The sequence below is a fragment of the Tamandua tetradactyla genome, chromosome 8 (genome assembly GCF_023851605.1).
Source record: "Tamandua tetradactyla isolate mTamTet1 chromosome 8, mTamTet1.pri, whole genome shotgun sequence".
Lineage (NCBI taxonomy): Eukaryota > Metazoa > Chordata > Mammalia > Pilosa > Myrmecophagidae > Tamandua > Tamandua tetradactyla.
In genome coordinates, this window is record NC_135334.1 from 22,636,987 (window position 1) to 22,756,219 (window position 119,233).

The following is a 119,233-nucleotide window of genomic DNA, read 5'->3' on the forward strand; positions in this document are numbered from 1 at the left end:
CGGGATGGGGTGTGGAATCTGTGCAGTCTCCAAGGCTAGGCAGGGACAGACGTATGGCCACTGAGGGGGTTCTACTGGAGGTGGGGGACACGCTTTAGGATAGAAATATTTGATTTTGTCCTTATCTGGGTCATTTCTGAGTTGGGATACCTGGGCACCCTGGGTTGGGAGTGGGGTGTGTGAAACCAGTGGAAGGCTGGCGGCTATCTTATTTGCTTGTTTTAGCGTTTTTCTTTGGAAGGGAGATACAGATAGGCAAAAAGATTAAGTCATAAAGAGGCTAAAAAAAGATTTAGAAATAAAGAGAAAAATGGAGATGAGAGACAGAAAATGGAAACGAGAGCTTTAGGTCATGGATGATGGAAAAACACAGAAGGAAGAGTGGAACTGAGAAAGGAAAGCCTGGGAGAAAGTGAGGGACATGGCAGAAAGGGAGGGAGGTAGACGAAGAGGCAGACACTCAGAGACCCCAAGAAGACAGAAGACCATGGTGACTGGGGCTGGCGGAGGGAGGAGGGGAGGCCTGTCTGCCAGCCCTTGCCCTCCATCTTCCCCCTTCCCCCACCATCTGCCTGGCTCCCAATTGCAAAATCGTTGGAGCTGCAGCCCAAGCTCCATCCCTGTCTCCATCCTGACACCCAGCTGGGCTGAGGGAGGAGGTCAGCGGGCAGCTGGCACCTTTGCTTCAGCTGGGAAGGGAAGGGGCAGCCACACAGGTTTGGGATTGAGCCAGGCTGACCTGTGGCCCTGGTCCTGTGAGCTGCAGGTGTGTGTGTGTGTGTGTGCGTGCGCAGGTGTGCCTGGCTTGACGTCTTGGCTCTGGGTGTTCCGCTTGATCTGCTTTTCTTTCTGATGGGACAAAATTGTCAGCCTAGTTGGCAGGTGGCCGAGACCCTTCCCATTCAGGGGGGAGACTGAGTCCCAGTACCCTGAGGTTGGGGAGTAAGTGAGAGGCTCTGTGACTTGTACATCAACAGCCAGGCTGCAGGCTGCAAAGGTGGAAACCCCTTGTGCAATGAGGGCCGGATCTGTGAAATCAACTCACAATGGGACATTTGCCGTCTCAGGGTTCAAGGGACGGAGGCTTGACTCTGGCTTAGCTGGTGGCTCTCACACATCTAAAGGAAGAAAGTGTCATCAAAGGGGGATCCCAAGGTGCAGAGGAATCGGTTTTCTTAGATCCAAGCTAGTTGTTGTTCAGCAGCCCAGGTCAGAGGACAGGACTTTGGACTTGGGGGACACTAAGCAGGCTTCTCTTACCAGAGGTGTCCCCTGGGGAGGCCCATGGTATTTTGTGGGGTTTTCCCAGAGCTCAGGTGAAATACTCCCCATGCCTTCCCACTGTGCTTGATCTGATTCTGTGGTCATCTGATAACCTAATTACTGATTCGGCTTGTCTGGAGATTGATGGACAGAAGAAGATTACCATGCTAGTCCCTGCAATCATTTACTCTTAAAAATATCAATACACTGGCATAATAGTAACAAAAAGTACCACTTATTGAGTGAGCACTTCTCGTGTGCCAGGCTCTGCTAAATGCTGGAAGTGAATCTATTCTTCCCAGCCATCCTCCTGACCATGTTGTTAGGTAGGCATTACTTTCTCCATTGTACAGCTAAAGCAGGCTCTGATCTAGAGTTTGGAACTGGGTCTTTCTGAGGTCAAAGCCTTGTCTGCTACCTACCTCCTTTCTTGGAGGAGATGGGGTTGAGGGTTGAAGGTGATGCTGGGCTGTGGGCCTTTGCATCATCCATCTTCTCCGAATGTGGGAGGCATGTGTATGCCATGGGGTGGTGGTGCAAGGAGTCTAGACTCCAGACTAGCAGGGCTGGGACCCGATGCTGGGACAGATGGCTCAGCAGAAGTGGGACCTCAGGGAGTCTGCTGGCCCAGGGCCTCCCATCGGAGTCCCCCAAACCTGCGAAAAGGCACTCTGATTGGAGGGCATGGTGCTGGAGGAGTTCCATAGAGTGGGAGAGGAGAGCATTGCTTTCTCTGTCCCCTCCTCTTGGATCAATAAGGAAAAATCCAATGGGGCTTGGTTGGTTGCATGTCTAGGGCTCCAAAAGGTGAGGGCAGCTGAGCAGGAGGAGGGGCGACACGAGAATGCGTGTCTGTTCTCAGAGCTGCTTGAAGACAGATTTGGAAACCAGATTGGAACCAGCATTCCAGGGGACCAGGAGTTGGCAGAAAACCTGGAGGAAGGGAGGGTGGAGGGAGATTGCTGGATGTGTAAAGAAGGGGTACCCTCCAGACCCCAGATCTGGGGTGGAGGCTCCAGATGGTCAGAGGGAGCTGCTTTCACCCCATCTGGGACCCAGAGGCACACAGGATCCTAAGTTTGGAAGGGAAAGGAGGCCAAGGACAATCTCCCAGCGGAGCAAGGGAAACCCCTGTGTTCCCACCACACATGCTTCCCAGGGCTGCCTGCCCCTGCCCCTGGGAAAGCAACTTGGCTGAAGCAAAACAGAAATTCAGCAAAACCTTGACTCCTGCCTTCCAAAGCCGGTAGTTCTTATTTGGTTATTTTCCAGCTTTTCAATCAGCACCAATACTTCATTGCTAGGGAAACTTCGAGTATTTATGTGACACCTGAGACTCAGAGTTAGAGCTCTGAAGCTATGAATATCAGCAGTACCCCATATAGGGACTGATAAAAAGTTGAAAAAGTGATCAGACTTTGAGAGAGATATGAATGAAGCTGATCTGGATAGGGCTAAGCTAGATCAGAATACAGGGTAAAGGGTGATATGGTCCATATTTTAAAATTTCAACTTCTGTGTGAGACCAAAGGGAGAGATGTTTATTGGGTGCAAAATTTGTATTTGGGTAGTGCATTTCCTAATTTAACTTGCATGGTCAGTTTAGTTGAACACCATAAGTACATGGAATCTTAAATACGGCGTGAGATTTTGTTGGTTTGTCCAGGTTAGTGTGATGCCCCGATAAACCCTAGAGTAATTTGGACAGTGAATAAGGAAGTATTTGCAAAGCCCCCTTGGGAGACTGGGGAAAAAGGAATAAATATTCAACTTCCCCATTTGGAGAATTTCTGATATTCTCACAAGCAATGGGGACAACCAAATCAATAGGCTGAGCGCTTGATCTTGGGGTTTGCCTCTATGACTTATTCCTGCAAAAGATAGGCTAAGCCTACTTAAAATTAGGCCTAAGAGTCATCCCCAGAGAACCTCTTTGGTTGCTCAGATGTGGCCTCTTTCACTAAGCCACTTCAGCAGGTGAACTCTCTACCCTCCCCGCTGCATAGGACATGACTCCCAGGGGTGTAAATATCCCTGGCAACATGGAACAGAAATTCCGAGATGAGCCAAGACCTGGCATCAAAGGATTGTGAAATCCTTCTTGACCAAAAGGGGGAAGAGAGAAAGGAGACGAAATAAAGTGTCAGTGGCTGAGAGATTTCACACAGAGTCGAGAGGTAATCCTGGAGGTTATTCTTAGACATTATATAGATATCCCTTTGTAGTTTATGCTGTATTGGAGTGGCTGGAGGGAAGTGCCTGAAACACTTGCGCTGTGTTCCAGTAGCCTTGATTCTTGAGCATGATTGTATAAAGATAAAACTTTCACAATGTGACTGTGAAAACCTTGTGTCTGATGCTCCTTTTATCCAGCGTATGGACAGATGAGTATAAACATATGTATAAAAAAATAATAGTGAGGACAAAGGGTAAAATAAATTGGGTAGATGGAAATACTAGTGGTAACTGAGAGGGATGGGTAACGTGTATGGTATGTATGAGTTTTTACTTTTTATTTCTTTTTCTGGAGTGATGTAAATGTTCTAAAAAATGATCACGGTGATGAATACACAACTATGTGATGATATTGTGAGCCACTGATTGTACACCATGTATAGAACGTATGTGCGTGAAGATTTCTAATGGAAATATTTTAAAAAAGGAAGAGTCATTGCTAGCGGCTGTGAATTTACGGAGAGGGCTGTGGGGGGGGATGGGGGGTAGGAGTGGGAGGCGCTCACACTCAGAGCACGGAAAGGGGGGCTGGAACGCCTGTTGGTGGAGAAAACCCTCAGTATCCCCTCCCATCCTTGACCTCCCTGGGAAGGTGTCCCGGGCTCTGGGAGAGGCACCCGTCAAGCCGGCCGGGAGAGGCCAGCACATGGACGTGGTTTGAGAGAGACCCCCTGTGCATGGGAATCGGGTAGGTGGATAGGGCCTGAGGCAGGATGCAGCCCACCAGGCTCCTCCTCCTTGTCCCCTGCAAGGTGGGCTTGCACGTCTGACTGCCAGGTCGGGGCAGCAGCACTCCGAAGCGCAGGATGAGGAAATGAAACGTCAATCAAATTCCTCTAGGCCTTCTCCGCCCACAAGTTCTTAGCTCCCCCGTTTTCCACCTGCCAAGGAGGGTGTGGGAGGTTGCTTCCTCCTAGCAGGCCCTGCTGGCCTGCGGTGGGACGTGAGGTTCGGTACAGGTTTATCCAGTAGGAGTTGAGAGCCTCATCCGGCACACCCAGACCTGGGCGCTCCCAGCAGCCCTTCAAAGACTGAGCCTGGGGTCAGACTGAGGTGGAGCGTGGGGGACCCCAGGCTGCTCCTCCAGTGAAGCAGCAAAGGACTGGAGGCAGAGCTACATCTAGGGACCCAGCTGAGACTGAAAGTTCCTGATGAGCCTCCGTGCACCCTAAGATCTATTATCTTGCTGCCTCGGTAACGGAGCTCCGTGCCATTTTTGTACTTTTAATGATGGTAACAAATGCTTGTGCAGCAATTTACCATTGACAAAGTTGCTTCACACGTTTTCTCATTTAAGCCTCAAGGCAATCTGGGAGGTGGGTCTCACAGGGCTGCCCATTGTTCCATAGGAGAGAGGTGACCCCTCCATCGGCAGCAGAGCTGGGACCAAAGAGCTCTTTGGACTCCCTGTTTGGTGCTTTCCTCACGACTCTGGTGCATTTGTTAGAAATTACCCACCTCTCCCCTTCCCAAGACACGACCCACCCTCCCCAGGCCCATGCCTGGGAAGTGGTGTGCCCTTTCACCTCCATCATCGCATTGAATCACTTCTCACATTCTGTTTCCAGTGATCTTCACTTGGAAATAAGCCCCACATCCATCTTTATAGTCTGCCTGGGGTCCCATGGGGCTTTTTCATCCTCTTCCCTGGCTTCTGTGGATCCTAACCCTGGGTGGGGTGCGTGGACTGAGGCTGTATCCAGAAGCACCAGCCTGGCCAAAACACAAGGTGGAGGAGCTGGGAGCTGGGAGGGACCCTCCTCTCCGGAAGAGAACCAGCCTGGTGCAGGGAGTCAGAGCTCTGAGGTGGGACAGAGGAATCACCCGGGCCATGCCAGGACGCTCTGCTAACATTTCCGTTAAATCTGTGCTTACCCACTTGTGCTATGTTGACATCTCTGCTGCTTCTCTGTGGTGACCAGCAAAGTCTCAAAAGCACAGGGGATAGGAAGGGGGCGGGGGAGGCCCTTGGGAACTGCCGTCTCTCCTGAGAAGGTTGCCTCGCACCCAGTTTCTTCTCTCAGCATCTGAAGCTTCCAGGCAGGTCAGTCCCAGAGCAGTGTAGGAGGTGGGATGGACTCAATGCCCTAGGTCTGGGCTCTCGGTTCCCCCACCTGTGCCGCTCCTGTTTGAATAGAGAGTCACCCACTCCTAAGTTTCCTTAAGTGCTGAGTTTTCTCAGGTTCTTACAAGGGGGCTTCTGTTCAGTCCTATTCCAAGTCCTTGTTGCAGGAATCGGCCCACTGTGTCTCTGGCCCTTGCCTCTCACTCACTATTTGGGTGCCCCGTCCTGAGGTCTGTTACTTTCCCTTGCACCCATGCCACGCTGCCTGCCAGCCCCAGTCCACAGCTGTCCCAGTCGCACCAGGTAACAGCCTGCACCTTCCCAGCTTGGGTCCATTTCTAGCGGTAGTTCCTGTGCCCCAGCCTGGCCCTGGGGGAACATTGAACCTCATCTTGGCCTAGGAGGAAAGAAGCCTAACTGGAAGGAGGGATGGGGCCAGGAAAAGGGACCATCCTGGGGTCTGCAGAGGAAGCCCAGAGGTGAGCATCCTGGAGTATGCCCAGGCAGGTGGCTGCAGCCGCAGGGAAACTGTTGTCCTGGCTTCCAATGTAACGGCCCCAGGGAAGTCCCCAGACTGGGGCTGCCCCGACTTTCTAGACTATGACAAAACTTGTTCTAATTAGGTAGGACTAATTCACAGATAGGTCATAGCTCTGATAAGATTTAATCTCCTGCCTATGGCTACCTTACCCCTGGGGCCAGGTATCACATTATAGGCTTGGATCAACTGAAGATGAATGTGATTATTTGTAAGCTCTTCAGGTTTAATTGCACAAAAGTTGTGCCGTGAAGGAGACATTATGGAGAATTACTGGGAAAAGGGACGTAGGAGTGACTTTGGGCCTCAGTGGACCGTAGGTTTCAATGCACATGGCTTCCGCACAAATGGATCTCTGTGCTTGGAGGTCATGGCTTTAAAATGTAGCTGCTTCAGGTCTCGGTGCTGGGAGCACTGACTGGTCAGCCTTGGGCACCTGGCCGAGTGAATGCTCATTGTATCTTCGCTTTCACTAGTGTTAGCCTCCGTAGGGGTAGCCTCTCCCCATCCAGACTGCTGGGAGCAGAGGGTGCGGAGAGGGGGTGCCGAGGACGTTAGCGTGTATGAGACTGTGTTGTACTGGGTGGGGGAGGGTCGAGAGAATCAGCATTCTGGGCAATTGAGGATTTGGTGAATGGCCAGGAATCAGTTCCCTTGAGTGGATAATCCAGGGGGCCACGGCTGGTCTTTGCAGAAAGACTGGGGGGCCCCGGGCACCTGGGTCTCAAGTCTTTGTACTTGAAGTGTGGGGTCCAGGAAGCTGACAGGTCCCGTGGGCTAGGCTGGGGTTTCTTGGGGGAGGGGGTGTGACAATCACATCCCACCCACATTCCGATTAGAACCCCATGGAACCTGAAACTGTGGAGTTGTGTTCTAGGAGCCTTGATTCTTGAAGGTGAGTGTATAGAGATAGGACTTTTACAATGTGACCGTGTGATTGTGAAAACCTTGTGTCTGATGCTTCTTTTATCCAGGGTACAGACAGATGAGTAAAAAAATATGGATAAAAGATAAATAAAAAGGGGGCTAAGGAGCAAAATAAATTGGGTAGATTGAAACACTAGTGGTCAATGGGAGGGAGGGGTAAGGGGTATGGGATATATGAGTTTTTTCTTTTTATTTCTTTTTCTAGAGTGATGGAAACACTAGAAATGATCATGGTGATGAATACACAACTATGTAAAGATTTTGTGAGCCATTGATTGTATACCGTGTATGGACTGTATGTCAATAAAAATTATATACATGTATAAAATAAACTGTGGAAAGAGGGCACCCTTTGATCACCGTTCCCAGCCTTCTGTCCCCAGGGCCCTTATTTGGTGCTGAAATGGACTAAGGTCAGTGAGAGTCCTGACTAGCTCCCCCCAGGCCTCCCGTCACTGTCATCCAAGGCTGACCGCTGACCACAGGCAGTCCCCTGCCGCCTCTCTCATCTCCAGGCTCTCCTCTCCATACTTCTTAGAAGAGCTTCTTACCCTCTCCTCAGGCCCCTCTGGAGCTTCCATTCCAGGGAAACAAGCTTCCCTACGTGCCCTGCACCTCTCTGCAAGCCCCACGCCATCTCCCTTCCTAAACCTCAACCCAGTGTTCCTTTTCCTTGGCACCGAGAAGCTGTTCGGTCTTCCGTGCCCCACGCCGGACAGTATGTTGGTAGGTCGGTGTTCTTCTCATTTCACTGCCTGAACACAGCCATCCAATTCACACAAAATAAGACCCTCCACCTTTAGGTCTTGAGCCTTCCAGATTGCTGACCTGGTCACTCTCCTCTTTCAGTGAAGATTCTAGCATCTGGCCCCTGGTCTTTCTCCCCTCCCCGAATCCTGGGTGGCTTTAATGGGTGATTCAATGACTAACCCCCTAATCACACCTTCATGGAGGCATGCCTCCAGCCACCCCTCTGGTCTCTCCCCAGTTTTGTGTCCTCTGGGCATCACAGAACTCCACCTCCCCTTCTCTGTTCTCCTGTCCTTCTCTCCCACCTGTCCAGCCTCTCCAGCCCCTCACTTCATTACACCTGCTCTTCAGCCTCAGAAGGATTTCAGGGTCCTGCCCGCTCCAGTTCCTCTCACTCCCTCAATACCTTCCTGGCCTTATGCTCCCCTCTGTCCAGCCCAGCCCTGTGGCCTGCCTTTTCAATGTACCTCTCTCTTATGGATGCCTCCATCTGCCACGCCTGGCCAGTGGAATCCAGCCTGGGAGCAAGCCAGCCACCTGTCCCCACTCCTCCCCTGGCATGCTGAGAAGTCCTGCAGCCAAGCGGGCGAGTCCACAGCCACCCGTCACTGGCCACCCTCAGCTGAGTTCCTCCCATCCCCTGGCAATCATTTAGGGGTCCTGGGAAACTCTCTGTCACTCACCACCATGGCTATGTCAATTTTGGGGTCTCTTCTCAAGTTATCTCTCCCCTCCACCGATACTCTCCACAAATACCGAAACCCACAACACAGAGAAGTAGAGAGCCTCCGGCTGGGACACCTTCAATTTTTTGCCTCTCCTTGTCCTACAGACCAACCTAGATCCAAAGCGCCCCTCATTTCCTTGCTTCAGTGGGAATTTGTTGTTCACCCCTGCCAGCCTTCTGAATTTCATTCTTTCCTTCTCCTTAAGAAAGGGAGCGCTGGTTTGCAGCTCCTTCTCTATCTTCAGTGTCCCCCTTTCCTCAGATGCAGACGAGTCCAAGTCTCCCTTCTTTCCAGTACATTTCCTCCCCTACACCCTGCGCTCGCTCTAACGAGATCTCGTCTCTCCCTTCAGGGCTCAGCTGGGGGACAGCGTTCAGCCCCAGCCACCTCCACCTCTCTTGGAACGGTGTGGTCTTTCCATTTTGCTCTGTTTTCCACCACCTCCTTCAATCTTCATCACTCTAGAACCCATGGAGGTCTGATCCCCTCATTCCATCAAAACAACTGCTTTGACCAAGGCCACCAGCGAGCTCTGTGTCGCCACCCACGGCAAACGGTTTGCAGTGACGCCGCGTGACTTCTCTGCGGTTTTGCTGCGTTCACCGCACCCTCCTCCTTGAACGGCTCTCCTACCACGCCTGCCCTTTCTTCTGGCCAGATCTTCCCCATTTCCTCTCCCCTGTCTGCCAGCGTTCCATGGGGCTCTCCTGAAGACCTCTCTGCTTCTTGCTTATATTCTCTCTCTGGTAATTTCACCCACTCCAAGGGCATACCAACACCTGTCAGCTGGTATCTCCCAAGTTAAGTTTTCCAGTTCAGAGAACCCTGAAATCTACCACTCTACTGCGCTTTTGGGTGTCCGGTGGGTACCTCAGACCCCCAGGGTGAAACAGAACTGCCTCCTCCCATGTCCCCATGGGCACAGCCACCTGCCCTGCTGTCTCCAGACACCCCTGGATGTCCCCGGACATTTCTTCTCTCCCGAGGGCCCTGCCCGTACTCAGGGTCTCGTCCTCTCTCCAGGATGACCTGAAGGCTGCCTAAACGTCCTCCTTACCCCACCCCTGCTCCTCACCATTACCCTTCCATGGAGGCTAGCGTGACCCCAGGACCTGCCCTCACCCCCACTCCATACTCAGAGCCTCTGCCAGTCCGCCGGACCTTCCCTGCCCATCTCTCTTGTCCTCCACCTTCAGCCGCTGGCACCTGCCTCCATCACTTCCCTCCTCTGCTTAGCCACAGAGTCCTTACTCCTCCTTTACCACTCTCAGATGCCACCTGACCCAGGGGCTCCTCCTTGACACCTCCTTGCCTCTCCCCCACCCCCCAAAAATCTGGTCCATGTGCTGGTGCCCAGTGTGCCCGAAGCCCCAGGCTGACTTCTCAGAACTTTTTGCTCATCCCTGTGACAACACCTAAATGCCTCTGCCTTCCCTACCAGAAGTCTGGGACTGTATCTTTTATTTCCATATGCCCAGATTGTTTGGTAAATCAACGGTCCATGATCACTGAATGACTAAATGATCAAGGAGAACTTCCTAGAAGAGGCAACTATTAGGTGGTGTTTGTAGGCAGGCAGTGAAAAGGTGAGAAAAGGAGGATGTGAATGACTGGATAGAGCTGGGTCTCTGACTCCCCCAGGATGCAGGGGGAAGTGAGCGAAAGAGCTGGATACATTGACAGGGCTGGGGCGGGGGTGGGAGGCACCAGAGAGGGCAGGCCCCACTGGAAGGCATCATGGTCAAACACAATTACAACACTGCTCCAGCCACCCAAAGCCCATAGTTAGACTCGAGGCCTGGGAAGAGGGGTGGTGAGGCGGGGGCAGTGAAGGCAGTGTGTGTGTGGCACGGCGGGAGTGAGGCTGCGGGGATAGAGCAGAGGCTGGGCAGCCCTGGGCACCGAGGGAGCCTCTAGTTCTTACAGAAGATGCAGGTGAAGGCTTTGAACACTAGGCGGCACTCATGCACCAGAAATGGGGTTCTTCTTTACCGAGGCGTTGAATAACGTATCCTGAAGGCCATGGATGCAGGGTGAGAGCAAAGACTGCAGGACTGAATCCAGGTTTTGTATTATTCCGGTGCTAAGATCATTTGCTCATTTGTTCATTTGTTCATTCATTCAAGAAACATTTGCCCGCAGGGTGCGTGGGTAGAGTGCTAGCCTTCCACGCGGGAGACCCAGATTCCACTCTCAGATCATGTGCGCAACCCCCCCCACCCCGAAAAAAAAAAAGAAACATTTGCTCGGCACCTGCGAGGGGCAGCCCAGACCTAGTAGGCTCTGCAGATTCAGAATCAGATAAGCCTCAAAGCTGCAGTTCCTGTGCAGGGCTATCTGAGCTGTGACAAGATGTGCTGAGTGCAGTGGGTGGCACCTAGGAGGGTGTGTTTATTCTGCCTGAGAGTTGGGGGAAAGGTCCTCCTATTGTTGGTAGTATTTGATGTGGGTATTGAAGGATGGGTAGGAGTATGACAGGCAGAAAAGTTAGAGGAAAGGCTGTCCAGGTAAGGGGAACGTTGTGAGCCAAGGTGTGGAGACTGCTAGATAGGAGCATACCCAGACAAGAGGCGTGGGAGACGGTGCTGGGTGCTGGGATGGAGAGGACATGGGAGCCTGGGACGACCCAGGGCCTGAAGCTCATACAGGGCTGGAGGTTTTCTTAGAATAAGAATATATAATTATAAACACAGAATTAGGTACAGGCCCTCGGAAGGGCTCATGCAAGTGAGGGGCCCGAGCATAAGCCCTTTACTTCATGGTAAATCCACCTCTGCATAGAAGACAGACTTTTCCCATCTCTCCTGCTTCGTTTTAGGTCTCCTGCCTGCCCCCAGCAGCTCCCTGCAGGGGACCCTCTGGGCACGTTCTGAGAAGCAAACTACTTCTCTCCTAGGCCTCCGTTCCCTAACCCACTTGGGTCCCCTGGACTCCTAGCAGCTGTCAGGGACTGGACTCAGAAAACCAGAGTCTGGTGTTTTTCCTGGAGGGAGGCAGGGGGTGTGGGATCCCTGCTTATGTTGAGTCTAGGCAAATAGTGTCTCCCCATTGTTCAAGGGGGTGCCTTTGGGGCCCACCAACAACTCAGGTGACTGCCTTAAAGAACCCACAGGTGTGGCGTATTTCCCCGTTTGCCAAGTGTTTTCACACCTCTCTTTCATTCTCACCACATCTCAGGGAAGCAGGTAATAAGGGAAGGTGTGTGGTGGGTCTGAGGACACCTGGCAGTCAGGACCCAGCCCACGTGGTGGGACTTCACCCCCACCCCCCCACCCCCCCACCCGGGTGCTCTCGCTGCCTCCCCTTGCGGCCTCTTATTAATGGCCCGACACCAGCTCTGGACCGGCAGATCTAGAGCAGGCGACCATTTAAAGCTGAGATCACGCTCCGGGGCACCTGCGCAGGCAAACGATTCGCCCTAGAGGTGCAGCCGCAGGTGGCACGGCTGGTTTGGGTCGTCTTCCTTTCTGCAGGGGGGTTGGAACCGACAGCCTTTGTGATCCTGCCCGCCTGTGCTGCAGAAAGAGTTCTCACCTTTACGCCCTATCCTGGGCTGGCGGGAGAGAGCTCTCGTCCGGGTAGATCTGTGAGTTTGGGCTGCCACTGGTGCACGGATCTCTCAGACTCAGCACAGATCTGCCAGATCTGCTGGGCGAGCCTATGCCTGTGTTCAGTCTGGGGAGGGCAAGGGTAGGAGAGGGGTGGCTGCCAATTCCAGCAGCCTTTGATCAGAGAAGTAGTTACGGAGCACTCGGCTGGGGTAGTCACTGCGTCCACACCAGGAGGACAGAGGCGAATTGGCATGGCCTTGTCCTCACGGCGTCTGAAGGTGTCAGGCACTGAGCTGGCCTGTGGGAACCCAGGGATGAGTGGCTCTGTCCGTGAAAAGCTCCCATGTGGTTTTCAGGATGCCAATCTTCCCTATGAGTCCACAGAAAGCAGTGAAAGGCATAACATTACCTGGACCCTTGTGGGAAGGATAGTTTCTCTGTTGCTTGTGCCATCAGCAGAAATGACCTTCACTGGTTCTCTCTCGGCACTAGACTCAGGCAGAGATGGCCCAGCCTCTACCTCCCTCACCCATCCCACGATGGTCCAGACCACAGTCCTTCTTTTTCTTTCTTCTGCTTCACAAAGTGACCAGAATCAGAAACAGAACAGGTATGAGTCAGAAGTTCTTTTGCAGTGACCAGAGGAAGTGGGTGGAGTAGGAATGGATTGGGGGAGGCCATGGGGCCATTTCCTCCAAAGGCTGCACAGAAGTTTGGGAGCCTCTGGTCTGGGGTGCCTGGGGCTACAGGAGGGGAAGAGAGAAAGAGAGAAAGAGAGAAAACACCCAAGTATTAAGATGTTTCTAGATGGCTTCTAGGCCTGATCCAGGAAAACCCCAAACCTTGGTTTATCCTGTTTTCTGCAACATGCATCAATCAGTCAGTGCTTGTGGCAAGGAAGCAAGGGGTGGGGTCCAAGGATGCTTGGGTGAAAGAGAGGGTTTGAGGCAGGAGGATCCCGGGGTGCTCAGAATGAGTGCCTGCCACGGTGTGCACGTCAGCTATTTCCGTGCCCCACCCTCCTGCCCATGGTCTGGCAGAGATCAACAAGAAAAGTCAAAGGTTGAAAGCTGCCTTTGAACTTCCCCAGCAGGTGCAGAAGTCCTGAGACACCTGGGCTGTGCATGGTGTTGGCCCCAGCTTCTGGCCCCCTTGAACAGAGGCCTCGGCCTTGGTTCCCCAGCTGGACTCTGCAGCACCCCTCCTTGCAGGCCTTGGGGCAACCCCGTGCCTGGGTGAAGGATAAACAATCACTAACATTTGAGATGCTTTATAATCCTCTGAAGCCCTTTTGCTTTTCCATGATCTCGCGTGAGCCTCACAACCACACCATGAGATAGATACGCTCACTAGCCTTTTCATTTTACAGAAGATGAGCTGAAGCTCAGAGTGGCCCACCCAAGATTGTATAACTGATGCATGCTAGAGCTGATGCTCCAACGAATGCTCCTCTGACTTCAAGCCCTGTGCTCCATCTACTACTCTCAAGAAACTTTCCAAAGCCTCCTTACACCCATTCCTCCCCAGTCACCTGAGCCCTTCGGGTCCCACCGAGCCCCCACTATAACCTGGCATGGTTTGATTTCAGTGGCACAGGTCCTTCCAACAACTCCCCAATATGCCGCTTCTCATCCAGCATCTAGAAGCAAGGTAGGGTTTATGTCAAGGAAGTGTTGACAGTGATCTGAGACAGGTTCAGTTCATGTGTAGCGTCGAATTACAATCACCAAGCTTATTTTTTAAGGCAATTTTATTGAAATATATTTACATACTATATAATCATCTGAAGTATACAATCAGTAGTTCACAGTATCATCATATAGTTGTGCATTCATCAGCACAATACATTTTTGAACATTTCCATTCCACCAAAAACAATAATAACAAGAAAATAAAAATGAAAGTAAAAAAAGAACACCTAAAATATCCCATACCCCCATTCGATCCTATTATTTATTTTTTTCTTTATTTTTTTGCTCATCTGTCCATACACTGGATAAAGAGAGTGTCAGTCACAAGGTTTTCACGATTACACGGTCACACTGTAAAAGTTACATAGTCATATTCATCTTTAGGAATCAAGTGTACTAGATTACAGCTCAGCAGAGTTTCAGCCATTTCCCTCTACCTACTCCAGTACACCAAAACTGAAAGGGATATCTATATTATGCAAAAGAATAATCTCCAGAATGACCTCTCGATTCTATTTGAAATCTCTCAGCCACTGACACTTTATGTTGTCTCATTTTCTCTCTTCCCCCTTTTGGTCATGGAGTCTCCAGGCTCATCCCTGGGAGTCATGTCCCACATAGCAGGGAGGGCAGTGAGTTCACCTGCCAAGTTGGCTTAGAGAGAGAGGCCACATCTGAGCAACAAAAGAAGTTCTCTGGGGGTGTCATAATTATAAGTAGGCTTAGATTCTCTTGTACAGGAGTAGGTTTCATAGGGACAAACTCCAAGACCCAAGGCTTGGCCTATTAAACTGATAGCCCCCACTGCTTGTGAGAATATCAGGTCTTCCCTGGGTGGAGAAGTTTAATATTTCCACATTTTTCCCTAGTCTCTCAAGGGGCCCTTGCAAATTCTTTTTTATCTTCTGCCCAAATGACTCTGGGATGTATCTCGCTGAGCTTTTTTGAGGATGTCGCTTCTCGGTCAACAATTCTGAGCATGCACTCTGATATTTATACATTTATATATTATGCTCATTCTCCACTCACATATTGATGTCCATTATAAAACACTTCCAAAAATATAAATTAAAAATATTAAGATGGCGCCAACAGGAGTTAGAGCTTCCCTACATGTTACTCCCATATGGTTCTGGAGCTGTCTGAACCAGCCTCCTAGCCACCCCTTGGCAGAGACTGTTCCTCTTCTCTGCCTCAACGCAGCCTTGTCTCCTAGTGCTGTGTGTGCCATGGTGTTTTACCTGCTGAGGGCAGGCGAAGCCCCTTACCCCAGCTGCAGACAGTTGATACCCAGGGTCTGCTGCCAGCATCTGCTGAAGCTCACGCTTGCAATGTCCCACAAGAAGTTTCGTGAAATAGCACTTTCAGGTCTAAAAAAAGATTAATGTTTGGTTACAAAAGTAATACCTGATGATTATTGACAAGACTGCTTAAATTTTTTTTACACCTTAATTTATTTCTTTACAAACTAAAAAGATTCATTGAAAAGTAAACCAATGAAGAGAAAGGAGAGGTCCAGAGCTGGGAAAGCTGTTTGCATTTTTACTTGTTCTTTTTTTTTTTTGCATCTCTTCAGCCAGGGCCTCAGGATAAGGTTGTGGCTAGAAGGAAATGGGAGGGGCAGGTCCCCCCTCCCCCATCCTGCATCCCTTTCCTCCTTGTGGCCGAGTGCTTTCCTAGGAGGCATCTCCCTCTCTTCCAGGCTGGCCTGGTGCTTGGCTGATACTCCAACATTGAATCTAGAGCTGTGTTTTTCCAACTACTTATTGATTTTTTGCCTCCTCCCCAAACCACCAGCATCATTATTGACTTAATATTTTTCTTAAACCTGAGTCATTTTAGCAATTAAATACCTGCTTTAACTTCATCCTTAGCAATATAATTCATGAAATCTGGATTAGGGGTGCCAATTATTTCTTCTTAGGCACGTTAAAAATGGTTAAAAAACCGCCCCTCCCCCCACTCTCCGTAATCACCTCCTGTGTTGCCGTTGGGTGCACCCCTGCTCTGTGGAGCACTGATGGCGAGGATGGGGATGGGAGAGAGTCCTTGGCTTGGCTTCATCTGAGCCTACAAAGTCACCTCCTCAAAAACCCAAAGCCAAGACCCTTGAAACACAGGGATGCTTCTGAGACAGACCCCATCCAGCAAACCTCAGGCGCTAAACCTGGTGCCCTGGGGTGGGGCAGCACAGTGATCCCAGCCCACAGCAGTCAACTGCTTAGGGTGACGGAAAGCGACCTTTGCCTCAACTCCCCAGCATGAGTGACCTCAGCTTACAGACCAGCCTGGGACTGGGCTCACAGTCCCATTTTGGCGGCTGAAATACTTTAGTTGTGGCTTTGGTCCATAGGAGCCGGACTCTTCCAGCAGAGGTGCTGCTTCTCGATCTCTCCAGACCTTGGCTCTGGGTAAGACAGTCTAAGGTCCAGGGGTTTCCTGGCTGGCTGAGGACGCTCTCCTTATGTCTCCTCCTGGATACCGTCCTGGCTGTGCTGAAGCTCCTTTCTGGAAGGATCGGGCAGTGCATCATCTCTCAAGAAGGCCCTAGAATGCCAACCTCAGCAGCTCTGACCAGAGGCCAGAGCAAATTCTTTGTTTATTCTCTCTCTTCCTCTCTGGTCTCTCTCTATTTTCCGATACCCATTGGGTCATTTCTCCCAAGATTGCCACTTTAGGGGTGGAGGCTAATTCTCAGCAGTCAGGTTGCTCTTAAGCCTCACTTATTAGAAGGGAGGCTCATTTCTAATTTTCTCAATGACTCCTTTGTACAAGGAAGTGTTAACACTAAGTATTCTTGTGACTGGCATCTACCAAGAAATCCAAAATGTTTATTTATCTTGAGGCTTTTACTCAAAACAGTACGTTCCCAAACCTGAATATCTTTATGTCTAAACTGAAGTATATTCAGTTTGACTCTCGCTTTCCTCATCCCCTAGGTGAGATAAACAAAATTATTTTCTTTAGAAAACTCCCTGTACGACTTTCACATAAATAGATTTAGGGGACCCATCCCTCTGTCTTTTGGACCCAAATGGTGTCAGTCTGGCTGCAAAAGAATCACTTGTGGGAGATCATTTAAAATGACAGATTCCTGGGTCCCTCCTCAAGAGAGTTTGATTGAAGAGGTTTGGAGAGAGCCTTAGGTAGCTTCATTATTTGAAAAATCTTCTGAACCACACAAGCATTTGGGAACACTTGCTCCATCGCTGCCCCAACCTGCCTACATTGTAGGGAGAATTTGGCTCAGACTCAAGCTGGAGCCCAGATCCATGGGGACCCATTGAGGCCCAGGGCTGGATAGGAAGGGAGCTAACCGGATGCTAACGCTGTATTTCTGCCATCATCTGATACCGAGACCTCTAGTTTTTCAAGGCTTCCCCCTGGTTTTTCTTAATAAAGCCCTATCATCATCAGTGTAACGGGCAGCATCGATCTTCCTGTGTGCTTGGAAAGAGACTATACATTCATCTAATCTAAAAGTGCTATCAGATCATCGTGACATCATTTAGAGAGAAAGGGGCCCTACGCTCGGCCTTGAAAGATCGTGATGTGGCAGGAGACCGTTCCTGCCCATTCTTGCATTAAAGTTCAAAGGCCAACTTGTGACCAGTGTCCGTAGGTGGATTTGGATCTGTGTGGGCTCCCGTGGCTTGGTGCCGAACTGATCTCTGTTTTGCCAAGAGAGCAATGAAAGCTGCCAACACTCTTAGGCTGGTCTAGAAAATTTTACCATAACGCAGGAAAATAGGTTATTGAATTTTTCCTTTGTGCCAGGCATGGGGCTACTGCACACACACACACACACACACCCACACACACCCACACACACACACACCCACACCCATGTCACTTAATCTTCCTGAATAACCACGTGGAGTTAATATTTTATCTCTATTTTGACATAGGAGAAGACTGAAACTCAGTCTTGCTCAAAGCGGCAACATTTTATCTTTCAGAGGATCTGACTCCAAATCTCCTTTCATGATCTCACACAACTACAGCAAGTATTCTGGGGCCCAAGATTTAGGAAGATGTGCCCAAAATCTGCTCTCTGCCCCTTCAAGTCCCTGGACAGAAGGGGTGAGAGCCTCAAGTTATCAAGGAGAAAGGGAGGTTAAAGTTTGGGGGCAGTAAACAGGCTCATGTGCCTAATTTTGGAAAAGGAGGTATCTGTTCTTTTGTTGTGATCACATGATTCACTAGTTTTCTTTAGTAATATCTTTCTCATTACACAAGATTAAAATGATCTGAAATAGCTGATATCTATTTTTGACTTACAGTTGGCAGTTTTATAGGGTTCAACCTAACGCTAAAGCAAAACTTGAGAGCCTCCCTTCACTCCTGCCCCTCTACCTCTCACACAATTTGGTGTGTTCTATTTCAGTGCCTGTTCTGTGTGTGCGTGTGTGTTGTGTGTGTGTGTACCACAAATAGATTTGTACTCTAGTCTTCTACTCTATTCTTCCTCATACTTAGCTTGGATTGGCCTTTTAACGTGAAATTGACTTCATTTTAAATTTAGCTTCTACTTGAGGAGTTCATTGAATTAAAAAAAAAAAATTTCAGGCTCCACAACTTAAGAGCGTGCTTTTATTGGTAGATAAAATAACCTCCTGAAGTTTACAGCAGTTGATCCAATGACCAATAAAAGAAGAGTTGCTGGGTTCTAGCTCAGGAGAAGTATAGGCTCCCTAAAACTTGAGGCATTGTCGGGGAGAGGGACCAGCTGTATCAGAATCAACTGGAGATGGGCATGTCCGGTTCATTTTGCTTTGGCAAAAGAAAGCTGGACCTCGGCAATGCCAACTCAACATGAGAGAGACGAAGTACCTCGTTCAAGGACACATTGTGAGTAACTGGTAAAGCTGAGACTCAGACTTACGTGTCTGAACAGCCTACCTTTTACCCTCTGTGCTATACTGCCAAGGGATTCTAGAATTCTGTAAGCAATTTCTTGCTGATGGTCTTTTGAAACTTCATCTAAATTTTCATCTGAAATGTGTTTTGAGGCTTTCAGCTTAAATTGTCTGCGAGAGGGAGTCTTCTTCTATAACATTTATCGAGAGATCACTGAAGAAACAAACTCTGGTATAACCACTCCGTGTTTGAGTAAATATGATTCTAAGCTCTAGATGTTCTTGATTTTACAGGGACATTATCAGGAAGCTGACACAACAACAGAAATGGAAAAGCCCCTTGAATAAACTAATGAATATACTTTTAGGCAACATGGATCAACCTAATACTAAAGCAAAACTTGAAAGCCTCTCTTTACTCCTGCCCCTCCACCTCCCACACAAGTTGGTATGTTCTATTTCAGTGCCTGTTCGTCAAATCAGAATCCTATTTAAACTTATTATCTCCAAAAGCTTTAAGTTTGGCAAATGCTTGTCAAAGGACAAGCATTTCCTACTTATTTCCTACAAAGACATTTCCATACATAACCATGATACAATCATCGATTTCAGAAACTATTGATACATTACTGCCATTTAATTCTCAGATTATTTGTTTTGCTTATTGCCCCAATAATTCTTTTGTAGCAAAAGGATCCAGTTCAGAATTGAGGGTTGCGTTTAGCTGTTGTGTCTCTTTTGACTTCTTTAGTTTGGAGCAGTTCCTCAGTCTTTCCTTGACTTTCATGGCATGGGAAGATGACCGGCCAACTATTTTGTAAAACGCTCCTCCATCTGGGTTTGCATGATGTCTCCTCGTGATTAGACTCCTGGTATGCAGCTTCTGCAGGAGGGTCACAGAAGTGGTGCTGAGCTCTCCTGGGCACATCCCGTCATGGGGCACACCACTGCAGTTTGGCTCATCACTGATGATGTTCACTTTGGTCAGTTGATTAAGTCAGGTTCTCCAGGCTTCTCTTCTGTAAAGTTTCTCATTTACTCTTTGTAATTAATAAGTGTGTTGTGGGGAGGTACTTTGATACTGTGTAAATATCCCATTAAACTTTTGATTAATTAATTAATAGTATCTGTATGGACTCATGGTTTCTACTTTATTCAAGGGGTTGTCACTATCATTATTTATTATGATGCTCAAATCATTACTGATTTAGCTAGTAGAAGCCCAATCAAGCTGGATTCTGTATCCTTTTGACATGTTTCCATTATTCATTAGGCCCTTCCTTGATTTTTTTTTTTTTTTGTGTGTGTGTGGCACATTTCTCCAAGGAACCCTGGTTCCTTTCAGTGGAAAATGGTATTTAGAAGCCACCAATCTTATGGTAGATGTGCTAATTAATATCGGAGTATTGCTACTCCCAAGCCCTCTCCGTGGACAGAGGTACATGCACCTCTGTAATTAGTTATATACCTACGTATGTATATAAAAACCTGAGTTCACACTAGTAATTCCAATTCCAATAAGCACCAGAGGACTTAGTCTAGGTTTTTCCCTTTTGATATCTGTAGCTCCTTTTTCCAACAATGAGAAAGCGAACTTCCTTTATTCTTAATACATTTACCCATTTGACTGATTCCTTGTACATAGCCAGTATCCCCTTTCTGCTGCCATGCCCTTCTCACCCGTATGGGGCTGCTCCGTCGTGGTCATATGTCAAGTCCCTCCTCACTCTCAGCTCTGCCTCCCCCCGCAGGCCACCCCTCCTCCACAGACAGCCCCCACAGCCACGTGGGGGTGCTGGCAGCCGGTGCTGGCAGCCTTCCTCATGGACCCCAAATGGGGCCATCACTACTGATTGCATGGATTTTAAAGGGCTATAAAGGAATATTATGGACAACTCTATGCCCTCAATTTTGATAACTGAGATGAAATGGACCAATTCCTCAAAAGACACAGTCTACTAAAACTTACACAGGGGCGACTGGTAATCTGAATAGGCCTGTATCTATTAAAGAAATTGAATCCATAATTAACCTTTCTAAACAGAAAACACTGGTCCAGATGATTTCACTTGTGAGTTTTATCATATTTTTAAGGAAGAAATGACACCAATTCTCCACAATCTCTTCCAGAAAATAGAAGCAGAGGGAACACTTCCTAACTCATTCTCTGAGGCCAGCATTACCTTACAAGACATTACAAAAAAAGGAAATTACAGACAAATATCTGTAATGAACAAAGATCCAAAAATCTTCAACTAAATATTAAAAGCTGAATCTAACAATGTATAAAAAGAGTAATAAACCACAGACAAGTGAGATTTAGTCTGAGTATGCAAGGTTGGTTCAGCATTAGAAATTCAATTAATGTAGTCCATAACAACAGGTTAAAGAAGAAAAATCATACGATCACATCAATAAGTGCAGAAAAAGCATTTGACAAACTCCATGCCTTTTCTTTTGATTTTTGAACATTTTTACTACTCTAAAAACAAGAAAGATAAGAATAAAAATCAAAATAAATGTAAAAAAGAACACACCCCAAACATCCCATACTGCCTGTGTTAGTCAGTGTTCTCTAGAGAAACAGAAACAACCGGAGAGGTATGTAAATAAGAGATTTATAAAGACGTCTTTGGCAACCATGGAAATGAAGAATCCAAAATCTGTAGGGCAGGCTGCGAAGCTGTGCCTGGCACTCTGGTGAAGGGTCTGGATGAACTCCACAAGAGAGGCTTGCTGACCAAAGAAGCAGTGAAAGAGTCTCTCTTCTTCCTTAAACGCTTCCAACTGATTGAATCATACTGATTGAATTATATCGTTGTGAGAGACATACTTCGGTTGATCTCAGATGTAATCAGCCACAGTTGCAATCAACTGACTGATGATTTAATCAGCCAGCCACAAAATATCCTTGCAGTAATGGTCAGGCCAGTGCTTGCCTGAACAGACAACTGGGCATAAATATTTGGCTAAGCTGACCTCTGAATCTAACCATCTACCCATTTTCCACTTCACCTTGAAACTGCTGTGGGGCGCACCAAAAGAGAGGCCACATAATTTAAAACTGCAAGCCAATTTGGAGTCTTTATTAGCCGGCCGGTGACTGTGTCAGAAACTTCCAAGAAGGAAGATTCAGAGAGCAGCCCCTAGAGGTTTTCAAGGTGTGCTTATAAAGGCTAAAATTATGTTGTGGCTTTGCAGTTGCTAGCAAGCAAGCATATCATAGAAGCAGAAAAATGTCGTTAGCTGTTGCCAAAACATCCCGTTCTCTCAGTTTCCTAACATTGGTTATTGTTTAACTCTTGGGGACGTTCCGCCCCAATGTTGTGAGGTCTTTCGCTGCTTGGGCCTGATTAATTGCTCTTGCTTGGGCCTGATTGATTGCTCCTGGCCCGCCACAAAACATGTTTAATTTCCAAATAAAACACAATAACAGGCGTTCTGCCTAGCAATCCTCAACTGTCCTACATACAACCGGAAATGCACTACATCTCTCCCGAACAGGGTGCAAGTCCTCAGGTAGCATTCACTCTTACACTTCATATCCTATAACTTGAATATTACAACATGAACAATACAACTTACGTCATATGATAAAAGGAAAACAAGATATTTGCTTATGCACAAATGTAAACATATTCATAGCAAACACGGAGGAAATATTCATACAATCACAACTCTTGCTTTCGTAACTGGCCATGAGGTCATAGTTCATATTTCTCACGACCTTCTTCCACTACCCATTTCCTGCTCCCTTTGCCCTCAGCAAGCACTTGAGCTGCTCATCATTTTTCGCTGGGTGGGGTGACTCAGACCTTCATTCCTGAAGTTTCTGGGCCATTGATAGTCCTGCCTGGATTGGGTTGTTGCAGCTTTCCAGTGACTTTAATCACAGGGTGTGGTAGCACTAAGAGATGTCCTAGAGGGTCTCCTGTATTCCAGGAAAACTCTTCTTTACCTCCATTGTGTAATTTCCCCTTGAGAGTCAGGATTAATCACCCCAGATAGAACAGTAATCCCCTTGTATGCCTGTTGATTCAGTGGCATGAGAGGCCCAAAGTGGCCAGGTGGCAGTCTTTCCAGTTCAATGGAACCATTGTTGTGTCTCCTGGAAGGAGAAATCCTCCTTTTGGAACTAAGATCTGTAGACCAACAGAGCTTAAGATTTTAGGGACAGGAAGCAAAAATTTTCCTAGTGGATCACTAGGGGTTATAGTGAGCGGTGCCACTTCCATGTGTACCCTTTGATTCCAGGGCCCATGAATCCTGGCTATGGGAGAAACAGTACCACAGAGTGGATGCCAATTCAGATCACACACAGCCTTTTGGAGAACATTGCAAGATATTGCCACCTAGTTGGCAATGTAATTGGGTCTTCAAAGGCCATTCTACCATTCTATCAACCCAGCTGCCTCTGGATGGTGGGGAACATGTTAAGACCAGATAATTCCATGAGCATGTGCCCATTTTTGCATTTCATTTGCTGCGAAGTGGGTTCCTTGATCAGGAGCAATGCTGTGTGGTATACCATGAGGGTGGATAAGGCATTCTGTAAGTCTGTGGGTGGTGGTTTCTGCAGAAGCATTGCATGCAGGGAATGCAAACCTATATCTGGAGTATGTGTCTATTCCAGTTAGACCAAATCTCTGCCCCTTCCATTATGAAAGTGGTCCAATGTAATCAACCTGTCACCAGGTAACAGGCTGATCACCTTGGGGAATGGTGCCATACTGGGGACTGAGTGACAGTCTCTGCTACTGGCAGATTGGCATTCAGCAGCGGCCATAGCTAGATTGGCCTTAGTGAGGGGAAGTCCATGTTGCTGAGCCCATGCATAACCTCCACCCCTACCACCATGCCCACTTTGTTTGTTAGTTAAACTGAAATGGTTTAAGGCCTTTGTGATATTTTGATGGAGTGAATGTATTTTATACATGGAAAAAATATGTCTTTTTCGGGGTCCAGAGAGGGGAATGTGTTAGTTCAAATCTATCATGTACCCCAGAAAAGCCATGTTTTATTCCAGATCCAATCTTGTGGGAGCAGCAGTTTCTTTTAGTCCTGATTCAATACTGTAAATTGGAATCTTTTGATTAGTTTTTCTCCAGGCAGATGTGACACATCCAATTGTGGGTCTTAACTTTGATTAGATGGAGATATGACTCCACCCATTCCAGGTGAGTATTGATTAGCTTACTGGAATCCTTTAAAAGATGAAACATTTTGGAGAGAGAGCCAGAAAACAACAGAGATGACAGAAACGAGATAAATGATAGAGGCCTCAGAGCCGATAGAACTTCATAGCAGAGCTGACACAGATGAGGACACATGGAGAACAGAGATATGGACGTTTGGAGATGCTAGGAGTCCAGGAGGTATGTCATCATGAGATGTTAAGCAAGCCAGAACCTGGAGAGGCAGATGCCAGCCATGTGATTACCCAGCTGACAAAGGTGTTCCTAACCCATGGACCTTCCTTGAATTAAGGTAACTTCTTATTGGTGCCTTTAATTGGGCATTTGCATTGTCTTAGAATGACAAATTTGTAACATATTAATCTCCCTTTTGTAAAAGCCATTCCAGTTTTGGTATATTGCATTCCATCAGCTTGCAAACTAACACACCCCCATACTCCAATTACTTAATTGCATATTGTCTTTATTTTCTTACTCATCTGTCCATATGCTGGATAAAGGGAGTGTCAGTCACAAGTCAATATCTTTTTGTGATAAAAATGTTCAGAAAACTAGGAATAGAGGTGAACTTCCTAACTTAATAGAGAACATCTGTTAAAAAACCTATAACTAATATAATAGTTAATGGTTAGAAACTACATGCTTTTCCCTTTATTTTGGGAAGAAGGCAAGGATGTCTCTTCTCACCACTCTCATTCAACATCAAATTGGAAGTCCTAGATAATGCAATAAGGCAAGAAAATAAAATAAAAGGTATACAGATTGGGAAAGAAGAAAAATGATCTCTGTTTGCAGATGCCATGATTGTTTAAGTAGAAAATCCTAAAGAATCAACAAAAATTCCTGGAACTAATAAGTATAAAGTTGCAGGATATGAGATTGATAGACAGATGTTAATTGCTTTCCTATATATTCAGCAATGAACAACTGGAATTTGAGATTTAAAACACTATATTTAAATCATGGCTGAAAAAAAAAGAAATATTTAAGCATAAATATAACAAAATATGAACATCTAGATGAATGGAGAGATATTTCATGTTCATGGATAGGAAGACTCAATATTGCTAAGATGGTAGTTCTTCCAGATTTGACATGTACATTCAATGCAATCTGAATCAAAATCCAACCAAGCCATTTCGTGAATATCAACACATTAATTCTAAAGTTTATATGGAAAGGCAAAAGAGTCATAATAGCCAACTCACTAGAACAAAGTCAGAGGACTGACATTACCCAACTTTATAAAGTTACAGTAATCAAAACAGTGTGTTAGTGGTGAAAGAATAGACAAATTGATCAATAGAACAGAATAAAGAGCCCATAAATAGAGCCACACAAGTATTGTCAAATTATCTTTGACAAAAGAGCAAAGGCAATTTAATGGAGAAAAGATAGCATTTTCAACAAATAGTGCTGGAACAGCTGGGCATCCACATGAAAAAAATTTAGACTCAGACCTTACACCTTACACAAAAATTAGCTCAAAAACAGATCATGTGCCTAAATGTGAAAAATAAAACTTTTGTAAGAAAACATAGGAGAAAATCTAAGTGACAGTAGGTTTGGTGAAAATGCTTAAAAAATGACGCCAAAAGCACAATCCTTGAAAGAAAAAAATTGATTTAAATTGGACGTCATTTAAAAGTAAAAACTTCTGCTCTGTGAAAGACACTGTTAAGAGAATGAAAAGACAAGCTCCAGACAGTGAAGAAATATTTTCAAAACATATATTTGATAAAGGACTGATATCCAAAATGTACAAAGAACCCCTATAACTCAACAATAAGAAAACAGACAATTACAAAATGGACAAAAGATCTGAACAAAGACCTCATCAAAGAAGATATAAATATCACAAATGTCCATATGAAATGATGCTCAACATGACGCCATTAGGGAATTACAAATTGAAACAACAATGACATGTCACGACATACCTATACAATGACCAAAAACCCAAACGCTGACGACACAGAATGTTGACTAAGATGTGGAGCAAAAGGAGTTCTCACTCATTGCTGATGGGAATGCAAAATGGTACAGCCACTTTAGAAGACAATTTTGCAGTTTCTTTCAACGCTAGACATAGTCTTATCATATAATCCAGCACTCACAGTCTTAGGTATTTACCCAAATGAGTTGGAAACTTTTACATCCACATGAAAACATCTCCATGAATGTTTAAAGGAGCTTTATTCATAATTGCAAAAATTGGAAGCACTCATGGTATTCTTCAATAGCTGAATGGATAAGCAAACTGTGGTACCTCCCCAAAATGGAATATTATTCAGTGATAAAAATAAATGAGCTTAGAAGCAATGGAAGAAAAAATAGATAAATAGGACCTCCTCAAAGTGGAATATTTCTGTGCTTCAAAGGACTTTGTCAAAAGGGTGAAAAGGCAGCCAACTCAATGGGGAAATATTTGAAAACCGCACATCTGAAAAGGGTTTGATATCCAGAATATATAAAGAAATCCTACAACTCAACAATAAAAAGACAACCCAATTAAAAAGACACGAATAGACAGCTTTCCAAAGAGGAAATACAAATGGCCAAAAAGCACATGAAAAGATGTTCAGCTTCACCAGCTATCGGTGAAATGCAAATCAAAACCACGATGAGGTATCATTTCACACCTATTAGAATAGCCACTATAAACTAACAGGAAATTGCAAGTATTGGAGGGGTGTGGAGAAACAGGAACACTTATTCACTGCTGGGCAAATGTAAAGTGGCACAACTGCTGTGGAGGATGGTTTGGCTGCTCCTCAGAAACTAAATATAGAGTTGCCTTCTGATCCAGCAATCCTGTTATTCAGAATATATCTGGAAGATCTGAAAGCACGGACATGGACAGACATTTGCACATTGATGTTCATGGCGGATTGTTATTGTTATTCACAATTGCCAAAAGATAGAAACAACTCAAGTGTCCATCAACTGATGAATGGATAAATAAAATGTGGTAAATACACACCATGGAATATTATTCAGCAGTAAGAAGTAATGAAGTCTTGAAGCACTTGACAACATGGATGAACCTTGACAATATTATGTTGAGTGAGATAAATGGGGCACAAAAGAACAAATATTGTATGATCTCATTAATATGAAATAATTACATATAAACTTATATCCATAAAATCTGAATATAGGTTACCAAGAGATAGAATGAGACTAGAGAATGGGAGTGATTGTTTAATATGTGCAGACCTTTTAACTAGGTCGAACTTAATCACTAGGAAATGGATAGAGGTGATGGTAACACTCTATTGTGAGTATAATTAACAGTGCTGCATTGTGTGTGAATGTGGTGGAAAGGGGAAGTTTAGCATCATGTATGTCACTAGAAGAAAAGCTGGAGGTTAAAACACAGGAATGAATAACAGTGAATCTTGCAGTGGATGATAAATGTGATTAACTGCACAAACATAAAAAGCTTATTTTATGAACTAGAACAAATGTATGACACTGTTACAAGGAGTTAATGATAGAGTGGCATATGGGGAAAATATACCTATTGCAAACTATGGACTACAGTTAGCAGTAATAGCTTAATATTCTTTCATCAACAGTAACAAATATACCACATCAAGCCTAGGGGTCAATAATGGGGGAGATAAAGGGTATCTGATATTTGGGGCTTTCCTTTTTATTTTTATTTCTTTTTTAGAGTACTGAAAATGTTCTAAAATTGATTATGGTGATGAATGCACAACTGTGTGATGATGCTGTGAGCCATCGATTGCATACTTTGGATGGATTGTGTGGTGTGTGACCATATCTCAAAAAAAATTGCATTAAAAAATGAATGACGGGGTGCACAGGTAGTTCAGTGGTTAGAATGCCCACCTTCCACTCGGGAGACCCGGGTTTGATTTCCAGACTATGCACCCCATCCCACCTCCCCCCCAAAAAAAAACTGAATGAGGAACTCCTCTTTGAACTGATACGGAATATATTTACAAAAATATATTGTAAAAAAATAAAATAATAAAATACATCTTTTTTATTTAAAAAATGAGCTTATAATTACCATATGACTTGACAATCTCACTTTTGGATATATCCCCCAAAGAATTGAAAGCACAACTTGAGCAGATATTTGTACACCAATGTTCATAGCAGCATTATTCACAATAGTCAAAAGTTAGAAGCAATGCTGGTGTCCATCAATGGATGAATGGATAAAGAAAATGTAGGGTTTACATACAATGGAATATTATTCAGCTGTAAGGAAGAATGAAGTTCTGATACTTGAGATAACATGGATGAATCTTGAAGGCATCATGTTGTGTGACGGAAGTCAGATACAAAGGGTCAGAGAGTGTATGATTTGACCTATATGAAATAACGAGGTGTGGGGTTTCTGTTTGGGTGGTTGTCATTCACAACCTTGTGAATGTGATTAATCTCACTGAATTGCATTCCAGGGAGTGATTGAGATGGGAAATTTTATGTTGTATATATGTTTCCACAATTGAAAGAGAGAGAAAGAGAGAGAGAATCAAAAGAGACAATAACAATTAAATGCAATGCATGATACTGGGCTGGGTCTAATAATGGAGGAGAAAATGCCCCAGAGCACCTTTATTTTATTTATAAAAAATTGGAATATAGACTGTAAGCTATATATCATGTTAAATTTCTTGAACTTGATAAATGTACTTAATTTAAGGTGGTGTTTTAGTATACTTGTTGCTAAAGCAAAGACCATACAGTGGGTTGGCTTAAATGATGAGAATTTATTGGCTCACAGTTTTGAGTTTAGGAGAAGTCAAAGAAAGGCATCATCAAGGTGATGCTTCTTTCCTGAAGCCCAGCATTCTGGGGCTGGCTGCTGGATATCCTTGGCTCTGGGCTCCTCCACATGGCAAGGCACACAGCAGCCTCTCCTGGCCTTTGCCTTCTCTTCCAGATTCACTTGACTTTCAGCTTCTGGCTGCTCCTCCTGTGGGTTTTATTTTCTCCATGGCCTTCCCAATATGGTCTTCAGTAACAGGATTAAGACCTATTCTGGGCCATATCTTATCTGTAGGAACCTCATCAAAAGGTCCTATGTACAAGGGTTCACACCTACGGGCATGGATTAAGTTTAAGAACATGTTTTTGTGGAGTACAAAGCTCCAAATGACAAGTGGTTACAGAAGCCAATATTCTTGTTCTTAGGAAAAATACGTGAGGCTGCTCTGGTGGTGCCATGGTAGAATGCTCAGCTACCATGTGGGTCCCATTTTGGCCCATGTACCAAAAAAGAAGATGAAGAAGGAGAGGAAGATTTAAGTAAATGCCCCTGGATAGAAAGATTCAATGTTTTCCTGACCAAAGGGGGGAAAAGAATTGTAACAGATAAGGTATCAGTGACTAAGAGAGTTCAAATAGAGCCGAGAGGCTACTCTTACGCAAGCTTTGGCTAGATATTGCTTTTTATCATGGTTTGCCAAACCACAACCAAAACCATTCCTGCTATCCTTAAAGAACACCTTGGGCTCTATCTGAGATTCTACAAAGGTTCCATGCAATAAGATTACTTTCCCAAAACCTATAACTTCAGATGGGTTCCTAGGCCAGATAAGTCCTGAAACCCAGAGGGGCCAGCCTCTCCAGAATGTCAACTAGCTCCATCCCCCTCTCCTATATTATCGACAACCCCTTCCAACACGAAAAAGTTAGAATGTGCATAGCCCAAATGCCCCTCAAGAGTGGGAGAAAGGTCAAAGGAGAAGACTGAGTTATAACAGAGAATATAGGATTTAACAAATGAGTATGACTGCTGAATCATTATATTGATATTTCTTTTAGTCTCCGGTGTCTTGGAGCAACTAGAAGGAAAAACCTAAAATTGGGAAACTGTAACCCATACCAAGCTCTGAAATCTGCTGTGTAATGAATTGTTGTAGTATGCTTTGAAATTTATTGCTTTTTTGTATATATGTTATTTTTCACAATAAAATAAATAAATAAAATAAAAAGCAAGTGAGGGGTGGATGGGTAGTTCAGTGGTAGAATTCTCACCTGCTATGTGGGAGACCCGGGTTCAATTCCTGGCCCATGTACCTCCCCGCTCCAAAAAAATAAATAAATAAAAATAAATAATTGTGAAAAAGAAAGCATGGCAAAATATTGGTGGTAAAGCCTAGATGGTGAATATATAAGTATTTAGTGTAAAACTCTTTCAACTTTGCTGTATGTTAGAAAAGTTTCATAATAAAATGCAGAAATAAAAAAAAATGAGAATAGCCATGAAAAAAATACACTGAAGTGTTAAGTGTTCAAGGAGCAGGATGTAGCACCTACTCCCAAACATTTAGAAAACAGATAGATGAATAGGCAGCTAGTGAGCTTGCTAGCTAGATGGATGGACAGATAGAATGATGTGGCAAATGTGGCAAAATGTTAAAAGTTTGTGAATCTGGATATCTGGGTGGGGGTTTGTTGGAGTTTTCTGTATGGGTTTTGTATTATTTTTTCAACAGTCACATAGGTTTGAAATTATTTAAAAGTAAAATGTTTTTTTCTTAAAAAAGCACCCCCCTCCCCCAAATAAAGGGAAAACTGAGCTATCAAGTCTTGAAAAGACTTAGAGGAAAGTTCTCCTATTCTCCTCCTCCCCTCTTCTTCTTCTCCTTCTGCTTTTTATTGCCCTCTTCCTCCTTCCCCAAACTCCGAACGTAACTCTTCACCATATTTTATTCTCAGACTCTTCTTTACCTCTTCTGCCTTATCTTTCTTCTTCATCATTTTAAGTAAACTTTATGTCAATTTTCTTCTTTAAAACTTAAGACCTCAGATTCCTGGGCCAATATTTTATGTTAAGGACAAGCTTAGAGTTTATACAGATTTTAAAAGGGTTTTGATGGAATTAAGATGGTATTTTGGTCAGACCAAGGAATACTGAAATTCTACTATAGATTGCACAAGATCTCTGAGGGAGATAGAGGTGGTGGTGGTGGTGATGATGGGGAATGTCACAGAGAGGTAACATAACATTGTTATCATAGGACTTGTGTCCCAAATTCCTGAAACTTGGCTAGAGCCATGACCAAGACTGGCATTTTTTCCCTCCACCTTAGCCCAGACCTAAATCCTAGATGCTGCCACACTTTGGCCTACAAAGGCAGGTGTGGTAGTTAGATTCAGGTGTCAACTTGGCCAGGTGAAGGTGCCTAGTTCTGTTGCTGTGGACATGAGCCAATGGCATGTAAACCTCATCTGTTGTTGATTACATCTTCAGTCAGCTAGGAGCTGTGCCTGTTGCAATGAATGATGTTTGATTTAATTGGCTGGTGCTTAAATGAGAGACTTAACATAGTACAGCCCAAGCAGCTCAGCATACCTCATCTCAGCACTCGCAGCTCAGCCCAGGTCTGTAGAGATGCAGAAGGAATCACCCCGGGGAAAGTTGTTGGAACCCAGGGGCCTGAAGAGAAGGCCAGCAGAGATCGCCCTGTGCCTTCCCACGTAAGAAGGAACCTCAGCTAAAAGTTAGCTGCCTTTCCTCTGGAGAACTAACAAAATAAATCCCCTTTTATTAAAACCTAATCCATCTCTGGTGTGTTGCATTCTGGCAGCTAGCAAACTAGAACAGCAGGGAACTGTTGGAATGAAAGTGCCTGAGCTTAAATGAGAGGAGAGCATGATCGCTGGGTTGGGTTTCCCTTTGTTTAGACTTACAGAAGGAGGAAACAGAAAGGGTCATGGTTATGACTTTTTAATACACACCCAGTAGTTAACTTGGCCCAATCAGTATGACTCAGAAGCAGGAAGGGAAAGGAGATACTAAAGTTGGTCTTGAAAGCATCTCTTCTCCTAGAGCTCCATGTTCCTTGTGGGGTAAGGAATAATAAAATATTGCAGTTTTATTGACTCTTCACTAGCCTTTGACTATACGGTTTCCAATTCATACACAAAATCTGCACTTTAATGGCAAAAGTGGGGGTTGTGACTGCCCCCAGTCAAATTATAACTATGAGTGGCACAAAACAAGATTCCATTTTGAATTGCCTTATTTTTAACAAACATCTTAATGATTTGAAATTGATTTTTGGATAATGTGGATGTGTGCTTCCCTACTATAAATACTGGAAGCATGAGTCCTTCTGTAAAATTGATAGTAATGGGTTTATTACTTCAATAATTGGTTAATATTGCTATCTAACTACTGACATAAAGAAGCTTTATATAAATTATTCTAGAAGGAATACCACAGTTTTGACAGATGGGTTCTTATGTTTATTTAATTTCCTCTCAGTAACTTTACAGAGCGAGCCATTTTAAGAAATAAAGGAATAGTGGAAAGGATGTGGACTTTGGAGCCAGAGAGACCTGGGCTCTTATTGTTGGCATGTATAGCTCTGTGAATTTAGGTGATTAACTTTTATGAACTCCAGTTTCCTTAATTGTAAAATGGTGGCAATAATACTGCAGTTTCAAAAGATAAAAATTAACTAAATAATAATAAAAAAGCCAGAGGTATTACCACAATGTGAAAATGCCCGCTAATGCCTGGCACAAGTAGTTTGTGGGTGATGAAGGAGAACTACGATTAGAAATTTCTCCCAAACATTCAGATGTGAAAATGTTTGAATGGTTTCCATTAAAGGCAGTTCCATCCTGTCAGGAATATTTTCTATAATGTAGTATACAATTATAAATGCACCATACATTTTCTTTTTTTATGGGAATCAAGTGAAATAGAATTTACCAGAATTTCTATTTAGTACAACAAAACCTGTAGCAGTATACAAATAACACATATATGTAGGTGAGGTTGTATGTTTTATGCATACCAAATATTGCATTGTATCTTAAAATATTCATGCATATTGCTTCTGCTAAAATCTGGTGGTTCTAATCGGCTTGTTCCATCTCCCTACCCCGTATTATTGACAGCCCCTTCCAACATGAAATAGTTAGAGTGACCGTAGCCTAAATACCCCTAAAGAGTGGGATAGAAAGACCAAAGGTCATGGTGGAGTTATACAGAGAAGGTAGGGTTTAACAAACTGGAATCATTAAATTGATACTTCTTTTAGTCTCCAGTATCTTAGAGCAGCTAGAAATAAAAACCTAAAATTGGAGAATTGTATCCTGTGCCAAACTTTGAAATTTGTTCTACAACTAATTGTTGCAATGTGCTTTTAAATTTATTGCTTTTTTTGTATATATACTATTTTTCACAAAAAAGAAAAAAGTCGATGTAATGATAAAAAAAGTATTTATTCCTACTAGCCTCCTATATTCTGGAGCAGCTAGAAGGAAAAATCTGAGTGATGGTATGGTAGCCCATGACAAACTCTGGGACTGTCCTGTAACTATTTGTTGAAGAGTGCTTTGAAAATTATTACTGTTTTCTTTTTTTGTTTTGTATATATGTTATACTATACAATAAAAAGAGTTAAAAAAAAAGATACAGTAGTAATAAAAACAAACAAAAACAAGAATTTATGGTGCCCCCCCCCAAAAAATCTGGTGGTTCTAGATTAGGTCTGAAACAGTATTCAAATTGCCACCAATTCAGCAAATAGCCAAAAAAACCAAGAAACAAAATTTCTGCACATATTCATCAAAAAGTCGATGTATGTTGTTTTAGAATAATTTGATTTACACAATTATTGTATCTCAATCCAATGTAGTGGCAATTTAAAAATACATTTTAGTTGCTTTTGTGTATTGCCTTAATTTAGGATTAATGCATAATATTTCTGACCATACAGCCAAAAATATAGAAAAAAATAGATAGGCCAGGGAGTAAATTATAAGGATACATGCATTCTTCTAGATTTTGTGATGTTTTGGTATGTCAGCTTTTAACAATTTTAATTTTTGTGATTTAAGTTTTTTCACTTTAAAGGAAAATCCATGTCCACATCTTAAAAAACAAACAAACAAAATGGATGGTGGTAGATTTTTTGACTCACATAGCTGGTAGCCTATTTGAAAAACAGAGAATTTTTACCTCTAACATCATGTTTGGGACCAATGTTGTTTTTACTGACTCTTCCTTAAACTTGGATTTTATTTTTTTATTTTTTTATTTTTTATTTTTATTAATTAAAAAAAGAATTAACAAAACAATTAGAAATCATTCCAATCTACATGTACAATCAGTAATTCTTAATAACATCACATAGTTGCATATTCATCATTTCTTAGTACATTTGCATCGATTTAGAAAAAGAAATAAAAAGACAACAGAATAAGAATTAAAACAATAATAGAAAGAAAAAAAAACAAAAAAAGACAAAAACAAAAAACCTATACCTCACATGCAGCTTCATTCAGTGTTTTAACATAATTGCATTACAATTGGGTAGTATTGTGCTGTCCATTTCTGAGTTTTTATATCCAGTCCCGTTGTACAGTCTGTATCCCTTCATCTCCAATTATCCCTTCTCTTTTTTTTTTTTTTTAATTAACGGAAAAAAAGAAATTAACCCAACATTTAGAGATCATACCATTCTACACATGCAATCATTAATTCTTAACATCATCACATAGATGCATGATCATCATTTCTTAGTACATTTGCATTGGTTTAGAAGAACTAGCAACATAACCGAAAAAGATATAGAATGTTAATATAGAGAAAAAAATAAAAGTAATAATAGTAAAATCAAAACAAAACAAAACAAAACAAAACAAAAACCTATAGCTCAGATGCAGCTTCATTCAGTGTTTTAACATGATTACTTTACAATTAGGTATTATTGTGCTGTCCATTTTTGAGTTTTTGTATCTAGTCCTGTTGCACAGTCTGTATCCCTTCAGCTTCAATTACCCATTGTCTTACCCTGTTTCTAACTCCTGCTGAACTCTGTTACCAATGACATATTTCAAGTTTATTCTCGAATGTCCGTTCACATCAGTGGGACCATACAGTATTTGTCCTTTAGTTTTTGGCTGGATTCACTCAGCATAATATTCTCTAGGTCCATCCATGTTATTACATGGTTCATAAGTTTATCTTGTCTTAAAGCTGCATAATATTCCATCGTATGTATATACCACAGTTTGTTTAGCCACTCTTCTGTTGATGGAGATTTTGGCTGTTTCCATCTCTTTGCAATTGTAAATAATGCTGCTATAAACATTGGTGTGCAAATGTCCGTTTGTGTCTTTGCCCTTAAGTCCTTTGAGTAGATACCTAGCAATGGTATTGCTGGGTCGTATGGCAATTCTATATTCAGCTTTTTGAGGAACCGCCAAACTGCCTTCCACAGTGGTTGCACCCTTTGACATTCCCACCAACAGTGGATAAGTGTGCCTCTTTCTCCGCATCCTCTCCAGCACTTGTCATTTTCTGTTTTGTTGATAATGGCCATTCTGGTGGGTGTGAGATGATATCTCATTGTGGTTTTGATTTGCATTTCTCTAATGGCCAGGGACATTGAGCATCTCTTCATGTGCCTCTTGGCCATCCGTATTTCCTCTTCTGAGAGGTGTCTGTTCAAGTCTTTTTCCCATTTTGTAATTGGGTTGGCTGTCTTTTTGTTGTTGAGATGAACAATCTCTTTATAAATTCTGGATACTAGACCTTTATCTGATATATCATTTCCAAATATTGTCTCCCATTGTGAAGGCTGTCTTTCTACTTTCTTGATGAAGTTCTTTGATGCACAAAAGTGTTTAATTTTGAGGAGTTCCCATTTATTTATTTCCTTCTTCAGTGCTCTTGCTTTAGGTTTAAGGTCCATAAAACCGCCTCCAGTTGTAAGATCCATAAGATATCTCCCAACATTTTCCTCTAACTGTTTTATGGTCTTAGACCTAATGTTTAGATCTTTGATCCATTTTGAGTTAACTTTTGTATAGGGTGTGAGAGATGGGTCTTCTTTCATTCTTTTGCATATGGATATCCAGTTCTCTAGGCACCATTTATTGAAGAGACTGCTCTGTCCCAGGTGAGTTGGCTTGACTGCCTTATCAAAGATCAAATGTCCATAGATGAGAGGGTCTATATCTGAGCACTCTATTCGATTCCATTGATCGATATATCTATCTTTATGCCAATACCATGCTGTTTTGACCACTGTGGCTTCATAATATGCCTTAAAGTCAGGCAGCGCGAGACCTCCAGCTTCGTTTTTTTTCCTCAAGATGTTTTTAGCAATTCGGGGCACCCTGCCCTTCCAGATAAATTTGCTTATTGGTTTTTCTATTTCTGAAAAATAAGTTGTTGGGATTTTGATTGGTATTGCATTGAATCTGTAAATCAATTTAGGTAGGATTGACATCTTAACTATATTTAGTCTTCCAATCCATGAACACGGTATGCCCTTCCATCTATTTAGGTCTTCTGTGATTTCTTTTAGCAGTTTTTTGTAGTTTTCTTTATATAGGTTTTTTGTCTCTTTAGTTAAATTTATTCCTAGGTATTTTATTCTTTTAGTTGCAATTGTAAATGGGATTCGTTTCTTGATTTCCCCCTCAGCTTGTTCATTACTAGTGTATAGAAATGCTACAGATTTTTGAATGTTGATCTTGTAACCTGCTACTTTGCTGTACTCATTTATTAGCTCTAGTAGTTTTGTTGTGGATTTTTCCGGGTTTTCGACGTATAGTATCATATCGTCTGCAAACAGTGATAGTTTTACTTCTTCCTTTCCAATTTTGATGCCTTGTATTTCTTTTTCTTGTCTAATTGCTCTGGCTAGAACCTCCAACACAATGTTGAATAATAGTGGTGATAATGGACATCCTTGTCTTGTTCCTGATCTTAGGGGGAAAGTTTTCAATTTTTCCCCATTGAGGATGATATTAGCTGTGGGTTTTTCATATATTCTCTCTATCATTTTAAGGAAGTTCCCTTGTATTCCTATCTTTTGAAGTGTTTTCAACAGGAAAGGATGTTGAATCTTGTCAAATGCCTTCTCTGCATCAATTGAGATGATCATGTGATTTTTCTGCTTTGATTTGTTGATATGGTGTATTACATTAATTGATTTTCTTATGTTGAACCATCCTTGCATACCTGGGATGAATCCTACTTGGTCATGATGTATAATTCTTTTAATGTGTTGTTGGATACGATTTGCTAGAATTTTATTGAGGATTTTTGCATCTGTATTCATTAGAGAGATTGGTCTGTAGTTTTCTTTTTTTGTAATATCTTTGCCTGGTTTTGGTATGAGGGTGATGTTGGCTTCATAGAATGAATTAGGTAGTTTTCCCTCCACTTCGATTTTTTTGAAGAGTTTGAAGAGAATTGGTACTAATTCTTTCTGGAACGTTTGGTAGAATTCACATGTGAAGCCATCTGGTCCTGGACTTTTCTTTTTAGGAAGCTTTTGAATGACTAATTCAATTTCTTTACTTGTGATTGGTTTGTTGAGGTCATCTTGGATTTTTTTTTAATATGCTTATTTTTTAAATTAATTTTTTTATTTTTTAAAAAAATATAACACCAAACAAATGCAAACATTCTTAACTTTTGATCATTCTGTTCTACATATATAATCGGTAATTCACAGTATCATCACGTAGTTGCATATTCATCATCATGATCATTTCTTGGAACATTTGCATCTATTGAGAAAAAGAAATTTAAAAAAAACAGAAAAAAATTCATACATACCATACCCCTTACCCCCCTTCATTGATCACTAGGATTTCAATCTAAATTTATTTTAACATTTGTTCCCCTTATTATTTATTTTTATTCCATATGTTTTACTTGTCTGTTGATAGGGTAGATAAGAGGAACATCAAACACAAGTTTTTCACAATCATGCAGTCACATTGTGAAAGCTCTATCATTATACAATTATCTTCAAGAAACATAGCTACTGGAACACAGTTCTACATTCTCAGGCAGTTTCCTCCAGCCTCTCTGTTATGCCTTAACTAAAAAGATGATATCTATATATTGCATAAGAATAACCTCCAGGATAACCTCTCAACTCTGTTTGGAATCTCTCAGCCATTGACACTTTATTTTGTCTCATTTCACTCTTCCCCCTTTTGTTCCAGAAGGTTTTCTCAATCCCTTGATGTTGAGTCTCGGCTCATTTTAGGGTTTTTCTCAATCCCTTGATGCTGAGTCTCAGCTCATTCTAGGATTTCTGTCCACGTTGCCAGGACGGTCCATACCCCTGGGAGTCATGTCCCACGTAGACAGGGGGAGAGTGGTGAGTTTGCTTATTGTGTTGGCTGGAGAGAGAGGCCACATCTGAGCAACAACAGATGCTCTCTTGGGGGTAATTCTTAGGCCTAATTTTAAGTAGGCTTGACCTATCTTTTGTGGGGTTAAGTTTCATATGAACAAACCCCAAGATTGGGGGCTCAACCTATAGCTTTGGTTGTCCCCACTGCTTGTGAGAATATCAAGAATTCAACTTGGGGAAGTTGGATTTTTCCCACTTTCTCACCATTCCCCCAAGGGGAGTTTGCAAATACTTTTTTATTCACTCTTCAAATCACTCTGGGACTTATCAGGGCATCACTCTGGACAAACCAACAAAATCTCATGCCCTACTTAAGGTTCCATGTACTTATGGTGTTCAATTAAGCTGTATACATATGTTATATTAGGAAATGCACTAGTCAAAATATAGATTTTGTACCAAAGAAACATTTTTTGCTTTAGTCTCACACATAAGTTAAAATTTTTAAATATTAATTACCATCTATTTTCAGCACCCCACAGTAATGACATTCCTTTGTTCTTCCTCATTCAAAAACATTTTTTAAATTTGTACATTTAGTCACTATCATTACATACTCTAGGCATTTCTAGATTATACCATATTAGTCTTTATTGTCTATCTTTCTTTATGACTTCATTTGTGCCCCCAGCCCTCCTCCCTCTATCATTCTCACAGTCAGCTTCATTCAGTGTTTTAACATAATTGTATTACCGTTAGGTAGTATTGTGCTATCCTTAAACTTGGATTTTGTGGCGAGAAGGCAGCTATGGCTAAGTTTATCAGTTTACCATAAATCATAGTTACCGAGACTTATGTAAGACCTGCATTTTAATGGGAACTATCAGAGTTGGTAGAAATGCTATATCCTTATATAAATCTCATTCTCTGTTCTTGTACTCATCTGGTGTACTAATTATTTTAGTCAATAATTAGAATCAAACAATCAATCAACTGATTTATCCTAGTATGAGCAGAAGTGACTTTACTAAAACCAGATGTTCCACTGGGAACCCCTTGTTAGCACCTGCTTGGGCTACATTTAAGATGAAAATCATCTTTAGCTAGCCCTATACTAGAAAAAGTCTTAGAACTAATTCTGAGAAAAGTTCTGGCTATGCCTGAAGATTTGTCATTGGCCCATCCCAGCACAGGCACTATCCAGGAGAAGAAAGAGTCAGACCTTTCTCATTTCTGTCAAGGAAAAAAAACCATATTGGGCGACCCACGGTGGCTGAGCAGGCAGAGCTCTCGCCTGCCATGCCAGAGACCCTGGTTCGATTCCCGGTGCCTGCCCATGCAAACCAAACAAACAAAACCCCCATATTATTCATCTGCAATTTTTAATTCTAAAGTGTTTGGCTTTATACTCTAAGCAGGGGGTGCACGGGTGGTTCAGTGGTTGAATGCTCGCTTTTCATGCGGGAGACCCGGGTTCGATTCTGGGCCATGCACCCCACCCCCGGTCCCCGCCCCTCCCCAGATATATATTTTATAAACAGTGCAGAAAACATGCACCCAGGTCCTTACCAGAAACTGCATATTTTCTAACATATACCTAGACCTTAGGTGAAAAGAGTTATCCTTGTGAAGAGTGGGTTAAAAGGAAATGTAATCCTTCTCTTCTCTAAGCATAGTCTAAGCTAAACTTGATGCGGTGAGAGAGAAAGTAAGTACCCACCATGGGGCTAGAATTCCGTGCGTGTGCGCGTGCATGTGTGTGGTGGGGGGAGAGGGGGTGTATTACTTGAACAAATACCTTGACGGGTTCTTCAAGTTTGAAGACTTTGGCCATTATCTCCTCAAATATTTTTTTCTGTCCCCTCACCCCTACCCCGCTCTCTTTCCAATCACACATTGATTAGGCTGCTTTTCATTTGTGTTTGTGATACTCTTTTCATTTATGGTTCACTGTGTTTTATTTTGGTTTCTTCTTGCTATCTTCAAGTGTACTACTTTTTTTTCCTCTGTAACATCTGATCTGTTGTTAATCCCTTCCAATGTATTATTATTTTCATTATTTTTGGGTGCATGGTCCAGGAATCGAACCTGGGTCTCCTGCATGAAAGGTAAGCACCAATGTATTTTTTAATCTCTGACATTGTAGTTTTCATCTCTGGAAATAGGATTTGGGTCATTTTTAATATCTTCAAAATGTCTCCCTAAACTTTTGAATATATGAAGTACTATTATAAGAATAATTATTTTAATGTCCTTCTTTGCCAATTCTAAAATCGTCAGGTCTGGGTTGGTTTCTATAGATTATGTTTATCATTATGGGTTATGTTTCTCTGCTTTTTTTTGCATGCCTGGTAATTCTTTGATTGGAATTTTACCTTGCTGAGTGCTGGGTCTTTTTGTATTCCTATAAATGCTCTGAGAAGGAGTTAAATTACTTGAAACAATTTGGTCCCTGCTGGTCTTGCTTTTACAATTTAATAAGTGTGGGTTGGAACATTGCTCAGTCTAGGGCTAATTATTCCCTAATTCCCTATTACTGAGGCAAGACCTTCCCTACCTACTGTCCTGTGAACAATGAGTTTTTCCAGTCTGGCTTACGGGGCACTGTTCCTAGCCCTGCATGTGTGAGTACTGGATACTGTTCCCTCCAATCTTTTCAGATAATGCTCCCTCTAGTTTCAAGTAGTTTCTTCACACACATACACTGATCTGTACTTACTGAACACTTGAGGGGGACCCTCTGCACATCTCGGGTTCTCTGTGCAGCTCTTACCTCTGTCCTGTGAGCTCTGACTGCCTTGGTCTCACCAGACTGTGTCTCTGCAGCTCACAATTAAAAAATACATGCTTTCTTGACAAATCACACACATATAGTCATACATGGTGTACAATCAATGGCTCACGATGTCAACTCATAGTTGTATATTCATCACCATGATCATTTTTAGAACATGTGCATTTTTCCAGAAACAGAAATAAAAAGAAAAATCTCGTACATTCAATACCTCTTACCTTTCCCTCCCATTGACCACTAGTATTTCCATCTACCCAATTTATTTTACCTCTTAGCCCCCTATTATTTCTTTTTTATTCGTATTTTTTACTCATCTGTCCATACCCTGGATAAAAGGAGCATCAGACACAAGGTTTGCACAATCACATTGTAAAAATTTTATCTTTATACAATCTTCAAGAATGGCTCATATTTTGATATATTTTCAGTGTCATTAAGTTCTAAGTATTTTCCAATCCCCCTTTGTGATGTACTATTTTATCCATTTAAAAGGGTACTAAGAAGTGTACTTCTAAATTTCCAGATACTCAGAAATTTTCCAGATAAATTTTTGTTTTTAATTTCTAATAAAATTCTGTGGTTAGGGAACATATTCCATATGATTTCAGTTTTTAAAAATTTATTAAGACATGTACCATGGTCCGGAATATGGTATATTTTGATAAATGTTCCACGTGTACTTGAAAAGAATGTGTATGGAGCAGCTCTTGGGTGCTGTGTTCTGTAAATATCTAGTAGGGCAAGTTGACTGATCGTGCTGTCTTCTTCCTATCCCTACTGATTTCCTGTTCTGTTGATTAGTGAAAGTGAAGACTTGAATTCTCTAAAGACAATTGTGGATTTGTCTAGTTTTTCTTTCAGTCTGTCCGTTTTTCCGTCTAGTATTTCAAAGCTGCATAATTAGAGGTCTGCACATTTAGCATACCTTGTATTCTAGTTTCTGGCTCTACAAATTTGCTTATTCCAGTGATTTCACATCCGAGATATTAAACAATATTTGTCCTGGCTTATTCTACTCAACATGATGTCTTTTTAAGGGTCAACCATGATGTCACATGTATCAGAACTTCATTTCTTTTTATGACTGAATAATAATATTCCATTGTACCTATATGAAAAGTTTGTTGTTGATTATCTCCATTTCTTTTTTTTTAGATTATCTATTTCGTTTATCTCTTGTTATTTCCTTCCTTTACTCATTGCGGGTTTAGTTTTTTCTTCTTTCTCTAGATCATCTATTTGTGAAGTTAGGTCTCTGATTTAAGAGCTTTCTGTTTTACAAATGTAAGCATTTAAAGCCATACATTTCCCTCTCACACCTTTGCTTTACATTTCTTTCTCATGGTGCTTTTGCTTCATTCCCCTAAGTTTTGGTATGTAGTGTTTTCATTTTCATTTGCCTCAAGAAATTTCCTAATTTCCCTTGTGATTTTTTCTTTGACCCATTGGGTATGTTGCTTAAATTCCACATATTTGTGAATTTCATAGTTCTTCCTTGTAATTGATTTTTAGCTTCATTCCACTGAGGTTGGAGAAGACACATTATATAATTTTAATGCCATCTAACTCATTGAGGCTTGTTTTGTGACCTAACGTGTGGTCTGTACTGGAGAATGGCCCCTGTGCGGTAGAGAGGAATGTGTACTCTGCTCCTGTTGTGTGAAGTGTTCTATATATTTCTGTCAGGTCTGGTTAGTCTATATTGGTTTATAGTGTTATTTAAGTCCTCTGTTTTCCTACTTATCTTTTGCATAAATAATCTATCCACTATTGAAAATGGTGTGTTGAAATCCCCAACTACCTTTGCAGAACTGACTATTTCTCCCTTCAATTCTGTTAATGTTTGCTTCATGTATTCTGGGGCTCTGTTATTAGATGTCTATACACTTATGATAGTTTAATTCACCCTTTTATTAATATATAATGCCCTTCTTTTTTGCTTGTAATAGTTTTTTTTTTTTTTAACTTAAATTCTATTTTGTCTGATATAGTGTAGCCATCCCAGCTCTCTTTTGGTTACAATTTGCCATGGAATATTTTTTTCTCATCTATTAACTTTCAACCTGTTTGAGTCTTTGGATCTAAGATGCATCTCTTATAAATAGCATATAGATGTGTCATCCTTCTTTATCCATTCTGTCAATCTCTACTTTTTGATTGGAGAGTCTAATCTACTTACATTAAAAAAAAATTGTTTAAACGACATTTTTTCCTTTTTTTGTGAAAAATAGCATATACACAAAAAAGGAATACATTTCAAAGCACAGCACATTTAGATGTATGACTGATTCAGCAATCACACTCATTTGTTAAACCCTACCTTCTCTGTATAAGTCCACCATCACCTTTGAGCTTTCTCCCACTCTTTAGCAATATTGGGCTACACCCATTCTAACTTTCTCATGTTGAAAGGGACTGTTGATAATATGGGATGGGGAATGGAACTAGTTGATGTTCTGGAGAGGCTGGTGCCTCTGCATTTCAGAAACCGTTTACATTTAAGAAAAATTACTGATAAAGCCAGACTTCCATCATTTTGCTAGTTGTTTTTGTTTGTCTTATACCTTTTTGCTCTTTCCTTTCCTCCATTAATGCCTTTCTTTTTGTTTAGATGGTAGTTTGTAATGAATCATTTTGAATCACTTACCCCTTCCTTTCGTGTAGATATTTTTTTTTTGGGGGGGGGGTGCATGGTCTGGGAATCGACCCTGGGTCTCCCGCATGAAAGGTGAGCATTTTACCACTAATATGTAGATTTTTAAAAGATAGTTTCTTTGTGGTTACTGCGGGAATTACATTTAACATCCTAAACAGATTACAATTTAGTTTATATTGAAGCCAGCTTAGCTTCAGTAGCCCATACACACTTTGTTCTTATATCCCACGGTCCCTTTACTTTATGTTGTTCTCGTCATGAATTGCATCTTTATATATTTGCAGCCAATAAAAGAGGTTATGATGATTTTTTATACATTTGAATTTTAAGCTACATAAAAAATAAAAACAGCATTACAAATGAAAAATGTAATAATGCCGGCATGTGTATTTACCTATATAGTTATCCCTACTGGAGGTCCTTCTTTTTTCAAACAGCTTTAAATAACTGCACATTGTCCTTTTCTTTCAACATGGAGTCCCTCTAGCATTTCTTGTGTGATAGGTTTAGTGGTAATGAACTCCCTTAGCTTTTGTTTATCCAGAAATGTCTTAATTTTTCCCTCATTTTTGAAGGACAGTTTTGCTGGATATATTACATTTGGTTGAAAATTTTTTTCTTTCAGCACTTTAAAAATGCCCCGCCTACTGGTCTCCGTGGTTTCTAATGAGAAATCAGAAGTTAATCTTACTAAGGATCCCTTGTATGTGACAAACTCCTTTGCTCTTGCTATTTTCAAGATTCTCTCTTTGCTTTTGGCATTCAGTAATGTGCCTTTCTGTCTCCATGTGTGCCTCTTTGGGTGTTTCATGCTTGAAGTTTGTTGAGTTTCTTGGATTTGTCTGTCTGATCTGTTATCAGATTTCAGAAGGTTTTGGCCATCATTTCTCCAACTATTATTTATGCCCCTTTTTCTCTCTCTTCTCCTTCTGGGACTCTTATGATGCCTTATTGAAATTTTCACTCTCTTAATATATTGTTCTCTTGATTTCCTTTAGTTATTTGTCTATCTAGTCATCATTTAAGAGAACTGATGTAAGATCTTTAATTAGTAATTCTAGAGACCGGGAAACACCCATTCTCTCTGCATTTGGCTTTCACATCTTCTTCCCTGAGTAGCATAACTGTCTAAATGGGAAGAAGGTCAAGGGAGGGAAAGGCCCGCCTAGGGTAAATTGCAAACTATTTTTAAAATCCTGCCATTTGATAATAATAATAATGATGTAATTAGTGTCTACTAAGCATTTAGGGTGTGCCATATCCTTTCCTTAGCAAGGTAAAGGGACTTACCCAGGCCCCACATTTTGCGTGGGATGGAGCTGGACTTCCAATGCAAGACCGCTGGGCCAAAGGGGGTGCTCTAACCACTGTACTCTTTTCCCTCTTGGCAAAACTCCTGAGCCTCAGGAGTGGGGTCTCAGGGCCCCAAGCCATGCAGATGAGATTCATTTTATTCTTCCATCCTCCCTGGTACCTTACTGGGTAGTTATGGGGCTGGTCTTCCTCTTCTTTCCCTGTCCTGGAGATGCTCTCTGTCTGTATCTGCTTCTGGCCCATTTCATTTTCCTCATTTTTTTGGTGGTTTTTTTTGGGGGGGGTGGGGGTAGGGGTGGGGAGTTGTTTCACAAATAAAATATGAATGTAGCTAAAAGCTTACACTCGAAAAAGGGAAGAAGTGGTAAGTATAAGCAGCAGAACTGAGCCCAGGGATTAACACCTTGACACTGGATGCACAAGAGGTACAGGAGGGTCCCAGGATCCTCAGGTCTCTGCTCCCTGGGGATCTTCAGGGTGCTGTTTCTGATCACCAGGTTCGTGCTGAGTCTAGACCTCTTGGGTTCTCACCCAAACAGGCCAACACATAGAATGTCCTGTTGCCTTTTCCAACAAATAGAGCAGAATGCTGGTGGCTTTAGGAAGGTGTCCGAACCCCAAACTCTTTTCAGAGGACTACTACATTGCATTAAGAAGCTCCAAATATTGGCTGGACTAAGGGTGGAAAGTCAGGTATTAGACATTCACACCCTAGTATGGTTAAGCTGAACTAGTTACCTCAGATCAAGACTCCAAGGGGACAGTCATTTTGATGGTCAGTTGGGAGGGAGGAGAGGAAATTTGGAACGTGGTGCAGGTTGGGTGGTGCTGGGTGCTGTGAGAGGGCCCTGGGCAGCCCCATGAAGGGGGCTGTGTCTCTTTGCAGGTGAGGACTCCATCAGCACCCTGGGCCTCATCCTTGGGGTGGGGCTGTCGCTGCTGCTCGTGTCCATCCTTGGCTACAGCCTGGCCAAGTGGTATCAGCGTGGGTACTGCTGGGATGGTGAGTGAACACCAGACCCTGTCCCACAGCCTTGCCCAGCCTCTCCACTCCCATAGCTGTCAGCAGCCTCAGGCGGGGCTGCACACCCTTCTGCATGAATGTGTGCAAAAATATTTCCTGTGATGGTTGCAGTGGTTGAAGATATCAGGGGGTGGCTGAGTACTTGATGTGTTGGGGGTGGGGTAGTGGGGCCTTCAGTGAGGCAATGGGGCTCCTCCCTCCCCAGCAAGCAGCCAGCTTCCTCTTCTCTTGGAGTCCTCCCCAGCCCCCAGGAGTCCATCCCAGAGGCTTGTGTGGGTCCCGAGGCCAAGGACAATGGGGAAGATTGGCCAAGCCCCAGATGTCCTCCACTCTTATACTGGGTGTCTTCTCTTCCCCTGGCCATGGGGTTTGAGGGGCCCTCTCCTGGGGGGTCTCTGGTGTTTCAGCTTCACTAGGGGTTTCCTGGAATTCACTAAGGTACTCCTGACTCTGAGGCACATCTTATAGTTCTTATAAGACCCTGAGATTTGCGGGGCAGGCAAACGAGAATGCCCAGAGGTAGAGAACATTTCTCAGTGCTGCACTTAACCTTAACAGAACCCACAGCTATTTGCTGAGATCAGCTACGTGCCATGCACTTTTGTCTAATGTGATTTTTATTAAAATTCCACACGAGGAAGAAATGCATAGAGTATCATTTTCTGTAGAGGAAGATGGGAGGCTAAAGCCATGGGGCTGGTAAATGGAGTCAGTATTCAAAGCTAGGACTGCTGTTTCCCAGGGTAATCACAGCCCTTAGCAGGAGGGCTTCCCAGTAGCAGGGTCTGTCCTGGGAAGATGAGTTGGAAGCAGACATTGAAGGAGCTTGAGATCCTCCCAGTTCAGCCACCCAACTCCAAGACAGGAGCGAGGGAGCAACAGATCTTCCCAGAAGGGTGGTGGATAGCTCTTTCTGGAAGTATTAACCCTTTCTTTTTGGGTTTTCTTTCTAGGGCCTAATTTTGTCTTCAACTTGTACCAAATCCGGTGAGCAGTTCCATGACATTATTTGGGTGGGGACTGGGGGAAGAGTGAAGTGTGTTTGAGAAAGAATCAAATACAGAGCCCTAACTTTCCACTTCCCTTCCCTGTCTCCTTCCTAAGCTCCTAAGCAAACGAGGGTCAAGGAAGGAGCTAGAGAACTGATTTAGAAAAGTTCCATGAATTAAAATTGGAACATGATATGACCATGAAAGACCCTGATGGCAGTGATTCTCTTAATATTCACCCTCAAGCAGGGACACTCATTCATTGATTCATTCACACATCATTTATTCAGTAAAGATGTACTCTAGTGAGTACTGTGGTATTAATTTCTAGGGGTACAAAGATGACAGAGCATAGTCTCTGTCTTCAAGCATTTCATTGTCTATGGTGGGGCCATGCCTGAATACAAGTAGCATAATCTCAGGTATAATATGGTGGCAGAAGAGAGGAACAAGTGGAGAAAATCAGGGATTTAGGGAATAGGCAGCATTAGAGAATCAGGAAGTCTTCTTGGGATAAGTCATTTGGTCTAATCTCTGATGCAGAATGGGGCTGCTCCTCTCCTGACCCTGAAGGATGGGCTGACTCCTGTTCTGGAAGACAAGTCAGTGAGTCAATGATTTGGAGATTCCCTCAATGCCAGGAAGTTCTCATCTTCTAGTTTAGGGAGATGGGGTCCCAGGGAGAGGCTTAGTTCTCAGCCTTAGTAGTTTGATTGAATGTTCTTTTTTCAGGAACCTGAAGGAGCTAGAACGGGGTCCACCCTTCACCATTAGTGGCCACATCAGCAGCCCAGATGGTGGCTACATGAAGTTCTCAGATAGGCTAGTCTGATGGGGAAAGCATCAGGCTTCTGGAGCCCCAGAGAGGTGAGTGGGAATTTTGGAGAGCTTCCCAGATGAGTGTGATGTCCAAGGAAAGCCTCAAGTAGGTCCAGGCCCCCATGCCTAGCACCAAGGGCTGCTTGGAACCGAAGGGGTTTATTTGGTCCATGCCTCATCTGCTTGGAAGTGGATGATGGAGGAGATGGTTTTAGAGACAAAGGACACTGGGTCTGTTCCACCCACTCCATGCCCCATATCTTTCCTGGGGAGGTTCTATTTTTGCTCAGACTGAAGTTTCTAGAACAGAGCTTTCTATCTCAGCCTTTTGCTCTGAGATGAAGTTTCCAGATGTCCACTCTTCCGAAGACGCATCACTCTCAAGCTCAAGTTTCTGAACTTTCTAATTCCAGAAGTCTTCCTGCTTTATGGTTGGCTAACCCTTTGGTCATGTCTTACCCCCTGTGGCCTAAGCCCATCCCTTCTCTACATCACAACTACTTTTCTCCATCCCCAAAGTTTCTCCCTCCAGCAGTCCATAGTGGAGCCTCAGTTTCTCTCTCATCTTCTCCCCACAAAACACCACACTCAAATCTCTGCCCCTTCCCTTTTGCCCTGGAGAGACTTGATTTCTATTTTTTACTTTAATTTTTTTTTTTTTTTTTGCAGGAGGAGTCTCCTGGTTCAGCACCTATCCCTCCTGGACTCCCCCTGGGCTGCCCTCAATATCTCTAAGGTTCTGAGGCCTGTCCTGGCCCTTTATTGTGGAGAGTGAGGTGGTCTTCTCTGGACATCCCATCAGCCTGTGGTATCAGAGTCCCAGGGGAGTGAGGCCACTGGGGATTGGGTCTGGCAAGCAGCAGTGGTTTTCTCACCAAAATGAAACAGAAGACCATTCCCTAGGGAGGTGAGACTGGTTCCCAGGAGGTTTCTGAGCCTGCACAAGGAGTTTCGGGTGTCATGGAAAGCAAAGCCCTGCCCAGTTCAGCCTGGTATGGGCAGGGCTGGAAAACTCTGAGGTCAGCTCCTCATGGGTATTCCTGGTCACTTCCCCTTGCAGAGTGGACATCTGGGGCCAGGAAACCAATAATATCTTCAATAAGGCAAAGCCATGTGGGAATGGAGGTGATTCCAGGAATTGTTTTCAACTTTCCTACCAGAAGCCAACTTCCTTATGCAAACCTGAGACTGAGTTGGGGTCTTTATTCCACCCTGACCACCTCTGGTCCTTGATTCTCACACTTTCACCCCCTGAGATACCCCTGCTCCCTACCTGGGCCTGTTCTTGCTGCTGCTGACCAGCCTCAGTGCCTCCCAGACATGACCAGCTCTCAATTTTAAAGTGGGTGGAAACAGTCCAGAAATACTATCTTGTGCTGTAGGCTCCTGCGGTGGGGTGGCCATGGGGGTGTGGGGAGGGCTACGTCTACATTTCCTGTGCATGGCCTGCCCTGTGATGGGGAAAGTAGACCAGAAGCAGTGGGAGGGGGAAAGGAACCCAGACAAGCTGGAAGGAGCAGATAATGCACGTGAGAAATCAAGAATTGAATATAGCTTAGTGGACGGCAGAAAATTTTGTCTCATGAGCCATCACTTAAGTCTTCCAGTCTGTGCCCTAGTGGCTGGAAGGTGGAGCCTGCACTGGGTTGCCAGCTTGGTAGGTGCTTATTGCCAGATATACTGAATTCTTGGGGGCAACTGTAGATCCATTTGGACCCTAACAGTACTGAAACTTGCAGTTGGAACTACTGCCCACTGGCCCCTACTCTGCCAGTGTCCCAGCAACAAGGCAGAGAGATGCAGGAGCACAGGACAGCAATAGGCAAGGAAAAGAGAAGTTATATTATTTGTCTTCCTACCCTCCCTTTCCTGAGGCCTTATTTCTTGATTTGGGATCTACCAGATTGTGTGGGAAGGAAGGAGCAAGGACTTAGCAACTCCTACTCCCTCACTTCCTGCCAGGGTCAGGGGGGCATTCTCCCAGGCTTTGACTTACTAAACCAAATCCCTGGATTGGAAGTCTTCAAAGGGCCTCTAATTTTTCTGTCCTTGGGTGAATGCGGGGAGGGTGAGGAAGAGTCCCCAGTGGCTTTGGATTGAACCCTTCCTTGCAGGTCCCTTGGAGTGGGTTGGGGCAGTGTGCTGACTCAGACTTCCTTCTTCCTTGGATTTCAGTTCTGAGGGTTGGGTTCTCTTCTTAACTCATGGGATTTCCAGCTCCATTAAAACTTTCAAACGTCTCCTGCTCAGTGCGGATCCTGGGTCTGCAGTCCATACAGGGCCACCTGAGGGCCGTGGAAGTGCTCAGGGCTCTGCCACTTTGGGGAGACTTGAAAAGAGGATGGGATTGCAGGTGGCCCTGGCCCAGGTCTTGTTGCTTCAGGTGAGAAGACAGGGGACAGCTGCTGAGGGCTGGGAGAATGGAGGGTATTTCCCATCATTGGGAACGGAACTGAGACTGGCTTACTTCCTCTTTCAGGGCCCTCTGACGTTCTCCCTGCCCTGTCTGCCTCCCCCCATGTTTTCCTTACTTCTGCAACCCCACTGACCAGCACGGCTCTCTTCACCCTTGGACCCCAGGTCCCACCCCTCGACTCTACATATTTCCATTGAGGTTCCAGCTTCCTCAGAAATGATTTGAGAGCAGATGCCTAGAAATCCTGCTATGGGTCAAGCTGGGTTGGGTGCTGACCTGGCACCCAGGCCCAAGACCCTGCCAGGACCTCCCAGCACTTCCCTCCCTCCTCTTAACTGTTCTTCATTCCGTCGGCCCCAGGAGCCAGGAAGAGTCGTGAGACCAGCGGTTCTGTGGTTGGGCCACTCCTCAGCCCTCTGCCACCTGGTGCCTCCTCCATGCCTTTGTCAGGGCCATTCCCCAGCCTAGAATTCCCTTCTCTCTCTCCTTCTCCTAGCCTAGACGTGATCTCTCAAAGACCCTTCATTCCTCAGCACCCAAGACTTGATATCTCCCATTTTACTCCTAAATGTTGGTGGCCGTGTTTCCTCCATTTGTGCTATTCCCTACCAGGCTGGGTCCTTTGTGGGAAGGCATCTGTTCCAGAGGTCCTTGGAAATCCCCCAAACCAGAGTGCATGTGAGGAGCCCAATAAATGCTTGCTAAGTAGGAAAGAAATATTCAGTGTGGCCACACAAGGCTGCCTTGTCTAGAAAAAAGATCCTGGGAGACCTCAGGAGGATCAGGAACTGCTTACATAGCACACAGCCTATAATTAGTCTCATTTTACATAATAGGGAGATTGGGGCTCAGAGAGGGGGCGTGCTTTGCCCAAGGCTGCACAGCTAGCCACTGGCTGCACTGGAGCCTGGCCAAGCCTTTGGCCTCACAGAGGCAGCCTGATCTCAGGGCTCAGCAGGTGTGGGGACTGAATGCTGTAGAATTGGGTATGGTCCTGGCCCTGCCCTGTCAAGCTGGTGGCCATGAGTCAGTCACTCCTTCTGTCAGCATTTGGAAGTCAAGTGATTGGGCTAATTCTCCAAGACTACTCCCTCCTCTTCTCTATAGAAGAACAAAGACACTGTTTCTTAAAAAAAAAAAAAAAAAACCCTTCTGTATTCTTAGTATTTAGCATATGGCCAGGCACATAGTAGTTGCTTAATAAACAATTAAAAGGTGCAAGTACAAAGCATAGTTATCACTTTCTAATTTAAGAAGAGGCAGTTACAAGGTGGCTGCTGAAGTTCCCCTAGACCCTGATGTTCTAATATGCTAAATATTCCTTAGCCTTTCCCTGTCCCTGGATATAACTGACCAGCATCCAAGACTGGACCATTCCCAACAAATCCTTCTTTACCATGAAGATGAAATACTAATGGTTTAGTGCAGGGCAGTGGCTCACAGGTGGGGTGACTCAGGCTCAGAGTCATGTGACGTGACCTGCTCAAGGCCAACCAAGAACATGTTTTCTTTCAAATCCCCCTGAAACCTGCAGTTGGATCTATCTCTAGCCTCTGCCCAAGGTGGCAGCTTCCTTGGCTCCCAAGGAAGCAGGATCTTCTTTCTAGTCTCTGATCTCTTTCCTGGGTCCTCTGGGGAGGTGAGAAGGGCTTCTCAGCCATCTTCCCCAGCCCCAGCTCCAATCCTGAGGTTATCACTGACCCACTCCTTATTCTTTTATTTTTAATTACTCCCTTTATTGATGTCCAAACCATCACATTCTGCCCATTCTTTCTGTCAGCTCAAATTTCCCTTTTCCAAGAAGGCGTCTTCAAGACCTATGGATGTTGTTCTCTTCTGATTTTTAATTACAAATATTCTCTAATTCCCATTTGATTATTAATTACTATTTCCTTATATTCATTCATTCACTCACTCATTCATTCAGCTTCTAGAATAGGCCAGAAACTGTGCGTGGCACGTGGGGGAATCCAGCGCCCCTTCGGTCTACACTGCCCTCTCCTATTTGACAGCTACTTCTTACAGGCAGAATTTAAGTCTCAAACTTCTTTTGAATTCTCGGTTATGCCTGGGTGGCCCTGGCCGTCACCAGATACGTCTCAAGAAGTGATGCTGAGTGATTACTCAGTCTGCCCTTTGCTTCCTCCCTGGCAGCCTAACCGTGGGTGCATCGAAACCAAACATTTTAATTTCCTCTCTATCCATAGCCACTTTCAACACTGTGCTTCTATCATATGAGGTTCTGAAGGCAGAGCACACACAGAAGGTGATTACTTTTTCTATCTGTAACTCCAAGGATGGTTGAAACTATGGAGAGGCAGGGCATGTGAGGAGGGGGCTCTTCTCCATTAGAAGTTCCCTCTCAAGGTGTGAGGACCTCGCTGCAGGCCAGTGGCAATGGGGGAGGCCAGGTGACGAGAGCCAGGAGGCCAGAGCCTATGGTGTGTCCTCTTCTGCCACCATGATCAGAGAGCTCAAAGTGGGAGGGGATGGGGTGTGAGTGACATCGCTGTCTTTTAAACTACTCAGTGATCAAAAGCCATCGAAAAGTGGTGGTATTTGAGAAGATCTGGTACAAAACAGGAAGCCAGTGGCCTGGTGAATTCTCACACTTGGGGCCAGAAATAAAAACGTTCTACCTGCCTAGCAGACAGCAGCAGGCCAACAAAACAACAGTGAGGGCAATGCTGGAAGCCAAGGTCTTGGTGGCATCCCTGTCTCCTGGAGTTTTAATTGCAGAGCCCCAGGGTTGTGTCCTCTTCCCCAAAGCCTAGGAGAGGCTTTCTAATGTAAAAACAGAAGGCACTGGGAGACAAATGGGTGGAGAATGAAAGGAGCCTCTTCTTCAGCTCTAAGTCAGTCTCCCCGCACCTCAACTCCCCCCCCCCCCCCCCCCCACACACACCTTGCAAGCGGTGGGTTCAGACTCTCTGGGCCCCGGCTGCCTTATTTGTATAACACTCTCACAAGGTCCCTTCCAGCTGGGAGGCTATTGCAGGGCATGGAGAATTTCAGTTCCCCAGAGCTGGGGTGGAGGGAAAGAGACGCTCTTTCTGCTTGTGTGCATGCGTGTGTGTACTGTGGAGTCAGCCAAGGGGGTGAGGGGGACCTGTCTTCTTGTTTTCTGTATTCCCAGAGGACCTGCCCCACAGAAAGTCCTCAGTGCATGTTTGCTGAAGGTGCAAACGACCGCATGCCGAATGTTTTCATGGTTCTTTGCTTTTGTCTCCAGACCACATCCTCCTTGCTTTAGGATGCCTGTTCGGTCTATAGCCAGGAGTCCATATCAAGAGTTGTAGGGTGAGGAAAGCAGGAAGGGAATAATTATGGTATGTGGTATACAGTACAACTTAGATAAAAAGATGACAAACCTGAAAATAAAATTTAAACTCAAATGTATCCATCTGAATACAAGAAGTGAATAATAGGAGAGATGCTGTGCAGGGGGTGGGAGTGGAGAGCGGGTATGTAGGAACTCACTGGCTTTCTGGGCAAGTTTTCTGTAAACCTAGAACTGCTCTAAAAATAAAGTCTTTTAGAAAAAAATAAAAAATGTGTACAGCTTGCTTTGTTATAGGCTTAATCTAATGTCTCCCAGTCTTATGTCTGCTGAGGCCCGGGCTGCCATGGACACCACTGCCAAATCATGTTGGACATGATACTTCAATTTCTCTCAAAGTGCTTTTCCTTGGGAGGAAATCCATTTAGTCAGGTATTCATTTACTCATCAGGAATTTATTGAGCATCTATTACTCACTGAGACATTGGTTGTGCACTTAAGATATAGAGATGAATCCAAAGGAGTTCCTGCAGGCAGAGAGCACACACTGAAATGAGTACTGAATGTGGCACATTCAACAATAGCTATATAGGCCCAGGACGAGATGAAATCAAGTTGAGGATTACTCTCTCCATTTGACAGATGAGAAGACCGAGGCCCCCAGAGTTGACACAACAGACCTGTGTCAAGAGAACAGATAATGATTGATCTGGGTGAGCCTAGAATCCAGAGATCCCAAGAGCCAGTCTGGTCCAGAACTCTTTCCACTCTCCTGGGTCTGCTGCCTCTTCTTGTTTGCCCTTGGGGCATCTCCAGAACAATGACCCTACCCTGGAAGTCCGTTCAATCTGAATGGACAGAGGGACACTCTCTCATTTCATTATATTAGACAATACGGTGCTTGTGCTACCACATGTTCCCCCTTTGCCTGAGGTTTGAACTGTGGGCTCAGATCTCCTCATAGTGCCTGCAGCAAGACTCAATTCTGAGTCTCCCAACCTCCTCTTACCGTATTTAATAAATGACATATTTCATATCTCTCACCCCAGTTTCTTTTAATTCCAATGACAGTGCATGAGCACCTACTAGGTACTAGTCATTGTGTGAGGCATGGAGGGAGCAAACAGGAATATGTCATGTTCCCTCCTTTCATTCTTGGGGAAGAGACAGCTGACTGCCTCTTAACTGAAATGCTATTCAGTAACGTCAACATCTTCTATATTAGAAGCATGTGCAGGGTCTGAGTGGTCCGAGAGGTTTCCTGGAGGAAGGGACCCTTGAGCTGCCTCAAAGAAGCAAAGAAGGAGAAGAGCATGTGGGCTGAGGACCCAGGAGGATGGACAAAATGGTATACTAGAGGAGGGCAGCGGGATCCACAGGCTGTAGGGGAGAGGTGGTGGGGATGGGAATGGAGAGGTAGGGAGGGGCATGATCACAAAGAATCTTGCAGTTTAAGCTAAGGCTTTGGGTGTTGTCCTATAGGCGGTGAGGATTTGGTAGAAGAATAAAATGCTCAGATTTGCATTTTACAGCCACAACTCAGTGGCAGTAGGGAGCAGTGTTTGGAGGGAAGTGAGGCTGGAGGCAAAGAGACAGAGCAAGAGGCTGTGGCAAATGGTCCCCATGAGGGACAATGAGGACCCAAACCAGGTGGTGATGGAGGAACCAGAGAGGAAGGGTATTTAACAAGGTTATTAAAGAGCTGGGACTTAAAGGCTTTGCTCATCTAGTCCATTAGGAGAAAAGTGAAAGAGAGGGAGAGGGTCTACATTTGTCGTTTAGGTTTGGGACTGCCCAGTTTGCTAATGCTGTCAGAATGCAATATACCAGAAATGGATTGGTTTTTACAAAGGGAATTTATTAGGTTACAAATGTACAGTTCTAAGGGCATAAACACATCCAAATTAAGGCATCAATAAGAGGATACCTTCACTCAAGAAAGGCCGATTGCATTAGGGGTTTCTCTATTACATGGGAAGGCACATAATGATATCTGCTGACCTTTCTCTCATGGGTTGGTTTCCAAAATGACTCTCTTAGCTCTCGTGGGCCCTTTATTCCTGGGTTGTTTTCCTGAAAACGTTTCTGGCTCTCTCTCATAAAGGGCTCCAGGAAAGGATTAAGACCCACCTTGAATACACAGGGTCACATTTCCATGGAAACAACCTAATCAAAAGGTCCCACCCAACGATAGATCTGCCCCCACTAGACTGGATTAAAATAATGCAGGCTTTTCTGGGGGCACATGACAGTTTCAAACCAGCACAGGGACTGCGTGCATGGGAGTAGCACTAACCAGGATGGATAGCACAAGAGAAAATCTGAATCCAGAGGGAAAATGATGCTTCTATGCTTAGGCATGTCAAAGTAACATGGAAGTATCTAACTTACTATCCAGGAATTTGTGGATGGCTCTGGGCTGGAAGTTAGCATGTAGGACTTGGTGGCTGTCTCAGTAAGGGCAGTTTCAGTGAAATGGTCGGGACAAGAGCTTGATTCCAGTGCAGTGAGGAGTAGTGAGTGCCAGGCTGCTGGGTGGCACGAGTACAGGGGGTGCTGCTCCTAAGTCACAGAATATGAGGTGGGTGCTGTTCCCTGGAGTTGTGCAATGCAGCAGAAGCAGCAGGAAGTAGAAACAGTGCATGTAGACTGCTCTTTCACAATCTCCCTCATTGTGGAGGGAGGAGACAATATGGTGCTGGGTGGGAATTTTTCTGAACCCTCAGCTCATTGGCTCCAAAGAACCCTTCCTGAACACACAGCTCGCCTTCTCCATTCCCCTGGAAACCAAATGCACATCTCCATTATGGCACATGCAGCAGATGCCTCTTGGGCCTGCCTCATGTCCTCCACCACTGCCTCCTCCCAGCTCCTGACTCAAGCTTCCCCTGCAGTGAACAGTTCTGCGGGGCCCACGTACTCTGTGGCAACTAAATCTCATCCCTAGTGCTCACTGCAGGTTGTTCTGCCCCTGCACTTCTCCAGCCTCCTGCACCAGCCGGGAAGGACTGTCCTGGTTTGACAGTCACAGGTCAATGCTTCTTCTTGTCCATTCCCAGGGGGAGATAACCGAGCTAGTCCTCTCAGAGCATCCCAGTGGGATCCAGCTCAGTTGCTCCCAGCATCACCAGCTTGATGACATACCTCTGGGCTTTTCCTTCTCTCCAGTCCCCCACGCCTACTCTCTGGGATCACCTTCCAAGTAAGGTTCTGCTTTTGGGGCAATCTAGACAAAGTCAACATTTATCACTTGACACTGTAATTCTGTCTAGACTCATTTATTTACTTGCTTTTTCATTCATTCATTCAACAAATATGAAGTAGTGCCTATGAAAAGTTATAGATTCTGGGAATACAGGAGCGAATAAAAGAGACCAAGTCTATGCCCTCTACAAACCTTATGATTGATTGGCAGAGACTATGAGCAAATCAACACACAAATGCATAATATAATCTCAAGTTATGATAAGTGATCTGGAGGAAAAGAGCAGGGGAAAGAGATGGATGGAATGGAGATGGCGAGGATATTTAAGAGAGAGTAGTCAGCAATGGCCACTCTACAGAGGTTCCATTTGAGCAGATACTTGAATAAAATTAGGAAAGTATTCAGAAGAAAACTGGAAAGGATAAGTGCAAGTAGGCTGAGGTGGAAATTAGCGTGATGTTCAAGAAGCAGCAAGAGGTATAGCAGAAGCAGAGTGGGCAAGGGGGCGAGTGGAGGAGATATAGTTAGAAAGTAGGCTGATGCCAACACATTTGGATTTTAAATCTGATCAAAAGCAAATTAGCAGGACTTCATCAGGTGAATAACATGACCTAAACAATATGCTGTAAAGAGCACACTGGCTACCACGTGGAGAATAGACCAAGCAGCAGAAGCGGATGCAGAGGGACAGGAAAGAGCCTTCAACAATGGTCCCAGTGAGAGGTGACAGCTTTGACCTGGACAGCAGCAATGGAGGGGTGACCAGTGATTGGATTCACCATGTACTTGGAAGGTAAAGCTGATAGGATGTGGGGTGTAAAAGGAAAAGAAGAGTTTTAGGGTGACTTTTGGGGCTTTAGCCCTAACACCTGGCTGTTTACCCAGGTGAGGAACCCTGGAGGGGGAACAAAATCTGGGGAAATCAAGCATTCTGTTTGACCTCATAAATTAGACATCCAGGAGGTACTGAAAAGGCAGTTGAGTAGGCTTGAGGGGAAAGGTTCTGCTTGGATGTCTGGAGCATTCAGATGGAGCTTAAAGTTAGGGGCCAGGTGAAATCATCTATAGGCAGTGGGAAGAGGAGGGTAATATTAGAAGGAACAAGAAGTAAATCAAGTTACTCCCTAAATAAGTGACTCCCAACTTTAGTGTGCCTCCGAATCACTTGCAACTTGTTTACTTTTTACTAGGCAGATTTCTGGGAACTGCCCTCAGGGATTCTGGGCCTTGGGGAGAAGATGGGAAGAAAAGCACCCCCAGGTGATTCTGATACAGGTGAGGAAGTGATGATACTTTGAGAAACTCTGCCCTGAAGTTTAGGTAGATGGGTGTGTGGGGAAGTAGAGGGTAGGCCCAGGGCCAGGTGACCAGGTAGCAGGACCCTGAAGAATGCTTCTGTTTCCTCCAGGGCCATCTCAAGGCCTCAACTCCCATCATCCCCCATCACCTGTGAAGGTACACGTGCCCAGGTGTGGCAACCTACACCCAGGCCGCTGTCCATCCTTTCTCGGCCCATGCCTACTGCAGAGCCTGTTAGCTCTGCTATTCAGTGGGTTCACTGGAAGGGAACTATCAGATGCCTGCTCAGGGATGCGCTGCTACTGTCCAAGGAACAGGGTGACACCAAGGGCTCCTGGCCAGGGACTGCCTGAGAGGTGCCCGCAGAAGCTTGGCTTTTGCTGCTCCAAGAGCCGAAAGGAAGGCAGTCTACTTTTCTTGATGGCTGGAGATCATCAGGTGAGTATTCCAACTACATATGGCTGCAGGGGACCCAGGAGGCTTCTCCAAACCTGCATCCTTATCTCCACCCCCAGGGTTGCGGACTCATCCATAAAGTGGTCAAGGCGGACACATAGGCTTTCACATGCAAATCCCCAGCCCCGAGCACTTGGCAGCTGCTGAAGGACCTTTCCTTTGGTTGGCTTGTCACATCTAAGCCAACACTCACTATTTCCCTTCTACCTCCTCCCCCCCATGTCTCTCTTCCACATCTGTATTTCACTTTCCTCATCATCCAGGTTTGAATCCTATTAACACCTCTGTTCTTCTTTCTTCTTCTCCCACAACAGCCTGTCACCAAGTCTTGTCAATGCCTTTTGGATCTGACCCTTCCTCTCCATTCCCACCGCCCCTGCTCAAGTCCATCAACACTACTGGATGGGTTCACCATGTAAGCCTCTTACCCGTTCTCCCTGCCTCCCACCTCATCCCTTGCATGGAATGTTGCTTTTCTCCATGGAGCTGATCACTCTTTGTAATAATATATTTGTCTGCATTTATTTGCTTGATGTTTGTCTTCATAACCAGAGGACAAGCCCCCTGAGACTCTGCTCCATTTGTCTGCCACTCTATCAACAGGGCTGAGCACAGGGCTGCTGAATAAATGAAACTGACTACACTAAAAACTTCCGGCCAGGTCTCCCCACCCACACCTCATCCATGCCTTATGCTTGGGCCAGGGTCATCTCCCCAGATCCCTAACTTTGTCCTCCCTTACCCCTCAGAGGTGTTTATTGGGGATCATCAATAAACCTTCTCGAATGTTTAGGTGCCATTAAGATGGAGCCCAAAGTGAGCAAAGGTGCTGTGGGTCCTTAATGGAAATGCATTTAATTTTAAACTGTAGGTCTGCTTTTAATGAAAACCCCCACACCCATGAGCATTACAGGAAATGGATGAGTCAAGCCTCCCTGTACCTAATGCCCTCCAGGCTAGGGCTTGACAAAGTTAGCCCACCCTGCTGGCATCTGCCTCATGTGGGAACCACCCCACAGACCCCAAATGGACACAAGCCTAAGCTGCCCTCCACTGTCTGGGGCCAGAGAATTCCCACCAGCTATGCAGGATGGGGTAGGAGGGGGCTCCGTGGACACAGCCCCACCTCTCTCAGGGATGGGTGTGCTCTCTAAGTGTGTGTGCACCGGGAGAGCTGGGGAGAGAGTGAGAGATCTGGGGGAGGGCAAGGCAGATCCTTTGACTGCGATTTACAAAGTTGGGAAAGCACAGTTCAATAGAATTTCCTCTTCAGTCAGTGTTAGCCCGGTTCCCCTCTCTCCTCGCTAAGAGGAAGTTCCGTGAGCTCACAGAAACGAAGAATCACACACTTCTCAGCCTGGAAAAGCCCTCGAAGGAGGGTGCTCAGTTTGAGAACTGGGGCCTTCTGTTGGGGATTTTAATCTAAATTCCCGAGCTCCTGGATTGTCTCATCCACCCAGACGGTTCAAAAGAACCCTCTCTAGTCCCCCCGGACACTGGCTGCAGAGGGTGGACCTCATGTCCTCCCACTCAGTGGACAGAAGAGAAGAGTCGCCGACCCCTCAGGGCCAGGCCGGCTGACCCCCCTCTGTCCACCCACGCTGCTCCTCACTCAGCCTCTTCCAACCAGGTCGGCTCCAGTTCCTCCGACATGGCACACCCCCTCTCCTGCTCTGAACCCTCATATTCACCCTGGGAGGAGACAGCTTTCTTGCAGACCTGCTGCGGAGGTCTTTTCCCGGGGGCAGACTGCACCTCCAACGCCTCATTTCTAGCTCAGAGCGACCAACCCCAAATCTATGGCCAATCTCAGCCCGGAGACCACCGGGGAAAGGGCTGCGGTGCTCTCAAATGGCGTGAAGGCAGGCCAGTTCTCCGAACGTGATAGAATCGCCGCTTCCCCAGAAGTGGGGGATTTTCTCAGAGTGAAAACCTCATTGGTCGGAGAAGATACAGGGGAAGAGAGATGAGGTGTCCCTAAGCCAGCTCCTCAGGAGATCCAGGCTGGGATAAAGAATCAAGCTCGTGGGTGACTCAGGTCACGGGCCCTGGGTTTGCCCCACCCTTTGGGCTGAGCGTGGTGCGAGATTCAAACCCACAGTGTGGCTTTTCGTGGAAGCAGCAGGCTGCTTTTAGAAGAGAACACAGAGGGCTTCCGCGCAGATGAGAACCCCGGGACGCAGCCCCGAGGCCCTGCGGAGAAAGTGGGGGCTCCAAGGAGCTGCCACGCCCACTGGCCCCAGAGGGAAGGGCTTACAGCTTGTTCTTGCCAAGTTGTCAGAACTCGGCCTCCAAACCACGGCGCTGTCACGTCCAAAACGTCGCGCTGTAGGTTTCCACCGTTTCTTTTTCGGTGTGTGGAGAGAAACCGTCTACTACTCTTTCATTTTCACCCATTTCCAAGAAAACTGTCCATTTCCCTTACAGACTTAGCAGTACCAACAGCTACCAGGTATTGTGCACCACCAAGCAGGGCCCCGTGTTCAACCTTTCATGCACGATCCCCTTCAAACTTCATGACACCTCCCATGGCATGTTGTGTATCCCCATTTTGCAGATGGGAAAATGGAAACTTTGAGAGGGCAGATAATTTTCCCAAAGGTCCCAGACAATAAATGGCGGCATGAGGACACGTAGCCCCGCCTTCCCGATTTGAGTCTAAGTCCTCAGTCTGGCTTCTTTAAAGCTGGCATCCCTCATCCTCTTCATTGTCATCCTTGGTCACCAACCACTGAGTCCCCCACCAGCTACTGTGTTGTCAGATCTGACGAGTTTCACAAGACCCTTGCAGTCCTGGCAGTTTATTGCATCATTTACACAGCTTTGGGTTCAAGGCACATCCACAGCCCCTCTCTTATGGAACCTCACTGCCCTATCAACCTGTGTTTTCCTACCTGCAGGCAGTGTTTTCCAGTTTCACAGATGAGGAAACTGAGGCCCAAAGAGGAAAAGTGACTTGCCTTAGGACATCCAGCTGTAAACACTAGAGTCAGAACCAGAACTCGATAGTTCCTCAAATACCCAAATTCTTTCACCATAATATGTTGTACTTTCAATAAATAAATAAGCAAAATAAATAAACCTTTGAAGGGAACCCTGAGGAATCCTCCTGCAAGAGAGAGAGTTCAGTTATCAGACTGGCACCTGAGACCTTTTGAGCAGAGTGGACGGGGTCATGCTGGCTTCCCCGGCTTAGGATGTCTGATCTTGGAATGCTACAGAGAAAGGCAGGGCCCCAGGTCTGTCACCTCTTCCAGCTTCCTTACCCCCGAACTCTGAATCGGCTTTGTTTGGGACAGATTCCAAACTGATTCTGGGGAACCAGGGCCCTTTCTAGTAGTGCCTATTGCTCCCCTGGTGTGGTGGCAGGGACTTCTGCTAACTTTGTCAGCCCTAGCATGAAAAAGGAGCTGGCTCTGCCCAGATATGGTTGCAGAGTCCACTTACTTTCAGTCCAGAGCCAGGCAGGGTTGGAAAGGTCACCCCAGGGGCCAGTCTGGCTAACACACAGCATGGACAATCTCCTAGGACAGTGTCCTTATTTCATAGATGGCAGAAACTGAGGCCCTCTGTGAACACGGAGAGAGCAGGGTCCCAGCCCTGAATCTCTGGGCAAACCAGAGCTGGTATCCAAGCTCAGAGGCTGCCTGAAGGGCCGAGTTTGACCAACAAACCACCATGGTTTCTTTGCACTGTCAGCAGGATGGTGGGGACAGTGAGTGGTGCCCAGGGGCATGCAGCTTGATTGTCTGGCAAGAGGGAGATGTCTGGAGGTGGACACCAGAGCTGTCTTATCAGGGGCTGGGCTCTGAGCCAGAAGCTCTAGGTCTCCGCGCCTTTATCCCTCCTGTCACCTGCCTGAGCAGGGGGGAACACACCTTACAATCTTCCAGTGACAGCCTCTCTGCCAGGGAGGCCAGTGGGGAGCTCCTCCACATGCCCAGGCCAGGCTGATGGACAGCCTAACCACCCCAAACTCAGCCTCCACTCCTTCCTTCTTCTCCTAGAAGTGACTGCAGCAGAAAGGCCCCAGAGCTTCCAACCTCCAAGCCTTCCACCCTGGCCCATGGTCAGCCTGCGATCCAAACCAATGTTAGCTTGCAACCTCACCACAACTCCAGAAAATCCCATGGTTTCCCTGAGTAAACAATGCAGGAATGAGCCCTGGGTGGGGAGGAGGTCTCTGCCTGCCTTTTCAGCTCAGCCTGAGTCTGCAAGGACCGGCTCAGCAGAACAGACCAAGGCCACCCACATACCCAGCAGTTTAGTGGCAGCCACCTCCTGTCCCTAGTCCATGAGCCAACCCAGCCTCATGTTTTACTTCTGCCCCCTTGGGGTCCCCTCTTCCTCCCCCAAGGACAATCCTTGTCAGGCAAGGGAGGAGCAGGATGATTGAAACCCTTAGCCTGAGTTACTCATTTGAGTGCAGGCTGGAGATGAGTGGCAGGGTCAATAGGTCCGAGTCAAAGCTGCCCAGGAGACCACCTGGGGCTGCCACACAGTCCACAGAGGAAAGATTATGGGCAAAGTTCCAGTCTGATATTCCCAGGTCACCACAGCTGGGCAGGCCCAGGAGGGGCCATTCCTTAGTTGGTTGGTTCCGCTGTCCAGTGGGGGGCCCTGAGGGGTCTTGTTTCAAATAGCCCTTGGCTAGGGCTGGTGGGGGCCAACCCGCTTCAGCTTCTAGGCATGTCCTGAAACTGAGGTCAAGGCTATCTGCCAAAGAGGACTCTTTCTCCGGGCAGCCTGCCTTGATTGTCTTCTCATCTGTGCATCTTGTCTGCTTCAGGTAGCCCCTGCATGCTACCACAGCTGGGTCTTCTTCCCCAGGTGGCTCAGTCCTTAGGGGACTGATGTGGCTCAAGGCTGAGCCACCCGTTGTGTCCCCAGGCTGCCTCTCAGAGTTCTGGACTAGGCCGAGGCCGCTGTCATCCCGACTCCGGCTGTCGCTCTCCACCTGTTGTCCCCAGCTGGGCCCTGTGCCAGGGCTCAGGCCGGGCTCCTGCAAGCAGATCCCACTGTCTGTGCTATTGCTGCTGCCCCCACTGCAGCTGTCCTCTAGCTCCAAGGGCTTCCCCTTTTCTAGAGTGTCACTGGCTTGGGGATGGGGGGTAAGGAGGAGGAACTGAGGCTCTTCATTCTGCAGGGATGGCTTGGCGCTGCCAAAGCCACTGTCCGTGCTGCCATGCAGTTCTGAGTTCCTCAGCTCGGCAGACACATTTGGGAAGGCCTCCTCGTCGAGGTGGTAGATGGTGTCCTGGGTCTCTGGGCAGGGAAGCTGGCTGACGAGGCTGAAGGGGCTGGGCTTCTTGAAGACCTGGGAAGGAGCAGGCAGAGTGAGAGAAGCAGAGCAGCACCTGTGGGGACCCATTCCGGTGTGGCCAGGTGAGGCCACAGGTCCACAGGGGAGCTTGAAGGGCTACTGCTTCAACAGAGGGGACGGCAGAACCTGGCTGACACTGCAACTTGCTCTTTTGATTTTTGCTTTAGAATAAAGATTTTTCCTCCTAATTCAAGTCTCAGTTTGGCCCAGATTCATAAAAGTTTATATTCCTGGAGCCCAGACGGACTGACAGAATGGGAGCCTGTTGGGAAGGCGGCTCAATCGGCAGCACTTTTCAAACCTAAGAGTAGGCTGAACTTATCTAGAAGTGTGCTTCTAACTTTTCCGACTATGAATCAAAGTAAGAAATAGGATTCATATCACAACCCACAGATAAATAACTGAAACCAGTTTCACAAAAGAATACCTATTATTACTCCATATGCCATGATATTTTCTAACCTATCCTATTCTCCTGTCTCCCCTTCCCTCTATTTTCTTTCTTTCTTCCTTTTTTTTTTTAATGCTGGATATGCAACACCAAAATAACTCTTCCACTCTTTGAGTTGTGTCCTGCACAAATGCAAGGCGGCTGGTGGTGTGGGAGGGTGGAACAAGCACAGTACTAGCAGCCAAGGACCTGCTCCCCCTTAATTGCTGAGGTTCCCCAGGAAGTCACTTAACCCCTTAACTCCTCATTCCTCTGCCTCAGCTACACTGGCATTCTTTCTGCATTGGGAACATATTACATGCAGTGCTGTCTCAGGGCCTTTACACACACTACTTTCTTTGCTTGGAACACTCTTCTCTCAATCCTTTGCATGGCTGTGTCCTTCTCATTGTTTAGGTCTCAGCTCAGATGTCACCTCCTCAGAGAGGCCTTCCTGAGGCTGGCTAAAACAGTACTCTAGCCATCTTCCATAAAAAGCTAGTTTATTTTTCCTAACACTTTGATCCTGTGATTATTTTATTTATTTACTTGTTTTCTGTCTTCTGCTTCCCAACACACACTCCCCATCCCCAATAGAACACAAGCTCCTTGAGGCCAGGAGCTATCTTGTCCTTTTCACTACTTTGTCTTCAGTGCCCAAAGTAAGCTGGTACACAACAGGCACTTACAAGGTTTGTTGACTGACTTACTGACTCACTCTTGCACATCTACCCTCATTCCTTTGGTACATAACTCAAAAGTCAACTCTTATAAGTAGAGCTCCTATTTATATCAGATAGCTTGATGATTACAGTGATTTGCTTTGGAACCAGGATACATGGGTTCCAATCCCAGCTCTGCCTCTTATCAGCTGTGACCTCAGCCAAACCTCTCTGTACTTTAGATGCTCATCTGTAAAATGGAAATGACAGTACCTGCCCCTCACGTTGTGGCTAATGCATGTAAAGGACTTAGAACAGTGCTTAGGACATAGCAGCCATCAATCAATTAATGGTTGAATTGCATTTCTGTAAGGGCAGTACTATTACCTCTACTTCCTAGAGAAGAAAGCTGAAGCTCAGAGAAGTGAACAGACTTGCCCAGAATCACATGGCAGCAAAGAACAAACTTGGGATTCGTATCCAACTGTCCTGATTTAAAATCCCTTGCCTATCAAATAACATATATCTCACTGGACTGTGCAAAGTTGAGATCAAACAGCTTCTGGATAGGGATGAGCTCCTGAGTGTGCCAGTGTGCTATAAGTTATACATCATGACTAACATCATCACATGAAGGCAACAAGGCTATACCAGTCTCCCAGAAGGAAAAAAAAAACTTCAAGGATAAATCAATTCTGTGATCCAAACGTACAGAAGGAACAAAAAACTAGAAGTTTCTTGCTATTTCCCTTGGCATCTTTGCACCTATGTCTGTTTCATGGTGCTTTGCATTAAAAGTTCCTAGTTTACTTGTCAGCTGCCCTCACCAGCCCGTAATAAAACACTTTGGGACCAAGAGCCACATGAAGCAGCTTCTTCCCTCTGGACATTTTGCATGAAGTAGGTGTTCAGTAACCATCACTTAACTGTCACCTTACTTACTCTTTTCCGATGCCTTTCCTGACGCCCAGCTAAGACTGCCCCTAAGCCCAGCAGCAGCACCACTCTCGCCCCAGCTAGTTATCATGCTTTCGTCTCCCTTTCCAGAAGACAGAACCCATGGGGCATTTACCTCTAAACCACCAGCTCCGGGCCCTGCACAGAGTATGTGTCTTGCTATACAGGCCAATGAATACATGTTCGAGGGAATGAATCTCCCCAGAGCACAGAGAATGGACAATGAGCACCCACATCAGTTAGACACTAAGAAGAACTTTATAACCATCTGAGACTCTAGGGGATGCCTGTCTCCAGGATCCTCATCATACTTCTCTACCCAGAGTATACTAGAGCTGGGAATAAGCTCTATTTTGCCTGGACAGAGACCCTAATTAGGCCAGGCAGTGCCTCCCATCTTCCTTTCCATGCATCCTGGAGTTCCTACTTCAAATAATTTCAGAGTCTGTCCTCTTATTTTTTCCAGGATCTCTCTGGAGGTCCCCTTCCAGCTGCTAGCCTCTCTGAATGAGCTGGGGCCATCGTATAGTAAAGCCACCTATGGGAGTTGTGGCGGGCCACCTTTCATGCAGCCAGAGACAGGTTGAGCTTCTGAAAATGCTGCTCAATTCTTGCAAGTAGAGAGTTAGGGGCATATGTCAGCATTAAGTAGCAAGAGAAAACACCTTGAGAGGTATGAAATCCTCACCCCCTCTCTGAACTCCTTCTCTGGAGCACTACCTCCCTACCTTGCACTCTCCCTCTGACAGCAGCCCAGGGGCCAGCCCTTCCACATCTTTGTTCTGCCCCTCTCTCAGAGCACTCATCACCAGTTGGGGTGGGAAAAATAAGGCTCCATCCTTGACTCTTGTGGGCTGAGTGACCCTGTGCATGTATCAATGTCTCTGTGCCTCAGTTTCCTCTCTTATGAAATGAGGATAATAATTGCACCCATCTCATAGGTACTAATGTAAAGGGTTGGTGTCCATGGCCAGTTATTAATAGAGACAGTTGATTCTCATCACTCACAGATTCTGTACTTGAAAATTTGTGTTTCCACCAACATTTCTTTGTAAGCCCAAAGTCAATACTTGTGGCTTTTTTGTGGTTAAGAAAATTTGAGCTGTCTGACACGCATGTTTCCAGCTGAGGCTGAGCAAAGTGACACTTGTTCTTCTTGTTTCAGCTCTCATACTGTAAACAAGTGCCATTTCTGTGATGTATTTAGTGCTACGTTTTCTGCATTTTTGTGTTTTTCCTTCGTGATTTTGCTGTATAAACTGTCCCCCAAGAGTAGTGCTGAAGTGCCGTCTAGTGTTCCTTAGGCACAAGGAGGCTGAGATGTACCTTACTAAGAAAATTCGTGTGTTAGACAAGCTTTGTTCAGGTATAGGTTATAGGGCCCTTGGTCATGAGTTCAGTGTTAAGGAACCAATAAGATATATTAAACATGGTGCCTTCAAACAGAAACCCACATAAAACAAGGCTATGTATTGGTGGTTGATGAAATTGTGATCTGAGGCTCACAGGAACTTAAACATGGAGCAACGCTTCCCCTGGGAGCAACAGTTCAGTATTTGTTAATTCAGGGCTCACAACAGCTTATAAAACATAACACCCACGAATAATGAAAATCGACTATACTAACAAAATAAAGTGTGGCAGGGAGGGGGATGTCATTATTCAGTACGTGTCTTATGTAGGCTACTAGAAGGCAATGTTCTCTAGATGGTTATCCACTTCGCCCTTTGTCCTCCCCGTGTTTGGTGGAGGTCCTCTGAATAAGCTCAGAGCTGAGAGTGGAGGAGACGTGAGGGAAGGGACTGTCTGGGAAGGAACTTCCTCCGTTCCCAAGACTCTGGTATGGCTGGGAAGGAGGGGGCAGTGGCCTCTCTGTGGGACTCACCAGGACGGCTGGCAGCTTCTTCCGGCGCCGCACGTACAGCTGGAGGGACAGGCAGTAGGCCAGAGCTCCGCAGAGGGACAGGACAAAGACGAAGAAGACTCCAAGATTGGTGGCGGTGAAATCTGCAGGCCCAGAGAGATGCATTTGTGGCCCGGCCCCTGGGCAGTGAATGTGGTTCTAGGCAACCCCCACAGGCTATGTCTAGGTCACACGTCTAGATGTGCCTGGGATCTTGGGAATCCTTGCCTGGCCTTCCAAACACTGCCTCCAAAGAATCCCTCATTAGACAACTGACTCTGCTCCCAGCTTTCCACACATGACTTGCAATAGAGCAGAGCAGGGAGGTCGTACATTATGGCAAAGTAAGAACGGAAATACTGAGGGGGCAGCCAGACCTCGGTTCAAATTCCAGCTTTACCACTTACCAGCTGTGGGACTGTGGACAAGCTACCTAACCTCCCTGAGCCTCGGTTTCTTCATTTATAAAATGGGAAAAAGAAGAGCACCTACCTCATACATTGGTTGTGAATATACACCAAGCACTTTACTGATTTCATTGGTTCCTTATAACAACTTGATGAGGCAAGTACTGTCACCATCCCCATTTTTGCAGAGGCACAAAGGAGTCAAGTAGCTTGCCCAAGGCATATACCTTGTAAGTGGTGAAGATGGGATTTCAACTAGGGGGTAATGGTGGTCCTGGGAAGCACAGCTGTCCAAATGAAAGCACCCAGAGAACCAGGAGGCCTGGCTTTGCCAACATGTCCTTGCTGTGCGACACTGTACACACGGAGCCTCAGTTTCCTCAACTCTAAAATGGGAATAACGAGGACCTCTCTGTAGGGTGGTGGCTTGTCGGATGGCGGGAGGCTCGTTCTGGCCCCATTCCCTCCCGACATTGCCCTCACTGGACTTACACTGCTGGGTGAGGGTGATGCACTCCTCCTGGGACCACAGACCCTTGTTGATTCGGGAGCTCACAGACGGCTTCACCTTGACACAGAACTCTCCCACCTCTCCAGGGATTGGGAGGCTGAAAGTTTCATGCTTTACCTTCTTGTTTGTGGACTAAAATGAAAAAACAATAATAGTAATAAACAAAATGCCTTTATTTCACGGCACCCTAGAAGCCAAGGGTTGGAGGGGCCTTCAGAGAGGATCTAGGCCAATACCCAACCCCGTCAACTCCCAGGCGTCCACCTTCTTTTTTTTTCTAAGATAGCAAACCCTGTGACTATTCTCACACCTCAAAATCTCTGAAATTGCCCTTAGTTATTTTGCATTGAAAGAGAAAAGGAGTATTTCATAGACGTGAAGGACTTTCCCAGAGGGGGATGGAATCAAATGCTGGTGAGGAAAGAAGACAGATTTTGCAAACACACAGCCTTGGGTTCAGATTCCAGATCTCCCATTTGCAGGGATGTCCACAGGCAGGTTGCATAGCCTCTCATTTTCTCAACTACAAAAGGAAATAACATACCTAAGTGCAAGGAGACCAGAGATAATAGCTATAGAAGGTCTCGTGAGCACCCTGCAAACAGCAACGCCTTCCCCACATGCCATAGGAGTATGGGCATGGGGGCTGAATGGAAAGAGCTAAGGTCGGTTCAGCTCCCGTCGGCTCCCCATGCCCTAGTGCCCCCAGGACCTCCCTTTACTCTGCCAGCAAAGTCTCCCTGGGGTACACGAAAGGCTTCTAGCACACACAGGGAAGCCCAGGAGCCATGGCCCCACGGCCTCTGGGAGCCCCATACCGTGTAGTTTCCTGGCACTTTGCGAATAGCGATCTCATATTCTCGGAAGTTTTCAAAGATGTGTTCATACATATCGCCTGCGGGTGCCATCTTGGGCCTGGGGGGCTGGATCATCCCGTGGATGGAGCCGCTGTCCCTTTCTAACTTCAAGCTGCCGACTGTCAGGGTCACTGAATGGGGGAGGCAACATCATAAGGTCCTCAAGCTGGGAGGGCGTAGGTGTGCCATCCTTCCCATGATGTGCATCAAGCTGTACCCTCACCCTAAAACCTGGGCCAGAGTTTCCCAACCAGCAGAGCATTAAGGTTTCCTGGACAGCATGTTAAAAACGGATGTGTCAGGCCCATTCAAGACCTAGGGAGAGCGAGTTTCTGAGGCTGGGCCCTGGACACATACATTTGAAATACTCTGCCCAGGTGACATTTCTGCAGCTAGCTGGGCACTGGTCTGAGGATGAGCATTGGGGAGCTGAGGACCTCCCAGGTCTCAGGCTCTGACTCAACCCTTCAGAGCAGGCTCGCCCCCCACACAGAGTGTGCTCCATCCCCATTTGAGGACTGCAAAAATCCCAGTAAGGTTTGGGCTTATCCTTTTGTTTTACTTCTCCAGAGAGGAATTCTAGACTTTTCTTCAGAATAATCGTACCTCCCTGTTGAGATGTCTCACACCCCAACCCTGGAAGTTCATCCCTAAAAGTAGGAGGGTCTGATGCCAAGTCCTGCCTTTTGCTTCCTGCCTTGTGCTGGATGCTTACAGATTCACTTCCCCTCCCCAAATCCTGCAAGCCCACGGGCCTGGCCCTCTGACTCAGCCTCTCTCTTCCCATTCTTCTGCAGGATAAACAACTCTAGTTCCTTTTTGCCTATCTGGCAAAATAGGCCTATGACTTTGCCTATTTTCATCTAAACCTTCTCTGAAGGCCTGACGCAGGTCCCCAGCCAGGAAGCCTGGCCGACATGGGGTGCTTTGAGAACACAGATAAAAGCTCTCTAGACTAGAGCTTCTGGCCAGAAGATGTCCCCAAAGGCACGTGCTACACCCGGGGAAGGAAAAGCACCTTCGTCCATGGAGAAGCGGGTACTGGTGGTGGTCCAGTTGGAGCGCCGGCTGCCATCCACTGCCCGGACTTTGGCCCGGTAACCATTGTTGTGGTACAGTTCCAAGGTCATCATGGTAAGGTCACAGGACAGTGTCTGGGTCTGGTTGCAGGTGGGGATGGCCTTCCAGGGCCCTACTCCATAACTGGGGAGAGATCAGGGTGGACACTTGTAGGGGAGCTTGCGCTCATACCTACCCCTTTAGAAGGAAGCCAGAGGCCAGGGGAGAGAGAGCCCCATGATGAAACTGGTGCAGCCCTGAGAGTGTCTCTCCTAGTCCAGGACACCTGCTTGCAAAGGGGTCACCTTTGGTTCTGAAATCCTCTATCAATTTCCCTGTGGCCTAAAACCTAAAAGACTCAGAATACGATGAGCTCAAGTCCCTGCTCCAGGAAGCTTTGTTACTTCCTGCAATACAACTTAATCTCTCCCTTCTCTCAGCCATATCTGCAGTCATTAGGGTTTCCTTAGTCTTTTCTACTGTGGATGCCTTTCCTGTTCTTAATTGTGTAACTGGAAAACCTTGAGGGCAAAGGTGATGCCCTGGCTTCCTCACTCCAGAACCCCCAGCCCGCTGGGCACATCTGGGGGCTCAATCAGCACTTGCTGACTGATAGACAGGTGTCATGGTCCCTCCCAGTCTCACTTCCATAAGAAAACAGGTATCTACTCAGTGCCTGGGGGGTGGGGGGTAGATGTGGATGGACCTGCCCACTCCCTCACCCACCTCCCTCCTTCTTTCACCTTCCATTTTCCTTACTTTAGGAGCTCCACTTCATAGTAGATGCTTTGGGACTGATTTGGGATAGGTGTCCAATGGAGGATGTGGTGGAAAAATTTTGCTTCAAACCACACAGATGGAGGGCTGGGCAGTTCTGTTCCAGGAGAGAGGAGTGTCAGTACCAGAGTTAGCAGCACCCAGCGTTTCCCAGCCACCCCCCAGGGACGAGAATGATGATGGTGATGGCGGCAAGGATTATAACAGCTACCAATTACTGGGGACTTTTCCATAAGCTGAGCACCGTGCTAAGAACATTACATTGAATTTATCACAATAGCCCTACAAGGTAGGCATTGGTTGCTCCAATTTTACTGAAGAAGAAATGGTAGCTCAGGTCAAGCGACCTGCCCAAGGCCAGTGGAGCTCGTAAGAGACAGAGCAGGGACTCAAATCTAGATGAGTCTGATTCCAAACTAGTGTTAGGTCCTCAGGTCACTGTCCCTGTAAAGCTGAATTGATGGGTGCCACTGCCAGGCCTAGCCTCTGATGCTGTGATCAGAAGCAGAAGTGGTGGCTGAGAAGAGTCAAGCTGACTCTGGTGAGCCCCAAGAGAGAAGGAGGAGACTGAGGGCTAAAGTAGGGGGCAGTAAACTCTCCAGTGAGCTAGTCCCTGGCTCTGCCTGGCCCTCACCTCCAGGCTTGCTTCCCACCCTGGCCCCAGCTCTGACTCCAGCCCCAGGCCAACTCTCTGGGGTTTTTTAAGCAAACATCCTGCGTGATGCCATCTGCCTGTTTCTCTTCATGCGTCTTTGGGGCTCCCCTAAGCTGAATGCTTACCCCACTCCCTAGCTCTTAGAAAGGCTCTGCCTATAGCCAGATGCCCGGTTTCAGACTGGGTGAGGAAAGACAGACTGAACCAGCTCTGTTTCTAGACTGGGCTGAAGACACGTTCATAAAGAGCTAGCACCCGTGGCTCCAAGTTGAAATATTCAATACCAATCCTTTCCCCCAGCCCAAACAACATATCATTCACCATGGGAAATACCAACTTTAGGAATCTCAAACAGGCATTTGCCATTGAGATTTTGGGCAAATGATTTAACCTTGCTGAACTTGTTCCCTCATTTGTAAGAATGTGATAAATATATCTATTTTAAGATTCTTGCCCATTAAATGGAATGAAGCACATGTCAGGTCAATATTCAGTTAATTTCCCTTTTCTCCGTGAATATCTGTCAATTTGTTAGCCACAGCACTCTTTCACTTGTTCTTCAACTTCTCCTGATCTCTCTAACAATACTTCCTTTTTCTGACTCTGTCATTCTCATTTGGAAAATACTTCCGTCCCTGCCTCTTGCTTTCTTTCTTATACCGTCTTTGATCCTCAAGTTTGTGTCTCGATTTCAAAACATTAACGAAAAGTGATAAATACAACTAACCTTTGTGGTGTCTGATCTACACATCAGCAGCTCAGCTCGGGATCACGTGAATACTGACTGCTTGCTTTACTCTGTATTTTGGCGTCATTTCGGCCCCTGCTCTCCCTGTCCCTGTCCTTATCCTTCCAACTCCAGCCTTTCCCTTCTCTCCCTCTCCAGGACTGACTTTTTAATTTGTAAAAGTTTTCCAGGAGTACAGGCTGCACCGGGAGCCTCGGATGAGGACTGGTGTAAGGAAGGTGGGAGGCAGGCAGCAGTGGGAGTGAGATGGGGGCTAAGAAACGGAGCAGGTAGGATCTGATGGAAGTGACCGTGAGGTTGGGGGGAAAGACCCAGGGACGGTGGTGAGATGGGACAGGGGCAGAAATAGACTGACTGGCCGGGTAAGGAAAGTAGAGGCAGATTCGGATCGAAGTCATTCCACAAAGGGACAAGAGACAAGAGACCAGAACGACAAAAAAAAAAAAAAAAAAAAAAAAGAAAAAAAAGCGAGGGCTAAATTTATGGCTCGACCGGAGCGGGGTGATTTTGCAAGGGGAGGATTTCCCATTTTTCACTCTTCCCCCATCTTTTCTCCACACCGATCAGCTTTTTGACTTCAACAAGAGATGGGTCAGGGCAATAGCCTTCCGAGACCCAGGCTTGACGGGATGACCTGGGCAAGGAGGGTGGGCCGGTTGGGGTTCTCCGTGGGAGGAAGCGAGCGGGGGCCACCATCGGAGTTGGGTCCGGCCACCGCACAGCTCAGCAGGGCAGGGCCGGGGTCCCGCATCTTACCTGGAACTCCCGAGCCGAGGCACAGGCTGAGGAGCGCCGCCGACAGCACCACCAGCTGAATGTGGAGCATTCTGGGGGAGCAACATCGTCCGGGCGCGGAGCTGGAACCGTGCCGCGCGCCTCCGGCCGCTGCTCGGCTGCGCTAGGACTGAAACCCCTAGGGTTTGCTTCTCGGCCCCGCCCGCCCCGTGAGGCTGATGTCACGGGGAGGGGACCTATGGGGGCAGGACCCACACCCGCCCCGCCCCCGAGGGTAGTTTCGGGCACTGCTAGCGGCTCGGGGGTTGGGCGTCGGAAGTTGAGCGCTGACCCCGCGGCCCGGAGCGATCCGCGCTGGGCGGACACGGTTCTGCCCCGGATTGGGCGCGGGGCTGCGACCAGGGCTTTCCCGGCTCTAGCCCTCTTGCCTCCCAGTGCAATCGAGTTAAAACAGTCCGGGCGGCCGACGGTGTGTTTGTGTTTGTGTGTGTGGGTGTGTGTGCGCGTGCCAGGGAGGGGTGGGGGCATGGGAGGCAGCTGACAAGGAACAACTCCGCCCCCTGGGTGTGGAGGGTGAGGTGGGGCTGTCGCGCCTATTTCACGGGACTAGCCGGGTTAGGTAGCGGCAGGAGCTGTGGCCGCCGGCGCGCTTAGAAAGCCCCAGGCGCGGAGCTGGCGATGTGAGCGAGGGCACATGTGGCGTTGCACAGGTAGCTCCATGCAGAATCTGCATTCAACCAAAGGTGTAATAGGCAAGCTCATACCTGGCTAATATTTTTGGAGGGGAGCCCAAGACATCCCCCAGCCCCTTTTGGTTTGCATGCCTGAAATCTCACTTTTAGAAGCTGTTTTTCCTTTGGGTTAATGTGTATTGCTGGAGGATTGGGTAACGGACTGGATCAGTCATTCAGACATCTGTGTAACTTGACTCATTGGAGACTTTGCACCAAAGATGTGAGGGCATGGGCAGTAAACTTTGTCTGCCTCTCTTATTTATTGGAGGGTGATGCCTGCTTTGGCATGCCTGTGTGTGTGTGTGTGTGTGTGTGTGTGTGTGTGTGTGTGCGTGTGCATGCCTGTGTTTGCTCTCATTGGCATTTACAGTGATGGATCTGTTTGTTTGAGTTCGGGTTAGATTGTGGCAGTGAGCAGTGCCCATGAGTCTCTATGTGCTTGGACCCATGTGTGCTCCAGAGCTCCAGGTCTCTCATGTCCTGCCCTTGTCCTCAGCAGGCCCAGAATCCAAAGGGGGGCACAGTACATTTCTGGACCTGGGTTGGGGTCACCAGGCTTGCCCCGCTCCTGAGAAATTTCCCTGGCGCTGCCCACACTGCAGACCTCATCCTTTGTGGCTTTGGGGTGCATATGGCACTAGCACTGTGAGCATGTGTGGGGGTCAGGAAGGCACAAGCCCCGTGGCTTATGGAGATGTGAACCCTGTTTAGGTGTTTTTCCAGGTGGCAGCCTCTCTGCCCCATAGTCTGCCCTCTTGGCACAGCCAAGAGGGTGCCAAGTTGCCTGGGAGTGGGAGTTGGGGGTTCCTGTCCTATATCCCAGGGTCTGCCTTGGGCCTGGAAAGACCTCATTCTCTGATGATAGTCAGTGATGGTCAGGGCTGTCCCAGCCAGATGGCTGGTGGTCAGAGGTGTCCACAGGCCCAACAGGCTACATGGACAGTCAGGGCCACCCTCGGTGGACAGCTCTTCTCCCCACATCCTCAGACCAGCTGGGAGCGAGAGCCCCAGGCCTTTGAATGTGTGAGGTTGTTTTTTGCACTCTCCATTACTCAACTGAGCGATTAAGAGTGGCAAACTGCTCAAGAGTACCCAGGCATGACCCAAGGGGTGTGGTTCCCTTCTGAAATGACTTCTTAGTTCCCATTGGCCTTTTAAGGAAGGAGTTCACTGTGATTTTTCTTTCTGAACTTATCTTTACTTTCTATTTTTTGTTGTGTTGTAAGAGTTGGAAAATCTCATTACATAACCAATTTAAAGGAGCTTCAGAACACTTCATTCATTTGACAAACATTTACTACACACTCTTTGGGCTGGACACTGTACTGACGCTGGGGACAAAATGGTGCACAAAACAAGGTCCCTTCCCCAAGAAACCTACGATCTAGGTAGAGACAGAAAATGAACAGAGATTTTAATATGTTGTGGTAAGTGCTCTGGTAAGGGAAATTAGGCAAATGTTAGGGCACAGGGCAAAGACACTCAAACATATTTGGGGTAGAGGATAGGGAAGGCTTCCTGGAGGAGGTGACATCTAAGCTGAAACTTGAGGGATGAGTAGGAGGCAGCTAGATGAAGAGTGAATAGGGAGAGTATTCTAGACTGGGGGAAGTGTGTGCTTTGAGATGAGGAAAGATGGCATTTTTGAAGAACCCTATAAAGTGAGTAAATTAACATCTGTATTTTAGAGAAGAGGAAACTTGCCATAGCTGACGGGTTAATATCTTGCTCAGGACAGAGTCGGCATTTAAACACAGGCTATTCCAATCAACCTGCCGTCTCATAGAAAGCATCCCAAACAGGAGTTATGGCAGGCATAGGATCGCCATACCATCTTTTAAATATAGAAAGTCATTTATTTGGTTTGCTTTGTATTCATTTATTCATTTCCAGTTTCTGAAAAGTCCACCCTAAGGGTCTGTGCTTTCTGATATTCACACCAGTATTGGAGCAGGCGTGATGGTAATTATAATGGTATCTTCTGTTTATTGAGCTCTTACTATGTTCCAGGCACTCCGTTAAATATTGTACGTATCATGGAAGTGGCTGGCTGAATGCTTAGCAATCCCATTTCCTTTTCCTGGACTCACAGAGCAACTACATTTCCCAGCCTTCCTTATAGTTAGGTGAAACTATGTGACTGGGTTTTGGCCAATGTAAAGTTGAATTGATGGGTGCCATTGTCAGGCCTGGCCTCTCATTCTGTCTTTACTGTTCTGTCAGCCAGTGGAAGACTCTAAGCAGATGGAAGGAGCTTGGATTCCTGAATCATGTGTACCCAATCTGCATCTTGCCTTGAGTGAGAAGTGAGCCCTGGTTGTAAATAGCCCTGGGAATTTGGGAAGTTTTGTTATGGTAGCTGGTATTACTATCCTGAATGATACCCAAACATGGTCTCATTTCATCCTTATAACCACCCGGGAAGATTGGCATCTTTATCACTGTTTGACAGATGGGGCAGTGAGGTGTAAGGGAAAGATAAATTTGTAGGGTCTGTTCTGTTCAACTGATGCTGCCATTGCGTGACCTTGGTAATAAATTGTTGAGATGTGCAGTCCAGCTGGGAGGACTGGCTATCCTCTCAGAAGGAGACGTACTTTGACAAAATTATGTAGGTCCCAGGAAACTCCTCTAGGTCCCTGGCCAGTTCCCAGAGGACCACCTGGGCCTGGCCACATAAGCTAATTGGAATCCGGCCACTATTGTGTAAAGATATCATGTAAACTGCATGCAGGCAGTTAGACAGAAGAATCTTATGAGAAATAAAGAGAGTCTCATCAGAATCTTATCTGGGCAAAGAATGCTCTGCTGTGGATTTTTACTGAGACTCTGAATGCTGTCTTCAAGATTCTGCAGCACTCCTTGTCAGGTGTTGATGTTGTCCCATCTGGTGATGTAACTATGTCTTATTTCTAATAATCTTTAAATTACTTTTCTAATAAATTCTGTTTTTATATCACTGGAGTCTGTGTTGTCCACGAATCAGAGCCTATAAATTAAGTGGCCACAAATATCACGTTGGCTTTTGTGCAACCTGAGGTCAGAAACTTTAAGTCCTTTGCCTGAGTCACTCAACCAGCTTGTGGCAGCCCAGTTCTGTTTGCATCTAAAGCTTATGCTTTTATCATCATGCTAACAATGACCTTCCCAATCCTGGCAGATCTCTTGAAAGGGACAAATGTCAAGTGAGTTGAAAGAGACAGGGGTTGGGTGGGAGGCTGCTCGGGGCTGAGAGTATGTGGGTAGTGGGATGTGGCAAGCCCCAGGGAACGTGGCCTGGTGTAGCAGGAGCCTGCGAGCAGAGTTGGGTACACACCTTGACCCTGGGGCCATAGTGAGTCATTTTTACAGTGAGTTTTGAGCTCCATGTGGTCCTGTTACCTCATTTTTGCTTTTCTTCATCATGGTCTTCAGGATGATGCCACTCAGTGGGGAGGGGGAGCATCAGAGAGGGTGGTAACAGGGACAAATTATGGTTTCTATCACTAGACAGGTGATTGGAGAAGTTCCCAGGCCTTGTGATCCCAAAGCTACACATAAAGGAGAGTTGGACCGAGAGGAATAAACCTCAAGAAGTAGAGAGCTGGAGAATCACAGATGCAAGATGAGCTGCCTTCCGAGTCACACGCTGAGCCCACCCCAAACAGCCCTGCCCCTGCCCCGGCCAGGCCTCCTGTTTGTGTCTATAGACCCTAATTATTGTCCACGTCCTTTGACCCCCTACCCGAACTCCTCCTGGGGAGTATAAAAGAGCTCAGAAGGTTCAAAACCTCTTTCTGAACTTCCCCCTCTCTTTAGATGGTGGCTCACACTTAAATGAGGGGAGTTGCTGGGTGGGCAATAGGCATTCTTTGAAGAGTTTTGGCAGAAGAGGGGCCAGGTGGATTTGCATTTTAAAGAGAAGAGGAAACTCAGAGCATGGAAGTGCCTAGCCAAGGTGACTTAACTAGTTAGTGGCAGAATTAAAACTTTGGTCTCGTGATTGCAGTTCCACTCTCTTTGCCTGAAGCCCCACAACAGCCAAGCTTGTGGAATGGTGAGAACTTTGCAAGGACATCATCCTCATCTGCCTAGAGGGAAGAGGAAGTTTCCTCAGGTGAGGGACTTCCCCTGCTCATCCCCCTGAAGCAGCAGAACTAGGCCTAAGAGCCATCTCACCTCTTGTTCTCGGTCAAGACTCAAGGTTCTCAGGGGTAGAGGGAGGAGCCCATGGGTCCCAGAAACAGGAGATCTAGTTCCAGGCTTGTCCAGGACCAGCCACGTGTCTTTGGGATGGTCCCTTTACCTCTATTAGCCATTGGCAAGATGGGAATAATTGTAACCTTCCTGGGCTGTTGTAAGGCCAGAGACAAAAGTGCTCTGTCAGCCAATAAAAGCAGAAAGGGCGTCAGACTGACCAGGGGGAACTAGCCCATCCACCCACCGCCTGGATTCCTGGATTCTGCTTCGTGTCTCTCTGTAGCCTGTTCTGTTGAGATGACCCCACCCCGACACCAGGATGAGGGGGTATTCCTCCCCCCACCACGGTGATTCTTAAGAAAAGCATCACTATCATTGCTTTGTCAACTTGGGAAGCAGAAGGCTAAGATAAAATAAAAAGCAGAACATTGACAGAAGCATCCTGTGTCATTTCAAGAAACAGCTGTGTTTCCTTTCAGTAGTCCAGATGGTCTCGACTTCTCCAGTGCCCTGGGGTATCATTTCCCTTTATCTCTAAAATAACATCAGCTCCTATCCCATAGCTCTTGGTTTTCCATTTCAGATAACTTCTGGGGTCCCCTAAGGAAACCTCCTATGGCCCCAGAGCCATGCTGGGCGCCTCACTGGTCACTCCTAGTGTCTTAGGACTGTTGCCTCTGGGTGACTGCTGCTTGCTTTAAGAGGGGACACTGGCCTTTTTAAAAATGCTATGGGCTTGCAAAAAGCAGAAGTGCCAAAGACAGAATAATAAAGTAGCCATCGAAAGCACATGCAGAGAAACCCACTTGGTGGGGGCTGGGGAGGGCAGTGGGAATTATGGAAGCATTCACAGTGACTGGAATGCCAGGAAGGTGTAAGCTAAGTCTCATGAAACGTTTTTGAATTTATCTTTTACTTAGTCACTCTTCCCCCTCAAATGCTATAGCTTTTCTTTGATCCTGTGCCCTCAAAGTATAAAAACTATGAAATATAAACAAGCTCTCGCATTATGTACTTTCAGGTATACAATTCAAGCATTAGAGAGCTATCTACATAATGAAAAATTCCATCAATTTCTTGGATAATTCAATAAAATACAAAATATCATGGCACAAAAAGAATTAAAAGCCACTTCTTTTCTTACATGTAGGATTCAAATGGACAATCTAAAGACAAACACAATCATTTCTACTCTCCTCTACATTTCCATGTTGATACCCTTATTGAAATATTCCTGTATAATTATGGTTGGTTGTATTATCGCCAAATCAGGTTTACAACCTCAAAACCAGCCATGCAGACAAAGCAGCTGATCTGAGATCATCTCTTTCTGCAGCTCCCAACAGTGCAGGTCCATCTTGCAGACCCTCCTGAAGCTCTGGCAGCCTTTGCATGATGGAGAGACCAGCTAACCTCCCACCTTTGGAAATCTCTAGGCCTCCCCTTCCCTGTGCCTAAAGCCCACCTCCTTTTTTTTTTTTTTTTTTTTTTTTTTTTGCCTCAAGTTGATTCACAGCATAACACCCATATCGCTCAAGGGATATTCTCAGCCCTGACTCAAAGATATAATCCAGCTTTAATGACCCAAATAGGGTAAACAGTGCTGTTACCAGTGGATTCCCTCACATTTGCCTTAGCCTTAACATCAGCTCAGGTGGGACAGCAGCCGTGTGTGCCAGATGGTGGCATGTCAAGCCCAGTCCAGAGACTTGCCACAGTTGTTCTTCTCCCACTGGTTCCTCCCTGCCCTCCTGAGTTCCCAGGCTTCGGTGAGCAATACCTGGGTAAAGAACCATGCATGCGGCAGGATAAATTTGGACTCAGGGGAAGGTGTTTCTCTGACTTGTCAGAGGCATGGGTCTGCTAAGGAGATGTCCAATTGACACTGCCAAACAAAAGCTGTGCCATCTCAGCTTGAGGCGTCTGCAGTGGAGCTACCTTGATGATACCCAAGACTGTGCCCAAAGCAATGGGATGCACTTAATTTTGACATGACTAAGAAATTTCACCTTATCCTAGGACAGCGGGAGGCTCTCCCCTAAAGACAAATTCCAATTACCACTCTCTAGTGCAGAAATTGCTTGTAACCCTTTGAATTACAGGGTTTAGCTCCACAGATATAAAGAGCTGTGCTCTGCCCTGCCTCTGGAAGCAGTAAGAGTGCAGGACAGGAAGACCTAAGACTGGGTTCAAGTTTGGGTCTATCAGTCACCATCTTTGACTTTGGCCAAGTCACAGATCCCCCCAGGTCTCCGATGTCTTCACTGTAGAATGGGGATGGTGTCTCTTCTTTCAGTCTATTAGGGTTGATGAGAAGATAAACATTCGTTAAATACCCTTGGCCAGATGCCGTGGGATACAAAAAATTAATCAGAGATTGGCCTTCAGAGGTTTTAGACCTGTAATAATTAACTTGGCTATGCCATGAGAAGGACCAGTTTCAATATAAACTCTAAGGTATTACACATATGTTGGGTATTGTTACTGTAATATAAGGAATACACACCTGCGCATGCTGTTATTTCTATCAGTTGGGTTTCCTTTCTGCTCACTGCCAGACCACACTTGACTGTCTCATAACCAGAAACCCCTCCGCCCTGTCCCCCACTGCCTCAGGAGATCTCACTGCCCATTAAATCCTGGTATCCTTGTATGGAGAGGTCATTTCATTCCATCCCCCTGCATCTGTGGCAGCACTCTTCCCAGGACGTATTGGAAAGGCAATCTTTCTCCTTTCATAGCATTAGTGACAAAATACAAGAAATGGTAACTGGATGTCAAGTGGGGGTGGTAAAAATAGAACGTGCATGCGAGGGGGACGTGGAAGAGGGAAGCATCACAGGACTGGGGTGGCGTTGATATTCTTAAAATTTATAAGAAAACGAAAGCCAGAGAGGAAGAGCTTATTCTGATAATGGCAAGTTCACACCCCACCCCCGGAGTTTTTCTGTGGCAATCTGACCTTTTGGGACATAAGAACAAACCCGTTAATACTCTTCTCACCTTCTTCTTCTAAACTCTTATTCACAGACCAGCATTTGGGTGACTTTGATTGGGGGAGATTCTGCTAGTCCCTTTGATAGCCAGTAGCCAACCTCCTTTCTGCCTTCACCCCCACCCAGCCCCTTTTATTAGGGCACCAGAGGAACCCAAATGAAAAATTACCAGGACCCATGAGAGGAAAATAAACATTTCTTTTGCAGACGTTTAGAGTTCAGGAGGTCATTTTTACACTCCTTAAAACTTTTAAAGCTTTTGATTTGGTAAATAAATGTCCAAAGCACGTAAAAATTCTTTGGCTAGGGAAATGAATGTCCAAAAAAATAAGCAATTTTTATTAACATTCTGATGTACTGTGCGAAGTTCCCCGTCAATGACTCATGCTCAGTGTCACAAATTGTGGGCATTCTAGGTCTCGTTTCAGAAAGCCGAAGTACTCTGAGATTTCATGAAATTCTTGTATGTGGTCACTACTTCTGCCCACGTCATTGCTGGACTCTGGGCCATCTGTTGCATCTTATCCAACCACACAATGAGATTCTACTGACTCCGGTCCCAGCCTATTTCTACTACCTCATATTAAGCTCAAAATTCTATTTCCCCCCTCTCCAGGCCAACTCTCATCACCACTTATTAAAGAAGTCAATAGCACATCTCTTCCAAGTCCCTAATTTGATGACAAATTTCATAATTGCTATACCTTTTCCATGTCCCTTTTGCCTCTCAAGTCAACAGCTCCAACCTGCAAACATTCACTGAGTAGTTGCCACGAGCAGGGGCTGCGCTAGGCGCCAGGGACACAGAGATGGGAAATAAACGATGTTTGCCTGCAAAAGTATTTAGTTGGAAAGGGAGGGGAAAAGGAAACCTAGGATTTATTATTGCACTGAGAAATTTTCTATAATGACTTCATTTGATCTTACGAGGTGGGCATTCTCTTCCCATTTTACGAAAGAGGCACCTGAATCTCAGAGGGGTTAAATGATTTTTTCAAGGTTACTCAGTAAATCGTACAGCTGAATTTTTTTAAATGCAATTTTATTGAGAAATATTCACACACCACAAAATCATCCAAAGTGTACAATCAGTGGTTCACAATATCATCATACAGTTGTGTATGCATCACCAAGATCAATTTTAAATGTTTCATTGCTCAAAAAAAAATACATATAAGAATACAAATAAAAATGAAGATGAAAAGAACACTCAAAATTTCCCATGGTTCTTATCCTGCTTTATTATTTATTTATTTATTGTTGTTTTTTACTCATCTGTTCATATACTGGGTAAAGGCAGTGTCAGTCACAAGGTTTTCATAATTACACAGTCATACTGTAAAAACTATATAGTTATACAATCATCTTCAAGAATCAAGGCTACTGGAATCCAGCTCAACAGTTTCAGGTATTTCCTTCTAGATACTCTAATATACTAAAAACTAAAAACTAAAAAGGGATATCTATATAATGCATTAGAATAACCTCCAGAATGACCTCTCAATTCTATTTGAAATCTCTCAGTCACTGAAACTATTTTTTTTCATTTCTCTTCCCTCTTTTGGTCAAGAAGGCTTCCTCACTCCCACAATGCCAGGTCCAGGCCCATGCCCAGGAGTCATGTCCCACATTGTCAGGGAGATTTACACCCCTGGGAGTCATGTCCCACATAGTGGGGAGGGCAGTGAGTTCACCTGCCAAGTTAGCTTAGAGAGAGAGGCCACATCTAAGCAACAAAAGAAGTTCTCTGGGGGGAACTCTCAGGAATAATTATCAGTAGGCTTAGCTTCTCCTTTGAGGGAAAAAGTTTCATAAGGGCAAGCCCCAAGATCAAGGGCTTGGCCTGTTAAATTGGTAGTCCCCAACGCTTGCAAGAATATCTGGAATTCTGGAGGTGGGGAAGTTTAATATTTCCACGGTCCCTCAAGGGAGCTTCACAAATAATTTTTAATTCTCTACCCAAATTACTCTGGGATATATTGGGACATCACACTAACCTATACAAGCCAATAAGATCTTACTTCTTATTCAAAGTTCCATGTAATTATCATGTTCAAATAAACTGGCCATACAAGTTAACTTAGTTGGTGTGCTACTGAAAATAGAAATTTTGCACCAAATAAACATGTCTTCTTTGGTCTCACACAGAAGTTCAAAAGTTGAAGTTTAAAAACACTGTTAAAATCACCCATGACCCTTTAGTTGGTACAGCTGGATTTTTAAATCCAGGTTTGTCCACGTCACACTTCCTTCTCCTCTCTGCCCCCACCTGCACCAGAAGGAGATGGCATGACTCCAGAGGAGTGTGATGAGGAAGCTGCCAGGCACAGAATCAGCTGGGGACAACCAGCAGGTGTTTAATTGCTACTGCTTTCCCCTGCCAGAGACTCGGAGCCCCAGGCAGTCAGGGATGGAGCCTGGGACAGTGCTGAGGAGCCAGGCCTGCTGGTAACCATGGGTGTGAAAATGACTGGATAAGGTAGGGAGCACCCTGCAGGGTTTGTGCTTAGCTCCTGAGAACCTGTGAAGATGTGGCTAGGCTGTTGGCTGCTGAAGCAAAGGCTCTGTCATACTGTTCCCGGCTGCTGCAACCTGATTGTCTCACCCGAGCACCCCCAATTTCTCCAGAGAACGGGGTAGGGTCTGGGAAAGGGGGGATGAGGTAATTTTAAATAGGGTGATCAGGGTAGGCCTCATTGAATAAGTGACATCTGAGCAAGGACCTGCAGATGGTGAGGAATGAGCTATGGGGATATCAGGGCAGAGGGAAGATGAAGTGCAAAGGCCCTGGGGTGGGAGCTTACCTGGGAGGTTTGGAAGCTGCAAGGCGAGTGCAGGGCTGGATAGAATGAATGAGGCTCACTGGGCCATAGTTTGGCTCCTCTGTGGGGTTCGTGGCCAGTGGCTGGCAGACAGACAGAAGAAGCTGGCAGTTCTTACAGCTGTAAGAACCCTCCACCCACCCACCCCCTTTCCTTCAAGAATCTTCTGTTCTTTGGGAGGAATTGCATGGGGCTGTCCCTGCAGCATTGGTTCTGCCTCCAGCATCTGAGTAAAATGAACAACCCCTGCTCTCATGCTCTAGCCCTTTTCACCCTCATTGCCTCCTCTTTTTCTTTATTCTCTGAAGTTCTGGTGGCAAAAGTTCTGAAATTAGTTGCACTAGGCTGAGATGAAGTTGCTGGCAGGGGTGCACTCCCGCCAAAGGCTCCAGGAGAGAAGCTGTTCCTTGCCCTTTCCAGGTTCTGGTGGCTGCCTCACTCCAGTCTCTGCTTCCTTCTTCACAATGCCTTCTCTTCTGTGTGTGTCACATTTCCATGTCCCACTTTTATAAGGACACATGTGATTGCATTGAGGGCCTACCCTAATAACTCAGGAAAAAAATTTCCATCTCAAAATCCTTAATAATCTCCTCTCCGAAGAAACTGTTTCCATGTAAGGTAGCATTCACAGGTTCCAGGGATCAGGATGTGGATATCTTTTGAGGGACCATTTTTCAGCCTACCACAGGGGTGATAAAGATTCAGCATTCATCTCTACATTCATTCAGTCATTCATTCCTTCAACCCATGTTTGTTAAGCATTCAGTAAACAGACCAGATACTGAGCACCAGCAGCTTTGCAGGATGCTGGGAACACAGAGTGGGCAAATCAGAGACCCTGACCTCCTGGCACTTACAGTTTAGGAGGGGACATGGACATTAGCCAGAATAATCACTGAAATAAAATGTAAAGCTGCCATTTTGCTAAGTGCTCTGGGACTTGACCTGGTAAGAAAGCCCCAAGGAGGTTCCGATGGGGAGATGCTGTTTGAATTGAAATGTGAGGGATGAGTTGGGGTAATAAGGGAAAGAAGGGATGGAAGAGGGTTCCAGGTAGAGGGACAAGTTGGCAGGATCTCCATCAGCATGGCAGGATGTGCAAGGTTTGAGATGGTGTCCACAAGGTCAGGGTTTGGGGTTTCAGGGGCCAAGTGGGCATCAGAGTGGCTGCTTCCTCCCCACCCTTTATCCCAACCCTTGCCCTTCACCACTGTATCCAGGGCCCCTTCCTCCATATTCCTCACTCAGGTCTCATCCCTTGACTTCCTGCCCAAGTGGGCATGTGGTTTACCAAGGAAACTCCCTTGTGTGGTATTAGGGGCAGACTTCTGAACTCTAGCCAACAAAAATTCCTTAGGAGCCACTGTGCAGTGGATGCTGTGTTGGAACCATATGTTATAGAGTGAGAAAATGGCATTTTTCCTGTCCTTGAGGCAAGGGCTGAAGTGCTGAGTGATGGATCGACCCAGTTTGAATCTCACTTCTGCTACGTGCTGGCTATGTAGTCTTGGAAGAAGATCTTCTCTCGGTGCCTCAGTCCCCTTCCAGGAGCACCAAGCTCAAGTCAACAAACGTTTAATATTGACCCATTATGTGCTAGGCACTAGGCCAGGTGCTGGCAGCCCTTAGAGACATGTCTGGTTGAGAGGAGAACACTCAGGTTGGTTGTTTCCTCTCTTGGGACTCCAGCTGTGCTGTTTGCACATCTTGAGATGGGTGCTCAGGGCACAGGGGGTGGCTCCTGCAAAGGGAGCCCACACCAGACATGGCAGTCCAGGAGATTGCAGTGGGAAAGAGGAGATGCATGCCCTAGGAGTGTGGACCCTTCTTGCTTTCTCTTCCCTCCTGCAGGTTATTCAACATTGCTTACAGAAAACCATCCTTCACTAACACTAGCCATTCTTGTCTTCCTGGATGCTCTCAGTTTTGGGGAGAACTATTTGGGCCCACAATTTTCATCTACTTCTTTATCAGCCACTATTATTAGGTGGCTCTGCTTTTTTATTTTTTTTCCTTCACATTTGATGGGTGTGGCTCCAGTCCTTTCCGTCCAACCATCCCATGTAAAAAAGCCCAAGATGGAGTTAAACAAAGTGCCATTTTATTGTACTGTGTTTGCAAAATCACTTCATCTCTCTGCACCTCAGTTTTCTCAATGGTAAAGTGAAGATATAAATTTCTGCCCTGCCATCCTCCCAGGGCTTTTGTAAAAATCAAATGAGATTCCGCCTCGGAGCCCTGTTTTCTCCCCTTGTGGTCCTAGCATGAAGCGTAAAGGCTGGGGTGGGGAAGGGCCGTGCCTTGCCCATTGAATGGTTGAACTCTCAGTGACACCCATGATTCCTTCTCTAGGGGCTGTTGTCGGAGCAGGTGGGTTAACCGTCCAGAAATTGTTTGTCCTCTTTGGCTTTCTGTTCCAACCATAGTGGCTTTTGAGTCTTCAACTCCCTCCCTGCCCTCTCACCTTCACACATCTGGGTGGGGGAATTTGCTCAGAGTGTGAAACAAGCCCCCAGGTCTCACAGGGCTTTTTCCTAGTGTGCAGGGGTGCTTTCTGCCCTTTGGTGGCGAGGCCACTTTCTGTGTGAGCGAAGGCGTTGGGCTCTAGCGTCACGCTCTGAGGCGGTGGCGGGGAGCGGGGTCTTGTGGCCTGTCCTTGAGATTTCAGGCACCCACAGAGTTGGACTCTTGGGTGGGCTCTGGGGTCAGCTGAGGACAGATCCCAAGTATTGTACAACCAGACCCAACAGGGAGCGGAAGAGGTAGGCAGAGGAATGAGTGCAAAGAGGACTTAGAGCAGGGCTCATCTAGCAGCCCCAAACCTTGCTGGACAAACAGTATCAGGGAATTCACTCTGCTTTTTATAGTATAGTATGCAAGGCACACGTAGGAATATAAGGGGTTCACAAATAGAGTAACTCTCCGAGTTTCAGTTTCTTCATCTATGAAATGGAGATAATGGGATTATTACAAGGATTAAATGACTGAGGTACATAAAAGATGTCAACACAGCTCATGGACCATAGCAAGTGTCCAACAGACATTAGATATAGGGAGATCCAATTCAGATAATGAGGGAAAAGCTTGTATTGGAATAATCTTGATAATTATGAACTCTGATTAAAATATTAAAACAAAAATCTCAACTGGGAGAAGGGGCAAATCTCTCATGTAGAAGAAGTCCAAATAACTTATGGAGATACTCTGCCCTCATCGGGGGCTGAGCATAACTCTCACTCTTAAATATGGGCTGCACAACTTCCTTCCAAAGATGCAGTGTGGAAGGGGGAGAAAGAGTAACTTTTAGTAGAGAAACTTGGCAAACACTGCATTAGCCAGGTGACCATGGTCAGCACCAACAGGGATCAGTCTGTTGACAATCTGTACTCTTGATACGATGTGATGAAAAGGGTGCTTTATCTCTGTGCTCTTCTTCCCAAACCCATAATTCCAGCCTAATCATGAGTAAAACTACAGACAAATCCGAGTTGAGAGATGTTCTACAAAATACCTCCCCAACACTGTCAATGCCATCAAAATTGAGGAGTCTGAGAAACTGTCACAGCCAAATGGAGCCTAAGGAGATGTGACAACGTGGCATCCTGGATGGGATCCTGGGACAGATAAAGGGCATTAGGTAAAAGCGAAGGAAATCTCATTAAAATATGGACATTAGTTAGTGATAATGGATCAATTAGTATTCATTATATAATTATCAACATTATTATAATAATAATGGATCAATATTGCTTGTTCATTATTGTAATGAATATATCATTATTAACCATTATTAGCATAGGATGTTAATAATAGGAAACCAAGTGTGGGGTATATGGAAATTCTCTGTTTTGTGTACTCATTTTTCTGTACATCTAAAACCTATCATGTTACAAGGCCCCAACTGAGCATTCTGTGCTGCCTGGGCATCCGGTAAAATCAGGAGGGCCTCAAATGGCCTACTCAAGTTTCCCTCCCCACACTGCTCCCATGTATACAGTCCTCTAGCCACACAACCCTCCTTATCAAATGGTCTAGCTGCCATTCCTGCTTATCCTGAACAGCGAGTTTCAGCTCCCTGCCAATCCTCAGAATTATTCGAACAAGTCAATCACATCCTTTCACGGGAATCAGGGGACACCCCACCCTCTCGATACCACAAAGCCAGCTGCTCACAGCTTCTGGTTGTTTATTCTATCCCCAAATGGAGGCTCTGCATTGTGTGTGGTGTCCTCCCCCAGGCTGTGAGTATATGGGGCTAATAAACCACTGTCAATCTCATCTGTCCAGTGTTGGATGTCATGTTTGTGGCCATCCCCATAACTGTAGAGAAGGAACCCCTCCCTCAGCAATGGGGAAATAGGTGGTGATCAAACCAGGTGTAAAGATAAGGTCTAATAGAAATACATATACATGCATGTATCTATCTATCTATCTATCTATCTATCTATCTATCTATCTATCTATCTATCTATCTATGTCTGTCTGTCTTTCTATCTGTCCGTCCATCCTTCCATCCATCCATCCACCTCTCTGAGAAAGCAACTATGGAAATGTGTTAATAATTGACAAACCAGTGTAAAGGGTTCCAGAAATTCTTTGTATTATTCTTGAAATTCTTCTGGAAGTTTGAAATCATTTAAAAAAAAGTTATGTCTTCTGCAAAAATAAACAAACAAAACAACTCAACTGTTTGAAGGCATCAGAGAGCAACCAAAAGCAGGAAGAATCTCTGAGGGGTCACGTTACTTGAAAGGAGGAAAACAAACTAACTCAGAGGCTGAGAGCTCATCCCAGTTTGCGGTGGTGGCAGGTGGCTGGTGGTGGCAGGTGGCATATTAGAGCTGCACATGGCGAGTCTGATGGGGTTGAGGACTCTATCAAAGCATGGGGTTTGAGGCCACCAGAGCACCTGGAAACTGAGAAGGAAAAATCTTGGAAAGAAGGGAGCCCCAGAGGGAAGCGCCCCAAATTTGCCTGCAAATTCCTCTTTAACCCTTAACTGGTTTCTATATTATACATACCAATGGTGAGACTCCAAGGAAGCTGGGAGGTAGAGATTCATCTTCCTTAATAGATATGAAAATATTCCAATTTTCTATTTATTATTCTCTTAGGTTTGTTAAATTGTATATATGTCGGGGTTTTGAGAAACTTATCCATTTCATCCAGTTTGTCAAAGTTGTTTGAATAAATTTGTTCAGAATATAACCTCACTTATTTTTATATTGTAGACTATGATAGAATAGAATCTGTAGTAAAGTCCCCTTTTTTGTTCCTGATATTAGTAATCTGTGTTTTCTTTCTTAGTTTATCAGTCTTGCTAGATGTTTATAGAATTTACTAATATTTTCCAAGAACCATCTTTTGGCTTTGTTTATTTTTCAATTGTATGCTTGTTTTCTATTTATAAATCTGTGTTCTTATCTTTATTATTATATCCTCCTTTCTTTGTTTAGGTTTGATTTGCTGTTTTTATTCTCATGAAATAGCAACTTAGATCACTGATTTTCAGCTTTTTTTTTTTCATTTCTCATTTATGTGCTTAAGGTTATACATAGCTCTTTGGAACCTGTTTTGTTATGTCTACCACTGGGTTAAAAATATTTTAAATTTTCATTATGATTTCTTTTTGGCCCTTGGATTATTTAGAAGTATATTATTTTCTTCACAGGCAGTTGAGGATTTTCTAGGCATTTCTTTTTTATTGATTTGTAGTTTAGTTCTCCTGTGGCTGGAGAATATACCCTGAATGATTTTGACTTTTGAAAGATTTATGGCATAGCATTTGGTTGGCTTTTGGTATTTATTTATTTTTTTCACGCTATTATAAATTGTTTTGTTTTTTAAATTTCAATTTCTGATTTTTTCTTGCTAGTAACAGAAATACAGTTTATTTTCGCGCATGGATCTTGTTAACCTCATTAATTAGTTCCAGAAGATTTTTTGTAGATTTCATCAGGTTTTCTGTGTAATTGGGCTGTCTGAAAATAAAGACAGTTTTCCATCTTCCAGTACAATCCAGACGGTTTTAATTTCTTTCTCTTGCCTAACTTCCCTGTCTAGAACCTCCAGTAAAATGAATAGAGGGGTCAATCAAGAGATCACTGCCCAGCTCCTGATTTTAGCAGGGAAATATTGTCTTTCACCATTAAATGCATATGTAGCTGTAGGTTTTTTGTAGATGCTTTTTATCAGGTTGAACAAATTCCCCTCTATTTCTAGGTTTTATCTGGAATGGATGCTTTTTATCAGGTTGAACAAATTCCCCTCTATTTCTAGGTTTTATCTGGAATGGATGTTAAATCTTCCCAAGGGCCTTTTCTGCATTTATTGAGATAATTATATGGTTTTCCCTTTTAAGTTTGTTAATCTGGTGAAATACATTGATTTTCGAATGTTTATTCAACCCTAAAGTCCTGGGATAAATCCCACTTGAACATTATGTATTATTCTTTTAATATATTGTTGATTCAATTTCCTTAATTTTTGTTTAAAATTTTGCACCCATGTTCATGGGGGCTATTGGCCTTTTGTTTTCTTTTCTTGTAAATATCTTTGTCTGGTTTTAGTATCAGGGTAATTCTGGCCTTATAAAATTAGTTGGTAAGTCTTCTTTTCTCTTTAAGTTTTTGGAAGAGTTTATTTAGAATTGGTATTATTTCTTCCTTAAATGTTTGGTAAAATTCATCAATGAAACCATCTACCTTTGTGTGTGGTGGTGGGTGGGTGGGTGGGGTCAGTTAAAACTGCGATTTCAAATTATTTTATAGATACAATGCTGTTCATGTTGTCCTTATGAGTGAGTCTTGGTAATTTGTGTTTTTCAAGGAATCAGTTAATTTCATCCAGGTTGTCAAATTTTTTTGACAAAAATTTGTTCATATCACCTTATTATCCTTTTAATATCTGTAGAACCTGTTGAGTGATGTCACTCTGCTCATTTCTGATATTGACCATTTGTGTCTTCTCTCTTTTTATTTTAGTCAGTCGTGCTAGAGGTTTATCAATTTTATTGAGCTTAAAGAATCAGCTTTTGGTGTCATTGATTTTCTCTATTGTTTTTTGCTTTGCTTTCTATTTCATTAATTTCTACTTTGGTCTTTATTATTTCCATTATCTTCTTACTTTGGGTTTAATTTATTCTTTTGGGGTTAATTTGTTATTTTTTCCCCCCTAGTGTCTTAAGGTGAAATCTGAAGTTCTTTACTTGATACTTTTCTTATATAGGCATTTTGTGCTATGTATTTCCCCCTAAGTATTGCACAGTGGCATCCTATAAGTTCTGATATGTTGTGTTTTAATTTTTATTCAGTTCGAAATATTTCCTAATTTCCCTTTCCATTTCTTCCTTAACCACATGTTGTTCAGAAGTGTGAGATTTAGAGTCCAGACAGTTGGGGACTTTCCAGATATTCTTCTGGTGTTATTTTCTAATTTAATTCTTTTGTGATCAGAGAGCATGCTAGGTATGATTTGAATCCTTTTTAATTTATTTAGACTTATTTTATGTCCCAGAAAATGGTCTGTCTTGGTAAACGATTTTGTGCATTTGAAAGAAGTGTTTTCTGGTGTTGTGAGGTGGAATTTCTATAAATATCAATCAGGTGAAGGTGTTTCATAGGGTTGTTCAACTATACCATATCCATATTGATTTCTGCCTACTTATTCTATTATTTGTTAAGAAAAGGGTGTTGAAGTTTTTTATTGTAACTGTAAATTTGTCTATTTCTCCTTGAAATTCTATCATTTTTTACTTCAAGTAATTTGAAGATGTACAAATGTTTAGGATTGTTATATCTCCTTGCTTAATTGACCCCTTTATCATTAGGAGATGACCTTCTCCATAACTGATAATGTTCTTTGCTCTGAAGTCTTCTTCTGACAGCAATAGAGCCACTTCTGTTTTCTATTGACTTATATTATCATGGCCTATCTCTTCCCATCCTTTTACTTTTAACCTACATGTATCTTTATATTTAAAGTGCATTCCTTGTAAACAGCTTATAGCTAGTCTTGTTTTTCTATCCAATCTCATAATGTCTGCCTTTTAATCGGAGCGGTTATACCATTTACATTGATGGGATTATTGATATAGTTAGGCTAGAGTCTCTCATCTTCCTATTTATTTCCTCTTTGTCTCTTCTTTTCTATATTTCCCTTTTTCTTCTTTTTGTATTAATTAAGTATTTTAAAATTTCCTTTGTTGGCTTATTAGCTATAACTCTTGGTTTTGTTATTAAGTGGTTGCTTTTGGGTTTATGGGATATATCTTTAATTTATCACAGTTCACTTTCAGTGGTATTAGACTGTTTTACATAGAGTATAAGAATATTTAAAAATAGTACACTTCCATTTCTCTACTACAAGACTTTATGCTACTTTTATCAAGCATTTTACATTTACTTACATTCCAAACCATATAACACATTGTAATTATTTTGTTATTTAACAATTACATTTCAGCTTTTGTATGCCTGTTAATGTACATCGCCTTTATTTTGAAAGACATTTTTGCTGGGCATAGAATTCTATATTGATAGTTTTTTCCTTTCAGTTCTTTAAAGAAGTTGCTCCACTATCTTTTCGACTTGCATTGTTTCTGATGTAAACGATATTTTCCTCCTTATCTTTAATCCTTCCTCTGTAAGTAACATGTCCTCTCCTGGCTACTTTTAAAATTTTCTCTTTCTTGTTAACTTTGTTTTGAGCAATTTGCTTATGATTGCCTTTATGTATTTTTCTCCATGTTTCCTGGGATTTTTGGTTTACTTTATGGATCTACTTCATTGTCATTAAGTTTGGAAAATTTTGGTAGTTATTTATTCAAATATTTTTCTATTTCCTTGTCTCCTTCAGGTGCTCCAATTACCTCTGCAGCAGGCTGTTTGAAATTGACCCACGGCTCACTGATGCTCTATTTATTTTTTTTTGGCCATTTTTCCCTCTTTACTTCATTCTGAGTACTTTCTATTGCTAGGCCTTTAAGTCCACTAATCTTTTTCTTCTGCAATGTTGATTCTGTTGGTAATCCCAACAGTGTATTTTTCATCTCAACATTGTAGTTTTCATCTAGAAGTTCAAATTGGCCGTTTAAAAAGAAATCTTCCATATTTCTACTTAACTTTTTGAACATTTGAAATATAGCTTTAATAACTGTTTTCTTGTCTATCTCTGGTAATTCTAACATCTGCAACTGTTCTGGGTTGGTTCCATTTGGTTGATAGTCTCCTTATCATGGGCCATGTTTTTTTGTTTCTTTGCATCCCTGTAATCTTTGATTGAATTTCAGATATTGTGAATTTTGCCTTGTTGGTTACAGAATATTTTTGTATTGCTATACTTATTCCTGAGCTGTATTCTGGGATGCAGTTAGGTTACTTGGAAATAGTTTTATCTTTTGAGCATTGCTTTTATCATTTGTTAGGTGACTCCAGAGTAGTGCTCAGTCTTCATTTTTTCCCTCTACTGAGATGAGACCATCTTGAATACTTTGTAAATTGCAAGTTTTTTTCCAGTCTGGATAGTGGAAACAGGCACAATTCCAGGTGGTGTGTGACACCAGGTACTGTTTCCTCTAATCCTTTTGGAAGCTTCTTTCCCTGCCCTCAGGTAGATTTTTTATGTGGGTACACTGATCAATGCTCTGTTGAACATTCGTAAGAGCTCTCTTCTGATCTTCAGGGTTTTCTCTGTAGCTTTCTCCTCTTTGGTATTCTGATTTATGAACGCTAACTGCCCAGACTCGGCCTCAATTCCTCCTTGCTACGCCATCACTTGGAAATTTTCTCAGGGTAGTATGATGGGGTTCACCTTGTTTGCCTTCCATCTCTCAGGGTCACTGGATTTTGTTGCCTCATGTTCAAAGCTTTGAGAGCCATTGTCGCATATTTATTGTCCATTTTGGAAAGTGATTTCAGTTGGAGGGTAAATACAATCCCTGCTACTCCATTTTGGTCAGAAGTGGAAGTACTCATATTCAGTTTTGAGGGATATTTTTGCAGATTATACAATTCTAGGTCAGTAGTTATTTTCTATCAGCCCTTCAAAGATACAATTCCATTATCTTCTGGCTCCTATTGTTTCTGTTAGCAAGTCAGCCATAAATTTTATTCTTCCTCTTAAGATTATGTTTTTTTTTTTTACTTGGCTTCCTTCAAGATTTTCTATTTGTCTTTGTCTTCCACAATTTTACTAAGATGTACCTAGGTATGAATTTCATTATATTTATCTTGCTTGGGGGTTGTTGAGCTTCTTAAGAATTTTGTTCATTTACTTAGTTACTTTACCATTTATTCAGACTACTCTGTGTCCCATGTCAGCTTCATCTGCCTGCTCCATTCCCTGGATTTTATTTACCTTGGTTCTCTACAGCTGGGTACTTGTATCTCCCTTTTGAAGTTTTACTCCCTCCCAGGGAGAAGCAGTAATAAAGAGCCTTAGCATTCAGAAGCACCCCCATCTCCCAAAATGAGATTTTGCAATGATTTCTTAAATTTTAAATGTAAATGCTTTTCATTATAAAACAGAGCATGCTTATAAAACAAAATTTGGAGGTGCAGAAAAGTTTACAAAGAAAAAAATCTGTATTACCCACAATCCCATGATATATCCATTGCTGCCAGTATTTTGGTGTATTTTCTCTGAGTCTTTGTTTTACACATAGGTTAAACAGTTTTTTAAAAATATAATTTTAATCATACTGCAGGTATAATTTTATATTTGGCTTTTATATCTCATATTATATCATAGATACTTTCCATATTATCAAATGATGCTTAACATTTATTGAGTACTTACTGAGTGTTAAACATTGTAATAATGTCTTTTTAATTAATTGTCTTAATTCTTACAACAGCACTATGGGTAGATACTATCACTTTCACTTTACAAGCATGATATTGAGACTTAGAAAAATTAAACAATTTCCCTGGAAATTGGTGGAACTGTGTTTTTTTAAAACCAGATCTATTTGAGTACACAACACAGGATTTTAACCAGTACTCTGTCTACAGTATTTTTAAAATTGCGATATAATTATATACAGTAAAATATACAGATTTTAAGCATACATTTTTAAATTTTGGGTGAATCTTGACAAATGTATACATGTGTTAACTACAATAATTTTTAATGACTGCATAATTCTCCTCTGCATGCTATTTGAAATTTTTCTTAGTAAACAGAAGTACAGCCATTGCTGCACTATCCAAACTGTCTCCCACTTCAGACTGCCAGGAACATCCCTTCCTAAACTTTTCACAACTAAAAGGTTAACACTTGGCACAGAAGGGACCTCCTGTGGATTGTTTTATGTTTCAAATACTATTTCTGGCAATACTGTAATCTACTTAGCTGATTCCTCTTCTGTTGGATATTAGACTAAAAATTCTTACTCAAAACACTGGGAAGAGCATCCTTGTACAAAATAACTTTTTGTAGCTCTCTGATTATTTCCTTAGGATAGATTTCTAAAAATGAAATCACTGGATTAAATGACATGCAGTTTTTTTTATATATTATCATAGGTTTCATATATTATTTTTGTGTGTGAAGTTTTTTCCTCTTTTTAAGATAGCTATCTTGGCCTTTGTGTCTGTAGATGCCATTGGGCTACAAAGAGAGTGTATAGTCCATACATTAAAGACATCCCAGACTGTCAGCATCAGAATTTCCTGTATCACATAAAAATGCAGATTCCTGGGTGTAGTAGTTAAGTTCAGGCGACAACTTGGCCAGGTGATGGTGCCCTGTTGTTCAGTTGTTGTGGACTTAAATCATCAGCATGTGAAACTCATATATGGCTGTTTACATCTGTGGTTGGCTAAGGGGAGCACTTTCCACAAGGAATGATGTTTATTTTAATTAGTTGAAGGCTTAAAAGCGAGAAGTCACAAGAGAGTTCAGCAGCTCAGACACTGATGCTTGGAGACAAAAAGGAACTGCTCTGGGGAAAAACATTTGAACCCAGAAGCAGGAAGAGAAGCTCAGCAGACATTGTTGTGTGCCTTCTCATGTGACGGAGATAGCCAGAGGAAAGCCAGCTACCTTTTCTTTGAAGAACTGTAAATTTGTAACCAAATGGATCCCATTTATAAAAGCCCGTCCATATCTGGTAAATTTCATTCCAGCAGCATTAGTAAACTAAAACAGATTTTAGTACCAGAGAAGTGAGGTGCTTCTGAGTTTCAAATACCAAACATGCTGGGACAGCTTCTTAAATTGATAGGAGGAGGATTCTGGAAGAATTGTAAGAAGCTTGATAGAGAAAGCCTAGATTGCTTTGAAGAGAATTGACTGAATATTGACTCTAAAGATACTTGTGTTAAAGCCTTAGACAGAAATGAAGACTGTGTCATTGCAGATTGGAATGAGGGTGACCCTTGTTTTAAGGTGGTGGAGAATTTGGCAACATTGAATCCTGGTGCTGGATGGAAGGAAGAATTTGAATTTGATGACCTGGGTTGCTTGGCTGAGGAGATTTCTAAACTGAGTGTGGAGGATGTGGCCTGGTTTCTCCGTGCAGCTTACAGAAAAATGTGACAAGACAGATAAATTAAGAACTGAATTTTGGGGTACAAAGAAACCAGGAATGATGGTCTAGAAAATTCTGGGCCTTCAGAAAGTAAGACCCCAGAATATATTGTCCTTTGTGAGGATTTAACCAAACATGGAACCAGTCAGTCATTACAGGACAAGTGAGGATTGGAGATGGAGTTAGTTATCCAGGAAGGATTTGTGGAAGGTCCTATTGTCTGATGACTTTGATTCCTGTATGTTGCATGCCAAGTCAACAAATTTTTTGTGAGACTTGTATAGATGGAACCACTGCCAGTCTGGACTAAAAGGGACAGGAAAGTGACAGATCAAAGGAAGAATGCCTCAGAGGCAGAACCATGGAAGCTAAGGTCTGAAGCCAAGAAACCTTGGACCATGACAGCAGATCCACCTGTGCACATGGAGGGGTGTTTGCCCCAGAGGCAGAGGGCAGGCCTTCCCCTCGATGTCCAGGAGAAGTTCTGGTGCCTCAGACCTTGGAGAGGGTGGAGCACATTCCCTGGTGATGGGGGGAAGCCTGGCTGCCCCCTTATTGTTCTGAAGGGGTACAGTGGGTTCCCCAGAGATGGCAGAGAATCTGGGTGCCACCCAGATGCTTGAGGGTGGGACTGAAAAATAGGTGGTCTCCCCAATGCTCCCCAATGTTGCAACCTTCATTCCAATGTTTGGATGGTGTAATGTCTCTGACACATTGAGCTACTCTGTGCAAATCAGCCAGATCAAATGTCCTATCTCAGTTGACATTTAGCAGAAGTAAGATGTTGCATGGCCATTACCAAGAACTCTGCCACAGAACAACAGATCAGAAAAGTACTGTTGGTTCAAAGCGTAAGTTGATTTATTTACTTTTTCTTTATGCTTATAAGTATGTTTTGATTTCTACCTGGCTTCTGGGTCATGCTCTGAGATCAGAGATTTTAGAGGCAGAAAAGGTGAGTGGGTGGGGAATAAAGGGCATAAGAGAAATTCTTTATAATTTTTCAAGATAAGAACTGGGTAGGTCCCATATTTTATCAAGAAACCACCAAATTAAAAATGTCAACTGTGTTTGTCTTAGGCAGAAAAGACACTGGAGGTTACTTGATTAGTGTGCCCATGTATCTTCATGTATCTTTTCTGTATCTTCAGATTCTCTTCAACAAACATGGAATGATGACCTTTATTATGCACTTACTATGTAGCAGAAATCATTCTAAGCACTTTACATGAAAGAATTCATTTCATCTTCTCAACCATCCTGTGATGTATGTTTTATCTCCCCCCTCCTTTTACATATTAGCAAAATGAGGCACAGAGTTGTTCAGAAACTTGCCCAAAGTTACACAGCAGTAAGCAGTAGAAACAGGACCCAGCCTGGGCAGATTGACTTTAGACCCTGGGCACTTAGCCTTTCTACTATATTGCCTATTATTTTCATAATGTGAAAACATGGGTATTAAAAAATGATTTGTCACATTACTATTGTTACTGAGCATTGCCTGAGTACTGTTCATTTCCAATGGTGGAGTAAAACCACCAATATTCACCTCATACATACTTGGGACCATGTAATTTACCTCCATTAACTCATTTAAGTTTTACAAGATCCTAGAGCTGCACTATCTAATAGCTGCTCCCTGTATGTGGCTATTGAAATCTGGCGAGTCTGGATTGAGATGTACTGCGTGTATAAAATGCACGTTGGGTATTGAAAGCTTAGTATTATAAAAGGAATGCAAACTATCCCATTAAGTCTTTAAATTGATTATATGCTGAAATTATACTATTTTGAACCTCTTTGGTGGGATAAAATACATAATTAAAAGTAATTTCACCTCCTTTTATTCTTTATAATGTGCTAAAATTTTGAAAACTACATATGCACCTTGCAATTGTGGCTCATATCATATTTCTATCAGAAAGTGCTGATCTACAAAGTAGGTGTTGCCATCCTTCCGATTTTCAGATGAAGAAACAGAGGGTTAAGTAACCCGCCAGAGCCCCTGACGTCCAGGCCCCCTGCCCCACCTCTCTACACTGCTTTCCTTTTTGTCTTTCTGGAGTCTCTCATTAGCATTGCTCAGATGAGCACGCGTGCATGGAAAAATAGTGAATATGGAGTTCCACACTGATTCCCTGAGGCAGATATCATGTGGGCAGGATGGAGTTAGGTACTGTGCCAATTTGAATCCATTGTGTACTCCAGAAAAGCCATGTCCTTTAATCCTCATTCAGTATTGCTGGGTAGGATCTTTTTTATTGTTTCCATGGAGAGGTGACCTACCCCCATGGCAATGTGACTCACCCAGTTGTGGGTGGTAACATTCGATTGGAAGATTTCCATAGAGATGTGTCTCCACCCATTCAAGGGAGGGTTGTTTACTGGAGCCTTTTATGAGGGAACCACTTTGGAAAAAGCTTGAGAGCCACCAGAACTGACAGAGACAACAGAATGGACAGAGCCCTGGGAAAGCCCTTGAAGAAGCATGGAGAGAAAACTAACAGACATCGCTATGTGCCTGTATTAGTTAGGGTTCTTTAGAGAAAGAGAATCAACAGGAAATATCAGTAAATATAAATTTATAAAAGTGTCTTACTGACCTTGGGAACGTAGAGTTCAAAATCCATAGGGCAGGCTGTGAAGCTGACGACTCCGATGGAGGGTCTGGACAAACTCCACAGGAGAGGCTCGCCAGCCGAAGCAGGAAAAGAAGACAGCCTGTGTCTTCTGAATCCTCCTCAAAAGCCTTCCATTCATTAGATTAAACATTGCTCATTGCAGAAGACACTCCCCTTGGTTGATTACAAATGGAATCAGCTGTGGATGCAGCTGACATGATCATGATCTAATTCTATGAAATGTCCTCATAGCAACAGACAGGCCAGCACTTGTCCAACCAGACAAACAGGTACCACCACCTGGCCAAGTTGACACACGAACCTGACCACGACAGTGCCGTTCCAGCTGATAGAGAAACCCTGAATGTCATCAGCCTTCTTGGGCTAAGGTATCTTTCCCTGGATGCCTTAGATTGGATATGTTTATAGCCTTGCCTTGATTTGGACATTTTCATGGCCTTAGAACTATAAACTTGCAACTTAATAAATTCTCCTCTTGTAAAAACCTTTTCAGTTCTGGTATATTGCATTTTGGTAGCTAACAAACTAATACAAGTCTCAGTTACTCTTGCTTGTGCAATAATTGTGCAAAATGATAGCAACAAGGAGAACAGCTGGCACTTACTGAGACCCACCAGCCGCCATACTAAACACTGCACGCTCCTTTTCTAATTCAATGCTCATGCTATCCGCACTTGCTTGTCACTAGTAGTCCTGACTTACAGATGAGGGAATGAAGATGCAGAGAAGTTAAATCCATTGTCCAAGGTTACCAACATTGTGCAGCAGAGCTATGGCTCAGACCTAGCTTTGCCCAAGTTGGGAGTTTGTGCCTTTATACCTGCCTTGCCAAGCCACTGCTTATTGGGGAAGGCAATATATGTTCTTAGGTGGCTAATACACGGTGTAGACACGTGACCCAGCACAGGGCTGAATAAAGTATACAGGAGCCTCATAAACGAGTACTAAGAAACAAAAGAAATGGGAGGCTTTTGAGAGCTAATCTAGAAATCAGTGCATCCTGGGGCAAAACAAGAGACAGTTGCCCTAAGGCTTGAGAAAGACTCAACCACAACCAGGTGGATGTGCCAACGGTATGAAGAGTGTGTCAGTGAAGAGGGAGGTGGGGCAGCATGGAATACAGGTCTCTCAGGGGTGGTGAAGCAGAGCTAGAAGGTCAGGTGTTTTTGGTACCAGAATCATTCTAGAAGGATTCGGCTTGGTCAGAACCGGGCCTTAGAGCTCCATTTGCAAGGTTGGTCTTGGCCAAGGAAGGCAATCTTAAAGCCTGAAGAACCTATTACGTTCACTTGCCTTCTCTGCATGGTTCCTTTCAATAAGATGGAAAGTTGGCTTCCTGATGGCTTGTCTCTGGATTGGGTGGCCCTTGGGTTTCTTGAGGCAAATCAATTAATGCTGCTTTGGAGAATCCACTGGTCTTACAAGAATGGTATCTGGCTTCATTCCTGGGTCTTCCCCTTTCACTTTGTCCCTGTGGATCTTGTATTATCTCTGGGTCTGGATACTTCTAGAGGGGCTACTGCTGGTACCTGTTCCCCAGGGGGCCATTGTGGAAGCCCTGGGCAAGTGATGCTGAGCTGCAGGTGAGTGTACAGGCCCCAGGGCTCCGTGCTCAGGGATCTCCCTGCCCCACCTCTCAGGACAGGGAATGAGATAGCACAGGCCTTTGATTGATATTTTAGTTTTATCCTTTAGCTTTTTAAAGGTACATTGTAAAAGCAACTACAAGTTCATGGACAGAGGATTTGTTTTATTTGGGGGGATATTTGCTTCAAAAACAAAAGCCAGATTCTTAAGCTTTTTCATTACATGTGAATCATAACTTCAAGTTCTTACCATCTCAGAGAAATCACAGAATCCAGGTTCTGGACCTGAAAAGTTGAGAACCAGACCTGGACTGAGGGCAAAGGATCAAGATGACATCATACTGGCCAGCTAGCTGTGTTCCCTGACAACATCTTCTATACATAGTGCTTCTCTTTCTTGGCACTATGGGTGTTTCGGTCAGATGATTTTTTGTTGTGGGGCATTTGTCTCATGCATTGGAGGATATCTACCTGCACCCTGGCCTCTACCCACCAGCTGCCAGCAGCACCCTGCTCCTTCCAGATGTTACAACCAGAAATGCGCCTCTAGACATTGACAAATGCCCCCTGGTTAAGTATCCGTGCTCTATTTATTGAGGCTTCTTTCCAATGTCAACAGAGATGAACTGCTGTGGGGATTCTAAGGACTGGGAAATTACTTTTGTCTATGTGTCCAGCGGGTGGAAGGGAGGGGAAGTATTCATTTCTTAATTCACTCATATATATTGTGCAGAGTGTGTTTCAGGGCACTGGGTTGGCGTCAGTCCTGAATTCAAATCCTACCTCTCCCACTTAGTGATGTGACCTTCAGCAAGTTACCGGACCTCTCTTAGCCTTAGTTTCCTATCTATAAAGTGGGAATAGCAGCGTGTTATGGACTGAATTGTGCCCCCTCTCAAAGAAAGAAGATAAATCCAAGTCCTAACTTCTGGTCTTGTGAGTTTGATCCTATTCGGAAATACGACCTTTGAAGACATTACCAGGATGAGGCCAAACTGGATTAGGGTGGCCCCTGACCCAACATAACTGATGCCCTCATAAGGAGAGGAGGTTTGGACACAGACAGACAGAGAGAGAGAGAAGCTGTACGGTGGAGGCAGAGACCGAATTATGTCACAAGCCAAAAACCTCCGTGGATTCCTGGCAAACAACCGCCACAACCCAACAGACTTCGAGAGGGAGCGTGGCCTGCCAACACCTTGATTTGGACTTCTGGCCTCCAGGACTGAGAGAATAAATTTCTGTTATTTCAAGCCACCCAGCTTATGGTACTTTATACAGCAGCCCTAAGAAACTGAGATACAGTAGTACCTAGGTATGAAGAGGAAATGAAATATTGACAGTAATGTGCTCATAGATGCTCAACAAATATTGGGGATTATAACTGAAAAATCAGCACAGCCTCCCTGCTCCTTGAGGTCCAGAGATGATGAGCCTGAGGCCCAAGTCCCAGGCCTGGAGTGGTCTGAAGCTTCGTCAGGAGGAATTTCCAGGGGGATGTGTGAGCTCGTGGTCACCTTTGCCTCATAGCTTCTGTTTCTGTTCTGCTCTATGGGTAGCAATCTCAGTTCTTCCCTTGATTTCCACCAAAACCAAAACCAAAACGGAAAGAAAATTCAAAGATAAAAATCCCGTTTACATAAAACATCTATGAGTTCAGTCAATTTTACTGAAAAGGAGGGGCTAGGGTCAGGGGCCTCATGGCACCCTGCATTGTGCCACTGAAGCTGCACATTGATTTTCCTGTCCTTTAAAGTTGCATCAGTCACCTGGCTTTGGGGGCCTCTTGTTGACGCTTCACCCCAAAGGTGAAGAGCCATTTTCTGGCTCCTTTCTCCTCTCTTCTGTACCTGCTGTTCATTCCCCCCCCCCGCCCCGTTTCTCTTTTATTATTGAGGTCATGGCTTCAATGTCGTCATCCCATAGAAGTCACCCCTGACCACATCCCCACCAGCCACCCTTATTGCTTCATCTCTTTTCATTTTCTCTACAATACTCATTACTATCCGAAATCACCTATTGATTCACTTGCCTCTTGTTTATTGCCTGTCTCTCTCACAAGAATGTAGGCTTCATGGAAGGCTCTGGTCTCTCTGTACTCCAGAGTGCTCTTGAATCCAGAACTGACCTGAGCAGTCCTGGAGCTGGTCTTCCCACGGAGGGACATGGACCTCAGTTCCTGTCTCTCTCTTACACAGTGCTGAACAGGGATGTCTAACATTCAGCTCTAGGTTATTTGCCAGTGTAACTCTCCACTTGATCCCTCCCTGCAGACCCTGGACCTTCAGTGAAGTATAATGCATACAGAGCCTTTGGGTGTTGTCCAGTGGGGTGCAGGGTGCAGAAAAGGGAGAATACAAATAGTATGCAAAACCCAGAGCCGTGAGTGAGTTCCCAGCAGAAGGAAAGTAGACCTAGAGATAACACTGAGAAACATAGGACCCCCACCAGGACCCTTGGAGGTTAGGGGAGTGACCCTTAGGTGGCTTGGGGACATCTAAGAAGTTGACATATGGGCCGTATTTTCCCTCGAGGATGCTCAGGGCTGAGGACATACAAGGAAATATAAGCATGGGAGAGGTTGGAAGAGGGTTGATACCACTATTTTGGGAAGCTGGGACCTGGAGTCCTGGTTTACCTCAGTTCCCAGCCTGGAAGATTCTGGGGCTGGCCAGTGTAGGGGAGGTGAAATGAACAGTATAGCCTTTCCCGGGGGTCAACAGGTGGCGCCCTTAGCCAAAGTACTGAAAGACTAGCTGAACAGAGAGTTCTCCAGCCACTTCCCAGGAAATGACTCAGTAGGGGATGAATCAGCTGGGTGTACATTAGGCTCAGTGGGTAAGACCTAGGAGGACTGTATTGCTTCATTAGAGCCGAGCTGTTCTCAGGGTGATGAGTTCAATTGGGGGTGGTCTTCTTGACTCATTCATTCATTCCTCATTCATTCATTTGTCAACATTATAATGAGCAACTAGAAGATGCAAGACATTGCACCTGATCTTGGAGGGACATTGCTAACATTCTCTCAAAGTGCCCCCTCTCCTGTTTCCCTTTGACTGTGGGTAGGGGAGTAGGAAGGGGAAGTGAGGGCTGGAGACCGGTGTCTGAGCATGAAAAATGGTGGATGCGGATGACACAGCGGAGAACATCGCTGCCCAGCCTACTCCAGCCCACAGTTCTTTCTCATATTCTCCCTCCTCTGAAACCAAGCACCACTTATTGCTGTACCATGTCATTCTTTTACACAGCTATCTTGAAAATGGCACTAATTTCAAGTTATCATCCATGAAAAACGGCACTAATTTCAAATTATCATCCACTAATTTGTCCAAGTAAAACATTTTGGAGTTATTTTAACTTCATCCCCCACGTGCAATCTTTTGATAAGTCAGCTCTTCTTCTAAGTGATATCCTCTTTCCTCTGTGTCCACTGCTACAGCTTGGCCCAAGCCTCCATTATCTCTCATTTAGTGACAAGAGCCTCCAAACTAGTCTCTGATTCATTTCTAAGGATGATCTTTTAAAAATATAAATCAGATTATGCAATCAAGGTAATTTATCACATCAACATTCTAAAAAAAGAAAATTATGCAATCCTCTCAATAGATGCAGAAAAAGGATTTGACATAATTTAACTTCCATTTATGATTAAAAATGCTTGCCAAATTAAGGACATAAGCTTTCTCAACTTGATGAGGGACACCTATGAAAAATATCTACAGCTAACATCTTTCTTAATAATGAAAGACTGAATGCTTTCTCCTCGAAGATCAGAAACAAGGCAAATATGTCTGCTGTCCATATTTTTATTCAACATTGTACTCAAGACCCTAGCCAGTATAATAAAGCAAAATAGATAGATAAATAAATAAATAAGAAAGAAAATAAGTAAGTAAATAAATAAATGACATGCATATTGGAAAGAGAAAAAGAAACTGTCTTCATTCACAAACAACACGATCGCCTATAGAAGAATTCCTAAAGGATCTGAAAAAAATCTAAGTTATTTTAGAAATGTTTCAGAATACAAAGTCAGTGCAGAAAAATACACTTTGTTTCTATGTATTAGTAATGAACAATTAGAAATTGAAATAAAAATTATTATTTATGATAGCATCAACAAACTCAAAATCCCTAGGGATAAATTTAATAAAACGTGTGCAATTTCTGTACACTGAAAGCTATAAAAAGTTGCTGAGAGAAATTAAAGAAGACTCAAAGAAATGGAGAGAGAGAGAGACAATGTTCATGGGTCTGAAGACTCGATGTTAAGATGCCATTTTTCCCCAAATTGACCTACAGATTCAGTGCAGTCCTAATCAAAATATCATTGGCCTTTTTTGTAGAAATTGACAAGTCTATTTTAAAATTGTATGAAACTGCAGAAGATGTAGAGCAACAAAAGCAATTTTGAAAAATAAGAGAGCAATCGGGGGACTTATACTACCTGATGTCAAATTTACTAAAAAAACTTTAATAATCAAGACAGTGTGATACTTGCATTAGGATTTATATTTTGAAAACTCATATTTTTAATAGATCAATGAAATAGAATAAAGGGCCCAGAAATAGACCCAAACATATATCATCAGTTTATTTTTAACAAAGATGCTAAGGTAATTCATGGGGAAAGACAGTCTTTTCAACAAATGGTATTGAAACAATTGGATATCCACAATGCAATAAATAAATAACTAAATAAATATTGGCCCTGACTTTATACATATACAAACATTACCTTGAAGTATATCACAGAATCAACATAAAAGCTAAGACTATAAAAATTCTAGAGGAAAAGAGGAGAAAATCACTTGGGTTAAGCAAAGATTTTTAGATGTCAGAAAAAACAAGAAACTTAAAAGAAAACGATTTATAAATTGGATTTTATAAAAAAATAAAGTCTTTGAATCTTTAAAAGATACTGCCAAAAAAAAGGAAAGGGCCAGGCCACGATGGCTCAGTGGACAAGAATGCTTGCCTGCCATACCAGAGGACCTGTGTTCGATTTCCGGTGCCTGCCCATGTGAAAAAAAAAGGAAAGCCAAACCCCAGGTTGGGGGGAAATATTTGCAAAACATATACCCAGAATGTGCAAAATGTATTCAGAATGTATAAAGAATTCTTACGATTCAATAGTAAAGAAAAATTTGAGTTTTTAAAAAGGGGTGGGGGAAGCTGTGAATAGACATTTCACTAAAGTAGATATGGGAATGACAAATAAGCACGTGCGGAGATGCTCAACATCATTAGATATCAGGGAAATGCAAATTGAAATCACATTGAAATATGACTACATGCTTCTTAGAGTAGCTAAAATTCAAAAAGCCTCACAAACCTTAGTGCAACTGGAGCTCTTGTACGTTTGTGATGGGGATGCAAAATGGTACCGTTTTGTAAAACATCTTAGTAGTTTCTTATAAAGTTAAAATACACCTACCATATGACCCTGTAATTCCACTCTTAGATATTTGACCAAGAAAAATGAAACCATATGACCACACTAAGATGTGCATGATATATTCATGAAAACTTTATTTATAATAGCCCCAAACTGGAAATAGCCTAAATGTCCATCAATTGGCGAAACGATAAACAAAGTGTAGTATATCCATACGATGGATTACTAGTAACGATAAAAAGGGATCAATTTTCTTCTATAGGCCAACATGAATTAATTTCAAAAGCAGTATTCTGAGTGAGAGGAGCCAAACACAAGAAGTACATGCTTATGTTTTCATTTATAGGACACTCTACAAAAGGACTGAAAATGAGTCCGTGATTGTCCGGGGTCATGGGTTTTGGAAGAGGATTAGCTGAGAAAAGGCACAAGAGTACTTTTTGTGATAGTAGCTATACAACTGTAAACATTTCTCAAAGCTCATCAAATTACAAACATTAAAAAGGTGACGTTTATTATATGTAAGTTATCCTTCAATAAACCTGATTTTTTGAAAAAGAAATCAGATCCAGCAATTGAACTCCTAAGTAGATATCCAAAAGAAATAAAAACATAGCTTCACACAAAACTTGCATTTGAATGTTTTTAGCAGCATTATTTGTAATAAACAAAAAGTGGGGAAAAAACGCAAAATCTCATCAGTAATGAATGGATAAGTAAATGTGGAACACCCATCCAATGTAATATTATTATTCAGTCATAAAAATATGAAACACTTATGCAACCTAAGACATGGATGAACCCTGAAAGCATTATGCAAAATGAAAGAAGCCAGACATAGAAGGTCATTTACAACGTGATTCCATTTACATGAAATGTTCAGAATAGACACATCTGTAGAGACAGAAAGAAGATTAGTGGTTGCCTAGGGCTGGGGAAATTGGGGGGAAATGGGGAGTGACTGCTAATGAATATGGTGTTTCTTTGGGGGGTGATGAAAATGTTCTAACATTGATGGTGATGATGGTTGTACAACTCTCTGAACATGAAAAATCATTGACTTGTACATTTTAAATGGGTGAATTGTATGGTATGTGAATTATATTTCATAAAGCTGTTAATAAATTTGTGGAATGAATGAATCTGCCTTTTCTGGCTCGTAGGGGGCACACATTAGGCAGGATGTGTCCCATGAGCTGGTCATCGGCCTCTGTGCCTGGACTCGAGGTTCTGCTGTCTTCTGGAAATGCCTGATCAATGGCAGGCAACTCAGCAGCATCTGTGCACGTGGGCCATCCCTTCCTGGAAATCGGGCCCCATGGCCTTTAGACGCTGTGGGCCATCACATGGGAAGGATGTCCTGGAGGGCCAGACAAGGTCCAGGCCTACAGGCGCTACTGGCAAATTTCTCCCCAGCTCTCCGCAGCTACAGCAAAGCATTCTTTTAGACAGCTGGGGCTCTGCCACTCCACCCGGGCTAATTACCCCTCGTTAGCCCCTCTGTATGTGTCATCTCTGCATATGGGTAATTAAGCTGAACTTGGGGCTGATGACTGAGCTGCATTGCATCACACCAGCTCCAACCCCAGTGCAGAGTATCAAACCTTAGACTGGGAGAACAGGCTCTTCCAGGTACGTTGGGTGAGTGGAAAATCAATGCACCCAGAGCCCAGAGGAGGGGATGGTGGTGGCACAGGAGAGCTCTCTGGTCTTCCTCTCTCCTAGCTGCCAAAGCAGGTGAGGCCCTGGGGTTGCAGCTGGGGCTGAAGCCGGGCTGCTTGATTTGCCTCTGGTTGGCCTTGAAGCTTTGAACTCAGCGTTCCATGGGCTTGCGGTTTTGTATTGAATCAAAGTAGAGTTGAGCAGCCGGCAGGCCCCGAGGCGTGGGCAGAGGCCTACAAGGAAGGCCAGGTGCAGTAAGTGAGTGTTTTGAATCCTCACTTCTGCAAGGCTCTGCCGCAAAGGGTCAGAAGGCTGCTACAGAAATCAGAAGTTTAAGTGAGTGACTATTCAGAAAAGAGGTTCCCTGAAGTTCCCCTCCAGTTCCAACATTCTGTGGGTCTGATTAATATCCACTGAGCACTCTGGCTTGAGTGCACCGTCTCAGCTCTTACGTATCCAGAGTGGATTCTATCCTCATGCCTGGAGTACAGATGAAACTGAGACTCACCTTCCATGTGGTAGAGCCTGTATTCAAATCCAGGTATGTCTGACTCAGAGGCCAAGCTCTTCCCCAGCCCATGGCACACTGCTCCCTAATTTTGTGATTCTAGAAACCTAGATTCTTTTTTTCTGGTTACTTTGAAGAACATACATAGGACACAAGAATTATCACAAGGGTAGAGTCACAATTCATTCAGTCGAGGTCATTTTGTAGGAACGGACAGTAATATTTCTTTGTGATGGGGAAATCACTGGAGGCAATTTAGTTATTAAGCAATTCCTAATAACAGACACGTAGTAGAGATTCAATAAAGATTTGTTGCCTGACTAATTGCTTAGATTTGTGCTAGACATTGTGAGGGGTGCAAAGGAGTGATATCAATCAATTAGTGAGCATTTATTGATAGCACATTATGAGCAATGTATTGGCCAATCTTCGTAGGGAGTCCAGATTTCCTTGGATTTTTAAATCTTAGCAAATAATTAAAATAAAAATAATACTATCCAAATTGAATGATGTGCATCTGTTAATACAGCTCAACAGTAGCCAGTTTGCAATGTCTGTTTTAGACTTTCTAAATATGTTCAAAAGGTCCAATATTCAAAAAAATTTTAATAAGGTCCAATACGCCAAGGCTATTGAAAAACTTGTGATGAAGAGAAAAGTAGTAAAAGTACATCCACTACCATTTATCATTGAGTGTTATCTCACTTAATCTTTAAAAGCCCATGGGATAGGTATTTAGGTATTGCTATTTTCTCCATTTTAGAGATGAAGAAAATGAGATTCAAATAGTAAGCTTATAAGTGATGGCATCAGAATTCCAATGAGTGTGTGTTTATATATTTGTATTTGTTTTTACACCATAGTCTAGTCTACATTTTGAACCACTATGTTGTACTGGCTCATAGAGAAGGAGCTAGCTTAAAGCAGAGAACCAACCCTAGAGAAAAATGGGAATCTTTTCTATACGAAGGATTGTAAAGTAACGCTCTCCAAGAATCTCTGACTGAACATACTTTATTTAAAGCTTCAGGAATTCTTTGGAGGACAGGATGATCAATAATAACTTTTTCACATTGGAAAGCTATTATTCAACCCAAGACATGGAATTGGGAGGTTGGAGAGAGGGGCACAGAGTAGCATTAAAAGCAGTTGCCAAAGTCATAAAGATTTGATTCAAACCTCAGTTCCATTGCTCACTAGCTATGTGGTCTAAGGAAAATTCCGTATGCTTTCTGAGTCTCTATTGCCTTTTCATCTGTAAAATGGGAATAAAAAGAATATCGATTCATAGAATTAGTGTGACTGTTAAACAAGACACTACACACAAAGGGGGTTCAATCAGCATTGGCTAGTGTTTTCCTGGTAGCAAAGTCCCAAGGCAAGGAAAGCGAAGGTAAAGAGAATGAAGCTCTTCACTAAAGAATAAGCTCTGCAAAGACAGGCATATGGTGGCACTGCCCCGCTCTACGCTACTGATGTGAACAGTGTGTGAAATGCGATAGGCACACAGCAAATATCTGTTTACAGAATGCATCAAAATTAAGCAAGATCCCAGGGGGCTGAGTGAATGGGCTTTGATTTGGTGAATTGGGAGGGAGCACACCTCAGCAAAACGACCCATGCACTAGACATAGCATGTTGGTCCGAGTGATCTATTTTGACTTAAGAAAGGATCTAGTAGTGATCAGACAGCTTCGGATGCAGCCTCCTTGTGGGTTGGTCCAAAGTGCAGCCATAGCCCAAAAGCCCAGTGGCATCTGAATGTTTCAGGGAGGATGTTGGAATCAACTGGAAACTTTGTCCTCCCCTTGTGTAATGCCCCTCACTTAGTGCTCCATGATTGGCAGGTGGAGGGAGGTTATGAAGATGCAGCCTCAGCAGAAGTTACGAGAACCACCAGGACGCCTCAGTGTGGGAAAACTACGGCTGAGAAGGTAAACAATGTACATGTATAAAACCTCGAAGGCGGAACTGAATCCTGACCTGTCACAAGAGGGCATGCCACAGAAATCAAAATCATTACGTCAAGGCAGATAGTAGGAAGACCTGTTTGCAGAGTTTCAAACATAGAGTCATAATTTCTGATGTCCTTAGAATACTCTGGTTTCCCAAGAACCACCTCATGATAGCATTTGATTTCTAAGGGGCAGGCAGAGCAGACATGATCTGTGCTGAATCATAGCTGAGAGAACTAAAGTGAAGTGATTGGCTATGGGTTCTACTTTCTGGGAAGTCGTCAAGCCAGGATGGGACCTAGATTGTGACGCATCGTTCCTAAGAGGTACTATAGGTTGGGAAAAGAAACAGGTTCATATCTTCATGGCATTTACACCACTCAAAGTTACTAAGGGGCCCTGAGGCTGTTTGGAAAGTTCCACTAACCTGGAGTGCGCAGACTTGGAGGCTGTGATGCTGCAGCCAACCCCTCAGCCCTGGGACTCTGAGCAGATGGTTAAGACCCTCTGGGCTTTAGAGGGATCACTGTTTGTCCTGATGACCTTGTAGGGCTGTTCAAGGGCCATGTGAGACAAACGAAGAGAAACTGCTTTGCAAATGTGATGTTCAAAGTCTTAACATTGTGCTGAAGATATCGCTCAATGCCCCTTGGTACCTCTGCTGGAGATAGCCTACCAGCCCAGTTTGCCTGTGGGTCTGACTCAGTGTGTACACACTTCTCTACCCAGCCAGAGTTATACTGAATCAGGTCAATGGATGCAGATTACAGAGGCTCCTCCGGAGAACTAGAGCAAGACAGGTTAAAGGTGACCGCAGACACACAAAGATCTGTATGCGTGTATTTATAACAGTTTTATTCATAATAGCAAAGGAAAAAACCCAAATAAAAATTTTTCCATTAATTGGTGACCTGATGATTAAACTGTGGAACAGCTCTACAGTGAAGTACTACTCAGCAATAAAATGACCGAACTACTGATACATGCAGCAGCATAGGTGAGTCTCAAATGCCAGTCTCAAAAGGTTACGTACTTCATGTTTTCACTTATATAACAATCTAGAAAAGGCAAAGCTATAGGGATAGAAATCAGGTCTGTGATTGTTGAGGGTCTGAGAATGATTACAGAGGGCAGAAGAAAATTGGGGGGATGATGAAAATACTTCATATCTTGATAGGGATGGTGGTTACATGATTGTATATGATTGTCCAAATTCACAGAATAATATATATAAAAAGTGTGAGTTTGACTATTTGTAATCAATATCTCAATAAACCTGACTTTAATCCATGGGGGGTGGGGGTGGGGGGAAGAAACAACCTCAGAGTTCATTGGGTTTGTCCACACACAGAGAAAAAATCCTGTTCTTTTAGATTAATTTGCTCAAAACTGAAAAGTCTTTTCAGAGCTGAAAAAGCAGAAGTGCTCATGTTTGTTTTCCAAACTGAAGAAACCACAAATGGCATGTAATATTAGGGGCATGTGCAAATCTAAAGTTTCTTTTATTAATCAGGTTTGAAGTCTACATAACTTCTTTTATTTTTTTCAATAATTCACATTTGAAAAGCAAAAAATTCAAAATGCATACCATTTCCCTTTTGCTGAGAAAACTATAAATGTCTGTGTTTTGGCAAAACAACATGATTAATCTGCGTACCTGCAGGGTTCAGATTCGTTGACTTCACAGTTACCGTTCTGATAAAAACACCATCTGAAGCAGCTGAAAAAACATGCACCTTGGAAAAGAAGTGTATAAAAATAAAACATTTATTTTTAAATACTTTGAGTTATAAAGCATACAGTTTAAGTTTCCAATGAACACGTACAAATAAAAATTCAAATTTATTATTATGCAAATAGAATATTGAAATTTAAGATCAATTAAATATAAAAATACAAAAACGAAGAGAGATTTTAAAAATTGCCCATTATACCTCCCTGTCACAACTGTTGCTGTTATGGTAAGAACATAGATGTGGAATCAGGAAACATGGATTTGAGAATTCACTCCATCCTTTATAAGCTGTTGACACTGGAAATTTACTTCTTTGAGTCTTTGCTTTCTTGTTGCTAAATGAGAGAGTAATGATAACCCATGCAATTGTGGTTTGAGGACAAAGTGAGATAATATATGCACAAGTGCTTTGCAAATGGGAGTTTTTTCCCTGGTATTTTTATTTTAATCCATGTATATGTATGGTTTATCCTCATAATCTTTATTGATTGCACCCTGCACCTGTGTTTGCTTTCTCCCTGGCTTCCGACCATTAGTTCTGCTCCTGTCTCTCTGGGGCAATGCTGGGGGTCATTTTCTTCTTTCTCCAACTGTGACTCTGTGTCTCCCTCTCAGAATCTTTGCTGCACTGCACTTGGGCAAGGGCTTCCAGAACATCTGATTACCTTTACCAACTCTCTCCTCAATCCAAATTTCTCTACTTGGAGCCCTCTCATCTCTCCAAAATTGAAAGGGTCCTCACGTTTAAGAATCGAGAAAGCTGAGGTGCAGGGGCCACCTGGGAAGAAACTGCACTGCAAAGATGTAACGGAACTACAGTAAAGACCCGGGCCCAGGCCTTAGCTCAGAGCGGTCTCCACCAAACCACCACTATAAGGACCCTTCTTAGGCTCTGGGTTCAAAGCGCATACCTTAGTACCCTCCATGCCTGCTCAAAGCACTGTTTATTGTTCAAGCCACCCAAAATTTAAAAAATTATTATTGTATCATAATGGCTGCTATTTATCAGCAGGCACCATGCACCACACCCTGTGCCAAGTGTTTCTTATGAACAATTTCATTGAATGTCTATAAATACTCCATGTAAGAGGAATCATTATCTCCATTTTATGGATGAGGTAACTGAGGGTCAGGGACAGTAAGTAACTTGTCCAAGGACACAGAGGTAGTAAGTAGAAAGACTGATTCCAAAACAGTCCGACCTCAAAGTCTGTTCTAAAAACCATTCAGCACTCACTGCTCTGGAATGTTCCTCCCAGCCCTGTCCAGCTCCCTGGAGAGCCAACCTCTATGGTTGTCTGTCATTTCTTGCAACTTCTGGAATTTTTCCTCCTCTAGAAAGCCTTCTCAGATGGATCAGAGAGGAGCTAAAGACGTCCCTGTGAATATGGGATACTGTTGGGTACAGAAGCACGTTGCTCCTTGGGCCCTGCTTCTCCAGTAAAGATTCGTGCCCTGTGCAGATGGGATATGTTGGCCTCCCTGCCTGTCAGCAGTATAGGTCTGTCCACATCTGCTCCGTTTCCGTGGAAGACTTAGCAGCAGCCCAAGGGTAGGTCCCATGGATAGCTGGTTGGCTGCATCTGAGGAGCTGAAGGAGCCTGTGCGAACACGGCCATGGGGACCACCTGGCCCTGGGCCCCCTTCAGGAGGACCATATGCCTGTGGGCCTTGTTTTGGAGAAATCCACAGAGGAGAGGTGACTCAGAACCACTACCCACCAGGAACAAGTCAAGGGGCAGGGTGTGGTCAAGTGGGAGAAGAGCAGACTCAGCTGGTGGCTAAATAGTTGCCCTCTGTCCCCCGTCGGGAGCAGGCTGTCACGGGGTAGGGGGAGTTGGCTTTCGCAGTGTTCCCATGAAGGGGAACTAGAAACTTCAGAGAAAGTGGGCTGGCGAAACAAAAGGAGGAGGAACTGCGGGTATCCTCCTTTGAAATTGCTGCCCAGAGGGGGCGGTGGAGCCATCTGGGTCCAGACTGGGCAGCTATAAGGAGGGGGTAGGGGTGGAGAGGAGGCAGGGGGTCCACGGGAGGGCTCTGGGGCTCGGGCCTGGGAGCCCCTGGGTGCAGGGCCAGCCTTCCTCATGGCCCGTGGTCCAGGGCCTACTGTTCAGTGGGGTGGGGGCCAGTGAGCGCTGAGGGTGCCAGAGCTTTCTTGTCTGGTTTACCCCCGTAATCGTGGATTCTTTTCTTTTTTTATTGTGGTGACACACATATAATCTAAAATTTTCTATTTGTAACTGTTTTAAATGTGCACTTCAGTATCCTGCCCCCTGTGGGTCCTGAATAAGACAGCGAGGGGCAGTAAACTGCACATGACTGGGGTGTGCTGGTTCTCAGGTTTAGGATTCTGGACTCAGAGGCAGGGACCTGCTGGGAGTCAGCAGCCTCCTCTGGCCAGCCCCACGTTTCCTGCTGCGTGTATTTTTGGGCTTTCGCTCCTGGATCTGCCTGTCCCTTCTCCCTGCTTCCATGCCATTACCCAGCTAAGAGTCCCAATATCTGCAGGGTTGCCCCGCCAGCAGAATTCCCCATGAGGCCTCACTTGGAGTGGGCTGAGGGACTAGCTGAAGGCCAGGGACTTCTTTCGGGTCTCTGGGCTGTTTTTCTTTGACTTTTAAAAAAAAAAAGCTCACCCCCACCCACCCCCACTTCACGTTTCCCAGAGCTTATGCCCTCTGACAGGGCACCTGGGTGAGGCCTGAGAGCAGTGGCCCTGCTGGTTTGTGCCAAGGGGTCAGCATTAAATCTTAGGGCAGCTTTTAGAAGATTCTAGAAAAGGGAGAACCATCCTCTAGGGACAGAAAGCAGATGGGTGGTTGCCTAGGATCGGGTGGGGTTGGAGAGTTGACCGCACAGCGCTGGAGGGAACATCTTGAGGGGACGGGCGTGTCCTGTATTCTTGATGGTCATGGTGGTTATGCGGTATGTGCATTTGTCAGAACTCATTTCACCATCTGCTTATCATTGGCGCGTTGCTGATTTTGAAAACTCTTAGGGCTGACTGGTAGCAAGTGTTTGGGTCTGGACCATGGGTAGGCATGCACTGGTGTACCTGATTCTGACGATTTCTATTCAGCCAAGACAAAGAATATGTGAATGGTGCAGATTCATGGAAGAATCCAAATGAAATAATACTTCATGCTAAAGGAAGAAAGTGAAACCGGTGGCTCTGCAGGGCTGGAATTGCTTTATGGAGGGAAGGGGTCCCCATGACGGGGAGAGGGCTCACTTCCTATTGCTTGGCTCCCAATCTCTCTTTCCTTACAAACCTGCAGAAAATGGAAGGAAAAATCTTAAGGAGAAAGGGGTATTCACTAGCCTGCAAGTCATAGAAAGGAGGGCAAAGTTTTGGACGGAAAACGGGTCCTGTCTTTATTAAAAATTTTGATATTTTGTTCATCATGAACTTTTTTTAATTTTTATTTATTTTATTTATTTTTTACATGGGCAGGCACCGGGAATCGAACCCGGGTCCTCTGGTATGGCAGGCAAGCATTCTTGCCTGCTGAGCCACCGTGGCCTGCCCCATCATGAACTTTTTGCATTAACTTTATTTTGACTGGCAAAAGGGAGTAGTTTATTGGCGGATACAACTCAGGTGAAGGCAGTGCCGGCAGAGCCCTCGCGAGTGTGCAGGGCCAGCCACGCATCCTGGGTGGACCCCACAACTGACCTGGACGAGGTGCTTTTTAGCCACCATGTCTCCAGACTCATCAGCATTAAACTTGGTAAAGTCCATTTCCTGGAGATATGAACCTTCTGGCTGTACAGGGAACTTGAACTTGGCCCTGGTTAGCGCCTCAATCATAGGTTCCTTGTTTTGTTTTGTTTCCTGGAAATTGAACCCAGGTCTCTGGCATGGCAGGCAAGAATTCCGCCACTGAGCCGCTGTTGCACTGCCCCATGGGCAACTTGTTTTGAAGCTTGGTGTGGATAGACATGACAACTTGGCTGAAGTGGACCCCAGCCACTGTGCCTGGGTTTTGCCCAAGCCCCTCGCATACCTGTTGGGAGCTGAGACTGGGGCAGCCATGGGTATCAGCAGGAAAGGGTTATCTTCAAGGTACCTCAAGGCAACCCATCATAGCAACAGTCTATGTCCATTGCCAATGATGCTGGAGAGCCTGGGGGTTTTCCAGGAAGTTGAGACCTTGACCAGGGGCTGACACGATGAATATTCTTGACTGAGCTGCAGGAAGGAACTCGAGGACTAGTCAGTGTGTACAGCCCAAAACTTTAATGCATAGTGAAGGTACATGCTGGAAGGGGGGAGCGTAGGCATTCTCCAAAGGACAAGTGGCGCTCTGAGATTGGGATTCCTGCATTTTAAGGGCTGGGAAGGGCTCTTCCCCTTCTGGTGATGCTAATAAAGGACTGATGAACTGCACTTTTCATTGATTCTTTCCAGGTGCGACCTGAGTGAGGCACTGTTATGGATCTTAGGATCACTTTCCCCTTCCTCCTTCCTTATCAAACCTGCCTCACCAAGGAGGCTGCTCCCACAGCACTGCACGCCAGGCCCTGTGGGGCAAGGAGGACTGGCTGCTTAACTGGTTGCAGATGCATTGCTTTTGATTTTCAAAGCATTATGAATGTAATTAGTGCCGCTGAATTATAAAATTGAAAATTATTTACGTGGCCACTTTCATACTATATATGTTAGCACAGAAAATAAAGAACATTAAAAAAAAAAATGACAAGGAAAACAACAGCAAAAAACATAAAAAACAAAACCCAGGATCTGAATCCAAGATCTGGATCAAACGCCAGCCCCATCTCTGAGCTTCAGGGGCTTTCTTTGTAAAATGGGATTTATAAGTGGGGATAGCAGCAGGAACAGCCCCGCTCCCCCCCACCCCCAAATGTTGATAGGATGAAGTGCCACAAAAAGCTTTAACAGTTGGCACTTGAGCTTGAAATAATAAGGCTACAAACATCAGTAATTAAAAAAAGTATAGCATTGACATATAATTTATCTCGATTATGAGATTTTTGGCACTCTCTTGAATTTTGCCTCACGTGCCTCATCCCAGAGCCAGCCCTGCAGAAAAGCAGGAAGGAAGAACCATTTAGTCCAGAGAGCCCAGATGGCAGCCGCAAACCTTCTGTAGGCCTTGGGGGAGGGGCAGCTAGACCCGCAGCCCAGGGTGACCTGGGACTGCCTGGGAAGGAATTCAGGCTGAGGGGTAGGTGCTCAGAGGAGTGCTGGGTTTTTGGGGGAGGGTTGGGAGTGCAGGCTCTGGGGACTGGAAGGCAACTCTTTCTTACGGATGGCTGCAGGGTCTCCTGTCTGCCCTGCTGGTGCATGAGCATTGGGTCTGGGTCCTGGTCCCCTCAGGCTTGGAGGAAGCCTGAGTGATAGAGAAGTTCAAAGTGGGGTGCAAAGGGAAGACGTGTGCTCAGCAGTTCTGAGGATGGAGTTGAGGAGGTAATTCAGGAGCAAGGCTGATGAAAGAGGATTCAGGAAAGGAGAGCAAGACTGAGGTGGGGACTGAGGACAAGAGAGCAAGGTCAGCAAGTAGGAGGAGCCAAGAGCTCTGTCTCCCAGGCTGTGGACCCGGACAGGTACCCCCAAGGCGCTCAGCAGTGGCAGCTGGAGCACTAAGCAGTGAGGACTCTGGGACAGGCCAACCTGTTCTCCAATAGAGACCAATGAAAAGAGAAAGAAAAGACACTGACTTACCTTTCTTCACAGCTTGCTAGTGGCCATACACACTCTCTGGTTTGATGTGTCATCGCCATTTTCCAGATGGTGAATCTCAAGTTCTCCAGGGTCATATATCTGGTCACATATCTTGGAGTTAGGATTTTCATTCCCTTTGCCTCAACCAGAGCTCCAAGCTTGACTCTTTCCAGGGGTTGGTGGGACCTTCAGGGAAGGAGGCTGGGGGCCACCTGTGAGGCCAATGGCCTGCTGGGGGGCAGAATGGGTACCCTCTGGTCTGGCCTATGGTCACTGGGGCTCAGCAACAGCCTCCCTAGGGGACAAGGAAGAGGAGGAGCCCAAGGACACAGTGACACTGGTCCAGGGGTGGAAAGGAGATGTGGCCTGTGGTTGATCTCTGCTCTCGGGGATCCCGAGATGCGGCGCCTGGAAATTTTCCAAACTTGGGAAACCTTCCAGAAGCCCCACCGGCCATCCTTCTGCCTCTGGATGAGATTTCCTTCAGCTAGAAGTTTCTGTTTTCTCACCTATAAACGGGGAGACTAGGAATCACTTCAAGTCTGTTTAAATGCCACCTCTGTGAGACCTTCCCTAGTTCAAATTATAAGTCTGCATCCTTGGCACTCTTGATCTCTTTCCCTGCTTCATTTTTCTCTATAGCACTTCTCACATTCTAATATACCACATGATTTATTTTTTGCCAGTCCCCCTCCCCAGGGCTAGAGCTGTAGGGTGGGGATCTCTTCTCTTTCATCCACTGTGTCCCCAGCACCTAGAACAGGGTCAGGCACCTAAGTGGCATTCAATAAATATTTGTCAAGTGAATGGGTGAAGGATGGATGAATAGGCTGTTGTAAGGACTAAATGCCTTACTGCATGTACAGCATTTAGTAGGCTCCCTGGCACCTTATTATTATTGTTGTCATCGTTGTTTGTTGTGTGTGGCTTTGAGCAGATTCCTCGGCCTCTCTGGGAAGAAGAAACTGAAGACTGGACTGCTAGGTAGTCTCCCAGCTTCCTTCAAACGCTACGATGTTGGCACCTCTGTGACCTTGATGCCCCCAAATGCTTGGTCAGGAAAATTCTTCCTAAAGCTCACCCACAGCTTGGTGTTTGCAGGTCCGAGTAGCAACTCTGCTGGGTCTGGAGGTGCTCAGCACCCCTTTTTCAGAGGCTCCTCCTGTATTTCTTGTGATTCTGAGGACCAAATTCAGGGGTGGGCATGAGGCCCTGAGTGAGCCCAATACTTCTTGGAGTGGTTGCCATTCAGATACTTACCTGTTTTCTCTAATTGACTCTGAGGCACCGTTCCATAACATTTCATTATTCTCAATAGAGGCAATTCATTACGTGTGTAATGAAAGGTCATTTGATTTTAATATGTATTTTATTAGTTTTTGTTGAGATGAACGAGAGTTCAGGAAAAGAAAATCTGCTAGACCACGTATTTTGAGGACTTGAGATCTGGGCCCATGTTCCTCGTGACGAAGTTTCTCTTTGTCCTGGCCTGGGTGGGCTCTGCTCCCTGGCCTGGGGTCCCAGATGGGGACCGCTTCCTACATCACAGGACGTGGGAGCAGTTGTTTAAGGGGCTCAGGTTGAAACAGCTGAGGCGGTCCTCTCAGGG

General features: G+C 44.5%; 2 protein-coding genes across 2 annotated transcripts; one reads left to right on the plus strand and one right to left on the minus strand.

The window, feature by feature from the left end:
* Positions 1-5,992: 5,992 nt before the first annotated feature.
* On the plus strand, positions 5,993-50,498 carry SMIM35 (small integral membrane protein 35). The gene is made up of 6 exons (XM_077114692.1): positions 5,993-6,042; positions 6,941-6,996; positions 45,564-45,680; positions 46,655-46,688; positions 47,423-47,557; positions 48,179-50,498. The coding sequence occupies exons 1-5, from the start codon at positions 5,993-5,995 to the stop codon at positions 47,520-47,522; spliced, it is 357 nt and encodes a 118-aa protein (XP_076970807.1). The 3' UTR covers positions 47,523-47,557; positions 48,179-50,498.
* A 10,452-nt stretch (positions 50,499-60,950) lies between these two features.
* On the minus strand, positions 60,951-73,360 carry IL10RA (interleukin 10 receptor subunit alpha). The gene is made up of 7 exons (XM_077112779.1): positions 73,211-73,360; positions 71,034-71,148; positions 70,234-70,418; positions 69,177-69,346; positions 68,340-68,490; positions 67,423-67,544; positions 60,951-63,482 (listed from the first exon to the last, which is right to left on the minus strand). Exons 1-7 carry the CDS (start codon positions 73,278-73,280, stop codon positions 62,577-62,579), a joined length of 1,719 nt encoding a protein of 572 aa, XP_076968894.1. The 5' UTR covers positions 73,281-73,360; the 3' UTR covers positions 60,951-62,576.
* Positions 73,361-119,233: the final 45,873 nt, after the last annotated feature.

Coding starts and splice junctions, on each gene's coding strand:
- SMIM35 (XM_077114692.1), top strand. CDS start 5,993: ATGGGGCCAGGAAAAGGGACCATCCTGGGGTCTGCAGAGGAAGCCCAG. Junction 6,997..45,563: donor AGGAGCCTTGATTCTTGAAG/GTGAGTGTATAG, acceptor GTCTCTTTGCAG/GTGAGGACTCCATCAGCACC. Junction 46,689..47,422: donor TTCAACTTGTACCAAATCCG/GTGAGCAGTTCC, acceptor TTCTTTTTTCAG/GAACCTGAAGGAGCTAGAAC.
- IL10RA (XM_077112779.1), bottom strand. CDS start 73,280: ATGCTCCACATTCAGCTGGTGGTGCTGTCGGCGGCGCTCCTCAGCCTG. Junction 71,149..73,210: donor CCTCGGCTCGGGAGTTCCAG/GTAAGATGCGGG, acceptor CTCCTGGAACAG/AACTGCCCAGCCCTCCATCT. Junction 63,483..67,422: donor AGAAGCTGCCAGCCGTCCTG/GTGAGTCCCACA, acceptor GCTCCTTCCCAG/GTCTTCAAGAAGCCCAGCCC.